Source organism: Arachis ipaensis, chromosome B3 (assembly GCF_059453495.1).
Source record: "Arachis ipaensis isolate K30076 ecotype BB chromosome B3, ASM5945349v1, whole genome shotgun sequence".
Lineage (NCBI taxonomy): Eukaryota > Viridiplantae > Streptophyta > Magnoliopsida > Fabales > Fabaceae > Arachis > Arachis ipaensis.
In genome coordinates, this window is record NC_142438.1 from 22,903,526 (window position 1) to 23,047,704 (window position 144,179).

Genomic DNA, 144,179 nt, shown 5'->3' on the forward strand with positions numbered 1-144,179 from the left:
ATCAAATAGAGAATTTTATCTCATAATTAGGATACTAATAAAAAGGTTTTCTTGAATTCTTTGGTATCGCTGAGTATTTAATTACCGTATATATACAACCCATAACTACATAATACAACGTCTTTACCCCTAGTTCGAATACTCCCGTTATTGTAATTTCTCCCACTAGAGTTATTCTTATTTAAGCTTCCTTGACTTCTATCATCACCGCCCATCATAACGTACCCAAAAAAACGAGTTTTTGGAATTTGACAAGAGAATATTATGAACAACAGCAAAGAGGAGTGGAAACGAAAAAGAATATATGACGAAGATAAACATTTGGGGGTTAAGGTTTTATAAGTGTGAATGAATCAATTTGGATGTTTTAATCAAATTTTGGATACTAATTTGAGTTGAACTCATTGTGTTCAGATCAGCGACATTAAAATGTCTAATGACTTTTAAATTAACGGAAATTTATGTTTTTGAAAGTGAAAATACATTTAGTTATTTTAAAAAATAAAAGACTTATCTAAAGCGAATTGAGAAATTCAAAAATAATTTTCAATACCTCTAAGATATTCTATCTTCCTCCATAGAAAAAGAAATTTGTACACCATGATAATTTTTAACCAAAATTTGATCTTTTTATTTTCCAAAATGTCGTGTGACGAGTATCCATGTGGAGGAAGCAAATGTACATAGTGTAGCGTTTGCTATTATCAATACTAGGGGTAAAAAATAAGAATAAGCCATGGGGAGAAAGAATTTACGTAAATCAGCCAAAATAAAATTCGTTTCACTAATCAACCAATGCCAAAATATATGTAGTTCGAATCACACTGTTTCGAACCTTGATTGAATGTAATTCGAATTGAGGCAATTCGAATTACTATGAAGTCTGAACTAAGCATAAATCGAATTGGGCCAATTCGAATTACTCCATTTATAATTCGAATAAAGCTGATTCGAACTCCTCTCATGCACGCCATGCAACGTAATTCGAATTGACCTAATTCGAATTACTCAATTTGTAATTCGAACTAGGCTGGTTCGAACTATAAAGGAGAAGAGTTGTATATATATGTTGTGGACAAATCATGATATTCTACTTTGAAAACGGCTGTTCAAACTTTATTAAATTTCAGTTACTAGCATATTTTCCGAATCATGTATTAGTTTAATTAGTAGATTTATTTATTGCGTTGTAAATTCAACAGACATTTCGTACAAAACTCCAGAAACGGAACATATTCATTAAGTAAGATCCGATGCACAGTACATCGCATTAACATTAACAAACTCTATCAGTTAACAACAACAAGTAAGAAAACCTATAACAGTGGAATCTAAACACTAAAGTGAAATAAACAAAGTACCAAAGCTAACAATACACCTACTCATGTCCCCCTGTATGCTCTGGCCCTCCGACCTGTGGGCAACTCCGACGTGTGTGTCCGGGTTTTCGACAGAGGCCACATCTCTTTGGCCGGTTTGGATCTGCCTCGTCCATGTTGGTCCGTATCCTAGTGGACCTCGGACGACCCTCTCTCGCACGCCTCTTGTTAGGGTCCGGGATTACATTCGGCCCGTCATATGGTGGCCAGAAACCCTCCGGAATGGGAGGTGTGAATCTCATCCGATACACACTGAACACCGAACTAAGACGATACACCTGGTGGACGTAAGGCTGCCATGTAAGCCGTGAGTAGGCACAGCATGCCAGTGCGTGCGGACATGGGAAATGAAGTTCCTAGAAGTATCCGCAGTCACATGTCTGAGATGCAAGCGAGACTCTGTAGCTACCCAGTGAAAACGAACCAGTCAGAGTTGTCTTTGCGACGGTGAACTCCGAGTTATCCCTGTCGTACAAAGTCACCGTGAAGCACCTCGCCGTCTTCAAGTTGGCCTCGATACAAGTCACCAAGTGCTGACTGAATTGTTGTCCGGTTCCCAGCTGGGCCTCAGCCTCTCTCCCTTGCGAACAAATAGTTCGGCCAGCCTTCCGTATGTTGCCTTCACCAGCGAGCACACAGGGAGGTTTCCGACACCCTTCAGGATTGAGTTCACACACTCAGAGATATTTGTCGTCATGTGTCCGAATTTCCGCCCTTCATCACGATGCTGTGTTCACAAGGAATACTCAATCTGGTTCGCCCAGTCACATATCGCCGGGTCCTCAGACCGCAGAATATCAAACTAGTAATCGATCTCTACCTCGGTCTTTGCATACTCCGCGTTAACAAGAAGCCTCCTTGCGTCTTTGCCCTTGAAGGTTAGGGCAAAATTTGCCGCTACATGTCAAATGCAGAATGTCCAGTATGCAGCTGGAGGTAACCAGCCTCCGTCGGGAGCCTCAAGCGCGGCCTTGATGCCGTTATGCCTGTCCGATATAACCAGCAGACTTGGCTGTGGTGTCACGTGCTGACGCAGGTGGGAGAGAAAGAAGGACCAGGACTCAGCATTCTCACCCTCCACTAGTGCGAATGCAACAGGGAGTATGTTGGAGTTCCCGTCCTGTGCAATTGCCACAAGCAACGTTCCCCCATACTTGCCATACAGATGGGTGCCATCAATACTAACCAGCAGCTTGCAATGACGGAATGCCTCGATACACGGTGGAAATGTCCAAAACAGTCTGTGAAAATAAGCTCGAGACTCGTCCAGCTGTCCACCAACTCGAACAGGGCTCGTCCTAAGGACTGCAACAGTACCAGGCATCGTCAGCTGGACTCCTAACACCCACTTAGGGAGCTTGTTGTACGACTCATCCCAGTCACCATAGATGAGGGCAACAGCCTTCTGCTTCGCCAGTCAGACCCTCCTGTACGTCGGCCTAAACCCAAAGTGTGCGGCAGTGGCATTTAGGAGCACCTTGATGCTGACGGATGCATCAGCCCTAACCATTGGCATAATGAATGCCGATATCACATGATAATCCAAACTCCTGTGGTCATTGGAGATGGAGGTGGCCAGACACGTATGAGGTCCATTGTACCGTTTGACCTCCCAAATGCCCTTGCGCTGCTGGAGACTCGGCCGAATCAACCATGTGCACCCATTCCCAAACTCAGAACACTTGCCCACATACCGGCGATAGTCGGACTCCACTAGCTTATACTGTGCCCCGCGGCGGATGCTGTAAGTCTTCACACTTAACAGGGCCTCATCTTTGTCCTGAAATTGCTGACCAACCTGGAACTCTGTCTGACCTGGAGACCCTTCCGCATCTCTGGCGCCAAACCCAGCAGGCTGCCCCGGAACCCCCTCGTGCCTCATGGCATCCAAGTCCAAGGATGAAAAATGTGGAGGGTACTGCTGTGTGCCAGAGCTAGAACCACCTCCCGCCCCAGCAGGCTCACTCGCTCTGATATCATTGCCATTGTCATCAGCAATCATATCCGGCTTGACATCATCGTCCTCTAGATCATCCAAAAATTGCTGTCCAATCCCAGCCGGTGCAGCACACTGTAAAGAGGTCGGCCGAAATTCTCCTATTCCAACCTCGTCGCCTACACTGCCGTTGAGATCAGCAGCGAAGAAAGGGGAGGCGACAGGCTGGACGGATGGCTCGTACGCAGGGACGGAGGTAGAAGCAACGGCAGGTCTGGAGCTAGAACCGGCTACCGTGGCTAAAGTGGTGGTATTCCGGTTCAAACTCCCCGAGCTCGATACCACATCAACCAACTTTGCCAACAGCTCTGGTGTCCTCACTTCTAGAAACTGACGGTGACATTGAAACATGACCTGCAAGTCCTCATTACTCCCGATCGTGAAACAATCATACTTCACGGTGTCTTGGAGCACCGTGATCGGAATGCGATAGAATAACTTATTAACCCGTTTCACACCATCGAGATCCAGTTTCATCAGCACAGTGCTAACAAGGTCATCGTACCTTATCGTAGGCCTCACGATAATACAGAGAGGATCCTTATCAGTGAACTTCACACCGGAACGTGTCTTCCTCTTAACCGATCCTCTATGGTGAACCAACACCACAAAACTCTCCTCACTAGCCATTCTACCCCTCTAATGAGAGCAACTCACGTCCACAACATATATATACAACTCTGCTCCTTTATAGTTCGAACCAGCCTGGTTCGAATTACAAATTGAGTAATTCGAATTAGGCCAATTCGAATTACGTTGCATGGCGTGCATGAGAGGAGTTCGAATCAGCTTGATTCGAATTATAAATGGAGTAATTCGAATTGGCCCAATTCGATTTATGCTTAGTTCATGCTTCATAGTAATTCGAATTGCCTCAATTCGAATTACATTCAATCAAGGTTCGAAACAGTGTGATTCGAACTGCATATATTTTGGCATTGGTTGATTGGTGAAACGGATTTTGTTTTTGCTGATTCACATAAATTCTTTCTCCCTATGGCTTATTCTTGTTTTTTACCCCAATACTAGCGTCTTGTCGGGCACTTAGACACGTTAAGACGCATTTTAATATTTTTAGTAAAATTTTAAGTATTTTTTACGTTAATTTTTTTATGAGAAGAAATATTTTTTTTATCAAAGATAGGAGACTCGAACCCGCAACCTCTTAATTGAGTATGGGGAAACTATGCTATTTGAACTATAACTCATTAGCTATGAGAAGAAATATTACTTGTGCTATTATATAAATTTTAAATATTTATTGGTTTTAATTTTTTAAAATATATTTTCAATGTATTAAATACATAAAAATTTAAAAGTTTTTATAATTATACTCTTAATATATATTTTTGGAATACATTTTAATTAAATTCTTAAAATGTAATCTAAACTTAAAAACTTTATCAAATACTAAGTTGGTTACAAAATTTAATTATCATTTAGATTTGACTAACATGTGCTTTAAAAAGTATATAGTAAGATTACCCATTATTTTTTTTTTTTTGTTTACAACAGAATTTTTTTAATGTATTTATTATGTATTTGAAGGGAAGCCTTCAAGCAACTATTGAATTGTTTCCGTTATGCGAGATATATGTGCATCGAACTGCCTTTTTTTATACATTATGTAGTTATTAAAGTTGAAAATTTAAAATTTTTACTAGTAATAATTTTATCGGTGCTAAAAAATGACATATTAACTAAATCCTTTAATATAAAGCAATGCTAAGTTATTGATAAAATTTATTATTTTTGGATAATATTTATCTAATTTTATATGTTAAATACTAAATTCTAAAGTCTAAACCACAAAAAACTAAATTCTAATAGTATAAAAATAAGGTGTTAGATTCAAAATATTACCTAATATTGCTAAGAGAATGTTGCCCTATAACATTTCTCTTTACTATAAGTTATAGATTATGCAAAGATACATATTTCATAAATCATAACTAATGCCATCATAAGTTATTCATCGTACCCCAGTTTGTGGTATGAAGTCTATGCAATGCTCATTACTGCATAATGTTAACCAATATATTCATTTGAAAGATACATTCAACTAGTTCAAGCATTAATTTGAAGATGTAACACACTAACTGCCAAGAATTCAGAAGCATGAAGTAAACAAAATAAAATCAAAGTAATCATTTTATTTGCTCCAATGCAAGATTTTCAAGAAACAAACTTGAATAAGAGGTAGTTGCCACTTAGGACTATGAATAGTGGAATCCAATTGGTGGATATATTGTTCATGACTTAGAACATTAGACAAAAATTCTTCATTATCCCTTGGTTTTAAAGAAACCCCATTGTTTTTGTTTTCTCTCTCTTTTGCTCTCTAAGAGAGTGTCCTTCTCCAGCTCCACTCAAACAACTTGGAAGGAGGTAAGTCCTTATAATGCGCATGGTCAAGTTTCCAAGGTCATGTGCAAATAGCATCAATAACACTATTGACTTTGCATCAAAGTACAAGCCGTTTGTGTCATCCTATTAAACTATAAGTCTTGCTAATAAGTGCCAACATTCTTTTTATAAGAAAATAATTCAATAAATACATAACATTGGTTTGAAAATTCAAGTTTTTGGATTTTCAATGAAAAAAATGTTATTTAACACCTCAACTAGTATTTAAACTACTTGTTAACTAAATTTTTAAACTATTGTAAGTTTATAGAGAAGGGTATTTAATTAAATGGTGATTTATCTATTCATAAATGAGTAAATATATATATAAGAAATTAAGTAGGTCTAATTTACTCTACAAATTAGTTCAAAAGATAAAAACTGTCTTACACTTGTAAAAAATATCAAGTTTTTAAACAGGTTTCTAATACCATATAAAAAATTAAATGGGCCTAATTTATTTAAAAAATAAAAATTATTTTATATTCATAAGAGCCATCAGACTTTTAATTTTAGAAAATATAAAACTTGATAATATAACTTCTTAAAAATATTATTAAGCATTCTCTTAAATACTAAATTAAATAAAAGTTACAAAGTCCAATATCTTGAAATCTTAAGAAGTAATTATACTTTTCTTTTTTAATAGTTGGAAGGATATTCCGAAGTATCTATTAAAAAAAAGTAAAGTATTGTTTTTGTCCCTAACGTTTGTAGTAAGTCCTATTTGTGTCCCTAACGTTTAAATCGTTCTATTTGTATCCTTAACGTTTATAAAAGTGATTCAATGTTATCCTAATACTATCAATTATACTAACAAATCAGATTATATTTTTCAATTATTCTCACTTAGATGTATTCATTCTCAATTGGGTCCTACTTGGATGTGGTCGATTTTAATATTATACCCACTATTTGTGTTTAGATTCAATTATGTCCTTAGAAAAGTGAATTATATAAATGTTGTAGGAATTAGTTTCAACATTTGATGAGCTATTTTTCGGAGTAGATCATCGATTCTATCCCAAACATTTATATTCTAACTTCAAGAAAAAGTTTTTAAAACTCAAATTAAAGCGCTCATGATGTGTAATTGATGGCAGGATAACATTGAATCACTTTTACAAACGTTAAGGATACAAATAGGACGATTTAAACATTAGAAACACAAATAAGATTTACCTCAAACGTTGAGAACAAAAACGATACTTTACTCATTAAAAAAATAAATTGTTTTTCTTCATAAATAAAAATGTATTTATCATAATAGAGACTAATGTGACTTCATGAATATATTAAATAGAATCCACTTAAAATATTTTACGAGGATAGAATAATTTCTAATTTCATCCTACTTAGCATTTCTTGCATCTAGAAAACTCATTGGTAGAGAGTACTCTAAGGCCCCCACCCAACATTGGTTCCTAGATTTTTTTTTGTTATGTGACATTAATGTTAAGCATCACTTTACTACTTTAGCAGGTGGTTGTGATATTGTTTGGACTATGGAATCCATGTTTTTTTTTTTCTCTTACCAATTTTAAATTTTTGATTGTACTAATTTAAACATGTTCAAGACAACATGATTAAGCAATAAGACTAAGACTTTTTACACTGAAAATGAAAGACCTTACTTCATTACATATATTGATGAAGTCATTAGTCATTTACCACTCACACAAAGAAATGGGTTTGCTTTCATCTTCTTATTCTTCTTCTTCTTTCACCACTTTTGTTCTATTCCTCTTTCTTGTACAATTATCTTGCTTCTTCAAAAACCTTAATGCAAAGCATAGTGTGGCCAATGGTCAGAACCGGGGTGGCCACCATCACCACCACAACACCCGGAATCCGAGGCTTGATGGCGCCTTTCTTGCGCTGCAAGCATGGAAGAGTGTCATCTATTCCGACCCAAAAAACTTCACTGGCAACTGGGTAGGTCCTAGAGTTTGCAATTACACAGGTGTGTATTGTGCTCCATCACAAGATGACCCTAAAGTGACAGTTGTAGCAGGCATTGACCTTAACCACGGCGACATAGCCGGCTTCCTACCGGCCGAATTAGGCCTGCTTTCAGACCTTGCTCTGCTCCATCTCAACAGCAACCGCTTCTGCGGCATCCTCCCAAGAACACTAAGCAACCTCAGTCTCCTTCACGAGCTTGATCTTAGCAACAACAGATTTGTTGGACCTTTTCCAACGGTTGTTCTTTCCCTTCCTTCCCTCAGATACCTTGACATTCGGTTCAACGAATTCGAAGGCTCATTGCCTGTTGATCTCTTTAACAAAACCTTTGATGCAATATTTCTCAATAACAACCGTCTTAGCAGTTCCATCCCACGAAGCTTCGGCCGAATCTCGGCCTCTGTCCTGGTTTTCGCCAACAACAGATTCGGAGGCTGTCTTCCAGAAAGCATAGTAAACTTAGCTGAAACACTGGAAGAGCTTGTCATGATCAACACCAGTTTACAAGGTTGTTTGCCACAGCAAGTTGGATTTCTCTACAAATTAAGAGTATTTGATGTTAGTTTCAACAAAATTGTTGGCCCAATTCCTTATAGCCTTGCAGGGCTTTCTCATTTGGAGCAGCTCAATTTGGCACACAATATGATGACCGGCATAGTCCCTATGGGAGTTTGTGAGCTTCCCAACTTGGCCAATTTCACATTTTCTTATAACTTCTTCTGCGAGGAAGAGGGAATTTGCCGGAACTTGACATCAAAAAGAACTGTCTTTGATGATCGCCGCAACTGTTTGCCGGAGAAACCGCTACAGAGGAGCAAGAAGGAGTGCAATGCTGTAAATCAGAACCCTGTTGATTGCATAAAACTTTGTTGTACCACAGAAGGTGGTTTTGGAAACAATGTCACAAGTTCTAGCTCAATGCCAACAATGCCTATTTCTGCACCTCCTTTTATTGCACCAAGCCACCCATGATCTGAATTAGACAATCACTTAGTACATTGTTATTAATGGTGTGTTAAGTTGTTCATCTATGTGTTTATATAGTTGTGTCATATGCTCAGTTGTACTATCTTTGGTTTGTTTTTTTCTTTTTGCTTTCTTTGTTTTTAGGAGAATGTTGTATCTAGCATGTTTGCAGACTATCTTTATGTGAATACTAGGTTCAAATTTCAAAAGGTAATGTTATTTGAAGGACATTACATTACATGCAGGAATTTGAATTTTTTGTTTTTTTTTTTTTGTTTTAATCCTCTGAGAAAAGTGATCCATTCATGCTTTAAGAATGGATTAGTGTAGAATTGTTACTACTGTTAGTTTCCCAAGACATATCAATAAAAAGGGCAGATACAATCTTAGCATGTGTTAATCCCAGAAAATTTGGTATGCAATATACAATATGTCAATATCAAAAAGCAGCCGCTAAGAATAACTATCAAATTACTTGAAAAGCCAGAAATGCTTTTACACCAGTTAATATTGTTTTTATTATCAGTTTCTCCAACATTTGACGGCATTAATCAGCACTATTTTTTCATTTTGATTTGAGTTGGCTAATTATCTTTTTTGTTGCAAAAGCAAAGAGTAGATGAAATTCACATTGGATACTGGCACCATTAACATAATTTGTGATTTCACTGTTGTCTATTGGTTATTTATCCCTCTCAAAATTCTAACAGCATGTTCTTGGTCTCTATATTATATTATGATCTTCAGTCCACATGAGTATAATGCTCCACAAGCACAGGTTGGGATTGGTTTAAACTCATCAAGTTCTTCCCAAATTTCCTTAAGTTTAGTGAAATATGCAGTGATGGATAGATCTCCCTAATTCATTGCAAACATCTCCTCTTGAAGATAAGCTTTTCGAAACAAATCACCTTCGTAGAATCTATCATAGAATCTGTGTTTGAGATCGTTCCAGAACTCCGAAGTCACCTTACACCAAAGAACACTTTGAAGAATCTCTACGCTTAGGAAAGAATGCAACCACGATAGTACAAAGGTGTTGCATCTGACTCAAGTTTCATAGGTTGAGTCAGTTTTTTTCAGGTTCGGAATGGTTCCATCAATGAATCCCAACTTGTTCTTCGATTTGATGGATAGCCAAATCGATCTCATCCATAAGTAATAATTTCGAGTTGTAAGAGGAGTTTGAGTTAGTAATAAACCTCGGCTTTCATTTGGATGGAGGTAGAAGGACTTGTCTGATCTTGAATTGGTTCAATGTTGATATCCCTACTTGCGTTTGAAGGTTAGTGTTCCAAGGGTTATTTATAAAACATTGATTTGGGTCTGAACGTGAAGTCCAGATCCCTTAATATGACAACGTTCGACTTTTTTGGTGCCGAGGTGTCGCCTGTCCGAGTTTCTCGTGAGAAGGTAGGGGGTGGTACCTACAAGAGACTCCGATACTTAAGTTAACAAGGGTTTTAAGCAGGTTTTAAGTAGAGTAGAACGTGAATTATACCTGGGAGTTTCAGTGCATTTATAGTAGAATAGCTAACCACCTTTATTGGAGTAGTTCTATCTTTTCTAAATGTAGCGGAGAAATATCCAGAGGCAGTCACTCATTCAAATCAAGTAGAATTGGATCTCTTTGTTGATGTCCAACCTCTTTAAAGAGGTCGGGTTTATAATGAAGTCCACTTTTATTGGTGGACCTTTTGTATTATTGGGTCTGGCTCTTATTTATTGGATTAAGGTATGAACAGCTGGCAAATTGATTCATTAATCTCATGAGGTTTTGTAAATCACTCACTGAAAATGTTTGTAGTTGCGAATTTTTTGGATTATCCGCTCCCGCTTCTCTATCTGCCATGGATGTCGTGGAAAGAAGGGGAAAAAGTTCACAATTTTCATTTAGCAATATTTGCAGCTCCTCCAAACTCACCGCACCATGATAAAATTTGTTCTGAGCTGCAAATCTCTTGGTGAAAAATAAAGGTTTTACTATGCAAGCCAAAAAAAAGAGAAATGTGTCTACTCCATTAGTGAAAAAATCACACCTTTACAAAGACTAAAGGTGGAGCTATATATAGCCAAAAAAATAAAAAAAAAAAAAGAAAAGACATAATACTAATTACCTCTTTCATATTCTATACAGCTGTTACCTACTAATGTCATACAATACCCACTAAGCAGGGAGTACTAGTAGTACTCATACATTAATAAATTTGGAGTAAACTAAAATTGAAAACAATCTATCCATACAAGACAAAAATTATCATTTGTATCCATAAAAAATATATTTTTGTAGGTAAAATTCAAACCCTAAAAAATTAAATAAAATTTTCAAATTATCCTTCTCCCCACCACTACTACCATTATCTCTCATCCTCCCTCTCTCCCTCTCTCTCAATGTTCTTAGTACCACCGCTTTGCCCTCCTCCTCAACCGTCATCCTAACCCCTTCGCCACACTCCCTCATCGGTGTCAGACGCGACTCAACAGCACCAGCACCACCATCACCAGCATAATCATCTAATGCAAGCTCAGCCTCTGTCTATGCCGAAAAGAAACTCTAGATCTAAGGATGTTGCGAGCATTATGAGTGATTCGTTGGGATCTAAGGATGCCGTGGAGCGTCACGGTGGTCGATACCGGTAAGTTGCTCCTTAGGAAGACGACTCCCCCGCTGCCAAGAAGCCCAAATCGGAGAAATTTCCTCTCAATAGCTGTGAATTTTTCGCCGCCGTTACCATATTCTTTGTCTTCGCCACCGGCCTTTTCTGCATCTACCTCACCATGCCCGCCTCCAAGTTCGGCCGCATCAAGTTCTCACGCACCCTCTTCGATCTTCGCCTCCTTAAGTAAATAAAGATCTCTCTTTTCATTATTATGTTATCATCTTCATAGATTTATTTGAATCAAATTAACATTAGATAAACGTAGCATCAGATTAGTTAGAATATTAGTGATTTAGACAGGTGGGAGAAAACTTTTTTTGTTAAAATAAAAATTTTGGAATTTATCGTGTTGTTTTGAGTGTAAAAGTGTGTTTGAATCTTTTTGTGTTGCTGAATTGTGTTGCTGAATTTGATGGATGAAACAATAGAGGAGGAGGCGATAGTGTTGGAGTTTCGGAAGGTGAGGGAAAAGTGGAGCTTGCGGTTGAGATTGGGGTCGAAGAGGTGGAGGGAAGAGGAAGGGTGGCGATGAAGGTGATGGTGATGGTAATGGAGACAGTGATGGTGGTAGTTAGGGAGGAGAGTGGTGGTAGAATTTGGAATTGGAGTCGCTAAGAACATTTAGAGAGAGAGAGAGAAGAGAGAGATTATGATAATAGTGATGGAGAGAAGAATAATTTAAAAATTTTATTTAATTTTTTAAAATTTAGATAATTTTGCCTATAAAAATCTATTTTTTTATAGGTACAAATGATAATTTCTATTTTTTATAAATAGATGTGTCGGCGTTTTCAATTTTCGTAAATACAAACAGTAGTTTACTCATTAATTTGACATGTCCAGCATTTTATTTTTAAAACCTTAATGTATCATTTTTCTTGCAGAATGTAACTGGTATAGAAAAGCTATATGTTAATTATTGTATCTTTCGAACTATTATTCTGCAATCTGAATTGTGAATATCATCTTTTGAATATAATGTTCTTTCATACTCCATGAAGTAAATTTTATTTTGCTCCATAGAATATTCTCATTCATTCATTTCAAATAAATGAAATTGATGGGGAAAAAATAATTTTACATCCTGGAGTAAATAAAAATTTAAGAATTTTTCAAACTTTATTGAATATTCACTATTCAATACTACATATGTAAGAAAAACATTATATTTGATATCAAAAACCATTGCGATATTAACTTACACGTGCATCTTTCAAGAAATTCACTGTAGGTATACTGTAGACGTTTTTTACAAAGGAGTAAACAGATAAATCTGTTTTATATGTATAAAAATAAATACCATGTTTTCTTAAAGCAATTGCAATGAAGTATTGTTTAGAATTTTAAATATGACATTACATCAAGTAAAATGGTTCCAAATTTCACTTCTCAATGAAATCGTTCTCATTTTTAGAGACAGTTTTATTTTTATAGATAATCAATTAAATTTTGTTATCTTGTACAAATTTAATAAATTAAAATAATTTCTATAACATATGATCTTATAAATACTGATATATATTTTGTGAGACGTAAAATAAATTAAACTAAAATCGAATATTAAAAATATTCTTATTATTAAAAAATGACATCTCATCTATGTTATCTATTGCCGCATCAATTTTTTTTTTTTTTTGCGAAGTTTGTAATTTTTATAGATTTTTAAATTTATTTTTTCTATATCTCTTCTCATTTAATAGTCTTTACTATCATTATCTCGTAATTAATAATAAATTTATTATTAGACTATTTTCTAAGAAAATTATCATATTATTTATCTATCATTAATTCTATGAATTAAAATATTAGCCTATTACTCTATTTTTATTATATTATAGACCAAACACTTTATGATACAGAACGAAACTCAAAATAAGATAAAAAATTAAAGAAAAGGACTTCTCTACTTCAATTTGATTTTTTGATACACTTTATTTTTTCTGTTCACATCCAAATTTCTTAAAGAAACTCAAAGAAATTTTATTTATAAAAATTTATTCAGAAAAAGTAATAAAGAGTCTTTAAATAGGCCCTAACATATTAGTTTAAAAATAGACTAAATTTTTTTAAATATTTAATTTGAATTTAAATTTTCTAAAGATAACTTAATTTAATTAAATTTGATCTTTATTAGATTAGATTTGATTTGATTTAAATTTAAACTTTCAAAAAATACTATTAAGCAAATTAGAACTAAATCAAATCTTCTAACAAACCCTAACAACAAAACAAACTAACATAGACTAAAAAGTTCTCTGAACACATATCATTCTCCCCCTCTACAAAAAAAAAATCGTCTTCGAATCTTGTTTAATCACTTTTGAAAAACAGCCTAGCAACTGAGTCTACTGTGCATGCCTTTTGTTCAAGATCGCTTGAACTATCAAATTCAAAACAAACTGCACTTTGTCATATTTTGAATATTTGAGACATGTTTCATATTACCGCTCACTATAAAATGAAATTAGTTGTCCTTCACTCCTTCTATCCATATTAATTCCTTCAAAATTCACCAATAGATCGGCAAAACTTTTAAAATTGGACATGTAAACACTAGGCAATGCATGGTTAGATATATGAAAAACTGGACTATGTTTGTTTACAGAGACAGGACATTGAGACAGGGACACTGAGACACAAAATCGTATTTGACAGAGGAAATATGGACAGAGACAATGTGTCCAGAGACACTGAATTAGTGTATTTTGTATCCATCCTAACAGGACACGGAGACACTAACAGGGGACACAACTTATTTTTTATTTTTTCTTTCATTATTCTTGTTAATTTTTCATAATTATATTTTTATTATTATATTTTTCATCTCAAAATTTTTGAATGAAAAAAAATGAGAATAAATTAAATTTTCATAATTTGTTCTAGTTTATCACCAAATATAATACAAGAATTTTGTGTCTCTGTCCATCAGTGTCTTGTCCTGTTCTCAGTGTCTTGTCCTATCCTATTCTTAGAAACAAACGCAGTTCTGAAGACTTTTTGGATATCATAGACACTAATGCACTCTTGTCTAAACTATAACTTTCAAAATTTCTCTACAAGTATGTTTATTTCTCTCAGTTTTTTTTTTTTTTCTCAATCCTCTCTTTCACTCAAACATTGATTCTTATGCCGAGACGTCCGCTTGGGTCACCAATCTTGGCAAGGTTAACAACCCCACTATGGTGAAAGTAGCCATGAATCTACCTTGGTTGGCTAAGTCAAGGATGCACCTCTTCCTCTCAAAGAGCCTAGAGAAAAATAAGCACACAGCTTATTTCATATTCAAATAAACTTCAACTCTATTTCATAAATAAAAGGTACATGAGTTATTTATACTAGTAGGAGAAGAAAAAGCCTTCATAACTTGGACGATGTGGGACTAATACATAACACAAAATTCACTATCTTAAACAATATGGGACTTGTATTCCCTTATTACAATTAACTAATATAATTAACCTACTAACTCTATTTGCTCCTGCGTCAGATTCTTTTCACTCAAACACTCATTCTTTTTTTCAGTTTCTTCTTCTCTCATTCTTTTCTTTTCTCTCTTATTTTTTAAATTGCTCATATTCTAAAGACCTCTTTTAGAATTGTTGCACATTTTGTTCCTCTAAGTACTTATCTACATCTACAGTATACTCAACAAATTCTTTTATTACTGGATGTGAAGTAAAATTAAAGATAGGATTGGTTGTGAAGTAGAATTAAAGATAGGATAAGAAGTCTGCTGATATCAATCTATAATATTTTTCTTGAAATCTACAATAGTAAATTTTGTCGTATCCTCAAACTTTGCTCCTTTAGAACCCTGTGTAGAATTAGAGTCTGAAGAGTGTCAAGTTGCCATAAATTATTGTTGCGTCTCCACCTTAATTGTCAAATGGACTAAATCCTCCGTTGTTACATAATGGTAAAGTTCGACTTTATCTGTATCTATAATTTCTTTGTTTAATCCAATAAAAAAAATTTTCATAAGAACTTTAGGACCCTTTTCAACGTTAGCCTTGCACATCAAATATAATAACTACTTGTGGTACTCCTTTACTGATCTTGAACCTTGTTTTAACTGACGAAACTTTTCAAAAAACTCGTGGTATGATGATAGCACACACCAATTTTTCATGATGTATGATGATGGCACTCGGATTAGGTCACTCGTGTTTGCATTCATAATTAGTTTTTACCCTCAATTAACTCTCCGCGGTTGCTTTTTACTACTCTTGAAAATCATTTTACTGTTGCACTCTTTTTTTTTTGGGGTTTGACATTGTTGTTCTTATTTTACCTTGCTTTTTTTTTATGTTTTTTTTTTGTATACTAAATGTTAGGATTTGGTTGAATTAGTCTCACATTGCTTAGGATAGCAAATGGAGTGGGTGGCCTAGGCTATAAATATGAGGTTAAGTTCATATTTTTTGCACCAGTCAGAAACACTTAAAGCTTGTATCTGACTTTTCTTTTCCTCTATACTCTTTGATTAGAGAGTGTTGTGAGGTGTAGTTAAATATTTGCTTTGAGAGTGTGGGTGTACTGGGGTACCGGTGTTAGAGAGAAAGAAGTCTATGTGTTGTAACAATTTTCACATAGTGATATTCTCTGGTTGTCATTTGACAACGGCTGTGGTTTTTTTCTCCAATAATTGGGATTTTCCACGTTAAATTCTTGTGTTGTGATTGTGTCTATTTTATTTCTCTGTGAAAGGTATTTTCTCAAGGGGGAATGGTGTATTATTCCCAACATGTGGTATCAGAGTTTCGGTTCGGTGGGATTTATTCTTAGTATGCTCTGTGGTTGCAGCCTAGTCTGACCTTCCACATCAGAAAAGAATTTTGTCCTGTGGCTTGAGGTTGATCTTTGGTTGTTGTTGTTGTTGCTGGAAGGCAGTGTGACACTGTGAGAGTGCAGTTTGGAAAGGTTCTGGCTAAGGAAAGACTTGGTATTTAAGTGTGTCCATTGTGACCCACCTCTCTTTCCTAGAGACCCTTCCTAGTGCACGGTCTATAGTTGAGTTATACTATTCCAGTATACGGTTGCAACAATGTCAGGATATTCAAGTGCTGTGAAGCTTGAAATAGAGAAATTTGATGGAAGAATCAGTTTTGGCTTGTGGCAAATACAAGTCAAGGATGTGTTGATACAATCAAGTTTGCACAAGGCGTTGAAGATAAGAAGTATCCTCATGGTATTGCCGCACTGCCATGGATAAGGATAAGTTGTGGCAATCGGGTCCACAATCGCACACGGACATTGGTTGGTATTGAGATGCAAGGTGTATGGCGGAGTTATGTCGATAGCTGAAGAACTTCCAGGAAAAGCCAATTTGGAAGTTGCACCATGAATTTTCAGCAAGGTTTCGATCTGTACCAAGGCGAAATATTTGGAGTGATCTAATTCCAAGTGAGTATACTTTCATGGTGGAGTATGATAGTTCTCTGAACTATGATTGTCGGTATAGACAATGGCAGCAAAGAATTGTCGGTGTTGACTATGGAAGCTGAAGATGTGTGACTATTTCAATCAAGGTGGAGATTGTTAGGATTTGGTTGAATTAGTCACACATTGCTTAGGATAGCAAATAGAGTGGGTGGCCTAGGCTATAAATATGAGGCTAAGTTCTCCATATTTTTTGTACCAGTCGGAAACACTTAAAGCTTGTATCTGACTTTTCTTTTCCTCTATACTCTTTGATTAGAGAGTGTTGTGATGTGTAGTTAAATATTTGCTTTGAGAGTGTGGGTGTACTGGGGTGCCGGTGTTAGAGAGAAAGAAGTCTATGTGTTGTAATAATTTTCACATAGTGATATTCTCTGGTTGTCATTTGACAACGGCCGTGGTTTTTTTCTCCAGTAATTGGGGTTTTCCACGTTAAATTCTTGTGTTATGATTGTGTCTATTTTATTTCTTTATAAAAGGTATTTTCTCAAAGAAAAATGATATAATATTCCCAACACTAAATTGCTTCAAAAGAAAATCACGAGACGGTAATGAACAATAAACAATAAAAAGAAGGAAAAAATCAAGGGAAGACACGAACTGCCGAGAAAAAGGAAACAAAGAATGACGAGAAATAGCAAATAAGAAATGACGGTACCGCGCTTGAACGATCAAGAGATTATATATATATATATATATATATATATATATATATATATATATATTAGAGTAAAAGAAGAATAAATATTAATTAATAAGAATTAATCTAATTTTCTAATACCTAAAATTTGATACCAAATAATATGGGATTTGGATTCTCTAAAGTTTAAATTTTACTTTAAAAAATAAAGTGTGATTTTTCACCATTTATTTTATAAGTGAGACCAAAAATAAATATGAGAGAGAAACCATTCAAAGGTAGAAGATTATATTTACCCTCTAAAGTACAAATTTAAAATTTAGAGATCCAAATTCAAATAATATAGAACAGATCTAGTATAAGATAGAAAATCAAAGAAAAAAACTCCTTTATCTCAATTTAATTTTTTGAAGTAACAGTTAAAGGACTCATCTACTTCTTCTATTCACACCTAAGTTTTTTAAAAAAATTCAAAAAATTTCATTCATCAAAATTTGATTCAAAAAGAGTAACAATAAGTCTTTAAATAAGCCCCTAACAAATAAATTTAAAAATAGGACAGTGCTACGGTGCGGAAGAAATTTTTTTTCAGCAAATACTGAAAAGACGTGGTGAAAAATGAGTTTTACGCGTGTTAAGTTAGGTATACTGTGCCAGGCAAGTTCTGCAGAGATATCACAGAAATTGTCCGGTGCATGGAAATCATTAATATTAAATTTGTTGAAAAATTAATGTTGTGATTAATTGTTGGACTTTTTTAAAATTGACCAATAAATTTTTGAAAATACTTAATGGTTGGGCTGGGTTCTAAATGTAGCCATAGCTAGTCCATTTGATAATAATAATAATAATAATAATAATAATAATAATAATAATAATAATAATAATAATAATAATAGAAGCAAAGGAAAAGGTATTATTAATTGAAGCGCTGGAGAGAGACAGAAATATAGGGATTTTTATCAAATTATTAAGAATTTCAACTTCTAAATTCATTCGGCTGCATTTGTTTATTTCAAATTCTATATTTTTACACTAATAAATATTAGGCTTATTTTTCATTGCTTTTATGTTTTTATAAAATTTTTTAAAATATAAATAAAAATATTTTTATAAAATCAAATTAATTTACGAATTCTAAATCCTTAAAATTCTAAATTCTCAAAAATATATACTAAATATTTGTCAATTTTAAATTAATATTCACTAATTTTAAATTTATAAACTAATTAAAAAAAAACTAAATATACCTCATTAAATCTTAACATTAAACTAAAAATCCTACACCCTTAAACCCTCAAATTAAACCCTAAAATCTTAATAATTTAACCATAAACCCTCAAATTTAAACCGTAAATTCTAATGGACCTAATTACTAAATTCTACACAATTAACATTCACAACCTAAATCGTATACCCTATATTGTAAATCCTAAAATCTAAAGCATACTATGTAAATTCTAGCATATCGATTTTTCTTTTTCTTTTGCTACAAAAAAATAACTCATTTATTCAATTAAAGGCTTTTAGGTTATTACTCTTTTATTCTAAATTTGATAAGTTGAACTCGTAAGTCTGAAATTGAGCTCATAAATTAAATGAATCGAACTTGAACTTAAAGAAAAAAAATAAATCCAGGAAGAAATAACCTAGAAGGGTGTGAAATTATAAAAATTGAAATAAACAAAGCTAGTAGAATGAATTTCATAATTTGAAATTAATAAAAACTTGAAAAAAAATAATTTGAAATTTTTTAATTTAAAACTATTAGTAATTAACGTTGCATAATATATTTTAAAATAAATCATTCTAATTAAACAAGTTAAACAAAGGCACTACTAATGTTTAAGGGTTTTTTTATTCAATATTATTTTTTATTTTGGATTGAGTGTTTAGAGTTTGTAATTTGAGATTATAGTTTAGGATTAGGTTAGAGTTGGGGTATTTTAGATTTGGGATTTGGGTTTAGAGTATGTTCTTGAGAGTTTAGTATTTAGAAGTTAGGATTTAGGGGTTAAGGGTGTAAAATTTTTAGTTTAGTGTTTAAGATTTAGTGAGGTATATTTAGTTTTTTTTTTTAATTAGTTTATAAATTTAAAATTAATGAATATTAATTTAAAATTGACAAATATTTAATATATATTTTTGAGAATGTAGAATTTTAAGGGTTTAGATAGAATTTGTAAATTAATTTGATTTTATGAAAAAAAATTTATTTTTATTTTAAAAAATTTTATAAAAACATAAAAGCAATGAAAAATAAGCCTAATATTTATTAGTGTAAAAATATAGAATTTGAAATAAACAAATGCAGCCGAATATATTTAGAAGTTGAAATTCTTAATAATTTGATAAAAACCCCTATATTTTTGTCTCTCTGGCGCTTCAATTAATAATACCATTTCCCTTGCTTCTATTATTATCAACAAATGGACTAGCTATGGCTACATTTAGAACCCAGCCCAACCATTAAAAATTTTTAAAAATTTATTGGTCAACTCCAAAAAAGTCCAACAACTAATCACAACATTAATTTTTCAACTAATTTAATATTAATGATTTCCATGCACTGGACAATTTCTGTGAATCTGTGATATCTCTGCAGAACTTGTCAGGCTAACTTAACACGCGTAAAACTCATCTTTCACCACGTCTTTTCAGCATCTGCTGAAAAAAATTTCTTTCGCACCGTAGCACTGCCCTTAAAAATAAGCCAAAATTTTCTATATACTAATTTAAATTTAAATCTCTTAAAGATAACTTAATTTAAATTCTTCTGAATATGTATCACTTTATTTATTATATTTTATAATTTTTTTAATTTTTAAAATAAAATTATAAATTGCAAAAGCCAATAGGTATTCAATGATATTTAAAAAATGTTACAAAAATACTTGAACTTATCAAAACCAAATAGAAAAAAAGGTTACGCTTTTCAGTTTTCATTACACTTTATCAAAAAACTATATTTAAACAAATACTTCATTATATATACGACATAGATTTACATAATTAAATTTTATTATATTATAAAATTATGATATAATTTTTTATTTAAGCAAATACTTCAATATATATAAATAATATATATTAACCGAATTAATTTTACTATTATATTATCATTGTATTATACTATAAAATTTATTACAATACAATTCTGTTTTAACTTTTTAAGTTATATTGGTTGATTATGTTATAACTATAAAATACAAAATTTCTCCAGTATCATTTTAATTATCTAAAAGATTTTGTGCAAAAAATTTATACCGTTCATTTTTCGTACATTGTGGGACTCTAAATCTAGTTCATAAAATTTGCAAACATGCCTCTAAAAGATGCAAGTGCCCATCTAATCTAACACTACGCTCTATACTATCCTCTTGGCTCCGGAGATTTTAGCGCTTCCGTAGATACCAAACTAAATGCACCACCAAATGCAATTTTTGTTTTTTTATGACATCCTCGTGAAAGTGTTCTTCAAACTAAAAGGAACTAATCGTGATTATAATCATATTCTAGGAAGCTGTTATAATATGGCAAGCCATCGTCGTTGAAGTGGAGGAGCGAAAAACATTCATCACAAAAGTAACAAGGGTTTTGTGGTGTCCATTTGTCATCGGCTGTTACCTTTGTAGCTCTGAATATTTTGCAAGCACTGCATTTCTTAAAAACCGTTTTCAGTTGAAAGGTGACTATTGGATAAACCGTCCGATTATGCACATCATCGGTATGAAATAACCTCATATCTCGAATCACTAAGGTATGCGTGCAATCACCCTGCAGATATGAAAAAGATAAATGTCAGGGAGGCCAACATCTTTTTATTAATATTTGCCAACACCTTATTTTTAACTAGGGTTTAAAGTTTATGATTTAGAATTTAGTACTTAGGATTTTAGTGTTGGCCAAAAATGATAAATTTTGTTAGTCACGTAGCATTGCTCGTACAAAAAAGAAAGCAACTGTGTCGTGATTTCTTCTAATATATTTTGAGCAAAAATTAGATGCACATCTAACATTCTATGCATAAGAAAAATCATGGTATTCAAGTATCTGTAGTTAGCCCTTTTACCCTCTGATGTAAAATTGCAAAAGCTAAGCTACACTTCCCTTTGATTTACCATACGTGTCTATGGGAAGAGGGTAATAACCAAACATTAATTCCGAGAACTAAAACGAAATTACCTGGTGACAATAGAGGTATCCAGCACCAAGTCGAAATAGTAAGTCACAAAAACGTATCTTTTGCATCTCAATCGATGCAAAGCGAGGCAAGTTTGATGCAGATACTTCACCCATAATTGCTTTATGTTTCTGGTGTAGTCTGCCACTTATAATATATTCCCATTTTTTTTGCACCTCCTCCTTTGAGTTTCGGAGCCAATCCAGTATAGGTTTGGCATAATTAATAGCAGATGGGTCTCTCAAATCAGTGTAAAATACATCCTACAAAAAAGTGACCTTTTTGTCATGTACAAGGAATAAAAAATCACCTTAATACCAGTGTAAAAGAGATGCTTACTTCAATGAGAAAATATCCAGAAGGATCATACTGCCCAGCTTTTTGCATCACCTGGTCCATTGAGCAATGGATCTTGTCCCTTAAATCAGTTAAAGGCTGCTTTCCAAGAACTAACAACTCTTGGGTCTACCAAAATAAAAGTAAAAATATCAAATACGCAGAGATGAACCTGTTGTTAATCAGCTGTTTTGTGGTAGTTAACTTGTTATAGGAGAGTTTTTTTTTTTCAGAAATTACATATTGAATTTTAGCATTGTTAAAATCAATATGGTATTGAACTATTGATGTTGAATACCTTGACACACTGTCGAACATTATGGTAAACCTCCACGGATAGAAGAACTTCAGGAAATGTCACAGGTATGTGTTGTTGAAGATCTGCTGCACTGACCTGCCATACATTAAACCAGAAGAATGACTAGAAGCGCATACACATGGAAAGAAGAAGAAGAAGAAGAAGAAGTTAAGGCACACACAAGTCAATTACGGTTCGAACCTATTTGTAGTATAATAATGATATATTGGATATTGAACAAATATTAGGAGTCCATTATTGAGGAAGCAGCCAATGAAAAAGCATCAATTCAGGATAGCAGCGAACTGCATCGAAGTCACAAATGGAAATCTTTAAGTAATGCCTGATTTATTTCCGACATGAATTTTAATGCTTTTAGTTGGTCAATAATGGTCATAAACTAACTACTTAAGAGATAAAAGTTAGACATATATATGATCCAACAAAGAGAACAACATAAACAAGAAATACAGCAATTCAATAAGGCACGCATCTCTAAGTGCATACAACTTAGTTAATTACTCTAACTACTAACAGTAGGATAACATTAGTGTGCATATTTTCCAATTTGAAACCAAATGATTTTTTATATCAGATAAGAATCTCAAAGCAACCTTTTTGGTATAATTTGTGGACCTAAGTGATCTCATCCTTTCGTTCCTGCCTGGTTTGAGGGTTTCAATGATCTTGCAAGCAGGACTAAAACAAAGACAAGATACATTAAATTAGAATAATAGATAGATCTGATGAAAAATGGAATAATCACATAAATAGTAATGATACCAACTTAAATGAATGAAGTCTCGCTGATTCCTTGTCTTCTTCTTGCCTTTGTTTGATTCTCACAACTTGCTCCACCTTTTCTATACAACCACTCTGTAAATTAATGAAATAAATGATTATTTTTGCTTTTCTTCTTTTGAAAAGGACAAAAAAGTTGGATATTAGAGAGAGATATTTTATATTGAAAAGCTAAATGATCATAAGTTCCAAAGGGATTGTGCACACATATCCTTTCAAAGTCTATATGTGAAAAGCTTCGATTTCCATTATTTATTCTAACAGCAAACTTAATTGAATCACACAACAGCAAATACAGAAACAGTTCTGACACATCCTTTGCACATTTAACATGCTTATATCCACTTGATCACGTTTCGATAAAAAAATAAAATCAAATCAAATCAAATCAAATCGACTTAAATGCAAAAGAACATAATTGAATCCAGATGATTCAGCTCATACACGAAACAAAATTGCAAACCAAGATGAAATGTTTAATATCCCATTTTAAAGGTGGTGACCCAAGCCCAAGCCCCCGGCATTTTTTTAGGGGCCAACCCTTCAAGTTATAGTTCATGTATATATAAAGATAAAATGTCATGGCATATCATGTATGTCACTATCAACACGAAAGAAACAATTTAACCATAAAATAATGCCATGAACATAATTTCTTTTAGAGAGTTGGCATACCTCAAGAATAGGAGTATTTGTTCCTTTCCGTTTTTTCCTTGACCTCTTTTCATCACCCCTACAACAAATCCAACAAGAAACTCTTTACATAATTTGTTCACTGCAAAGTGTAAAACTTGATAGAGAAAGAAATTGAAAGAGATGCAATAAGATTTTTTTTTGTTAGGCTCCCTGTATATGGCATTTTCACTAAAGAATTTACGACAAGTATCAATGTAGTACAACTACATAAACATTACTAAGATTCATGTATTTGACATAATTGCAACCAAATTGTTAGGTACCCAAGTGAAGAAAAAAAGAAGAATGAGCGAAAAGAAGCAATTAAGATAGTTAGAGAAAAGAGTGGTAAAATAGCTCCTTCGCCTTTTATTTTACAATAGAAGAATGAAAGAAAAGAGAGATGAAAATAAAATAAAGTGGGACCAGCTGATGTAACAAATAGGACAGCTGGAGAAGTTATTGGAGAGGGCACGAATGAGGGATGAATCCTGTTATAGGAGAGAGTATTGAGAGTGTATAAGATTGATGAAGGGAATCAATATGGCAGGAAGGATCTAGGCTGCGAAGAACCTTAGGAGAGTGGTGGCTCCTCAAATGCTACCTTGCTCCCTTCTTTTCAGTACTTAGTTCTTATATGAATATATCAAAGACTGAGAGTATCACCTTGATATGTTCCAGCTCCTCTGTTTCTTATCTACTCTCTCTTTTTTAATTCTATGCTACATCTACTACTCTTATTCTGTTGCTACTTTTAGTCTTGCACATATCCACAATAAGGTTGAAGGAGAGAAGCAATACAGCTCGAAAAAAAAAAAACTAAGAGTCTGAAACCTAGTATAAAATGAATTCAGATAAGGGCCGTCTACATTAGTGTAATAACTAACAAAAAATCATGCATGACTAACCCCACTTTGGATTGGTCTGAAGGTGGTGGACGATTTTCATTGTTCTCCATACCCTACAATAGCACTTCCATTAAATCTGTTCAAATATTAAACAAAAGGAAAAATATAAAAGTTCATGGAGAATACCTCAAATACTTCCTTCAAAGACATATCCATTAGCTCGTCCTCTGTAAATATTTTAAGATCATCAACCCTGAAAATGTATCAATACCATTAACAAGTAGAGACCCTATGTATTAATGAGCAGTGATGAGAGGAGGAAAACAATAACAGTAAGAATGCATACGAGACATCATCATCAGAGATTCGGGTGGCATCTTGTGATAATTCAGCCTCTAGATTCTGCATAAACAAAAAACAGTTTTTCAAAGAAGACTAAGGGGAAAAGGTAGCAAAATTGTTGGGGAGAGAGAGAGAGAGAGACCTGAAGTTCAGAAATTATAGAGTTTTCAAACTGAGGAACCCTTGTGGAGGGGCTGACCATATTGGGAACATAAATGGGTCCACCCCTTGGAATTGAGAGATCACAATCTAGTGCTTCTGGAACTGAAGATTCTATGAAATCCATTGCCGTACAATACACAACTTAACCACCAAAGGCACAAACAGAGCTTCCTGCTCCAAATTACTAGACAAAAAGATCCAGGCAGGGGAAAGAAATTTGAAGAGGTTTAGGAACGAAGTAGGTTCTTTGACCAGGCTCTACTATCGTTGCTTCCACTGTGACATGCCTACTGCCATTCAAAAACATAATCATCAGACATAAAAGGATGTCCCAACTCATTCACCAGAATAAATGTCTGGCATTCATACCGAGGCTATAATTACAAATACAAGGTTTGGCTCAAATTTGGCCATGCAGTTATAGCCCATCACCCCAGAATCATGCAGTCATTTGAAACCTGAGTACTTGCCATTGATACAGGAAATCAAGTAGTTATTAAATTTGATTTGGTGAATGACTCAGCTGAGGCACTGAGTCAATATTCCACTAGTGGGTCACTAATTGAACCGGTTGAACAAGATATAATTATATAATAAATCCAAAATTAATTTATTGATTTGACAGAAACAGCTAACTCAATTTAATGAGTACAAAAATATAAATAAACAAGTATAAGACATTTCTAACCAAAAGAAAACAGTAAACCCAATTAACCACTTAAAAAACAGATGACAAACAAGACACAATTAACTCTGAAACTTATCATAGAATTAGAGAGTACGCTGCCCAGCATCAAAACCAAACAATTCCAGTGCCCACTGTAAACAGCATAGTCTCACACTACAATATCTTATAGTACACTCCAGCATCAAACTAAAAGCTCATTTTGTGACAATTGCAACAATTGAAAATCAATGTTCAGAAGCAAAAATGACAGATCAATAGTTAAATTCATCAAAACATCAGATCACATAACAACGACAAATCAAGGGCCAAAACGATCCATCCATATTCTTCTTATGTATTATGTTTATGTTAATTGTATTCTCCAGGCATGGAGAAAAATGTAATAAAACTTGACAATTTTTTTAAATATTGACAATTCTGAATTTTGATTAAGTTCCAAATTTATTACATCAGCTGATCAAAGCAAAGCAAGCAATTTCAAGGGAAATAGCCTGTAAAGATGCAGCAGATCCTTTCACACATATTACAAATTGTTAGGCATTTGAAATGCCATATGTTCAAGATCCAAATAGGAACAAAATATTAATCAAGAACTGCAAACAATCATATGCAAGGCACTTATTATATCGTGTTTAATGAAGATGGATTAGGAAACCTAAATGGCCAGCAAAACAGAAGCAAAATAAGGCCTATCTCCTTCCATTTGTCTAATTAAATTCTAATGGCAAGCAAAACAGAAGCAAATTAAGGCTCCAGAATGTTAATTAGTCCATTCTTTCTTAAAGTAACAAGGTTTAATCATACACAAGTAAATTAATCAAGCTTAATCACCCACTGTATTTTAACCCAATCTAAGAAAATAGAAATTTCAAAAATATTCAATAATCAAGTAATCAAAAGCCAAGATATCGAGAGCGGCAAACAAAAGTACAAGAGAGCACACCGTTGGAGAGAGCTGACTGGCGGCGAGAGAGTACAGAGGAAGTGACCGAAACTGGATGAGTAGAGAGCACAACAGCGGCGGAGAGAGGCACATAACACCAGAGGAGAGCAGATTGGCGATGAGGTCACAGGTTGCAGCCTCGCTGGAGAGATATTACATAGCAACAACGACGGTGGAGAGAGAAGACACAGCTAAGAATAAATCAATACCGCCTATGTAAGAATAAATAAATCAATCAATACTAAGAATCAAAACTTAGAGCAACAAATTCATCTGATTGACAATTTTCAACAACGAATTCAACTATGATAATTTTCAGCAATACAAGATTTAGCTAGGTGATTATTTCAGCAAGACAGCAACAAATTCAAGGCTCAGTGATAATTACAGCAACAAAATTGAAAAAGAAAGAACAGGGGAATTTGTTGCAACTCACCAAATCGGGGGACCAGCTGCTGGTTGCGCAAAGGAAGCTGATAGTGAGGCCCGAGGCAAGAATACAACAACGACGACAATCCCCGGGACCTGCTGGTTCTGCCGCCGGCGACGACGAGCGCAGGAAAGGCGCGCGACTGAGTGCGAGACGGCGACGAGACGACGAGCTTGAGTGCGAGACTGGAGACGAGAGAGCTTGAGTGCGAGAGCGACAGTGAGAGAGATGAGCGAGTGACGAGACTGAGTGGTGAGTGCGAGAGGAAGGAGACGTTCGTTGAGGTCTTGAGGCTGATCACTGAGCAGATTAGGGTACGTCGTTTTGATGAAACCCAGGCGTATCAAACCTTTTTTACGGGTCTGATGTTAGGCGGTTCGAAGGGTGGTTCAACTCGACCAAATGACAGAATTTCCAGTCAAACTGTGCCTGTGTTGAGCCGGATCCGATAACTGGTTTTTTATTTTTTGTGTTAGGGTTAACTACCAAAAACTCCCCCGAATTATTTAAACGCCGACAAAAAATACACCCAAATTTTACTATCGACAAAAATACCTTTAAATAATTTAAAAACACAACAAAAATACCCAACAGTAAATATGTATTTTCAAAAAATGCCTTAGAGATTAAATTTTGATGCAATTTTTTGTAAGAATAATTATAAAATTGAGATATTATTATTTTTCTAATCATGCTTGCAAAAAATTACATCAAAATTCAATCTCTAAAGTATTTTTTAAAAATACATATTTACTGTTGGGTATTTTTGTTGTATTTTTAAATTATTTAAAGGCATTTTTGTTGATAGTAACATTCGGGTACATTTTTGTCAGCGTTTAAATAATTAAGGGGCGTTTTTTGCAGTTAACCCTTTGTGTTATAATTTAAGTGGTTTTTTTGTTTTTTTTTTATTTACAAATTTGAGAGGTAGATTTGTTATGGAAAATTTTTTGAAACATGTAAATTAGATTCTTAATTTGTTTTACATCAAACAAAATTTTATTTTATCACAAATTAGAATCTCTAATTTGTGTATTATGAACATTTAACTCTCAAATTTGAGAGTTTAAATTTTTTTTAATAAAATAAATAAAATCTATATAAAAAAACATATTAATTAACCATGATATTAAATTATATACAATGTTTTTCTATTACTAAAAAAATTGGCTCAGATAACTATCCAAAAAAATGTTAAGAATATATTAGTGTGCTGAAAAAGATATTTTCGGCTGATTCTTTGTTTTTTAAATTTTGTATGCAAATTGGAGGGTCCGTTTTGTTTAGAGGATACGAAATTCACTTAAACAAAATCGGACCGTGCGATATCTCCGTGATCAAATCGGATGGTCCATTTTCTCTGTTGATTTGTTTTTCGAATTTGGTTCTACTAGTCACTGGGTCCGAGTTGTGCATGAGGACTATTTTTTTTTTAATTTACAGTAAATGAAATCGGACGATCCGTTTTCATTATTATATAGTATTTTTGAATTAGGTTAAACAACTCGGTTGGTCCGAGTTGTGTGTGTATATATATACTTGTGAAGGTGTGCGAACCGTAGACAGCCGACCAGATCCAAGTTTCTTCATCTTGTTCGACTTCTCTTCTTCTTTCTCTGGGTCTGGTGTCTGTTTACTTGGGTTGGAAAAAAAAATTGATGGTAAAGTTTCTGTTTTTGTTTAAGTGAGTGAGAGGAATGGATGATAGAGTCCTTTTAAAAGTGTATTATTTTGGTCAGATTTTGTTGCAAGCGCCTGAAGGAGTAAAATTTGTTTGTGAAGATCCGTTAGATGTTGTTATTCCCTTCACAATTTCGTTTGAAGAGCTTAAAGGCGTGATTTGTGAGAAGATATAGATTCGTATATGTCAAGAAAAATATTATGTATTTTATACAGATATCCTGTACCAGTATTTGGTGGATTCGTTCAATTTCAGACCAAATATACAACGGATGAGGCGAGCATGCAGGAGATGTTTTCAATGTATATTGAAAGTCGTGCTCAAATCTCGTTCATCGAGTTGTACATTGAATTCGAACAATCTGAGGCCGACCGAAATATTTTACGAGAAGACTACAATAGTGACATTGAGGAAGAGTTCGAAAGCAATTACGAAGTTGTTGGTCCAGACGGAGATGAAGAGCAAGGTGACGACACTATGGCTCCGAATGTGACAGACGTGGCAAATGCACTCGCGAACGAGGTGCCATTTGAGGAACCATCTTTCATGCGAGTTTTGGATTTGGAAGCCATGCATGCTCCAGAGTTTCTGGGCTATATGAGTGCAGGTGTCAATCTATTATTTGTAAAAAAGTTTATTTAGTCAAGTTTAAGATAAAAATATTTTGAAATAATTAGTATTTATTAACCAGTATTTATTTAGTTATTTTGTTAATTAGGATTTATTAATAAGTATTTATTATAGTATTTATGAAGTTATTTAGGCAATTGGTATTTATTTTTAGTTATTTAGTTAAATCGTACTTATTTAGTTATTTAGTTAATTAGGATTTATTAATAAGTATTTATTATAGTATTTATTATAGTATTTATGAAATTATTTAGGCAATTGGTATTTATTTTTAGTTATTTAGTTAGTTTGTATTTATTTAGTTATTTAGTTAAGTTGGGTTTATTAATAAGTATTTATTATGGTATTTATGAAGTTATTTAGGATATTGGTATTTATTTTGAGTTATTTAGTTAAATTGTATTTATTTAGTTATTTAGTTAATTAGGATTTATTAATAAGTATTTGTTATAGTATTTATTATAGTATTTATGAAATTATTTAGGCAATTTGTATTTATTTTTAGTTATTTAGTTAGTTTGTATTTATTTAGTTATTTAGTTAATTAGGATTTATTAATAAGTATTTATTATGGTATTTATGAAGTTATTTAGGGTATTGGTATTTATTTTTAGTTATTTAGTTAATTTTTATTAATTTAGTTATTTAGTTAATTAGGGTTAATTCATTAGTATTTGTGATAGTATTTGTTTTTAGTTATTTAGGCGATTACTATTTATTTTTAGTGATTTAGTTAATTTGTATTTATTTAGTTATTTAGTTAATTAGGATTTATTAATGAGTATTTGTTATAGTATTTATTTTTAGTTATTTAGGCGATTAGTATTTATTTTTAGTTATTTAGATAATTTGTATTAATTAACAGTATGTATTAATGTGTTTGTGTTTTTATTTTATTGAGATTGAGATAATAACGTAATGTAAAGCTTATTTATATCATTATTAATGTTGTCAGTACTGATTTACTTTTAATTTTGGTCATTACACAATCGTTTATTAAATACTTATGGTATGGCTGCCGTCCTGACAGAAGTTTCTTTAGTCGCAGATGGTGAATTCGCAGATGGCAAAAGTTTATTAAGTCATTCTACAGACTTAATGAGTTGTTCACACGGAAAAGAGCTGAGGCAGAGGCTCGGATCAATGATGGCCATGTTTTTTCTGAGCATGTGACCTCCAAAATTCATGCAAATCAACTTGCATTAGGAAACATTCAGGTTAATTGTTTCGACAGGCAGAATGAGGTCTTTGAAGTGCGCGAGATGCCAAGTGGAGTGGAGTATGCTGTTGATCTCCGTCGTCAACGATGTGACTGTGGTGAGTTCCAGGTAGACCGGATTCTTTGTCGGCATGTGTTTGCATGTTGTGCAAATCAACGACTAGATTGGCAGGTGTATGTGCATTATGTTTTTAAGATGGACCAAGTTAGACGCGTTTATCGGGCTAGGTTTAGGCCACTCGGGAATCTAACTACGTGGCCTTCTTACAATGGTCCTCGATTCGTACCAAATCCGTATCTGAGACGCGTTTCCAAAGGTCGCCCCAGGATGACGCGCTTCTTGAATGAAATGGACACACAGATGTTACGTCGTTCGAGGCGATGTAGGCAATGTGCGGCTGACGGACACAATCGTAGTAGATGCCGTCAGGGAGGTGGTCCAGGTACTGACCATAATGCGCAGTAGATTCATATGATATTTGAAAAAAATGTAACTTATGTACATGTACTTTATGATAATTGAATCATTGTAACCTTATGTACATGTACCTTATGATAATTGAATCATTATAACCTGTGTCAATGTACTTTATGATAACTGAATCATTGTAACCTATGTCCAAGTAAAGATTCACATGCAAAGTCATCATATGTACAATTGTTTAATGAAATTTAAGAAATTCATCTGAAACAATACTTAGTTGGTACTTAGGAAAGCTTAGTCATACATAAGTAGTTAAAGTATACTTGACGAAAGATAACTGATACATAGAGAAAACTAACTACACCACAACTACTTTCTTGCTGTCCACTTTTCAAAGTTCACAAGGTTCTTACATTTCTTCGCAGCCTTTTTGAACACAGACGACGTGTATCGACTCGCGCTACGACGCGGTAGATCAATCCTGAAATTGTAGCATTTGCCTGTCTCAACGGGAGTACTTTTGTCACCTGTATATAATGCAATCAGACCAAGCAAGTATATAGTATAATCAACCTTAACCAACATACCATACATGAATATAATATCATCAATTGACCAAACAAGCGTATAATTTAATCATTCCTACCCAACAAACCATACAATACTGTGATAACATCAATTGACTGAATAAGTAAAGCAATATTGAACCTGCGTCATTACAGGATTTTTCATCCTGGTCCATGTCCTCATCTTCTTCCTCCTCTGTGTCCTCGTCCTCATCTCCCTCGTCTTCCTCGTCATCTGGCTCATCCACTAAGTACTCATCAGTCTCATGCTCAAATGTCTTAGCATTTTCTTCAATCAAAGTCATCAAAACATGGTTTGGGTTTTGACTATTCAGAACTCCTCGACCACCGACACTCCTACTAGAATCACCAAATACAAATCCTCTAGAAGCAACCGAGTAGGTGAGAAATGGATACCTCGCGTCAAACGAATGCCTACCCACCATGAAGTCGGCCTGATGGCCATGTTGTGCTTGGTCGGCATCTGAGGCCATGAACCCAAGCAACTGGCTAAAAGAACCTCCGTCCCTTGAGTCAAACTGTGGCGTAACCCAATGCTGCTGATGTATCGGGAACGACGTAATAAACTGTGTCTGAGGTACATATTGGCTTGTAGAATGATGTTGTTCTTCTGGCGGTGGAGGTGGAGGTGGAGGTGGAGGTGGAGATGGCGGTGGAGGCAGTGGTGACTATGGCTCCTGCTCTTCATTTATATCATCCATAACCTGGTCACCCTCAACATCCTCTTGGACCACAAGATCCGACAAGTTCAAGTGATCGCCATACTTTGAACGGTACCAGTACATATAAGTATCTAATGGCTACTGTGGAGCCATGGGTTCCTCAGTAAGAACGTGATTATACCTGTTTGTCCACTGCATCACCCAAAATGAATGACTCGTGGCTGTGGCCCAATTCAAATTCTTAGGACCAGTTAAGACTTCTCCATGTGCCCGGTCTAGATTCCGTTCCTGATGAGAAACTCCCTGAATGAAACCGAACTGTTGTCTAAACCTGTCGGTAGCATGCCATTCAATACACTCAAAAGATACCAACGGAACCGTTGCACTCCAGATCACCGAGTGTATATAGATTTCTGCAGGAATTATGTCTGGATCAACACGATCAACAGAATATGCAACCCACAAAAACTGGTAACAATAAAGCAAACAAATAATTAAAATCCAAATAACTAAATCACTAGAATTGACCCAAATAGAACGTTAATGCAAACACACCTGGCATTCCTGAAGATCATCCAAGGCCTTCCAAAAATGAGCAAGTTTGAGATATCTATAGACTCGGTCTCCACGCTCCCAGTTACACCACCTAATATAACGCATCTCATTAACATAATTGGATTCTAAACATGAAGATACCAGGTAAATGTAAGATAATGTAACCTGTTTGCAAGCGGAAAACTACGAGGTTCCCTAGGAATCAGCGCTAGATATGGTAGGCGCATCCATGCCCAACACAGTAGAAGTGTTAGCGGACCATCAATTTCCTTACAGTCAAAACGTGATACCCTGCATAAACTCCTGTACAGGTGAGCTAGGCATGCTGATCCCCAACTATACTGTCTAATACTAGCAAAATCACTCAGCAGAGGTAGAAACTTCCAGTGGACAGATGCCTCAGACTTGTCTCCAAACAAGATCGTACCGATCAACAACATGATGTGGCACTTAACGTACACCTGTATACTGTTCTCATCAGTCAACTGTAACTGTTCTTTTAAATCCCGTAGCCACGTCAGTTTTATGCCGCTTCCTCGACAATCCGACTTTCTCGGTGCGACCCCAAATTGGTGCAGACACTCCACCTCTAAGACTTCTAAACTACTCAAAGTCATCCCTGTCACTGGAAGGCCGTCGGTCGGAAGACCAAAGATCATAGCCACGTCTTCTAGTGTCACGGCACATTCACCAACCGGAAGGTGAAAGGTATGTGTGTCCGGGTGCCACCTTTCCACTAAAGCATTTACCAGTGCTTTCTGACATTGAACAACTCCAATCTGGGCGACATGGTAAAACCCAGTTGATCGTAAATACTCCTCCACTCTCTTATTGTACCGATCCGGAGGGACATGGTGATCACATGTCAACATCCGTAAACCCTACAAAAGCATAACACAAGCACGATTCAAATTACACAACTATCATACATAATTTTAAAAAATCTAATTAAAACATATAATTATATTGAATCCAATTTACTAAGTAATAACATTTTTATCTCTAATTTTAATTAATGTACATAGACCCTATATCTAACTTACTGCAGATAATAATCACTAATACATACTTTCACTTTCTATTTAACTAATAATGTTCAAATGTAATAATAATAAAACCTCAACTAAAATAACATACTTCTGTCTATTAAAAGGCTAACAAGAAACAAGTAATTACTACCAAAAATGCAAATACATTATACTACACAGATCCTAATTTACTATTTAAAATTATCAACATTGTTCCAAGAAAATATACACCAAAAGTATCCTAAAATTATAATTTTTTAATTAATTATAACAATTAACTAATTAATTATTATTTCTAAAATTATTATAAAAGCTTATAAACAAGTCATTTTTAATACTAATCTATTATATTGAAAAAAAGGTCTAAACAAAAATTACTTATTTTTAAATACACATGTTTCTAACTATTACTTAAACATATAACCATAAATTCTTAAAATTAAACATAACAGTTAACTACTCTAATTTCAAATATTATTACAAAAATTTATTAACAACTAATTTTTAATACTGAACTATTCATATTCGAAAAAAATAACTAAACAAGAATTAATTATATTTAAACTCTCTTATCTAACTATTATTTAAATACATATTTCTAAATTTTTAAATTTAATTAGCACAGTTAACCACTTAACTATAATTTTTAATATTATTACAAAAAATTCTAAACAACAATTTTTTTTTATTTCTAATCTGTTATATTTAAAAAGAATCTAAATAACAATTAACTACATTTAAACATATATATTTCTAATTATTATTTAAACATATATTCTTTTTTTTTTGCTTTTTTTTGGTGACTTTTAAACATATATTCTTAAACTTCTACAATTAACCATAACTTCTAATATTATTCCAAAAAATTCTAAAAAACTATTTTTTTAATAATCTATTATATTATAAACAACTCTAAACAAGAACTAATTATATTTACACCTTATTTAAACATTTATTTTTAAATTTCTATCAATAAAATTATACACTAACTCATATATATGTTCTTCAGTTCAACTCCTAACAACTATAAATATAATTAAATTTCTAAAAATAAAAAATATAATTCTGAAAATATAAAAGAGATTTAACAAAAAAGCTTACATAATCAGAATAGCTGAGATATTTTACAATGTGAAGTTCTGGACGATCAACATTTCTAGGTTTTGATTTCTTTGACATTTTAGCTTTTTTTTTCCTCAAACAGATGAAGCTGAAAACGTTGAGGGAGGAAGAAGATGAAGTTCTGTATGCTAGGTAGGGAAGGAAGGGAAAGTGAATTTCCTAGGTACGCATGCAATGACTCTTAAAGGGGCACCGTCTGTGGGAAGTCCCACGCCAACAACACGGGGCCTATGAAAGAGCAAATCGGATGGTCCGCTTTTAGAGGAGGAAATCGGAAGGTCCGAGTTCTCCTAAGCAACTCGCACGGTCCGATTAGTGTCTTCCTGACACCACAACCCGGTAAAACTCTCCTACTCTCCATATCTGCGTCCTACACTAATGTAGCCTCCATAAGAAAATTAATTTGCGGATATTTTCCTGCAGGTGCTAAAACTAGGTGGCATGGTGAAAGAGTAAATGCGTATTTATGTTGCTTTTAAACTCTCATCATTTAGAGCATCTCCAATAGTGAGTTCCTCTTTCACTTTTTTCTGACATATAGGAATTCTAACCATTGGAAGGGAGAAGAAATGAGTTCCAGCACGAGGATCAAGGTAAGAGAGTCCCTCTAAGCAGGGACTCAAATTAACCAATAATAACTTGCCATTTGGCAAGTTATTATAAAAAAATAATAATATAAAATCTAAAATAATTAAATAATTATATTAAATAATTAAATAATAATTAAATTAGTAATAATTATAATAAAAATTATATTAAATAATTAAATTTTTATTTAATTAATGATTTATATTAATTATTTATATTATAATTAATTAAATTTACTTACATTAAAAAATAAATTTAATTTTATACTTTATAAAATAATATTTAGTTGAGTTGGTTATTTTTATTTTTAAAATTTAAAATGCTAATGATATTATTAAAATTAGCAGTTGTAAACACAAAACTCTAAATTAGTGTAATCCCGAATTATATATTGTGTATTATTATTATATATGAATTTATTTAATATTAATATCTTTTAATAATGAATTATTTTTAAATTTATAAATTTAAATAATATTATTGAAAAAATTTAATTATATTAATTTTAAATATTTTAATTAATTAATTAAGTGGGACCATAATAGGGACTAAAGTTAGTTTCTCTTAATGGAGAAGAGAGAGATACTTTGAGTTCCTATTTACTGTTTATGACGCAAAAGCTGATGTGGAGTTACTTTTTATGACAGGTGGGCCATAAACAAGAACTGGGATGAGTTCCCTACTGAAAATGATCTTATGTGTGATAACAGATCGTTTTCAAATAGTGATGTATATGGACAATATTAGATTTTTTTATTTGGTATCACATTAAGGTCTATGTGTTTTTTTTTTGTTATCTTGTTGAACAAAATGAAATGAGTATAATGTATCACGTTGAAGCTTTTTTGTTTGCTGTATGTTTTTTGGACCATAAAATATTTTTCGGACATAAAAATTAAATTGGGCCATAAAAATGCTATTATAGTAATAATAAATCATTTTTTTATTTCTTAATCTGTCGGGTTAGAGATTACTGTAGATAACAAAAAAATAAATTTTTAAAATAAATAATTTAAATATTTTATTTATAGATATAAGTAATTTTTAGGGCAAATCACATTAATAAACCAAGGGAAGCAAAATTTTACACAAATCTGCCAAATCAAAATCTGCTTCATGAATCAACCAATGCACATTTACATGTAGTTCGAACCAGTCTGATTCGAACTTCATTTTTACATAATTCGAACCAGTTTGGTTCGAATTTTGAAATATTAATGAGCTATCAATTCAAATTCCATACAATACTCTTTTGTCCATTTTTAATAACTCATAAATATTTTTTAATAAATTTTTTTAATAAATTTATTTAAATTATACTAAAAAAATATTTGATCCTATGCAAAACAATTTAAAAAAAATGGCTTAAAAAATATTAAGAGTACTATAAAAATTTGTAACGTTCTAATGACTTAGGACATTAAAGAAATACTCTGCATAGTCAATAATAATTTAAAAATTAAAGAAAAAATATTTTTATCATGTATTTACCTAAATCACTAGAATACTACAAACTTTTATAGTACTCATAACATCTTTTAAGCCATTTTTTTAAAATTATTTTGTATAGAATAAAATATTTTTTTAATTATTTTATATGGAATAAAATATTTTCTTTTATTTCTAAATTATCATTGACTATGTAGAGTATTTTATTTAAAATTTGAGTACATGCATGTATTTACCTAAGTTATTAGAACGTTACAAATTTTTATAGTACTCCTAACATTTTTTAAGCCATTTTTTTTAAATTGTTTTGCATAGGATCAAATATTTTTTGTAGTATAATTTAAATAAATTTATTAAAAAAATTTATTAAAAAATATTCGTGAGTTATTAAAAATGGACAAAAGAGTATTGTACGGAATTCGAATCGATAGCTCATTAATATTTTAAAGAAGTCTCGTAATTAAATATTTTGTTAGCTTTTTTTAATGTATAAAATAAAATATATATTTATTTAATTTTTAAATTATTAATTTTTTTTATAAGTGTATAATTCGAACCAAGCTGGTTCGAATTAGTGTGTGCGTGTGTTTGTGTGCTGGTTGGAATTATGTAGAAATGGAGTTCGAATCAGGCTGGTTCAAACTACATATAGATGTGCATTGGTGGATTCATGAAGCAGATTTTGATTTGGCGGATTTGTGTAAAATTTTGCTCCCTTTGGCTTATTTGAGTTTTTTACCCTAATTTTTAGTATATTTATCAATTTTTATTTTTTTTACATATTTTATTTATAGTGTAAACGAATTAAATTTGGTTATATCTCGTTTACATGGTAAAGAGATAAGACCCAATTTTATTTGGTTTTATCTCATTTGCAAACGAGATATATGGAATTTGGAAAAATACACATACTTCGTTTATACTGTAAACCAAGATTCTGAAAATTGGTTCAAACCAACCGGTCAAATCGGTCGAATCGCGAACCGATGGCAATTACAGTTTGGTCATACTCCAAAATCGTAGAAACAAAAAAACCAGAATAGAACCGCTAAATCGGCCGGTAACCGATTGGTCAAACCGAACCAGGACCCAACCGATTTTTTGAATTTGACCAAAAACATTGTGTTTTGTGACCTGATCCATTAACCACTACCAATCGTCCAATCCAGCAACCCTAAGTCCGTAACTCACTTCACTGCCGCACATCGCTCATCTTGTCGGCTCACCTCTACAGTAAGCACTCCTTGACTCCTCCTCTCCTCGTTGATGCAACCAGCGTTGATCACCCCACCCACGTTCCTCTGTTTCTGGTTCGTTTACTTCATCTCTGTCGTCGGCTCGCCGCCCAAATCGCCTTTTTGCTCGCCTCTCCATTCTCTACCGCGAGTGTCGTTGCATGCTTCTTCGACGTCGTCGACAGTAAACTCCTCGACTCTAACCTGGTCGTTCTTCTCTATATCATTCTTTCCTGTATTCCCGACTCTCTGACTCCCAAAATTAATTTTGAGTTTATCTTTTTGTCCAATTAATTTTTAAGATTCTAAACTGAATTTGTGTTCTGAGTTTGGAATTGGATTATTTATTTAATTTGTTAAATGCTGACGTGATTCTGAATTCAAATTAATTTGGATTCTAAGTTTGAAATTGGATTCAATTTAGTTTTTGTTGCTGCTGTGTTTTTAATTTAGTTTGAATTCAGAAGTTAAATTCAGCTGCTGATTAATGGATTAGAACTCAAACTAAATATAATGATATGCTTTGGCTCTCTTATATTCTTAAGGTTTAAAAATTTGTAATTGAATTGAACTTTGTTTTATGTTAGGATTATATGATTCTTGGTTTGAAGATCTCCATTATTCACTTTATGTAAAATACAAATAATGTTCTTATTTTTTATTATTGAAGTTATTGTTGAATATTTTTTATTCTGATTTTTTGTTGTTGATGTGATGACACATTAGGCTGCGTTTGTTTACAGATATATAGGACACTGAGACAAGATTCAGAGACACAAAATCGTGTTTGAGAGAGGAGACATGGACAGAGACAATGTGTCCAAAGACACTGAATTAGTGTATTTTGTGTCTATCCTAACAGGAAGGACACGGACACACTAACAAGTGACACAACTTATTTTTCATTTTTTTCATTATTTTTGTTAATTTTTTTATAATTATATTTTTTTATTATTATATTTTTCATCTCAAATTTTTTGTAGGGCTGCACATGGATCGGATAATATCCGCATATCCGTAGTAATTATCCGCATCCAATCCGAATTTTGCGGATATTATCCGATCCACACTATGGTAGGATATAAATAGCATAATTTAAGAAAGTAAACCCTAATATGATATAAATTTTAGTGTGTTGTTTTATGAATTTTATGATATCTTGTTTTTAATTTTTTATGTTATACTTCAATTTAGAATAATTAAACTTAAATCTTTGTTATTATTTTTTTTTTATTATTCAAGAGAACTTTTATTGATAATATTTTAGGAGTAAATAGGCTTAAGCTGTTAAACAGGTGAAAAATGAATTTTATGGATATTTTTGTAAAAATAGCCAAATAGAATCTTAAAATAGTTATTTTTTTAATTATGCGGATATACCCGATATCTGATTCAATCCGATGCGGATCGGATATGGCCTGAAAAAAATACGGATATCGTATCTAATCCGATCCGATAAGTGTAATGCAGATCGGATAGAATTTTAGGTTATATCCGATTCGATCCGATTCGTGTACAGATCTAATTTTTTGAATGAAAAAAAAGAGAATAAATTAGATTTTCATAATTTATTTTAATTTATCACCAAATAAAATATAAAAACATAAAATTTTATGTCTCTATATCTTATGTCTTTTTCTCAATATCTTATCTTATCTTGTTTTTAAAAAACAAACGTAATTTTAATGTTATTGCTAATTATTTGATTTCAACTTAAAAATTTATTATTTTGTAAATTTTTAATAATAAATTATAGATGTTGTGAAACTTTGAAATAGTTTAGAAATGATTGAGTTTGAATATATGAAATTATACATTGATTTTTTAATAATTTTATTATATATTTAATTAAATCGGTTTAATCACAGTTTAATTTTAATTGGACCATTGAATTACTAAATCAATCACTAGATCAGATCAATGACCAATTCGATTCTTGCAACCTTTGGAAAAAAAAAAACCCTAAAACCTACCCTCTTCCTCTTCGAGCCCCCATGAAGAAGGAGAAGGACCTCTGATGCTCTGACTCTCACACTCCCAAAAAAGCACTGGCCGCCGCCACCGCCGGGCTACTCTGCTTGTCTCGTGAGTTGCGACTCTCGCATCGGCCCCTCTGCGTCTCCTTCACGGCTTCACTGGCTCGTCGCCTCCTCTGCCTGACTTCGTCTCTCGTCGTAGTCGTCGTCTCGTCCTCGTCCGGCGTAGCTCACCGTCGCTTCTTCCTTCCCGCCGTGCTTGGTCTCCCACTTCTCAGGTATGTTTTTTAATTTTTTTATTTATTCAGTTATTAATTTATTGTCTTGTTGGGTTATAATTTGATTAACTGAACCACTGAAGAACTGACTAATGATGTTGATTAACTGAATTTGTTGAATCTTAATTGTTGTTGATTATATTTGGTTGATTATAATTTGTTGATTAACGTTGTAATGCCGAAAATTTTTGCTTGTGATTATAAATTTGCCTCTTTTAAAAAAATATCCCCAAATCTGTCTTTATTTTGATGTCTGATATTGAAATGATCAAATCTGTGGTGGATTTGAATGCTGCGGTAGCCATTGTATACAGTGTTTTGGAGAGGCTAGGATTCAGTGTTTGAAAATTTTGAATTTGAAAATTAGAAACAGATGAAGATGAAGATGAAGATGAGTAGTTGAATTCATTGCATATGGAAGGAAGATTCAGTAATTTTGTGTGATGGGAATATAGGGGGATTTAGAGTTGAATTTGTGTTATTATTGAGTTGAATTTTAAACTTGTTATTGATTATATTTGGTTGATTATAATTTGTTGATTCCTGGCAGATTATTCAATTTTTTATTTTATAGTGTAATATATTGTTCATTGTTGTTCTATGTTGTTGCTGTATATATGTTGACTATTTTATATTTTATTTATATAGGACTGGATTAATTGGTTCAACCTGTGACTCACTGGTTGAACCAATAATCCAGTGATTCAGTAGTTTGATCGGTTTGATTACCAATTCGATTCTGACAACTATGATTGGCTCGAATTGAAATTGGAATTTAGCCATTCCACACTTTGCTTTAGCGGATTCATACCTATCTTCGTTTCAATTTGATTGCTTCTTTTTCCCCAGAAAACCCGTGAGCGTGTTCCGTTATTATTCTCGCTCAGTTCGAAACCCCAATTTCTTTTCTCTTGCCATGGAACCTGGAAGATTTGATCCAACTTACTCTGCAGAGTTATTGAAGTACTTTCCCTTCAACCTGCGTCGTGCTTCTTTTTTTTTTCTTCAATTTATTTTATTTTTTGGAACCCAGTTTGATTCTGATTTTTATGTTGAACAGGCATATGGATAAGCAGAATGAGATCCTTATGGAAGCCTATAGATCAATGCTCCATGAATCGCAAAAACTTCAGGTTCTTTGCTTAGCACTAACCCTGAATTTTCCTGTCTCTAAATGTAATTTGTGCTTTTTTACTATTTTAGCTATTCTCTTTGACAAGGAAATTACATTCTTCATTTAGATAGTCCTAGTTTGATGCATTTTTCAGTAACAAATAACAAATGTGATGTTTGTAAGAGAGAAAGTACTTTTTGGTTTCTATTGGGATTGTGATACTGATTTCTGGTGGCATGTATCAATGAATTTCCGAATAATGATTTATTTTTCTGTGAGACATGTTTGTATTAATTCATCAACATTAATTCAAGTTCTAATTAATAGGTCGAAGAAGAAATGCTTATGCACAAGCTCTATGAAGTTATGTCAGCTCATGGTCTAACTAAAAAGGTATCTTGATCAACTCATCTCATCTCGTTTACAGTGTAGGGTTAGGGTTTGATCATTGGAATCCCATAAGGACCTAACTTCGATTCTCACCGCTGCCATAAAAATCATTTTGATAGATTATCTATAAGTACATAAAAACACTTGTAATATGCTCTAATTCTGGTAGGATGATTGGTGTTATATCTATCCAAATCTTTTAATATCAGGAAATTAATCCTGCATAGTTTTTTTTTTTTTCGATTACTGAGTTCGTCCAAAAGATTTAATTAGTAATTGTACATTCTTCAATGTGGATAATCTCACTAAAAGATACATTTTTCTGTTTGATTTGTGGCCCATAAAATGAATGAGCATGAATTAACATACAGATTATAGTAGTTGTAATCTAGAATTTCCCTCCTGTTTCATTGGAGGTGCATTCCATATGTATTATATATTTAGCTTCAAATATGTTTATTTCTTTATGTATACTTGTGTGCAGAGTGATGGCAATTCCAATGCTGTTGATAATGTTGGAGCTTTAACTGAAAATAACAATAACGAAGCTGTTACACACCCCAGCAGTATAGAAACTCGAGGGCAACAAAGGGAAATCACTCCTTTTCGATACACTTATAGGAGGAGATAAGAGAAAATAACAGAATGGGTGAGAGGAATTGGCTTTATTCATTCCCTTACTTCAATACATATTTCACTGGTCTGGAGAATTTCATACTAAAATCTCCTGCACTAGTGACTTCCTTCTTTCTATTTCTAATTCTAATCCATCTTAGTTCAATTCTTCTATCTTCTGTACTATTATTTTGTACGGGAGATCTTATAGAAGCCCATGACAAACAGTGAGGACATAGTTTAGAATTTAGATTCATTCACTCGTTAATTTGGAACAAATTAGCGGGAATGAAATAGATCTTTCTTTACTCTATATATCCTTTGCTTTGTTTTAATTTATTTTTTATCATAGCTTACTCTTTGTAAATGAATGCATTTTCTTGGCAATACAAAAGTTATGAAAAAATTTTCACTGCAATGTACATGACAACATGATCTTTGCCTTTTTAGCTGGATCGATGAAGCTATGATACTACTCTTAGTTTGATGATGTTGAAATTGCACTCAGTTTCGAGTTTGTTAATTAAGTAGATAAAAGATATTAAATTAGTAATAAAACTATAAAAGATATTACATCATTTTACATCATAGAATGTAAAGGAGATTAAGCACAAGTTTCTTGTGGCACAGGCAAATAAAATTCTGTCAATACCAGTCATTGTTATGTTGATCAAATCAAAAGGCTTGCGTTATGAAATTTATCGCTAACAATTCGGCCAACTACTATAAAATTTATAAACACATTTTTTACATATGTGATTGGTTCAACTAGATTAAATCATATAGATTTTAATGTCATATTAACAATTAAATTAATTTTTAATTTATTCCCAAAAACTAACTCACCAAATGAAAAATATCTTTCACTCATAAATTTTCTAAAAATAATACTTTTAAACGAGGTGTCACTTATAATACACCAGAGTCAGAGATTATTTTAAAAAATCAAGTACAGCTAAATTTTTTACATGACTTCATATTGCTTAAAGTGGAAATAGCAGTTTATAACAATAGCAGTAATATGAACCGACCTTGTGCAGAAATTAAAGAGCTTTTCGTTTTCATAGTGCAAGCTTGTCAATTCAATGGAAATTTGGAATCAAAATTGTTTCAAACGTGTTGATGTTGAGTGGCTGCATGCATCTGGCACTATCCTATACATAAATGATAAATGGACTTATTTATTTATTTATTTGTTAAAAAAAGAAGAAGAATAAAAAAGATTACAGCACTTCAATTAATATACTCTGGTATGCTTGTTGCACTTATAGATTTTATTGTGGTCCCTTCCTTTTCCAATATCCTACTATTTTTACAGCATTTTCGGTATTGTTTTATCCCCTGGCTTGTATAAATTAAAATGGGAATGGAATTGGATTCTGGTATCACTTTTGCTTTTTCTCCTGCTCTTGTTTGGTAGCTTAGGATCCTGGAATTGGGAATTATTTCCTTAAGTATAAACTTCAAAGTGGCATTAATAGGCTCTGACTTGTGTATGTGTTTCACAAGGGTATGTGTTTCATAAGATTGTTCTCTCTTTTCTCTAATGTCCTTATTATTAATAATTTTTTTCAACTTCAGTTACACGTAATCCTTTCCTATAGTCAAATTATTTTCTTAATCATTAATATAAATTATTGCACGGAAAAAAAAATAACAAAATAGTGTTTCGTAGCGTTGCGTTTGAAAAAGATGAATGAGACTGAGAAATAAAAACTATAGAGACTAAAATATAAAGATTAAATTAAGTTTTTATATTCTGTTGGATTAAATTATGTCTAAATATTATATTTGATTTAAGATAAATATAAAAATTGAGGGATAGATTTAAATTTTAAAAAGTTAAATAAAAATATATATTTTTTAAAAATATTAAATTTTTAATTTTTAGTTCTAAAAATTTCAGTCACCTCTTTGTTCTTATTTTTTAGAAGTAACAAAGAGACCGAAATTTTAATTTCAGTTTTTGACAACCAAACATAATAATCCTACAATATTAGTTTTAATTTCTAAAAACAAACACTACCTAACAGAACAACTTCGAATCCATTAAAAATAATATTTTTTAAAAGGACCCGTATCTTATTATTATTATTATTATTATTATTTAAATAATATTTTTTTGTGCTACTCATGCAATTTGACCCATTAATACAGGTAATCGTGTATGATGAGATTGTAGATAGGAGTTATTACCGTTTTAATATGTAAAGACAAATTATAACAACCTCCATTAAAGGGCCTTAACATAGAAGGATAAACTAAAAGCCTAAAACATTTGTATAACATACATATTCTTTATGAATCTTAATTTAGAAACATATTAACTTTTTTTCCCAATTAACCACTACTTTGATGTCTACCAAACAAAACTAGATATCACAGGGTTTACAATATCTAGTAAGATTAAATCCCTAAGAATCTGTAACTGGCATGTACCAAATAAATTTATAGTAGATAGAAATAAACATCCCTATATGTAAATTTTTTTGGCAAGACCCTGTGGGATATAGATTGGTAGTAGCTATAGGGGTAAAGGGTAATATGTGGTTTGTTCTAAAATTATTAATGAGGTTTGTTCATAGGAATAAGATACACCAAAAATGTAACACAGGATTTGTTAGCATTAATCAAATATGTATGTGTTAGACTGTTAGTTATTTCTATATATAAAAGTAAGATGTTTACAAATACTCATTTTTTTTTTCTAAAGCTTAAAAAAAAGTAAGAGTTTGGAATGATAGTATGAACTATTTCTAAGTTCAACTAAAAAGTCTTTAGGTAATCTCAACAATTTTTTTTTTATTTTAAATTCTAAAATCTCCACAAAAAAGTTAACAAAATAATTTTATAATAAAAACGAATTAATATTAATTATTTAAATGTTAAGTGTCTATATTTCTTCTTTTAAAGACTTATAAATAATCAAGTAAGTGCTATAAAAAATACAAAATAGAATTAAAAAATAGATACAATTGGAGATTATGTGTAAGTTAATATATAAATCCTCAAAGAATTACTTTACAAGTCATTTTTTCCTCTGTAACCCAACCCACTTAATGTTTCAAAATAAAAGTAATTCATATGTCTAAATTTATTTACCAATACATAAGAGAATATTTAGAAAATAATTAAATCAGTTTTTGGTTTTTGTTTTTGATTTATAGTTATAGATTATGTTTACTCAATTAGAAGTACCAAAATAAAAATTATAGATAGATTTAATGTGAAATTATTATCTCAATCAAATATACCTTGTAAGGTAACGTTTAGTTTGAGGTACTGAGACAGAAACTGAGAGACTGAGACTTAATATCATGTTTGTTGGTTCAGAGATTGGTACTAAAATTTCTATTTCTATCCTTAAATTTTAGTATTTCAATACCTCCGAAAAGTAGGGACACAGGGAATTAAAATTTTTAGATATGGGGACTGAAATTTTAATAACATTTTATACTAAAAATATCCTTATTTCAATTAATTAATTCTAATTTTATCCTTTGTACAAATTAAATTAGAGTTTCATTCTTGTTTCAATTTCTATCTCCTATTTTGCACCAAACAGAATACTGAAATTTATTTTAATCTCTGTCTCTTAGTCTCAGTCTTTCCGTCTCTGTCTCTCCACCAAACGCTACCTAAAAGAACCTAAAATTAATTTCTTTAGACTGATTATCCCACACCACATTCCGCATGTATGTCAACATCAAGGGTGTTTGCAATGCGATTTAGATCGATTTTAAATTAAAATTCATTTAATTTGAACATTAATTTTATTTGTAATGCGATTTAGATTGGATAATTTTTTTAAAAAATTTGATCCAATCCGATCCAATTTCAAGCAATTTAAATTAGATTGAATTTACAATTTTATAAATTAAAAAAATTAAACAGACATAATAAGTATCAACATAAAATTTTAAATAACTAACAATGACATAACAAGTCTCAATAATATTTTAAAAAATCAACAATAACATAACAATAAAAATAAAATTATTAGTTAAAATAAATAAATAAATATCATTTTAAACATAAAATATTTATTAAATAATAATAATATTAAAATATATAATAAAATAAAGATATTATAAGTAAAATTATAAATATAATAATAAAATTAATAATATTATAGCACTATTGGTATGAAAATGAATTTTTTTTACTACTAGTGGGTTCGACCATAAAAGCAATGTTTTGACTACAAAAACAGAAATGACCAAGTCGAAGTCAAAGAATGGTATAAAATGGAAAAGATATAGTTGTTACCTTTCTTTGATCATATCAAGACTTGTTAATTGACTTTCAAATTGAGTGAAAGACATAGGTGCGAAATTTAAGGAGTAAATTGTACAAACGTAAAAATTAAAGACTAAAGAAGACGCAAATGTCAAAATTTAGAGATCAAAATTTTTTATTATCAAGACAAGGTTATAATTAAAAAAAAAAAAAATCATAAACAATATGTTTTATTATCAGTCTATAAATAGTCAAAATTTAGAAGCAATTTAAAACTTTAAATCAAAACATTAGATTATCATATAAATTTATAAAAAATTTTATCTTCGCAACGCAACAAAAAACATGAAATATAAGTGCAGGTGAATATTAGAAATCAATCTTTAATTCGTTTTCTTTTGCCTATTTGATTTATCGTTGTGCATTTTCTTTGAATTTTGTTTTGTTGTTATTGCTTAAATCAATATTTCGCAGTTTTATTTTTTCTATTTGATTATTTATTTCTTAGTCAGTTATCACAAGTTTAGCACTTTTAAACCTTGACATAAAATTGCTTTAACATTAATTAAGTCATTTTTAGGTTGAGTTCACATTTTTTTAGAAGAATCATATTTGTTTTTAATATTTGAGATTTTGATATAAATTCGTTTTAAAGTTAACTAAAAAAGGAGTGAAACAAATATATTATACGGTTTGAATTGGATTGAATCAATTTTAAAAAATAGATATAAAATGTGATTCAATCCATGTGATTTATAAAAAATAAAATTCAATTAAATCTAAATTAATGTGATTTTAATCAGTTTTTATTTGAATTTTAATTAAATAAATGATTTAATTTGAATTTGAACACCATAGTCAATATGTCATTAATTTATTGAGCCTCTAAACTAACCAATCAACTAATGAAGAACGTAACCGCGTGAAATTATGTGTCGATCTTTGGGATTGGGGTGGTGATGAATCATAAACGTGTGCAATAACGAAATCAAAGACACTAAGACAGTAACTTTCACTTGTATGTAGAGGGTTTTTCCCCATGGAATTGAGCACCACTACTCCTTGACATTAACAATAAAAAAGGATTTTAAAATTCTACTGTGTTGTTAAATTGAAGTTGCTCATGCTCTTCTAAGTTCTAATTTAATGCCTAAAATGTAGGGGTTCTTTTGTAGGTTATGAAAAATTTTAAAATTCTAAATTCCTTTATTGGAGTGCTTAAACTTATTCCTTTATCACCGCTGGTTATGACTTACGAAGCTCACATAATTATATATCTATTATATTTTAATGACAAACTCTTTCATTTATATTTGCAAAATAGCCAAACATTTTATTAATAAATTTACAAACCATTCTTTCATTTAACTTAACAACTTAGCATGTGATTGTATAAGTATATTATTGCATTTTATTCCATTTACGCACAATATTTTCACCCGATCTACCTAGGATACTGATACTACTCTGCTGTTTTGTATTTTGTTTTGTTCTCTATTTTGTCGGCAATCATCATTAATTTTGTGTCTACGTGTAATTGTAATAATGATCTTGCTGGCTACACATCTTGATGCGGTGAAGCTTGTTTTCTTCTGCTCATTTCAGTGGTTCTTACTCTCAATTAATTACCTAATTATTATTCTATAAGGGAGCGAATCCCTTGAAAAAAAATTTATATTCATATACGTATATATTATAAGTTAAATTATTCTGTTAATTTTTATATTTTAAAATTTTTAATTGACTCTTTATATTAATTTTAAATTTATAATTAGATTATCTTTAAAAATAAATATTATAAAAAATATTATTTATCTTATACTATCAACAAATATATTTTAACATATTTTATTAAGTTAAATATTTTTAAAATTTCAACGATATAATTGTAAATTTAAATTTAAAAATTTAATTATAAATTTGGTATAATTATACCAGTACTACTAATAAGAATGCTTTCTCATCATGAAATTAAGATGTGTACTGATTACTGAACACGTGACAGATACTCTTGAGAACACCTGTTTGACTTATTAAATGAACGAAAAGATGATTTACTCCATTTGATTAAAATATTTTCAATCTCTGTATTGTCATGCGTGTTTTGTAAAGCTTCTTTTGGTTTCTATTTCGAGCTGAAAACAGAGAGAGAAAAATGTTTGTAAAGAATGACAGGAATCAACCAGTCCAAAATGAGGGACACAGTAATAGATAGGGAGAGAAATTTTTATTGGTAAAAAATGGTATAAGATGAAGGTAGATGGTGATTTTCTGTGAGAGTATTTTTATCAAATAATATACAGAGAGAAATTTTTATATCTCTAAAGTCTCTTTCTCTGCCTCCATCCTTTTGTTTTCATATTTCTGTCCCAGAGATAAGCAATATCTGTACGAAGCCTAAATGACGATTTTTCTTATCTCTTAATTTTGGATTCTGCCCTTGAGATTCAATTTTGGATTCTGTCCTAAAATATTCATTCTTTTTAATCCAAGCTACTTTACGTAAACACATGCAAGCAACCTTAAAAAAAAAGGTTATAAACTTGGCTTGATGTAGTGACTTAGTTCACAAGTTTATTTAAATAGGTATCGAAAATTCAAATTCTACTTTACACATGAAATTATCTTTTAACCAACGGTAAATTCTTAGAGTTTTGATCTGCAATAAATTAATCCTTGATCTCTTGAATTGGAAGATTTTGGTGAGAAAAAAGAGTAAGGCAAATGAAGTAGACATATTGCTATTCCTACAACAAATTGGACACATGTTCTCTTCATAGTTCATACTAATAAGAATGTTAAAGTGTATGATACTAGGCATCAAATTTGAAGCAGGAGTTGCTTTGATGGAACTGTATTTTACTTGCTCTAATGTTTACCACCTGCAATTTGCAAACAATATGAAGCCAAAAGTGTTAATTTGATATCGATTCTTCAGGATATTGAGTCTGTTATCATCCATAAAGATAACATGGTCAAAGGAAACAAATTAAGAGGAAGAGTTGAGAGAACGAAATCAAGAAAACCCATCGAGTAATAGCTTAAAAAGCACTCTTAAACTTTTTACTGATCCACGTTAGGTACGGGAACAACCACCCTAATTTAAATCCCAGTTACTTTTCATGGTCTCTAGAGGGGGTCAAAAGTGGGATCCAACTTCGGAATTTCACATTGGAGATGGTCTTAAAAACACAATTTCATCACTTCCCCTTGTAACTACATTGATTTAATTCTAGAACCCAGATGCATGCCAAGACCCTAACAACACGACCGCATCTCCTGAACTACCTAGAAAGGAGAAGCTATTTGTTCTTTGCTTTGACCTATTAAAGGTCATGAGATCCTACCTTTATAAGAGAAACCTAATATCAACAATCAGATGTATCTTATGAAAGCTACATAAAAACATGTCACTTGGCTTCTTCTGATCCCTTCAGATAGGGTGATTCACCATCACCACTGTTATGAGCAGCAGCCGAATTGCCCTGGCCATCTCCACCTGCTGTCCCAGCTTCCAGGGCATCTTGCTTGCTTCCACCACGTGCATCATTTGGACCTGCAGTTGAAGGTTGACCACCACTGCTGCCACCTCCAAGACCAGCCTCGCCATGCAGTGGATGCATGCCATTATTTATCCCTCCAGGTCTCAGTCCCATTTGGCCCTGGATGGCCTGCTGGTGCAAATGCTGCTGCTGCGGATCCTGCATTTGATGTGGGTTACCATATTGCATTGGCATCTTTTGAGCAAAGAACCCTTGTTGCTGAGCCATCGCTGCAGCCTGAGGGTGTTGCATATAGTATCCTCCTGGTTGCATCATAGGGTGTGGGGGCATCTGCAAGCATTGGATAAAAGGAGGCAATCAGGACGTGGTTAAGAGCAAATGATAGAATTCGAGAAACCAGTGATGATTGAATTTTCACCTGTGCAGGCATAGCTGGTGTTTGTGGCTGGGCATCAGCAATTGCAGCTAAATACATTAAATTCTTTTGAAGCTGAGCTTGGTACCTAGAACATCAAAGCATCCAACAACCATTATATAAAACCTTGCCATAAGTTATTTAAGACAAAGAAAGAATGCGATAATTACCAGCCATGCAGAAAGATTAAGAGAGGCTTGGTAAGGATAAAGAATTAAGAGAGTAATGTCCATTGCTATACGTAGAATAGAATTCCTCTCTAAACTATCCTTCTGCCAGGATTGAAATGACAACTGATAACAACTGACATGAGTGAATTTAGATACTGAAACAGGAAAGTGTAAACTTAAAGGGGAAAAACTTCTCAATCTCACCAAGTATAAAGTATTTTTCTATAGAAAACTTTGGAATAACACAACCAAAGTCACATTAGATCATTCTTTATCCATGACTAATACAGATATGCAAACTGCCAAGGACTCAAGGCTCAGAATATATAATATGACAAATCTATTCAAAGCACTATAAAAATTGAGAGAAGACTTACTGGGCACATTCAGCAAGTTTTCCAAGATTTTGATTGTCCAAAATTGCCAGAATCAGCTTCTTGTTGTCATCAAGATACTGTGTTGTGTAAGAACAAACAGGGTATAGAAAAAAAATTAAGAATTCTTGCTGCCTATTGGATAAAACTTAACATGTATATAATGGTTAGTAAACTCATCACAACAAGCAAATACAACGAAAATTAAGGTGAATTGTCAAAATTGACCCCAAAGACAAAGGGTAAAATGAATATTTCTTTGACAATTGAAAAAATTTCAAGCACATTAGTATCGTTTACAACCTAGCTTACATATCAATTCATTAACTTCAAACTCTCTAACAACTCTTATCTACATAATCAGCTTTCCACCAAACATATCATGGACCAATCAATTTATTAACTTCAACCCTCTAACAAGTAACTGATCTTTCTACGGAAAGGCAAAAATAACATTTCATATAGGCAATCCAGAATTTGAGAACCGCTACAGATATCAAAATTAAGAACTTTAGATTATCAGTTTGCAAACCCTATTCAGAGTGAGAGCGTACCTTCTGAATCTGCTCAGTGGTAATGTTTGCAGGTGGGAAGGAAGGCATCATCGGCATCATTGGGGGTGTCTGCTGCATCTTCTCAAAGTAATAACGCCCAAAAAACACCCTAAAAATAAATCAACGGTTAAGAACCCTAAACACAAAGCCGTTGTCAGAAAAGACGATAACTTTGAGAGAAATTAGCAGCGGCGGATCACGTGAGCAGAGGAGAATCGGAACGGCAGAAGCTACGGTGGAGCACGGTTGGCAACGAAAAAAACCGAAAAATTCAAAATAAAACCGAAAAAAATAAACAAAGTCAGTAACTCAATTCAACCAATTTTACACCAATTTCACTGCAATTTAACAAGAAATGAACAAAGCCAGTAACTCTATTCAACCAATTTCACATCAATTTTAACAAGAAATAAACAAAGTCCGTAACTCAATTTGTCATTTCCACTAAATAAACAGTAAGTATCCCATCTCATGAACAGAATAATAATTAGGGTTTAAACAGAACAATAATTAGGGTTTCTAAAATTTAATTACTTGCAATGGAGGAGGTGGACGGCGGCGGCGACAAGAGCTCGGCGGCGTGAAGGTGCTGAGTAGCAGCGGCGAGAAGGAGCAGTCGGCGGCGGCAACAAGATCGGCGACGTGAAGGAGCAGTCGCGGAGCAGGGGGCGGCGATGATGGGAAACGGAGACTGATGGAGGCGGCGACGATGACGCAACGACGATGATGCGGCGACGTTGACGCGGAGACGAAGAGGCTGAGAAGGCTGCTGGAAGACCTGCTGGAGGCGGTGACGAGTAGGAAAAGGAGACGCGATCTCGCGGTTGTGAAGATGGCGGAGCTCGCGGCTGTGTTGTTGTGAGGGTGGCGGTGACCGGTGACTTGACAGTATATATCAGTATATGTGGGTGAGGAAGTGAGAGAGTTTGAATTGTGAAGGAATAACGACAGAGAGAGAGAGTGAGAAATTAGGGTTTCAGGTTTCAAAATATATATATGAGGATATTTTAACAATTTTACACTAATGGTTATTAACTTATTATACGGATATTTACTGGATAGAAAGGTCCTCCACTCCGTTTATTAAACGGCTACCTGTTAATGTTTCTGAAATTTAAGGCAAGGTAAATAAATAATTAATAATAAATAAAATGGGGGATAGATAGATAAATACAAGGAATATGTTTAGGTACTTGTTTGTTTGTGGTGACACAAAACTACTTTACCAAAGCAAAGATTTGGTGTGAGTTGGGTACAAAGCTCAAATCAAGTACTAGTGGATGTGGATATTTGTAAATGAGACCCCATGTTTTGCTCTTTTATTGTCTCAGTTTGACTTTGACGGTTGCTTCATTTTTTGTTGTACTGTAGAACGCACCAACGAAATTCTTGAATCTCAAATTCTCAATCTTAATTTCATCAAAGGTTAACACATTGTTTGAGTGAATGGAATATAGAAAAAAAAAATGAATGAATAAAAAAGAAAAATAGAGTGAAAGAAAAAAAAATAATGTAGGACCTATTAAAAATTTTTCTTCTCAAAAATGAGAAAAAAAATGTGTAAACAAAAAGGTGATAGATTTTTTTATTCAAAAATGAGATAAAAATAGTAGTAATTTTTTTATTCCAGCACTATAAATACTCTTTTTTTTACGTTTTATAATACATGATAGAATTTTTTTTTCTGTAACTACTAGTATGGAATTTTATGTCTTAATATAAACAATTATTGGTTAGTCACCAGAAAAAAAAAAACAATTATTGGTTAACAAAATTGATCTCTTATTTATTATTAATTTGAATGTTAAATCTCTCCTATAAACAAAAGAATCATTAATAGGATTTTGCATGTTCTTATAAACATGATATCCCTCTTTTCTTTCTAGTCTTGCATGCTCACTCATATGAGATTGTTACTATTTTTAGTTATTTAACTTTATAGTTATTTGTTCACTAATAAAACTTGATTGTTTGGGAGGGTTGTCACTTTGTTTCTACAATAAGTGAGTCTGATGAATGCCCTAATACAAAAAAAAAAAAAAAAAAACCTATTAAGAGAAAATCAATCAATAATTTTACTAGCTTTTTGAAGATATTATTTTGTATCGTAGCTAGTTAACCTAAACAATTTTGCAAATTCTAATTCTTTTATTTCAAATTCAATTATCAATATTTAAAATTTTTACTAAGCAATCTATTAATTAAATAACTTACTGAACTGAAGAAATATACATTGAAAATTAGATTGTTTCAAAATTTACTTCACATATAATTATCTATGATTTTTGTTCCCTAAAGCATTAATGTCAAACATATCTTAAAATACCAAAATCTTTAATATATACTTTTGAAGTTTAACCTTTATCAAAATAAAATGTGACTAATAATTTAAAAATATAATTATTTAATAAATTATATTTTGCTTTTACTTGATCCCTCGAATAAATTTCTAATTCAACTACCGTTTGTAGTCCATAAATTGAGAATCAAATTCAATTTATTTAAGACTAGTTTAAGCTTGCTAACAGGAGTAAGCTTATTCGTCAACATGGGGAGCTTATTGATTATTGAATGCGATATACTCTGCTAATCTTGGACAAACTCCTCATCATAAATTTTAAATGCATATATACTAATTAATTTTGGTCTCTACTATTAAGGTAAACTATAAAAATCCCACCGATTTTTTAAGCCACTAACAAAAATACCATACTTTTATGATGTTATCTATATATATTTCAAAAAGTATTTTAAAGATTAAATTTTGTTACATTTTGCAAGCATGATTAAAAGCATAAACCATTTTGGTCTATTTTTTTATGTACTTCATAAATAGTTATCAAAATATTCTTACACAATTTTGAATTATATACACGAGGGCTTTGTTAAATACAAAACTTGGAGTTATTACTTATTTTTGTCGGCCTAACAGACAAACTAATGTTAAAAAAATGGCCATCCAGGTATAAAAATCAAGAATTTTGATACTAGACAGAAAGCCATTCCATGATGTACATAACTTGAATCAATTCGTTCTCAAACCTATTGCAAAGACACAATGACAAAACAACAACAATTAATCCATTTCTTACCGCAACAAAGAATGACGACTTGTTTCTCATACAGGTTTTACTTGCTCATTTCGTTGACTTTGACAGCCTGGGAGATCTTCTAACTGGACAAGAACTGGTTTCTTTGAGTGATGTGAGATTTTTTTTCGAATATTTTCTAGTGTGACTAACATGTTCCTCCTTGCAGTCACCCGATGATTGTGTTACTCTGATTTTCGCTGTCGAAACTGGAGATCCAACCATGCTTTTCCCAGAATGAACTTTACATGGATTCCAGTCAAACACACCTGTCAAAGATTGATCGTTGTTTGGATTTACAACTTGGCTTATCGGTGCAGCTACTAAGACTCCATTTTCACCATCATCCATCGTGTCAACAAGTGACTGAGACGATTTAAGACTCACAATATTGTCATTGCGTTCACCCTCCACAGTTTTCTTGCTATTACTGCATTCCACACTATTTTTTGATACGGATTGCTTTAAAACATTGACAATTGAATTCTCTGGTTCATTGCAGATATTCGTTTTTGCTTTGAGAATTCCATCATTGGACGATGAAAAATCATATCTCTCTGCCGAACGATGATCACGAATGGAAAATGGGATAGGATCAATAGCCCTCTTGTGTAAAGAAGCATTTGGCTCACAAAATCCAGTATGCCCATCGACACATTTAGCTCTAAAACTATGAGCAGTGTACTTTTGCCAATCGTCTGGAAATCCCAACAAGAAGTCTTCACATACCTGTTTAAAGAGATTTAGCAGCAAACACTATCATTAAGACAATGGATATCTGGTTCATTAGGAGAATTCTAATCCTAGCAATTGACTATGGAGTTAGGTAGAGCATCTTATATACTTTTTGAATTTGAGTATAATTTTATAAAGTAACCAACTATCTCGAACCAACTCTAAGTAATGCTCTGCTGTTTGGTACTTTCTTTTTGTGTTCTTGAGTTTTGTACTAATAAACAGATTGTCAAATACAATTTAGAATAGACTCTCTTGATTCTTTTTAGGGTAAAGTATATTTTTTGTTCCTAACACTTACGATTTTTTTCAAAAATATCCTTAACGTTTAGTTTCATTCAATTTTGTCCTTAACGTTTCCGATTTGTATCAAAATTACCCCTGGACGTTAATTCCTTGTAAAACTTTAGGGACAAAATTGAAATATTTCAGGGGTAGTTTTGACACAAATTAAAAACGTCAATGAAAAAATTGAATGAATCGAAAATGTTAAAGACAAAATTGAATGAAATTGAACATTAATGGTATTTTTGAAAAAAACCGCAAACGTTAAGGACAAAAAATATTACTTTACTCTTCTTTTTATATATCTGCTTGTGCCATCAACTTGGAAGGTTGATAGTCAAAGCATGAATTGGTTTTCTACACTAGACTAGACTAATTTGTTGTTGTTGCTCTTGGTGCACAAGTTGCATTTGCACGAGTGAAGTGATTAAGTTCACCTATGGTAATCAGAAACCGAATAAGATAGGAATATGAATATGGACATAGTACCTCACGTGGGAAGCCATTCTGAAACGAGCGAGAGCTGTTAATGAAACTACTTAAGTGAAGAGTGACTCCGTCTTCAGTCTCCAAGACATTCGCCTCGTGCCTCTTTGCAATCACTGTCGATAAGAACATTCTCTCTCTCCTGCAGGATAGACAAGAACAAGGGAAATGTAGTGTAATGAAACATAAGTTCAAAACAAACTTAGAAGAATCAAATGAAAAAATAAGATTAATTGGTTGATTCTTACTGGCCATAAGCAATGCCACCAACCGCTAAACCCTGGAGTGGAAGGCAAGGCTTGGCAAGCCACCAATCGGACATGAAAACCTGTGCAGAAGAGAAGAGAAGAGTTTATTTTGTACTACTGATATTGGAATTTGATGGAACAGAAGAGAAAGGGGATAATATACTTCACATACATATTTTAAGGGGGGGAGGTGATGCTTGTGACTGGAGAGAGGAGTTCCAGACATTAAGTGAGTGATCGCACAGTGAGGTGACAACAGATCTATTTCAAATTCTAGAGCACCCACTATGGTAGGGGTGGAAACAGACCAAGTACTTTCGGCCAGAAGACTGTTTAGAGATCCTACAAGAAAAATTAAGCATGTTGAATGTTTTATCAGGAGAGGAAAAACAATATTCCTGCACCAAGATGAAATTACTACATAAGAAACAAGAAATCTATATGAATCAACCAACCTCCTTGAAGGTTGAAAATGTACGGCCTTCTACAGCTGTTAATAGCCTGATGAGGCAGCACAAATGAACATAGAGGCAAGCATCTAACTAACAAAAAGAGAGAAAGTGACAAGCTACAATCTAAATGAAGAGTTTAGCTACTGGTGATCTGGGGGACAGGAAAAACGGCAGCACTGAGTGTTGACTTGGGGCAGAGAGTAGCAGTGTTGCGCAACGAGGAAGAGAGAATGAATATGATGGAGACAAGGGTAATGGAAAGAGTGAGGAATAGTGAAGCACCTGAGGATGGCAGAATTAGGATTCCAAAGATTCAAATAGGAAATAATATAAAGTAATTAGTATAGTAAAAATATTGGGAAAAAGGGAATTTATCACATATGCAGCAAACAATTAAATATTTTAAGAACCACACTGCAATATAGTATATAGACTCAACACTTTGAATCTAAGCAAAATAATATTGAAAACAAACTTGCAAGACAATTTATATTAAAAAGAAGAAAAGAAAATGAAGTCTGGAACAAGGAAAAATTAATACAGAGTATAAAAACAAAAGGAAGCAATGAGAGTTTATAAAAACAGGACGTTATGAAAGAAGACCAATGCTTCACTAAAACTAAAGAAAGCATCATTTGAAGATATAAAAGTAATTCCAGTCATAAACCAAAAATAGAAAACAAAAGAACAAACAAATCCGTGAAATCAATACTAAAGACACAAACTAATAACAGAAACAGTTACAAAACGCAGAAATGAATGCGATAAAGCATAAATCAATTCCTTTATATCAAAACAATGGCCTAGACAGTAGATACTAATTTACATCATGTTGAAAGAAAATTAGAACAAATTAGAACACCAAATTAAATAATTAAAAAACAGCAACCACAAAACTTAGATGAACCAGTCCCACAAATTATCATTACTTCCTTTTGTTTTTATACTCTATATTAACTTTTTCTTTGTTCCAGACTTGATTTCCTTTTCTTCTTTTTAATATAAATTGCCTTCCAAGCTTGTTTTCAATCTTATTTTGCTTAGGTTCAAAATGTTGTGTCAATGTACTATATTGCAATATAGTTCTTAAACATTCAATTGTTCTGCTGCATTATGTGATAAATTCCCTTTTCCCCAATACTTACTAGACTAATTACTTTATATTATTTCCTATTTTGAATCTTTGGAATCCTAAGCTGCATCACTATTACAGAATCCATAACTCAAACCCTAAACAATAGAGAATAGAATAACAAAATAATAGAGATCAGAATCAATAATCAGTAACTAAAAAATAGAGAACAGAATTTGTAAATCAGTGATTAATCAAGAAAAAAAAATCAGTAAATCAGACATTCCAAAGCTCAAACTGAATCATCAAACATCCCTCAAAACTCAAACAGAAAACAGAATCTTCAAACATCCCTGCCACAAACAGCAAAATAAAAGAAAAATAAACAAATAGCTTACCAGAGCAGAGAAAGAGAGAGCCTTCGGTCTGCGCAGCTGTGAGGGAGAGAGAAACGCGAGGGAGAGCGACCCAAGGGCGCCGGTGCGAGAGAGAGCGACTTCGATCCGAGACGGAGAGAGAGGGAACGTCCGATTTGTGAAGTATAATTTTTTAAAATTTTTAACACACAAAATCTTCCCTCCTATTTGTAAACCTACACAAAACTCAACCTCTGATTTCTGAACTTTAATTTTTTAAAACATAGATCTGACTTTTTTATTTGTGTTTTAAAATTAAAAAAAAAAATTTAATGTACAAATTAGACCTTCTTCTTTATAATTACCTTTATATTAAATTAAAATACACCACTTCTTTATGAGAGAGAATAATACAATAATAATTTTCATATAAAAAAATTAGCCTTTAAATTCATGCAAATGTATATTAAAAAAAAATCATTCGTAAGGTGGGTGGCATTATAACAAATAAAAAAGGTGAACACTTAATTCTGTCTTTATTTATTTAAAATTAGAACAAGACAATTTTTGTAAAAAAAATACTCAAGCCAGCTCTTATTTGTCTCTAAAATGAGTCATCGTGGCCCCTCTACCATCTTCCTTTATCAAACTTGACAGAAAAATCATCATATCTAACGTGGACGTTTATTTAGATTTAAGTGTCATGTTGGATTAAGAGGAATAAACAAGAGTCGATTTGTCCTCTTGCCTCCTTCAAAAACGACGCATCATCCGCTGAACCAAAACTTAATTTGGATGATTCTTTGCTCCCTCAACTTCTCCTTACTCATTCGTATGCGAAACAACAAAAGACAAATCCTAAAACACCATGATTGGGAGTGGAGAACGTTGTTCGTCCTCGAACCTGTGAATCGGAGGCAATAATTCGATTTGCAGCATGAACTCTAGTGAGAGTGTTGGAGCTTAAAGGAAGAAAAAATAGGTATCTCTAAAGTGCTATTGCGAGTCTCATGCTATTAAAAAAAATGCAATTTAGGAATAGACTCACTAACCTGAACGGCGACAACAGCTATCTCCACTCGACGTCATTTGTGACTCCATCAATTGTGCAGTTAGAAGCGTCGTTTGGGTCCTTCTCAGCGACCTTGTTAGCACCCTTGTTAGCACCACAATCAACTACTCCATCTGGTGTTTCTCTTTTCATGCGAAGAATATTACAAGGATTTGGTTATTTTGTAAATACGGATTAAGGTTTGGGGTTATGTGGGTGAGAGCGATGTTTCATTCTGCCATTCCTCAAAAGCGACGTCGTTTTTGGAGGAGGCATGGGGACAAATCGACCCCTGACCATTTCTCCTAATCCAACATGGCACTTCAGTCTGAATAAACGTCCATATCAACGCCGATAACTGTCATATAAGATTTTTTCCGTCAAGTTTGATTAGGGGAAGCGATGGAGAGGCCGTGATGACTCACTTTAGGGATGAATAGGACTTAGGAGCCAGCGTGGGTGTCTTTTTTGACAAAGATTGCTTTGTCCTAATTTGGAATGGATAGGAAGGGATGGCAAAATTCTCCGAGACGCGGGGATCCCTGCGGGGACTGCCCCGAATGGGATCCGATTGTGGGAAATTTTTCCCGTGGGGATGGGGATGGGGGACAAAATTCCCCCGAAGCAGGAGCGGGGATCCCTGCCCCGTCCCCGCTATTCCCCGAAATTTATAAATTCCTTGAATTATCCTTAATAATTTATTTCTCATATATGTTTTTTAGTCATTTCTCACACACACATATATATAGAAACCCAAAACTCCTAATCTTTATTTGCATAACCCCTCTTCAATTCAGAGATCCCTAAGGCTGTCCATACTCCATCCAACCTCTCTGCAGCCACCCCCTCGTCACCCTTCTCACCGCATCGTCACACCTCACCGTGCCATCACCCTTACTGTGTCGTAATTTCTATTTGCGGTGTTCCTTTTTGTAACTCTGCCGTCGTGTCCATTCTCCTCTCTGTTGTCGCGTCTCCCACCTCGTCCACTGCTTTTTCCTTTGGCTCGTCGTTGCGTCCCCCATTGCGTTATTTTGAAAGAAGTCACCATCGTGTCATTTAGACTTTTTGTATAAAATCTTGCAGTTTTTGTATAAGATAGATACTTGTAGCTCTATTCATATGGAAATTAATAATTAGTTAGAACTATTATGTAGATTGGGGAATGGGGTCCCCGCGGGGAATGGGCCCCGTGGAGAATGGAGATGGGGAGCAATATTCCCCACGGCGGAGAATGGAGCGGGGATGGGGAGCAAATATGAGGGCGGGGATGGGGAGCAGAGAGGCATCCCCGCCCCCGCCCTGCCCCATTGACATCCCTAAATAGGAGCCAGCGTGGGTGTCTTTTTTGACAAAGATTGCTTTGTCCTAATTTGGAATGGATAGGAATCAGGTTAGGTATTCACTCTAAAAAAAATTGGGAGTCATTTTCCTTGTATTTTATCTACTTATATTTTCAATAATAATAATAATAATAATAATAATAATAATAATAATAATAATAAATAATGAAAAGAAAAAAAATTAAAATTTTAATTTTAGTTTTGTTTCAGGGCTTACCTAGAATTAGGATGGTTTGGTTTGAACATGAGGTCTAGACGTCTTTGAGTGAAATATCCAACGTTTTTTTCTATAAGGATGAAGTCGTCCAAGTTCCTCGTGAGGAGGTAGGGGTGGTACCTACAATGGACTCTGATGGCTAAATTAGCAAAGGTTTTTAGGCAAGTTTTTAGTAGACTGGAGTTCGAAGAATACCTGAGAGTGTCAGGGTATTTATAAGTATAGATGTAGAGTCAATAACTACCTTTGAAGTAGTTCCACCTTCGATGGTGGGTTTGTTGCTCCCTTTTATTAGGGAGGTTGTTGAGATCTCATTTTTAGATGAATAAAAGAAATTGTAGGAGTTAATTGCTGATTCAGATAAGTAGGGCTAGGCTAACGTTACCATGTCCGACCTCTATGAGATTGAGTAGGTGTCGATCCGAATGATATCTGTTGATTGGGTTTTATTCATTTTGGAGCTGGCTTTAGTGGTCAGGATATGAACAACTTTATAATAAGAAGAAAAAGAAAAGAAGAATGTTAGAGAATCATTAGAATTTATTATTTGTTACTATTAATTAGCCATCAATATTTAAAAGTATCGGCCATCAAAATTGAATTGATGGCTAGGTAATTGTCAAAAATAATAAATTTTGATCGCCTAGTCTTCTCTAAAGAAAAAACTCGTAAGAAAGAATTGACATTACAAGAAGACAGAAAAACTAACCGAATATTGAAGCAAAAAATAAGAGAGAATTTCTTTGGACACGGCAAGAGCACCCAAGCACGGATCCAAGAAGAAGATAGAGGAGACATTTGCTCCCACAAACATATTGAAAAAAATGAAAATTATAGATAGATGTTGAGTTTTATGGTAAAAAAATTATAATTATCTTGTTAAATTTGATTTTTTGTATAGAAATTAAAAATAAATAAATAAATTAACTCAATAAAAAATAATAAATAGTTATAGTTAATTTTTAACACTAGTTAAGTAGTAAGTTAATAATTAAATTGAAACTTAATTTTTTAAATATAACTAAAATTATTAGTGTTCTTTTTAAAGTTATTTAAGATCAAAATGCATATTATCTATATTATTAGAGAAATGTTAAAGGACCATTAGAATTTATCATTTTTGGTCATTATTTAGCTATTAATGTTTAAAAATATAGAATAAAGTATATTGTTGAATTACTAGACTAAAGGAACTATACTAAAGAAATTGAGTTGATAGTTAAGTGATGACTAAAAACAATAAATTCTGATAACGCTCTAATATTTCTCATATTAATATATTAACATTCTTTATTAAAATAATCTTGTTTATGCTGGTAATTGTTTGAGTTAAAAAATATATTTATACCATAAATATTATAATAAAAAAATTACAAATAAATAAAAAATAATAAATAGTTAAATAATTATTAAAAATATAGAGAATAAAAATACTTAATTATGTTAAAAATAAAAGAAAATTATAAATAAATCTTTTATTAATTTAGATTAATATATCTTTTAAATAATTAATTTATTAAAAATTTAAATTTAATTTATACATATGTATGTTTGTGTATATAATTTTAATTTATTCTTAACAAATATAAATAGCTTTAATTTAAAATTATAAATAAATTTATATTAAAATTTTATTTTTATATATTTTTTGTCCCATTATTAAATTTTTCTCGGTCTGTCGCTTAGAGCATCACGAAAATCATTGAGTGTGAAAGTCATAACCATACCAAGCATGATTATGGTGAGTCCTACAATTAGAGCTGAGTATATGGGTCATGACTCATGGGTCAACTCATTTAATTAGCAATTTGCACCACTTAAATCCGTAATTTTTTTATCCACACTTTTAATGGGTTTTTCAATCTGCACCATTTAACTCTTGGGTTAAACAGGTTGAACCTATGATTTAGCGAGTCAACTCGTTACTCTGCTTGAAGTATATATAATATTAGCAAAATATTTTTATGAGTTAAAAGCCAACAACTCATTTAAAACTTATTTTTTCATCTCAGTATTTATTCTTTAACTCTTTAATTAGACCTAAATTTATCAATTTATTGCTTTACAAGATTTGTGTCTTTTCTTATGATCCATTCTCTTACCAATTTTTTAGTCATAACTCATGAATTTGATAATAGCAATGTAAAAAAAAAAAAGTAACAGAAAAAGAAATTTGCGGTTTGGGTTGGCCTGCGGACTAATACAATGCGAATATGAGCCTCTCTTAAAGCAGTCTATATATATTGTGAACTAACCCAACTCAGTTCGCTAATAATTAGTCCATTGTAGTCTAAACTAAATAGACCGGACTAACCCGTACACTTACCTCTACCTACAAATACTAATTGACTTGTTGTATTTGTGCTTCTCGTCTTGTAGCACATGAGACCCACATATTACAATAATTAAGATGTTTTAATGTCACTCAAAACCATAGCTTTGAACTGCATTTTATACTATAGTCTCTTTTTGTCACTTTATGGTTAACTGTTTACAACTAAACAAGCAATCAAGGATACCTGAATTGCGTAAAATCTTAAATTTGAACAAGTATGGTGATCTTCAGCATTCAACAATTTTAACAGAAAATACATAATGATCTTCTCATTTGACTTGTAAAATTGAGGTTTATTTCCTTCATTAATTATCCCCCTGCTATTTCTTAAAAAAACAAAAATGTAGATGCTTCTCTCTGTTGATATTTATTTGCATGCATAACAAATCTTAATAAGAAGCTTTTATGAGTATGCATAAACATGAGAAATCACGAGTAACTTACATATCTTGAGGAACTGAAGATATTCATTTATAGATCCCATGAGGGAGGCAATACGGCATTGAATGCTATTATACTCATCTTTCCACAAATCAATTTGTTTTCATCAACACATTCAATTCAATATGCAGTTCCTGAAGTTTAGTAGGAAGACATTCCATGTGAGGTTTTGCACCCATTCTTTAGCTACTGTTTTAGTCTCTGAATTCTGAAACTAGTCCAATTTGCAACTGCTTCATTGCAGAGAGAAAACAAACTAAGGAAGACTCAAATTGTACTAGGCATTCTTCATCCATCAAAGTTGTGCTACATGTGAACTCCTCACCCTTTGACCTGGCATGATAAAGTATTAGTCAAGTTTAGATGAATCCTAATTTGAAAAGAAGACAAGGAAAAGGAGGCAATGAAGATGCTTATCGATATTTTTTGCTAATTCCAACAATTATAGAAGACAAGCGGCTCCAATGATGGGAAGAATAGATCCGAAATATATTCACAATGCATCCATTTCAGTCTTCCTCTTCTGAAAATGTTTTTGCACATGAGCATCATTATTGACCAATAATAGAGCAAGAGTTGTTTTGCCTAAGACCCCATACCAACATAGCAATCAAGGAAACATTTCGGTTCGTACCGGTTTGCTTAAGCAAAAAGTCAACGATCTCATTTTTGCTTTCATCCCTTCAAATATTTCCAGACTGGAACACAAGTGTTTCCCTCCAAGAACTCTCTTTCTGATTACATATAACAACTCTTGTATTAGTTAGATTCAACTTAGACATATCACTAGAGACATCATTAAATTACTTCTGGATTTTTCAACCCTATAGGCCATTTTATAACGAAAATAAAATCGATGCCTTGCGCCTTAAGTCTTCAATGAGCAGGTTATCAGCATTGTGCACCACATCTCTGAGCCTGCATAACTAGACATTGACGAGAGCTCCCACGTCTTGACCTCCTTGGCATCAGAAAGAACGACTCAACCGTGTCCTTTAGCTTTTGAAGCTCCTTAGTGACCCATAAGTCTTTCCAATTTCGCGGAAGTCAAAGGAAGCGCGTTTGCTGATGAGTTCTAAATTTTAAGAGGAAGGAATTTCTGCATTACTGACAGCAGAAGCACTAAAAGCATTCACACCAATCGGGCAATCTCACATATATGTAGGCAGGTTTTAACAGGAGGGAATTTCTGCAGCCCTAAATCATTATTTGAAATAGAAATACACAGATTAGTAAAGCTTGACACACTATTTTTTAATCACTTTGTAAAAGTATGTACTATTAATCACACATCATAGAGTTGTAGGTTAATGAGTATCTATAAAAAAAACAAGTGTATTATGAAAACTATCAGAGGTTGTTAGGTACTCAAAGTATGCGAGGACCATAGCACTACTTGAAGTCAAATAACGAAACTTTTCACATAACGAAGGGAACTGTTCATACTTTTCAAAGCAACATTCTTTGTTGCATCATACACATATAAATGATATAATCAAGTATCTTAAAATTATTTTAACTTCTGGAATTGATAGTCCAAATGGAATTAGAAAGGCAATACCAATTTCAAGTACCACTTAGACGATAAATTACATTTCTCAACAAGCATGTGAGGATTCTCTTAATTGCTAACACAAACTTTAGGAAGATCATTTACGATGAAACATTAGCTAACCATATGCATTCGTAAAGGTGTCTCTATTTTCCAATTCAAAAAAAAATATGCAAATTTTAACAACCCAAGTTAAAAAATACTTAGAGTGTATAAAAATAAAGCATCATAAATTACAAGAATAATAAAATCTATAACTACCCAATGTAAGCAAGTAACAATAACATCTTAAGTAAGTTAGAATAAAACATAAAACATCAAATTCATTAAAGGTAAACAAAAATTCAATAAGAGTTCATCAAATGCATCCAAGATACGACACAAATGAAAAAACGAAAAAACGGGTACTGACTACTCGAGATACGACTGCTGAGAGAATGAGGTCACAGTATCCGGGATATGTTCATAACAAGAAACGGGATTACAGTATCCGGGATGCGTGCATAGTGAAAAATGAGGTCACAACACCCGAGATGTGTGTCTAATTATCTAGGTGTCTCTGCACCTGAGATAACTAAAAGAAAAACTTTATATAAGAAACTTCCTAGCTCAACCATTAGTCACATTACATCCATATCTTTAGTCTCTTTCTTTATCCTTCTTTTTGTAGTCATGGATAATAATCAGTTTTTTTTTGTTGTAATTTATCCCAATGAGATAATAAGAAACGGTGAGGAAGGAATGGCTTTTAGTCTAATTCATCTGTAATGTTGCATGCTTGCCGTGTTGATCTCTACATGCGCTAAAGATTGTCATACTAAGTAACATGGGGACAATAGATTCTAAGAAGGTTGGGCATGTTGCATATAGATTTTTATCAGAGCTTTCGGATGGTGGATTTGCTAACAAGTTATTCTTGCTCGAAGCTGATCAGCATATGAAGGTAATGTTCAACGTACATGCTAGGTTAATGCTGCAACATGTGATGGAGTGGTATGCTACAGTTCGTGACGTGGCTGGTGGTTGTGGGTCATCCTCTTCGAGGATGTAAGTAGTCTCGTTGGATGCATGACCGATTCACTTTGCTCAGCCTTATGATAGTGTTGAAGAGGGCGACAACGAGAGTGATTCAGATTATGTTGTCAAAATCGGGTCGTCCAACGATGATGATTCCTCTTATGAGTATGTGTCGGAAACTTCTACCGGTGGGGAGCTCGGTTTCTCCTCCCTCTCCCTTTGGCCATTCCACAATTATCAGAAGTTCCAAGACATTATCAGCCTTTGAATTTGGATGCAATGCAGGTGGTGACGAGGAAGATTACAATCCAAATGACGGTGTGAAATTTTAGGTGGGCCGTAGGTACAGAAATAGGGATGTTATTCTCATGGCAGTGAAGAACTACAGCATTCGAAAGAACACATAATACAAAAGTCTAGAGACGGATAGGCTTAAATACCATTATCGTTGCAAGCAATTCTCTAATGGGTATCCATGGAGTCTTCGTGTAGCACTTTGATAGAATTCGAACTATTGATAAATTTTGTCCTTTGCCCTTTATGAAATTAAATGTGTATATGTTGATTATGTTATATACTAGATGCTGAGATCTACGAGTAATTTTGTAGAGAGGTGCAAAGATTTGGTGGACCACATACCTTTTTGGCACCAACCATGTCTCAGGACCATGCTCAGTTGGGTAGTAGTTTGATTTGCAAGGTCATCCTGCCAATAATACATGCTGACCTGTATGTTTCTATCCTAGTATTGCAAAGTGCAATGCAACAGAGTTATCATTTTAAGTCATTGTATCAAAAGGTATGGATAGCAAAGCAGAAGGTGATTACCTATATTTATGATGATTAGAAAGAGTCATACAACAAGATACCCAAGTTGTTACAAGCCTTGCAAGAATGCCTCCCTGGTAATACGATTATGGCATTTGCTGATATACCAGTGGTGGTGGCACTTGTCGATCTACGGGTGTAGTGGCAGGTACCTCGTACGTAGGATGAGCCTGTGTGTAGTCCCACGATAGAGGAGTCTGCTACTAAAAATCAGGATATGTGGATGTCACAAGTTTTCCATCGTGGTCTCTCCTTCCAAGATATCGATCTGCCAAGTGATCCATGACATCTCCCAATGCAGTCATAAGCTGGTACATCTCATCGAACTATATAAGCTGTAGTGTGCTGATGTTGAACTCACGTTGATCACAAGAAAAGGCACCCTCTTGGTGATGTCCAGTTGAGGAGGACCCTGGCATGAACTCCCTAGCAATATTTGTCTCATGTCCAACAAAGAATCCAGGCAATAGAACATCTCCATGTTTAGCTCCTATAGGGTCCTCAGTAACATCCTTATGGCATGTATCCTCGGTCTCCTCGTTTGAATGTTAATCATCCATACCTACAGGCCTCACGTACTGATCACGTACCCTCCGAGATGGCCTCTGAACATTATCTCAAACACACCTCCTTACCCACCATCTATGATTTATAGCATCTGTTGGAAGGTCTACATGATCTTTCTGCTCCGGGGCAGCAGGGAGGATATCAGCAGGCAATGCTACCACCCTCGAATCAGCCAAGAAGTCATCCCCAGATAGAAAACGAACTTGACATGCTCGCTGCTACTATGTCTAGTACTCCTGTGTGGGCCTCGGATTAGGGTCCCCATCGATGATCACCATGTGTTGTGGCTGGCCATCCCTTCCACAAGTCGAACTAGTCACAATGCACATCGGGCCACCATAGTCATCTCCATGTGTTGTCTTGAATAGAAACTCGTCGATATTGACCAGATTTGCTAGCCGATACCGTTGCTCCCCAAGCTGTCTCTTGGCTCTATCCAAGCAGACGATCGGGACCATAACTTTCCATGTATGAATTTCTCCAGCACTCCTAATCTAGTCATAAGCAATCTGCTGTAATTGAAAATTCTCATATGGTGTCCATCGAAACTAGAAAATCACATAAATTACAATTATTAGATATAGAAGATCACTAACTATAATATAGTCAAAACCAAAATAAATCGTACCTCATCAAAGGTGGTGGCATTGATACGACAGCGCAATCACAATATTCTATCATAGTGATGGTCTCTGCTTTGTTGTCCCAACCCACTAACCTACACATGAGTTTTTTTTTATTAACAACGGGCTAAAGCCCAAAAAGAAAGAACTAACCAGAAACTATTCTGGAGTGAACCGTTCCTGCAGCATCAGTAAAGAAATGCAAGGAAATACAAGGTGGCAATGAAAAAAAGAAATGACAACCATAACTTAAACTATGACCAAAAGATGCCAATTTATCGGCATAAGAGTTTGCTTCCCTGAATTCATGGTGAAGAGTCCAGCTACTGAGCCTATTGCACCTGATCCTTATTGCTAATACAAGAGCTCCTACCGAATGTAGGTTGCCCAAATCCTGAGAACATAGCTACACTGCTACCGCTGAATCAACCTCAATTTTAACATGGGAGTGTCCCAAGTTAATGATTAGCTCAAAGCTGAAGAGTATGCCCCAAAGTTCTGCCGCAATCACAGTGCAAGCACCCAAATTCACACTATAACAAGCTAAAAACTGACCATTGCTATCTCTAAGGATACCACCACAAGCCGCTCTGCCATCCTTACTAACTGAGCTGTCCGAATTCAGCTTGATAAAAGGAGGAGGAGGTGGTTGCCACTTAATAAGCTTCTCTGCAAAAGTCCCACTCTTCTCCTAGATCGCATAAATTCAGAATGAGCCATGTGATAGTCTTGTGCCATATACCATGCTATTTCATGAATCTTGCTTACATATGGGATTCTATCTTTATCAAAGACAAAAGTGTTCCTTCGAAACCACAGGAAGTTTAAGGTACTAGCAAAGTATACTCAGGATAAGTATCATTATTATTTAAATTACCGGAATAATAAGTATCATCCTCATTTATGCTTTGTTGTATTAAAATGAATAATAATGATAATAAAAATTATAAAATTAATTAAAGTAGTAACTAATTAGTACTGTAATTAAAAGATCTTAAATTAAAATTTTAAAAATAATTAATTACTTGGCTGCAAATGGAAACTTAAGGACGTTATACCCAATCCGATAAAATGACATTTTTTTTGTAAATTCAGGACATTACAAGCGATATGCACCCTACAATGTCAGTCACATCACACTCAGAACTGGTGCAAAGTGAGTGGTACGTATGTGTCAGGAGTACAGACTCCCAAGACAACTGCCTGCAATGATCGAAATCCTCCAACAACAGCAGCCATTTGAGAAGGACAAGTGTAGCTAATTTGTCTATGAATAAAAACCTCCCAATAAGTATCATCAAGTAGCACCTAGCATACTTACAGAGAGTATTCGGATCTGTTCCAGGAAGAATGTGTGAAAGCATATTCCTCAACCAGGTCATCCTAAAAAAAAAAAACCTGCTTCTTGTTCTTTGACTGTGGTAATAGTCTGTTGCCAAGGAAATTCTCAACCCATTTTCATGTAAGGTTCTCGAAGAGCCAAACGTGGATGAAAGATCCCAAAACAGCTATATTTTGCACAAACAAAATTTAAGTGTTCATATTCTATGTCATTACATTGCCATTAACTTTAATTCTCCTTATAACTGAAAATTCGAAATTGATTTGCAGACATGCTCTTGTATACTTCTTCCTCTTTTCAGATTTGGTGGCTAAGTCGATACAGATCGACTTTTCAACTGCTGACCCAATCTTTTTTATGGTTCTCTCTTAATAGTAGTTAATGTTTAAATTTGTGATCTTTATCACAAAATCTGAGTGAAGAACTCTAAAATTTAAATACTACGAGAAAATATACATAATCAACCTTCTTCATGTATTGCCATTGATTACTTGAATTTGATTTATCTTTCGCTAATAAATTATTTATGAGTATATTTTTCTAATCGTTAGATAATTGAGTCTTAAGATTTGTCTTGAAGTGTGATAAACTTTCAAATTAAAATTAATTCACAGTTGATAGGGAGGGAAAAAAAAAGATAAGGTGAAGAATAACAGGCTCAATGTAGGGATCTTGTTCAGCATTTTGTCTCTGCACATATGGTCAATTATGCAGAAGAATTCTACCATATATACAATACGTTAGTAATGGAATATATTCTGCTAGTAATGCCCAAAAAACTTCGTCCAGGAATTGTGCATATCTTCACATGTTACAACATAATTTTTTTCTTTTTTGGGGTAAAGGAAAATATTATTACTAAATGGCATAGAAATCAAAGTAAAATTTGGTGAAATGTCACGACATGGGACAAATGCGGAAATCGCAAGAATATAAGACAAAATTTGTTTATAGATTGAGACAGTAATATAAAAATACAAAATTATATTTGATAGATAAGATATTAATATAATTATTATGTCCAAAAATATTAAATGAATATATCTACATTTTTTTTTATAGAAAAAATATAAAGACATTAATAAAAAATATAACTTTTTTTTATTATTTTTATTAATTTTTTATAATTATATATTTTATCATTTTTTTCTAAAATTTTTGTATAAAAAATAATAAATTCAACTTGTATAATTTATTTTTATATTTAATTTATTATTAAACAAAATCTAAGAACATCAAAAGACAGTTTTTTCATATGTTTTTTGAAGACGACAAAAAAACCTTTTTAAAATTTTAAAGAGTAATTGCATTTTTCAGAAAACAAGAAGATGCATTTCAGTTCGAAATGATGAAACTGGTTTTCATAAGAGATTAAGTGAAATGCAAATGAAAGATAGAAATAAAAATAAAAAATTTTCACCACAAATATGAAAGGAAAATTATATAAGGAGTGTTATGTGTATCCACCTTGCTAGGGATTGGATGTCCTATTATATAAACTAGTAATACAAAAAATTATATTAAAAATTTTATTAAAAAATTAAATAATATATATAATAATTATTATAAATATTTTATAAACTTATAATTAAAGTCAAATTTTTAAAATTTTTAATATTAAAATATTAAAAATAATTAGTATTTATCTTAATCAATTTGAGTTTGTTAAGTGATCATCTAACTCGTCCGCTTAAACAACTATTAGGAGTTAGAATCTCGCCTTGTGTATATAGCAATCAATTGGCTAGCGATAAACCCTTAATAAAAAGAGTATCAATACGTGGTTAGACTTGGCAGGAGTTTTCGAATACGCAGGTACCCGACCTGTCTATACCCGGATAAAAAGGGTAATAACTTGACTCAAGTCGGGACAGATTTTGCTTAAGACAGGTATCGTCGGGTTTAGGGTGTACTCGCCCCGAATATATACATATAAACACTTTATAGTAATTAGGATTTGCCTCACATCACACATGATTCACAGTTTCAGTCTATACTCTATAGCCATGCAAGATAAACTCAATCATCCTCACCTAAAATCTTCTTCTTCTCGACTTCTTCACAAAAAAATCGCATAGCTCCTGTCATGTTGTTGCTGAGTCCATCGCCGCTTACCTATTCACAACTCCCATCTTCCTTCACAGCCAGAGGCAAACCCACGTTTAATATAGAGGGGGCATTTGCCCCACAAATTTTTTTGAAAAAAATTAATACTTATATACATATATACCACTTATTATAGTATATTTGTCTCAAAATAAAATATAAATAGTTCTTTTGTATTTTATGTTAAAAAATATTTTGTTAAATTTAACACATAATAATAATTATATTGTTAAATTTGATTTAGTATGAAAAATAAATAAATACACTAAAAAATTAGTGATAATTAATTATATTATATTAGTTAATTACTTAATAATTAAATTAAAACTTAGTTTTCTAATTAAATAAACTTAAATTATTAGTGATTTTTTAAAAAATTGTTTAAGATAAAAAAATATATTATCTATGTATTAATATACTGTAATTATTTTGGTTAAAAAATTTATTTATACTATAAAAATTATAATAAGTAGATTTGACAATTATAATATACTGTAATTATTTTGGTTAAAAATTAGTTATACTATGTGTATGAAATTATATTTTTATTATTTTAAATATTATAATAATGATTGTGTGTATATTTCTAGTTCTTATCAATATGTATTAGATAGTTCTAATTTTAAATTTTGAATATATCTAAACCAATTTAGATTGATCAAGTGATCAACTTAGTCGTCCGCTTAAATAAGTATTGAGGGTTCGAATTCTGTCTCGTATGTATAGCAACTCGTTGCCGGCCAATTGTAGATTCTTAAATGGAATTCAAATTCATGACAGATTAGTCCTTAACTTGTTGAATATCGTGGGAAGTAAAAAAAATATCTATACCTAAATTTTATTATATTTTGTCCCCATTACTAAATTTTTCTAGGTCCGTCACTGTTCACAGCTTATATCATCATCGCTGCTCATCCCGTTACCGTCGTTGTTGAGCCCGTCACCACTATTCTCATGCCGAGTTTCTTTTCTCTAGGTAAATTTTTCTCTCTCTCATTCTGAGTCTGTTAAGTTCTTCTATTCAAACATTGATATTTAAATTATAAAAAAATTGATTTTCATATTTTATAAAATATCATACTGGCGGTAATTATAAATATGAAGCTACTTAAAATTAAATAAAGTAACATAGATAAAACAAATAAAAAAATAAAAAAATACTTAATATTGTATAAAATTTACTTATAAAATTTTGTACCAAAAAATGAATTTAATTTTAGTATATTAATAATATAAAATATTTTATATAATTATTCAATTCAATTAGATTTATTTATTTAGGTCATTATTGAAAATAAATTTAAGATACTAACATACAATTACTTTAAATTAAGCAACAATTATCAATACTATATAAAGGACACACTATTCTACTAAGAATGACTATAAGGAATAATTTTCCAATTTTCTATACTAATATTAGAAAGTTTATACAATACTATATAATAATATTATCATTATTAATACCATATGATATTAAAAAAAAAAAAATCACCATGCTAATATAATATTATTAATATTCTATAAATCATCTTTGTATTTATTTTTCTGTGCGTATATAATATTTAATTAACACATTAAGACATATATAATATTTTATTAATACATATATAATATAAAGTGATTTACAAATTATTATTAATTCGTATATAATGTATAATTAAATTTAATGAATTCAATTAGAATAAATAATAAATTATTTATTTTATTTCAGACTTTATAAATGAATAAATTAATTAACTAATACAACAAATTATAATTAATGTAGTAAAATTAATTAAGTAATATATATTATAATAAATTATATTAATATTTAAATATCTAATCAAATCAATTAGCTGATATAATTAAGTCATGGTAATAAATTGTATTGAATGAATTAAAATAATTAAATCAGGAAACACTCTCCAGAGCATGCTACGTCAGCTCATCATTAAGTGCAAACATCCGATTTTTATATAATAGAATAGATAGATGGGTTAGCGTTTGATGTATATATAGAGATATTTCAGCTTCTTAACTGTTTAGTGATTATTTTCAACCTATTTATGTTAATTTAACTTATTTACTTACATAATTAATCATATTTATATACTATGTAAATTTCATTTTTATATAATAACCTGTCAGTAACGAATTAAGTAATACCGTATACGCACTAAAATGTTAGAGATATTTTCGTTTGGGTTTGAAACGTTGAATTGTCATTGTATAGAGATAAAGAGGAAAAAAAAAAGAATATTAACTGCTTATTTATTGAAAAAAAGTCATTTTTGAATTCTTGCTATTTTTAGTAATAAATAATTTTATTATAAATAATTTTTAGGATAATTAGGATAATTTACATTAATAAACTGAATGAAGTTTAAAATTACGCAAATATTCTAAATCAAATTTTATTATACATATGTCTTAGAATATTTCTATATAAATCGAACCAAATTTATTTGATTTACCATATATACTACATCAATAATAAATCGAATTGAATTTATTTGATTTACTCCTTATGCGAGATATATATAATAAATCAAATGAAGCAATTTACTACTTTTTGACATTTTTATATTAATTTTAAAAGACAAATGTCAATAAAAAATAGTAAATTGAATTAACTTGATTCGATTTAACTATAAGTACTACACCAATAATAAATATTTAATTTATTTGATTTATTATTTTTGCGGTATATATATAGTAAATCAAATCAGATTAATTCAATTTATTATTATATAGCTTTTTGATTTTTTTATATTAACTTTAAAACACAAATGTTAATAAAAAATACTTCTCATTTGAGTTTAAATAAAATATATAAAAAAATAAAACAAATAAGAATAAAAATCTAACTTTTGTATTTAGTTCAAATTCTAAAAGATTTAGATTTTTATAAACTTGTGAATTTAAAATGGAATAATAAACGATTTCTAGAAATTTATTAAAAATCATCATTTGATTCATTAGCATCTAAAAAATCATCATAGAAACTTTTGATATTAAAAAATTAATATAAAATATAGCTTTTTAAGGTGGTATAAAAATATTCTAGGACAATTATGTAACAAAAATTAATTTAGAATATTTGCATAATTTTAAACTTCATTTAGTTTATTAATGTAAATTACCCATATTTTTATCCATGGTTTTAAATAATATAAATAAACAATAAATATTGAAAATATACATTATAAATATATTACAATTAGAAATAAAAATTATTTTCTTTGTTAATTCATTTTTTATAGTTTTATTTTATAAGCTTCTACTTTTAAATGAGTTTATATATAATTTGGATTAGTAACGTACCAAGTTCATACACTTGGCTTTGATATTTTAATGACGAATGTAGTAAATTATATTTTCTATTTTTCAAAATAAATTTGTTTTTTAATTCTAGATTTGTTAAAAAATTCATATATTTAAAAAAGTTAATATATAAAATTTTAAGACAAAATACACTCATTAAAAAAAAGTAGAATTATAACATAAAATAAAATGAGCGAGAGATTGGAAAGGATTCGGAATACACATGTTCAATTGATAACGGAGGAGCATTAGTTAATCACTTAATCGAACGTGAGCGTACATTTGTGTCATATCTCTAAGCTGAGTAAGCTCTCACCTCTCAAGTTCCAAGTTCAATTCTCGCCACTGATGTTTTCTTTTGTCGTCTACTAAATTCCCTTACTCTGGCTTCCGTACCAAGTGGCTGCGTGTCAGTTGCAATCTCTAATGTTCATCACAAAATAGGTTCATGTACCTAAACAAGTGAAATGATGTTATTTCTTATTTTTATTTTTTATTTTATTTTATATTTCCATATATATACTTTAGTTGAATTTTTTATTTTAATAAATAAAATAAATGTAATAATTATCAAAATAAATAATTAAAAATTTTTTCTCTCTTGTAAATGAGATAAGACACGTTACGCTATCATGTGTAGATCTTGTTTACACTGTAAACGAGATAAAGTCTGTCGACACCTATAAATATATGTCGTTTATAGTGTCATTCTGGACCCCAATTTAACCTAATCAACCACTTTCTCCTCTCTATTATTCTTTTCTGACCCTATTTTCGACTGATACTGCGATGGCGTGACAGGCGGGGAACGACGGAGACATCAACAGGCTGAACGAGACGTCGCATTATGCCAGGGCGGCCGACTTTAAGGTTAGTTTTGTTCTGTTTGTTTAATCTAAGTATGTGGTCGTGGTTACGGTAGTCCCGAAGAACCGTAACGTAGTTGGCAAGTTTAGTAGTAGGTCTCTAGGAGGAATTTAGAACTCTATTTGCTTGTGCAAGGTTGTTACGACATATTTATTAGTTTGGAACTCTATTTTTCTTGTGCTAGGTTGTTAGTATTTATAACGTTCTAGTTAGGGTTTGTTTAGTATGCACTATGTGTTTTGTCGATTTTTAATAAATCGATGGTGGTTTGATATCTAGTGGTCTGGGAGCAAAACCTACTCCTCTTTGCAGGTACCAATTTTCTAAAAGTGCATCAAAGCGTCTTCGATTAGACCGGGATTGGGAATAAAAATAAATTAAAATTGATAAATCAAAGAAAAGAATAAAAGGAAGGTTTTCGAAAAGAAAACATATTGAAAACAGAAAAGTTTGTGTTGAAATTAAAGGAAAGCGATAAAATGCCTTTGACTGGATTAAAAGACTTTAAATTAAAAGTAAACAATGCAGAAATGTAAATTGGACAAAGATGAAGATAAAGAATACTTGGAAAATAAATTTGCTTAAAACATAAAGTTTACAGAAAGATAAACTGAAAAAATGAAAAGATGGAAGGAACCCTACAGAAAAGTTACTCAATTGCAGACTCAGAAATTTCCTGGAATGTGAGTGTGCTTGACTGTTTTCTGAGTAAAAGTTCCAACCCTCATTTCCTAAGGCTTCCTAATATTTATAATCTGCTTTTAGTAACTAACAATTAATTATAATTAATTACAATTAATTACAAATTTGAACTTTTCAAATACTTTTCCCTTGGTAACTGCTCCCGCCATTTGATTGGAGACGTTTCCCATGATTTTCTCACGTGATAAAAGCTTTTAACCGCTCTGCTACCGTGACTGTTCAATCTTCCACTCAAATGTTCAATTCGATTCCCCTTCTCAAGAAGCTTTCATCGAATAACAAGTCATTCGAAATCCAACTAGCGCTCATTGTTCTCGATCCTTGCTTACGCGTGCATCTTTTCGAGAAACTGTCTCTGGCTTATTCCGAATCGATTTGCTTTCATCGAATAATATTTTTTCCGATCAACACTATGTAATAGAGAAATATGTGTAAGTTAGAAACATAGAAATATGTCTTTAAGTAGAAGTAGATGTAAGTAAGATAGAAATATTTATTTTACTTTAAGGTTTTGTATATCATGTTAAATTGTTGTAATTGCAAAACTAAAAAGAAATTGTAAGAAATAAATAGACCAAAAATTTAAGTTATTTCTTTATAAGGCTGAATTTTTTTTATATTCTTCAGAGGTCTCGCCTTCTACTATCTCGGCGAGTGAGCCATACCTTTTCTCCACCCGACGCCATTGTCCCGTATCTGGCTAAGGCTGGATTTGGCGACACGATGACCCAACAACCTGGTGCACTTGCGTTGGGTCCCTCTTCTCCGGGACTTCGGAGAGTGTAGGGCATTTTTTTGGGCTCGGTTGTACTGACCTGGACGTACCAGTCACACCCTGCAGCACTGCCTCTCGACATTTGAACATGTGGCCGACCCGAAACTCTACCCCACCGTCTAAGTTTTAATCCTCTTCACCCGTGTCCGAAAACGGCGTCCTCTCATGCATGGTGTCCAGATCCAGACTTTGATAGTGACTTAGCACTGCCGATAGTGCCGGAATCGGGTAAGGTGGAGGCAAAACATGGCACGCCATAGTCTGGACAGGCGTCTCCGGCACAAACTTTTCCTCATCGCCACCTTCAGAAGAATCACTGTCCGTATTATCCGTCACGTAATCTTTGTCCGACTCCTTCTCGCCCTCCTCCGCCTCATCTAATGGAATGGCGACATGAATGGGCGGTGGTGCGAAAGGTCAATCGTCCTGTATATAGGTCGAGTGCAAAGAACCACCACGACAACTATCTCCCACCTCGGCGGAAAGCTCCATTACCTGTTCCGCTATGATCCTCCCATGGATGTCGAACATCAGTCGCACATGCTCGTTCCCTTGAAGTCGGAATAGTCGGAACCGGAAAATTCCGTTACCCATGGGTGCCAGCAACCTATACCCCACCCTTCCGATCTCCCTCGCTGTTGTACCACCGAGCTTGCTCAATATCAAACTCTTCAACTCTGACAACGTATTTACATCCTGAGTGCGTAACAATATCGAATTCTCACACTCAAATAAAATGAGGTAATGTCTAAAATAGTTTTTGAAATTTTTAACTCGCATTAATTAAATTTTTCATTTTTTAAAATGATCAAATGTGTTCCTCATTCTCATAAACATCAATTTTTTGTTAATTTAAATATCACCAGTCAAGTGATGTGTGCAGTTAAATGCAAACTTGGCACTTAACAATTGCAGACTGACGTAGACATACAATAAATTCAACTCAAATTAGTGTTCAAAATTTATTTAAAAATTAAAACACTCAAATTGATCTAGGTTTAATTACTCTGCAGGTCCCTATAGTTTCACCAAATTTTCAATTAGGTCCTTATACTTTTTTCTTTTCAATTAGGTCCCTATACATAATTTTTTTTCAATTTAATCCCTGTTAACGTTAAACGTCAAAAAAATGTTAGTAAATTGTGAAATTACCTGTATACCCTTAGGGACCTAATTGAAAAAAAAAGTATAAAGACCTAATTGAAAATTCGATAAAACTATAAATATTCAATAAAAGATATTCCTATAATCCTTATTCAATGATTCTACGACATGAAAGATATTCCTATAATCCCTTTTATTTTGTCACTATCATTCTTTTGCTTATTTATATACAAATTGTACCAAAAATATTTTTTTTTTACTTTCAAAATACAACATATAAAAAAAGTAATGAATAAAATGAAACAAAAATAATAGTAAAAAATATATATAAAATTCAATTTCCATCATTCAAGTATTTATTATGATCATGTAACATTTTACATTTGTGTAGATTCATGAAATATAGTTTATGTCTTTATCATATCATGGTATACTATAGAAAACCACAAGGCTATGTAATTTGAAATCTAAAAATGAAAACCATAGAAAGCATAGTTTCAGTATAATACATAAAATCTGGAAATCAATTCTTGTGTTGCAGCCTCCCACTCTTTGAACCGGCATAAGGATCAACAATAACATTAATAATAACCGGTTCTGAAAGAGCAGACTTGAGTTCATCAGGTGTCCCAACAAGTTAGCTCTTTCCACCAAAAGCTTCAATCAAAGTCTGAACCAATGTCCAAATTGAAACCAATGTCACTATCACAAGGCTTTCTGCAGCAAAACCAGGGAACAGAGAAGCTGAGAACTCCAAAGTGTTCAAATTAGTATCATCCACGATTGCATTCTCAACAAAGATGTCATTTAAGAAGTTATTGCCATTAATGTGCTGCTGAGATAATTCTTCCTGCTCATTGAATATATATCTACTTCCTTTAGAAGAATGAAACATCAAGCCTTCAATATCATTATGTATGGATAAGCCTGCTTAAGAAAGGTCATTAAGACCTTGGGACTCTTCTCCCACGACCTTGAAATCAGGGGTTATATCATCAGGGAGCTGACATCGTCGTTTGGGATACTTTCTTGGACAAGTTCATTATCAACTAGGATCTCAACAAAATAACTACATAGACTCTGACTAAAGTTGCAGTAATGTCCAATCAGCCTCACCCAAACCCTCAAAATGGATCAATTTGATCATGCTCATTGATCAGACAAGCTGCCAAAAGAAAGAAGAAGAAAAAATAAAAAGGTTCACACAAATTTGACACATCATGTTGACAAATGAATTAAAAGATGAACATGCCAAAACCACAACTCATTATACAACTCATTATACAACTCATTATCCTAAACATCCATGAAGTATACTACAACATGGGCAAAGCAGATGAGCTTAAGTTACAATAGAGATATAGCTAATTTTAGCATCACTGCAAACAAAATACATGTAAAGCCAGTTCGAGTTTAGAAGACGTGACTTGTATACCAAAAAACAAAAGATGAAGAACAGAGATAAATTGTTTCAGAAATAAGAAGACATAGAACGCACTGTTAAAAACTTCAATTGTTCGCACGATGATGACGACTCGCCAAGAAACTCTGATCTTAGCTTCATCAATAAGCGAACAAGATAGTTTAAGCCTTCCCCATCTCGACCTCCACCCCGAAAGAAATCATGAGGCGAAGCCTCGACAAGAACAGAACCGGTGGTTAGAAGAAGCATGGTATTCATCACAGCAACAACCATCAACAATAAAGTAAATTCATAATCAGCAAAACCAATTCATATGTCAATTCATCAATTCACAAAACCCTTATATATATTCATATTGTAAACCCAAACTATTGTATCAAAAGAATTCAGAATTCAATTAAACAAATAGGTATATCAAATCAATTCAGAAATCATAAAAATTTTCATTTGCTTAAACCTGTTTCATTAACTTTGAAAAAACAAAAGAAAAAATTAACCTGTTACCTATTTTGGCAGATAGACTTCAGGCAGCAAGGCGAGGTGCGGCGAGGTGTGGCGACACGAGTAGCGGCGTAGCGATCCACGACGAGCGAACGCGACAGAAGCGACACACCACCAGTGGGAAGTAGAGTAGAGCAGACGCACGACCAGCGCAGAGCAGTGCAGCGCAGACCAAGGACGACGGACGATGAAGACGATGGACGCTCACGCTGCCAAGGACGACGACGCCGACGCCGCCGCCGCAGATGGAGGACGACACCATCGAATGGATCGGAGGAGAAACGCAGTGACTTCAGAGAACAAGGGCTGACTAGGGTTCTTTGTTTTTGGATAAAATGGCAAGGGTAATTTTGGTATTTTGAAAAAATAGAAGTGAGTTTAATTAGCTATTATAACTTAATTAGGAGAATATTCGATTTTTGAATAAAATATTCTGTTATTTTAAACGGTTTTGTCACGATAGGGACTAAATTAAAAAAAAATTTAACATCTAAGGACCCAATTGAAAAGAAAAAAAGTATAGGGACCTAATTGAAAATTTGGTAAAACTATAAAAACCTGCAGAATAATTAAACCATTGATCTATACACAATTATAAAACCCTAACTCCTAAATCTACATTTTCATCATTTGCTCTTATATGTTCTTCTACTCCTCTTCTCTACTGTTTGTTTCGACTTATTACTTTCAGCTTCAACAACTGTCTCGCAACATAAATAAATAGGGTTGGGCTACACATACAAGCTTACAAGCTTACAAGTTGGCCCAGCCCAAATAGAAGCCACGCGCATAAAGAGAGATAACATGGCGCGTCAAAATCACGCGCTCAACACTACAACCGTTACGTATGGGAAACTCTTCCACTTCTTCCACTTCTTCCACTTCTCAAAACGCTTCGAAAACAAGGAAACTCTTCCATTTTCGAGCGAAAATCAAAGTTCAAAATATACAAATCGTTCTTCGAAACCTCCATCAAAACACCATCAAACTGTCCGTGAAGAATCTGAAGCAAAGCAACAATACTCAACGTAAGTTCGTTAAGATTCCTGTATATTTTACTTTTCTTCTACGTCGTTCTTCTAGGGTTTACTTCTTGCTTCTTTGTTACACTGTTCTAAGTTCTACGTCGTTCTTCTAAGTTCTACGTCGTTCTACGTTCTTGTTCTAAGTTCTCCTGCTATTGTTGTTGATTTTTGGGGGTTTATTCCGTAGATTGGGGGGTGTATACTGCTTGAACTTGTAATGTGGCTTGATATTGAAGCATGTTTGACTGATATCTGACTGATATATATGGATGTATCTGAATAATATCTATGGGTGTATCTCACTGTTATCAATGGGTGTATCTGACATTTACATATGGGTGTATCTTACTGTTATCAATAGGTGTATCTGACTCATATATGCGTGTATCTTACTGATATCTCAATTAATTTGATATTGAAGCATGTTTGAGTGATACCTGACTGATATAAATGGATTTATCTGAATCATATCTATGGGTGTATCTCACTGTTATCAATGAGTGTATCTGAATCATATCTATGGGTGTATCTTACTGTTATTAATGGGTGTATCTGACTCATATATATGGGTGTATCTTACTGATGTCTTTGGGTGTATTTTTCGTTTCAGAGAAAATGGCAGCAAGAAACCAAACAAAAGACCTTAAGTGTGCCACACATCTCCTGAGTGATAAGTTCAGAAACATGATTGAGGAGAAGAAGGCAATTGTAAGGGATCTCGGATTCGGTGGGTTGATGCACATCCCACCACTAAGGGTGGATCACCAACTCTTAAGGGAACTGGCAAACAACTTCAAACTTGGGGAGAACAGACTGAAGACAGGATATGGTTCTTTCCAAATAACACCAAAAACAATAGGTGATGCGCTTGGCATCAATGCAACAGGTAACTAGCTCAAAATTATTGGTGTATATTAAGTTGATGCTTGGGTGTATTTAAGGTTGATGCTTGGGTGTATTTGAACCGACTTTGATACTTTGTTGTTTTCCTTTTTTGTAGGAAATCTGTTTCCTGAGAAAGTTGAGTATAAGCAACTTTCTGATGATGACAAAATAATTTATAGACGATTCCAGGGTAAGACCCTCAAAAGTCTTACCGATGAAATGATGGAAATCGGCGTTGGCAATGAAGAGGAACGCCTGATGTTCAAGAGGATATTCATCCTCTACATACAGATGGCGTTCCTTTTGCCAACGACGATAAACAAAATATCACCCGTGCACCTGGCCCCAATTTTTAAGATGGACGGCATATCGGAGAGAAACTGGGGGGGGGGCATGTTTTGACCTTCATGATCAAGGGCATCACAGACTACCAAGAGAAGAAGAAGAAGGCAATTGATGGCTGCCTCTTTGCCCTGATGATAATATACTTTCATCTTTCTGAAAACAAAGGCAAGAAGAGGGCTGAAAGACCACCAAAGCCTTGGATTGCCAACTGGACTAAGGAGCAGTTGGTGGAAAGAATGACTGCAGAAAGAGAGGAAATTTTGGTAAGTAAACATAATATGTTGCTTGTATTTTATTTACCTGAATGCTGCTAGCTAAAATATCTAATGTTTCAGGGGATTGTGAAGATGGCGGAGACAAGAGAAAGAGAAAAAATGAAAAAAAAAAGAAAAAAAAGAAAAAGAAACAAGAAATCAAAAAAACAAAAAAAAGGAAGGCGAGTCCAACATCGTCTTCGGAGACAGAAACAACTACTGACAATGACACTTCTACCTCTGAGTCTGAGACTCAAGAAGACTCAGAGGATTCAGGAAGAAAACACCCCAGCAAAAAGGGAAAAAAGTAAGTACCATACTTGGGTGTAATTTCTTTTTCGAGTTGGGTGTATTTTGTTGATCACGTTGGTTGTGTGTAGTTTATTAAGCTGGGTGTGTTCGTTTGCTGCGTTGGGTGTATATTGTATATTCAGTTGGGTGTATATTGTGAATTCATTTGGGTGTATTTTTAGTATGTTCTAAATAATGATTGTTTGACTTCCAGAATGGACTCCAGAAAAAGAAAGCAGAGGCAAGAGGAGTCAGATTCTGATTCAGAATCTGAATCTGAACCAAGTGATGAGTAATGTCCTGAAATCATTACTCCTTTCTTTTGGCTTCATTATAAAGATTTCGTGTATTAACTGAAGTGTCTATTATTAACTTATAGGAGCGAAGAATCATCACCTGCAGAGAAGGAGAAGAAAAAGAAAAAAACAAAAACAACACCAAAAAAGTAAGCACTTCTTTGCATAATATTCTGTGATAAAATTAATTTTTTATTTCTGATTGGTACTCTTTTTTTTCCACCCAGAACACAACCAAAAAAGAAAAAAGTTGTTGTAGAGGATTCACCTCCTAAAGAAGATCAATACTTTGACGGGTACAGTACATCGTAAGCTATATTACCGTCTATCATCGTAATTATTTTTGTTAACGTCTTCTTTTATGAATGTAGTGAGACATATGAAATATCAAGTGACGAACTAGATGAATGGTTAAGGAAAAATGTTGATAAATCTGCTGCAGAGGGGTATGTCTTGCTGGGCTGTGTATTTCAGATTTTGGTGTGTTTTGTTTGCTAATAATTGTTTCTTGTTTCGCAGGGAGAACCGAGCTGACCTGCGATCGACAGAAGGTCGCTATGTGACGTCTGAAACGTAAGAAGCTTTCTTATTTAATAAAATCTTGTTATCATGATTTGGGTGTATTTTGTGGAACCATTTGGGTGTATTTTGTGGATCAAGTTGGGTGTATGTTGTTTAATAAGTTGGGATATTAAGTTTGTTGTGTTGGGTGTATATTGTCCATTCGGTTGGTTGTATCTTGTGCATTCATTTGGGTGTATTTTATACCTGTATCTTATTTTGTCTGAATAACATGAGATCTGTTTTAGAATGCCGGCTGTGAACTTGGGAAGTGATGGTCCTTCCTCTCAAGGGCGCATAGAACAGAGTAGTGTAAACCAGCCGTCACAGAGCATGTAATTTCTCTTTCAAATAACCGTTACTTTTGTTCTTCTATTACCCTTCTACTCCTAATTCTGTATATATTTTTTTTAGAAAAAAATCCTTTATTATTTTATTCAAGAAAAAAAAGGCAGGAAAAAAAAGCAAAAACTGCAAGTATGTAAGTTCTCAAAAAAACAAAGCCTGTCTTCTTTTTGAATTGTTCGGGTGTATTTCTTGAATTTCTTTGGGTGTATTTTAGGTTGAGTCCGTCTGATTCGAATATGATGGTTGTGAGGGAACAGACACCGTCGGAAGCGCTTGCAATGTGAGTTTTCCAATAATATTTCAACCTTATAACCTTATTATTTTTCAAAGGCGTTGTTAACCTTTCATTTTTCTTCTTGTTTAGAGTCCCGATTCAGGTTTTTGTGCCGGCATCCCAAACAACCACTGAGACAGATTTTGAACCAACACCTATGCTACAGATTGAAGGGACTACAGAAACGTAAGAAATAGTATTGAGTGTATATTTGTTTAGAGTTTGGGTGTATATTTGCTAACAGTTTGGGTGTATATTGTTCCTGATTAGTTTTTTTTACGCCGTGATTAATTTTTTGTAATTGTGCAGCACTCCTGAAACCCCCCAACAACTTCAAGAGACCACACCCACGCTTCCCCCAGCTCCAACTAAAATGTAAGTTCATCAGACTAAAATCAATCTTTGCTTATCATCCGTATATTCTTATTCTTATTCTTATTCTTATACATGATGACGCGGTCATCCAGACGCAGAAGACGCTGCTGCCTTGTTGATGATGGCACGGACAGCATCCTATGTTCCTAAAACAGATCCAGGGGTGCCATCATTCAGCCTTGGATTGACTGATTCAAGCCAGGAGGGGGCGTCAACGCAGGAGACAGAAAGGGCAAAATCTCCTGAATCTGCAAATTTGATAGAACAATTGGACGATTTGGTCCAAAAAATAGCAAGCAGTGCGGCGAAGGGGAAGAACAAAAGTCCACAAATTCAGAGGGAGACTAGGGGAGAAAGTTCTGCAAAGTTTCGAACTCCTGGGGGATTATATCAGATTACGGATGATATGAAACAAAAGTGCTACATCTGGGGGACGAGACTGAAGGAAGATGCAGATGGCAATACTAACGAGTATGAGGAAATGTGCACTCTGATTGGCCAAGGAGAATACATTTTGATGAGAATGCACCTTGTATCCCTCCAGGCAAAAAGTGATATAGAATCTCAGGTAATATTAGAATAACATTAATGTTTTTACACCAAAGTCAATTGCAATGCTTATTAATGTAAAATTGATTTCGGCATATATTTCTAGATTGTATCTGCCATCTGCCTCATCCTCAACCAGAAAAATGAAAAGAGGTTTTAAGAACAAATATACTGTCTCCCCCCCCCGATATTGTGGTAAGTGTTACTTCTACGAACTTTGGGTGTATTTTCTGTATTGATTTGGCTGTATTTTTTACGTTCAATTGGGTGTAAGTTTAGTATTTCATTTCTTGTTTTGCAATTCTTGCAGTGCATGGCACTTTCGGATCACCCAAAGGGGGAATTCGTATCACCGAAAACGAAAAAGGAATTCAGGGTGGAAGCCTACCCGAGTTTCATTCCCTTCATAGATAGAAAAAAATTAACTTCGCATCCATATGTAAGTTTTCGTTTGCTAAATTTGTTAGTACGCTTATTTACTTATATGCCAAATAAAATAACACACTGTTGAAATGTGGCAATCCTTCAGATTTTTGCTCCTGTTTGCCACTCGGGGCATTGGTGGTTATGGCTAATAAATAAAACAAAGCGGAAATGTCATATACTTGACCCGCTACACAAAAAAGCTCAAAGCGATGAGAGAAAGGACATTAATAAATTCACTGTAAGTTGCCTCTGTCTTCTTTACTTTAATATTTAGGTCTATTTCGTTAGTTGTGTTGGGTGTATATTGTCCATTCAGTTGGGTGTATCTTGTGCATTTATTCGGGTGTATTACTGATTTGTTTTGCTATTTAAGGGATATGTATTTTCAAGATTGATAACATATGCCGGCGGGGAACCTCTACAGAAAGGGGAGAACGAGAAGAAAATTAAATCATCATATGTTAAAATATCAGGCCAAAAAACAAGGTATAAATTTGTGAGTCTGAACATTAAACTTTCGTAAATGAGATTTGTAATTTATTTTCTTCGTTTTCAGCTATGACTGCGCTATCTATGTTATGAAGTGGATGGAGTTAATTGAGCCGGAAAACATCAAAAAGGGGAATTATGAATGGGATAATTGGCCACAGGTAACTGTCTTTAGAACTATATAACTCTGTATTACTTTACTGAATTAATATTGCTGTTTAAACAGAATATACTTTTTAATTGTAGGAGGAGGTGGACCACTATAGAGTGGAGTATGCTTCCCGGATACTATTCAGTGAGATGAATAAAGAAAGATATCGGGCAATTAGGGAGAGTAGTGCTATAAGGCTGTCGAAGCCATCCTCTGTATTATTGAGTCCGTTTTGTCAGATTAATTCTGCTGATATAGAAACTGCGTAATCCAACTGCTGGGTAGTTTGTAAATTGAACAAATGATGTAAATATTTGCCATTTATCAACAACTTCTATTCCATGTATATTTTTTCCCATAGTTAAACTATCTGTGCTGGTAAACTGTCTGTGATGTATTCAAAAGCTGTATTACAGGTGGTAAAATATGAAGGAAAAAATCAAGGCATATATAAACGCAAATTATAAACTGTTACACCCAACGCAGGTCTAATAATACACCCAACATTGCATAGAATATACACCCAAACTGTCTGTGCTGTATTCAAAATGTATGAATTACATGTACTAAAATATGAAGAAAAACATCAAATCAAATATACACCCATAACCTGCGAATTTTTAGAGCTTTTGTTCTATATGAATCTATATATGTGTCTATATGTAAATTGTCAATGAACAAAAATACACCCAAAAGAACGGTGCTTTTACACCCATATTCTATAAAACTATACACCCAAAGAGTTATCCCCTGCTGCTGGTACCCTGAACTGATAATTCATAACGTGTCCTTGATATTGGCTGGAATTTGAATGCGCCGCTAATGCAGCATCAAACAGGTTTATCTGAATATAACACTCACACATTAGCTAACCTATTAACGAGAAAAATAAACTCAATCGCCACAAATTTAAAGAACATTACTTTTACCTCGCTTAAAACTTTCGTCTTCTTCTTCTTTGTGCCATTTGCAATCTGTTTCTCCAGCTTTGAACCTAGCCTGTTTTTTGGACGTCCTCTTGTTCGAATCCTTGGCGGGCTTTGAAGCTCGTTAACGGATTCCAAGTTGGCGTCTTCGTGGGATAAAGAAGATGTCCCCTTCCTTTTGGCTTTTAATGCTTCCATCTCGGCCATGACGTTATCGTACGCACGGTGCAGAATTGCAGTCAGCTCCTCTGATTCGGAGGCAAATTCGCAAATATTTTGCGAACGAAAAACCAATTGGTCGAACCTCTTGCTTCTTGGCTTCATTAGTGGCTCGTCGTGGCTGCTCTTGATGTGTGTGTGTCGCCTCTTTACCTTCTTGCTCCATCGTTCCAGTATGTATCTAGGTGACACTTGGCTTGCTTGTTCGAAGCTTAACACGCTTAGTGCGTGACGGCACAGTATCCCTCTCGACTCGAATAATAAGCATTCGCATTTTACCTCGGCTGCAACTGAGTCGTAAGTAACCACGAACTTGTTGAATATTGAGCTGGAAACTTGTTCTCCGACTTCGTATACTGAATAGCCTAGAGCGGAATTCTTTAATCTGGTGATGCAATTCGCCTTTCCTCTGAATTGCGCTTGGACTTCCCTAAACTTTGCGTGAGTGTACGCATCTTGAAACTGAGCTTCAATGGAGGATTTGGTTGCACACGGTATGACCGTATGAAAATCTGCAGCATCTGATTCTCTCTCTGCTTGCTCCCTGCTTCTGAGGCAATTATCGTATTGTTTGACGAACTGAATAAGCGAGCTGTTCCGGGTGATATACTTGTTAAAAAATGAATGCATGCTCTCGCTCCTTTGTGTGCTTCTCATCCCTGCCCAGAAGTGGTGATCCAGATAGATAGGAACCCATATGTGACGGTCTTCGTACAGATCTGCATAATACACCCAAACACAGACTGTAAATACACCCGAGGGAACATGAAATATACACCTCTGCTGCAGATTTTAAAAAGACATTACCTGAAAGCCACTTGTTGTCCGCAAGACCAAAATTCAGCAGAAAATCATTCCAATTCCTATCGAATGAGTCTTTGCTATGAGAGTTCCAAACAACTTGGCTCATTTCTTGTTCGATATCGGCATGTCCCTTGTACCCGTTTAATTTGCTTGGAATCTTCTTCATGATGTGCCAAATACACCAACGGTGAATTGTCGTTGGCATACAGGCCACTAAAGCCCTTTTCATTGATGCGCACTGATCGGTGAGAAACCCTTTCGGAGCGTTTCCTCCCATGCAACGAAGCCAGCATTGAAATAACCATTTGAATGATTCAATTTCTTCGTTCTTCATCAAAGAGCATCCGAGAAGTGTTGACTGACCGTGGTGATTCACCCCGACAAAAGAACCACAGACCAAATTATACCTGAAACAAATTACCATGGTCCAGAATGCAAAATCATTAGTTACATCTTAACAAATGCTTCGCATACACCCAATGAAACAGCCAATATATACCTCTGATGCGGATTCGTAAAAATAAAATAATTTAGCATCATAAACAGGGGCAGTTTGTTACCTGTTTGTATTGTAGGTGGTGTCGAATGAAATGACGTCTCCGAAATACTCAAAGGCGGCTCTGCTTCTTGCATCGGCCCAAAAAGCGAGCTTAATCGATTGATCCTCTTCGAGTTGGAGCTCAAAAAAGAAATTTGGATTCTTCTCTTTCATTCTTAATAAATATTTCCCGAATTCCTTTGCATCTTCTTGTTCGGAAACATTCCGCACTTCCCTCGTAATGTAATTCTTCACGTCCTTTTCGATAAAATTTAACTCGCGATGACCCCCGACAGCCGCAACAAATGATTGGTATGTTTTGCTTGGTCTGATACCGGCCTCCTCGTTATTCTCTATTGTACAACGAATGGACATGCTTAGTTCCCTGTGCTGTTTGAGCATCTCTGCTTTGTTTGGACAGCAGAGGTGTGAATGATCAAGCACAACCTTTGAAATAATCCAAGCACCGACATCCTTCAATGTGTGTATATAAATTCTTGCAGGACAGTTTAAACCGGCTGTAGGATTGGTCTTCTCGGTCGGAGATATTTTAGATTTCCATTTTCCCTCTCTGCTACATGTAATCAGTTGATTCTTAATCTCATTTCCCTTCCTATTTGTGCACCGAACTCTTGTAGAGAAACCTGCAGCCTTGGTGTAGTTCCTGTAAAATTTTCCAGCATCTTCAAGGGTGGTAAAGGTCATTCCAACCTTCGGAACAAGCTCGTCATCAACAACCGATAGAGGCTGCACAATACACCGTGTCAGAAACTGTGAATACACCCATAGATATGATTCAAATACACCCAATCATGCCTAATATGATACAGCCGAACCGCAACAACTCAACTACACAATGACCTTTAAAGCCATAAACTGTGAATACACAGGCTGCAGAATACACCATGTCAAAAACTAAAAACACACCCAATCATGTCTGATATAATACACCTGAACAACAACAACTCAATTAAAATAACAAAACCAGTAGTGTAGATACACCCACACTTCTAGCAAAAATACACCCAAAAAAAGACCTGATCTACACCCGAGCATCTGCTATAAATTTCAGGTAATTAATCACAACTAATACATTGAATCGACAGATTCATGTTAACGTGTTAGTTTCACAGTCAATGTTCAGCAATTTTTCAACCACACAATGCTATACAAATTACCGAAAGAAAATTGATTATGTAAATCAAACCTCAGGAACTTCGTTAGATTCAAATTCATAATCCACTTCGCCTGGATTCAACTGAGAATCTGAGGTGGAATGATCCATTATCTTCAAAACGAGTTCAAACTTTGATTTCAGAAAACAACAAATCAAAATAGAAAACGAAGCTCGAGTTGCAGAGAGAAAAAAAAGTAACGTAAACGAAGAACATACCAGTGAGAAAGGGAGAGGAAAAGAACGATGGAGAAGAACGAGGGAAGACGCGCGAGAAGAAGAACAACCAAATCTCAAAATAACGAAAACGAAGAAGGAAACAAATATTTTATATTTGGTAGTTAGATATACGCGGGATCTTATATAGCGCGTGTAATCAACGTATGTGGAGCAACGCGTATTTTCGTTTTATTGTTTAATGAGCTTGTAAAGCATACAAGCCCTAATGGCTTGTATGCAGAGCTTTTCCGAAATAAATAATATTGCTAATAATTGTAATATTAATAATAATCAATGATGATAATACTCAATAATAATTAGGAGGACAAAAGTGAAAGGGCTTAGAATGGGAAAGAAACTTTAATAAAATTGAATGTTCAAAAGTTTCTCCCAGAAGCGAATAAAATTGCCACCAAAGGACACCAAAACCATCCTCAGCAATTCAAAACAATGAATTTTATGATTCCCATAGTGTATTCAAATCTCTCTCCCTTCCTTTCTCCTACCAAACTCCCAAACAATAAAATGTCTAATAATCATCAACTCCAATCTTCATCTTTCTTTTCTACTCCATTAATGACCATTATCTTTCATCATTTACAAACTTTTAGACATACTCTAAACATATAAACCAAATCAAAACATATTAACACACATTCATGTGGACACATTAAAATAATGTAGAAGAGAAGTGATAAAATAACAAACAACCTTAAAACTTGACGTGGCTCTCAAAATAATCAACAAAGTAGAGAATACACAATCTCATATTAAAGTTCTAATTGGAACCCAATACAATATCCGAGTGCATGAGGCTACTATTTGGTGTAGTCTAAAAAGGGCAGATGGACAAAATCTTACCCCTTCAAACTTAAAGCTTGTTTCCAAATCTGAACCAATAACCTATCACAATACAACAATCTTATTGTGTGTCAAGGCTCACCCTCAATTAGAACTCAATAGATCCTAAAATTTCATCTGATGTGCCCTTGAAAGATTATACACAGTCCTACCAGAGCAAGCAAAAAAATATTTGCAGGATTTTAACCTATGACCTCCAATCCATAACTCATGTAGTAACAATTGTACTTTTGTACTATGGCTAAACCTCAATAAAATAAATAAAAATTTCACATAAATATAAACAACAGATAGAAGGAGTCGAACCATAATACTACAACATGAACAATTGAAAGGAGAAACTTATATCCCTCTCTGTACATAAGAAAGAAAATTAAAGACCATAATCCTTATAAATCATTAGTTCTACTTATTCTTCACTTCTATGATCTGACTATTTAAATAAGAAAACTCCCTTCAAACAAGGTTTTGCAATTCACTTTCACCTACAGCCAAATCTATATCTCAAAATTAATCAACCTTTGGCACACTAATACACATTCGATTGAAGAATAATCTTATTCAAATACACAAAAATCACCTTATTGATTTAACACTTCATTAAGCATTTTGGTTGGCAGAATATTAAAATACACAATTTGAAAGAATACTCAATATGGTTTACTAAAAATTAAATAAATGTTAAAAAAATTCCAACCATTAACAGAAATTATCAACAATATCAGTGACTATAATACTAAAAGTTCATTGAGCATGAATTCAAAGTTTTTGCAATGCAAAACCCCATAAACCTTAAAATTGAAGACGGAAAAGGAATAAACCCGAGAAAGAAACATACCATATGGGGGCACTTGTCTTGGTCAACGACGCGAGTGTTCTCAAGCTTGATGTTGAGCTACTGGTCAACGGAGAGAAGAGTACCCTCATGGCCAAATCATTCTTGAGCTCGGGTGCTCCACCGTTACTTCTCTTCCCACCAAAAAGTCAGTTTAAAACTTTGCAGTTGGACCCTAGACCATGCACGACGTCGTTTAGCAAAGTGCCAAATTAGCGCTAAACTGCACACATCAACAGCGTTAACACGGCTAGGGCTGGAAGTGAGTCGAGCTGAACCGAGATAGACCAAACTCAAACTCGGCTCATGAAAATTAAACTTGACTCACGACTCGTCTCATTAATAATCAAGTCTATATTGTAAACTCAAGCCCGGCTCAACGAAAGTTCACGAGTTCACGAGCTGACTCAAATAATAGAAACATAATCTATAATTTTATATCAATAAATTATAATTTATATATATTAAAAAATATTTAAAAAGATAACTTTTATATATTGTATATCTATCAATTATAAATCTTTTATTTATGTCTTACGTCAAAATTATATATAAAAAATGACTATAAAATTTTAAATAATTAAGAACATTAATATGTATGTGAAATTATATATTATTATTATTATTATTATTATTATTATTATTATTATTATATATTAAATTATTAATACGAATATCCTATATGCATTTAATCCATATTTTTAATATTATATATATAATTGAAGTAGCACAAGAGCTAATAAGTTGGGCTTATCCAAGTTTAAACTTAGCTCATTTAATTTATGAGCTTAATTTCAGGTTCAAACTCGACTCACCGGCTCACGAGTTCAACTTATCAAGTTATTAACAAATCGAGCTCAAGTTGGCTCATGAGCTAACTTGACTCACTTCCAACCCTAAACACGGCTAGTGACATTTGGATCAACGGAGATTGAATTTCTGAAAGTGGGCAATACATTTGGTTATTTTAAAAAGTAGAGGACTTAATTAATACGAGTTGAAGAATTTAAAGACCATTTGAGACATTATCTTAGGCTCATTTTTTTGGTTATGGAACAAATATTGGTATTGTTCAATGAAATGGACATATAGACAAATTTTTCCCTGCTATGGTGTCAGGTTTAAAACGTAAGCTACGTTTTACTTTTGGCTCATTTTTTTTTTGTTCAAGAAACAAAACAAACGCAGCCTGCGTTTTGTTTTTGCATGGTTTTCAAAATTTTTTTTATTTTGTTTCAGCCCAAACGCAGCCTGTGTTTTTTGATGGGTATGATATTTTTTTTTTTTCGGAATAACAAAACGCATCTTGCGTTTTGTGTGCATATCAGCTTTTTTTTTGGAAAATGCAAAACACAGGCTGCGTTTTTTGTAGTGTCTGATTATTTTTTTGGAAAACAAAAAACGCAGGTTGCGTTTTGTGAAAAAAAAATATTTTAATAAAGAGACCTACCTATAAATACGAAGCAAGACTCGCCCAAATGGCCTCACTTCACTTCTAATCATCATATTCTTCTTTCTTGTACATATGTTGTAGTCCTTAGTTTTTTGGCAATTAGGTGTGTCAAAAAGGTCGGATTAGGTGAGGTTGAAGTTATAGAAAATATTGCAAATTTGCGAGTATATTATAACGGTGAGGTTATACCAAACACACATGAAGGAGTGACTTTTGTTTGTGGATGTCCGTTGTCATTTGCTTTTTCATATACATAAGTTTTGTCGAGTTGCAAAATAGACTTTGTAATAACATTCAAAGCCATATTTTGAAAAGGGTGAGCAACCTTTTATACAGAAGTCCTGTGCAAGTATTTGGTGGGATAATACAATTTCAAATACTGCCCATCACTAATGATGCCAGTATGCAGCAGATGTTGTGTATTTATCAACAAACCCGATTTCACGTGCCGATGATAGAGTTGTACGTTGAGTTTGAACAGCAGTCAGGGTTGGGCGCGGTCGGCGAGGAGCGAGGTCAATGTTGATGAGCTCGGGGATGTAGATTGAAAAGAAGATAATAATGATAGTGAAAAGGAGTTCGAAGCTAACTATGAAGTCGATGACGAAAACGATGACGGAGACTTGGCAGGCAATTCGGCGGTGCAAAATTTAGCAAATGCGATTGTAAGTCAGCACCCGTTTGGTGTTCCGTCTTTTATGCAGACTCTAGATCTCGAAGCCATGCATGCTCCGAAGGTATGTTATGATTATTAACTCAAGTTTTCTATAGTGTTTATTTTATTTTCCTTGTCTGACTGATGGTGGTGCGCATGTCGTAGGTGAAGGCAACGCTGCGGCAGAAGATGGCGAGTTTAGTGTCGGAATAGAATTTGGTTCGAGAGAGTCGGTGATATCTGCAATAAAAAACTACACTATCTCTAGAGGAGTTGATTACACTGTGTATGAGTCTAAGCCGCAGACATTCTATGCGAAATGCAAGGGGTATGGTGCAGGGTGCGATTGGCTTATCCGAGCTAGCTTGATTCGAAAGAAAGCTTGTTGGGAGATCAGGAGATACAATGGCAAGCACACGTGCACTGTGGCACGATTTCACAAGATCATGCCAAGTTGGACTCGGACACAATTGCAGATGCCATTAGGCCGTTGGTCGAAGCAGACCCCTCGATAAAGGTGAAGTCTATTATTGCAGAAGTTCAATCCAGGTTCAACTATACTGTGAGTTACCACAAGGTTTGGTTGGCAAAGCAGAAAGCTATCGCAAAGGTCTTCAGTGATTGGGAAGTTTCTTACCAGACTCTGCCAGTATGGTTGAAAGCAATGACGGTGAAAATGGTCTCGTGTTCAAATTAAAACACTCCCCGTTTACCGTGAGAGTGAGGAGGTTCAAGGTGTAAGAGTTCTGCACCGCGTTTTTTGAGCTTCTATCCGTGTATTGTAGCATTCAGATATTGCAAGCCACTGGTGCAGGTTGATGGCACGCACCTGTACGGAAAATATAAATGTGCACTTCTGGTAGCGGTTGCACAAGATGGGAATCAAAACATTGTGCCTATTGCATTTGTGATAGTCAAGGGTGAGACGGCAGACGCATGGGAGTTTTTTCTAACCAATTTGCGGAGATATATTATTACCATTGATGGTGTGGGTATTATTTCTGACCGCCATACCTCCATCGACGCTGCAATAGCTCGCAGTAACGGTGCATGGTCACCACCAAGGGCGTGGCACATGTACTGCATCCGGCACATCGGGTCCAACTTCTTAAGGAGGTTCAAGGCTCCATATTTGCATAAACTCGTGGGGAACACAGGTATTTCAACTCGCTGTTCTGGTTCTATTCATTGTAAATTTGTGGCATCTGCTTATGATTAAATGGTTTGTTCAACAGGCTATTCTAGGACGGAACAAGAGTACAACAAAAACTACCAAAGGCTTAAAGAGCGGGGTGAGGCATATAATCAATGGTGCAATGACATCGGTGTTGAAAGATGGGTGTTGGCATTCGATGGTGGTCATCGTTGGGGACATATGACGACAAACTTGGTAGAGTGCATAAATTCTGTCCTGAAGGGTGCACGCAACCTTCCTGTGACTGCCATTGTCCAGTCAACTTTCTATCGGCTGAATGAATTGTTCACTCGGAAGAATACCGAGGTTCATGAGCGTCTCCGCAACGGATTCACATATTCAGAATTTGCAACGAAGAGAGTTGAAGAAAGCTTTCGACGTGCAGGAAACATTGTGATCAACCGGTTTGACAGGCGCAATGAGATGTTTGAGGTTTGCGAAATGCAAGATGGTACCATTTACACTGTTAACCTTGCGCAACGACACTGCGACTGTGGCCATTTTCAGGTCGAGCGACTCCCATGTCGCCACGTGCTTGCATGTTGCACCAACCAGCGTCTTGATTGGCAAGTATACGTGCACGACGTGTACAAGATGTCTGAAATTTGCAAGGTGTACAGAGATGAGTTTGTTCCGATGGGTGACCCATCTACGTGGGATAGATATGAAGGAGCGAAGGTGATCGCCAACTGGACATTGAGGCGCACGACAAAATGAAGATCGAAGTCAACCCGCTACTTGAATGAGATGGATTCGCGGGATATGCGTGGTCCTCGCCGGTGCACTATATGTGGACGCGAGGGACATAGCCGCAGCCGATGTCCTCAGCGCGCAGGTCCAAGCTCCGCTGGAGGTCATTAGTGGTTAAGCTTTTGAATGTAACTTTGTTATGACGTACTTCACAATTATATGTTATTTTTTATGTAACCTCGTTATGTAACTTTTTAATAAATAAACATTTCGTTACAAAAGTGCAACATGATAGACTGCACATTAGTTACCAAGAGGCCGATTAGAAAAATTATTCTTCTGAATAAAAACATTGGACATTAATGATTACAACTTTCATCTTCGACTCCCATGTCGTCGAGTCCTCGCCTAAAATGCGCAGTATGCCTCCGTATATATCTTGTATGTCGACGCCAATGACTCCACCTAACAAAAAACAGAATAATAATAATAATAATAATAATAATAATAAGAAACAATACCGTCGCGCAAGTGAAAAACCAACATCGCCGAACTGATCGCGGGGTATAGGTGCCAGGAGCGGCATACGCTCCCACGCCCAAACAAAAAGTAGTATTAGTGGGCCATCCATCTCTTTACAATTGTATCGTGATGCACGACACAACGATCTGTATAGGTGAGCCAGACTGGCTGCTCCCCAACTGTATGATGAAATCCAGTCGAAATTCCAAAGTAGCGGTAGAAACTTCGAGTTCAATGAAGTGGTCGATTTATCCAGAAACACAAATGTTCCGAGCACGCAGAAAATGTGCGCCCGGACGTACCGCTCAACAGACTCCTGAGTGTCACACGGCTCGGTGTCTCTGCACCGCCAGACCCATGCAAGATTAACCTTCCCCAACACGTGATCTTGCGGACCGGGCTCCCGACCAAAACACGCAATGCAGTTCTCCACTAAAAACTGGTGACTACTGTCTGATCTACCCGTAACGGCCTCCCCATTAACCAGGAGACCAAGAATATAGCTCACCTCTTCCAGCGTCACTGTCACTTCACCGACCGGAAGATGAAATGTGTGAGTCTCCGGCCTCCAACGTTCTACCAAGACACTCAGTAGTGTAGAATGACCTCTCATTTCACCTACTCGCGAAACGTGTTGAAACCCAGTTAATGTCAGTACCGCTGCAGCTACCTCGTTAAAGATATCTAACGGATTAAGTTTCCTAGGCAACAAATTCTTGATAGCCTGCAAAAAAAAAAATTATTTAAATTCTATATAATTTCAGTTAAATTTATTATAATTATTTAAATTCTATGTAATAATTTATTATAATTATTTACAAAATAATAATAATTTATTATTATTGTCCTAAACACTACTATTATACTAACCCTGATAACTTTTTTTTTCCGAAACCCTAAACAGTATTTTATTATTAAATAATATTATTTATAATTACAAAATATTAGTTAACTATTAAAATTAATAAATATTTTTACTAAACAGGGTTAAAAACATACCATTTACTAAACTGTATTATTATCATTATCCTGAATGAAAAATAGTAATAAATCACTAAAAATTAATAATAATTTATTCTCACCATCATAACCAGTATTATAAACAAATAATAATATACTAATTATAATAATAATTACTCAAATATAACAATAATAACAATAATAATAACCATTTATTATATTATCATTATCCTAAAAAGTATTCTATTAATAAACAGTATTATTTATTATTAGAAAATATTAATGAATTATTAAAAAATAATAATTTTTTTAATTAAACATTGTTAAAAAAAACTGTTTACTAAACAGTATTATTATTATTATCATGAAAAATAATAATAAATCACTAAAAAATAATAATAAATTATTACAAAGTATTATTATTAAAAAATATTAATAAATTATTCTCATTATCATACCCACTATTATAATAATAATAATAATAATAATAATAATAATAATAATAATATTAAACTGTAATGAGAAATAAATAATAATATAATAATTGTAATAATAATATTAATAACGACTAATTACAACACAAATAAATAAATTCAAATAAATATATATATTTATCGTTAAATATTAAAAAAAATTTCTTACCTATTGAGAATGATCCAAATACTCAATAATATATTCTTCCGGTTTAGTAAAATCACGTACTATTTTTTCTTCCTGCACCGTATACTTTTTCTTATCCCACACTTTGCTTCTTCACTCTTAACCCTCTTTACTCTTGCTTTCTCACTCTCCTTTCACTCTTCCTTAGCTTCAGTAACTTTGTTTTTCTTTAGCCTCCTCTAGCTATCTGCGTTTTGGCTTTTAAGGACCCAAATGACTACCCTCCATGACACGTGTCGGTGTGTCGCGCATGCAGCTAAAAATGCTGCAAAATGCAACTTCTATTTTGTTCTGGAAGGCTGATAAACGTAACATATGTTTTGCTTATCCTAATGCTGGTCAACACTGCTCCTGTCAGCATGCAGGGGACACCAGGGCACGTTTCGTAACCTGATTCCCTTCCCAACCTAATCGCAACCTGCGTTTTGCAGCAGCCGTAGATTTTCGATTTCATCGCCTGTAAAATGTCATTGAGCAACGCAGGTCCACATTTGTGGACAACTCACCATGCATTCATATTCAAGTTTATCACCATTATTTTATCCATAACTAAATTAATTTCTGCATTATCTTACTATAAAATTATCATAATCTACGACTTTTCAAGCAGAATTTGAGAAAATCTTTTGAGGAGGCCAAAGGTTTTTTTAATCAAAATTTATAACAATAACTAAATTAAATTAAAATTTGATTAAGAATATTTGTTAATTCTTTAATCTAATCAATGAGTGATATTTTAAATCAATCTTTAAAAAAAATTATTTACCAAAGCAGTTTTCAAATTTTTATTTTGATAGACAAATTAATTTTTATATTAAATTATTTGCCAATATAAAAGGATTGATATAAAAAATTTTAAAATTTTTAGAAAATATTATATCTTTATTAAATAATAATACATATTAATTTGACAAATTTTTTACCAAAATTTAATCTAAGAATTGATATGTTCTAATAAATAAAAAGTTACAGATTGATTTGGTGATTAAAATTTGTTAAGGATCAAATTGTTCAACTAAAATTTTTTTAAAGATTGATTTGAGATATTATTACTCTTTAATAAAAGGTTTTTATTCTTTAAAATTTTTTATAAACATAAAATTTATTAATCAAATCATCAAGTTATCTATATATTATAAGATAAAATTTAAAAAATAATTTAAATATTTTTTTAGAATAGGATTTGAACCCATAAATTCATAAAAAAAAATTAATTTTAATATGTTAACCAAATTAACTATAAAATCTTTTTTGCTACCATATATGTAAAACTAAAAATTTTTAAAAACTTTGGGATAGGAGGCATGGCTACCTATTGTCAATATTAAGCTCTGTTCCTGAATCTGTACATATTAAAATACAAATTATATTATCTACCTCAAAACACTTTTTTTGAGCATTCGAAACAAAATAGATTAAATTTATTGGGCCAATCTATTTATTAGCTTAACCCATGAATTTTTGCTTCAGATTCTTTTAAATTTCGGACTAAACAACTCCATTAATTCAAAAACAAAAATAACGGGTTAAACAAGTATTCATAAGTTAAATAGGTGGCTTGTTTAATTTTTTTCTTTGCATTTAAAAAAAATAGCATTATCTTTAGTATTTCTCTTGAATTTAATAATTTATCTGATAATTTAACTGACCCACTAAAAAAATATTATGTTTGATTAAAAATTGTTGCCCCAAAAGTGATAATAGTTAGTCATTTTTTAACTTAAAATTAAATTTTTAAATACAAAAAAACCAAAAAAAAAAATACATAATTTTTTAAAGTTGATTTAGTATATGTTTGTTTATTTAAAATATTATATATATGCTGAAAATTATTTATTATATTTATGTATATTAATTTATATATTTTTAATATATATTTGATACAAATAAATAAATTTGTGATTATTTTTTTATTTATATAATATAGTTGTTTATTAATAAATAGCGGTAGTAAAAAAATTGATGGTTGTGAGTGGCGTAGCTGGGAGCGGCCCAGATAGCCGCCGACACAGAGAGAGGAGGGAGTCACGTGTCCGCAAAAGACGCAACCTTAGCTTTTGCTTATTTATTTGGGTCCCTCGCTAATCACTATGCAGTCCGCAGTCTGCAGTGGACCCCACCACGTTAACTACTTGCTAGTTGCTACACATATCACCGATGCCGCCTAACATCTTTCTTCCTTCCCCTTTCTCTCTTCAAGTCTCCACACCACTGCGCCGTACGTATTACGTCCGTCCTTATTTTTCCTTTGTATGTTTTTTCTTTTTAAAACCATTTTAGTACCCGTCAAAATATAAAAATAAAAACGGCCTACAGCCTACAACGAGTAAAAACTATAACAATAAAATCACAATTAAATTTTTAAAGATTTTGATTTTGGATTAATTGGTTTCTAAAAAAAATATTAATTTAATCTTTTAAGATAACAAACAGTAGATATTTAATACTTTTTTATTAATTTATCAACTAAAACTTAACGGTAATACTTATATGTACGGTTAATTATTCTGACATGTCTATCTATAAAAAATAGTCATGTAGATAACAATTTTTGAAACGAAACTTCATTTATTTTTATAAAATTTGTGATAAATAAAAAGTAGTTGATAATAAAGAGTATATGAAAATTCAAAAAATAATAAATACTTCACTGTCCAAAATTACATCGTTTTTTTACTTATGTGATAATAACAAGACATACACCATTGTAAATAACATTTCGTTTTTCACTTTTTATTGACAAAGACATACTTGTTTACCATTTGTTATCTTAAACTTTTTTTTAAGAACTAATTAGTCCAAAAGTCTAAATTTTCAAAAATATAATTATCACTTTATTCAAATTATAAAAGAAATCAGGACATATTTTTATTTTTAATGAATAAATAATTATTTTAAAACAAAAAAAAATTAATTTTAATAAAATAAACTTTTAAATATCAGTTTTATTCAATAAAATAAATGAATTATTCTAGATATTTAAACCATTTTATCTAACAGAAATTATATTTAGGAATTTATTTGTTTAAAAACAAAGTGTTCATACTTTAGCTTAAGATACATAAATTCGGACGACAGTACTTTAACACCAGAATAAATTGAACGCTGCCTCTAGAAAAAAAATCTGTATCTCACATTGTGACTCTCACATTCAGACTCAAATAACTGTTTTAGGTAGTCTCAGAAATCATAACACAAAAATTAAAATTTGTTGAATTTAATTTTAATATATTATTATTATAAAATAATTTTATTTGTGCATTTAACATATAATCTCATATTAATAAAAATAATTTTTTATATTAATTATATAAATAATTATAAAAAACGAATATAATTAGACCACTGCATAAAATATTTTATATTATTAGTGTCTTAAAATTAAATTTTTTATTTTATTAAAGTCAATTTTGTAAATGTCAAAACTAATATTTACTCATTTTTAAAATTTGAGACAAACAAATGGGAAACACGTTAATTTAAATTAAATAATAATGATATGATATTATGTATGTTGAAAAGAAGTTGAATTATCTAAAATATATGTTTAATTAAAATAAAATACAATATTAAATTTATAATAAAATACCAAAAATAGAAATTTCAATACTTGCTTATTTGACACGTATAATCACCATGAAAAAGAGTTAATCCTGAAAAAAAAAGAGAAGAAACATGCGTGTCCAAAATAGAGTGGGAGGAAACAAAGGCGAATGGAAAGCGATATCTTCTCCACAGATTCCGCCGACGCACCCACCCACCTGGCCCCACCCTAAGCGGCAACCGCTGACGCCACCACTTTCAACATCACCATTCACCAACATCAACATTGCTTCCTTCCCTCTACCACACTCATTTATTTCATCTTATTTCTTACTCCTAAACCCTCTTAACTTTGTTTAGTTAGAAAGAAAGAAATAAAAAAAAAATTAAAAATAAATCATTTTTCTTAAATATATTTAGATAAAAAAAACGAAAAAAAAATATTATAAAATATATAAAAAAGAATAAGAACAATATTAAAATAATATATAATAAATTTTTTACTATTTTTTCATATAATATTAAAAAAAATTTAATAAGTTTCATCAATTTTTTTATATTATTTTTTTTCTTTTTTTTTTCTTTTCATTCATTTTCCACCCAAACAAATAAGGCCTAAATAACTCTGACGTTAAAATTAAAAACTTACGTTGTGAATTAAGTGCGCTATTTCCATTCAACTACCAGGCTGTGCTTTTACGAAAAAATAAATAAAAAGATTTTGATAACATATATTTTAAAAATATCTCAAAAACTATTTTATTAAAAGTTATTAATTTTTTTTAACATTTTAATATATTAAATATAAAATTCAAAAATGATATTATTATATTATTGAATATTTCATACAAGATAAGTAGATAACTAAATCCAGAATAAAAATAGATTTGTAATTAAAAACATGAAATGTGGTATTATTAATTTGGACGGCAAAAGAGGTACACGTGCCTTCCACCGTATACATAGACACGAGACACGTAACCGTCAACACGGAGCGCTTTCTGTGGGGCCCTAATACGATACTCCAAAATCTGGTGATTTGTTCGCCACGATTTGCCGTCGGTGCACCAACACCAATACGCTACAAATGCTTAATCCATTTATTAATTAATTATTAATTGTCACTAATAACTTGATTAAGGATTAACTATTCACTATTGTTCACCGCATAATCATAATTATTATCCACCGGTTGGAAGAGTCAAGCGCACTACTATTTTGCTAGCTAATCCCCAACTGTACCAGTGTCAGCAGCCCCGGCACCACGCACACTTTTTTTTTTTTTTTCATTTTTTTCCCCTCACGCGCAAAGGTAAGAATTTGATTTTCAAACTGAGATCGTATCGTTTTCAGTCAGGCTTGCTTGATACACAATCATTTTTTTTCGTAGTTAAGCCTTAAACACACTCTTGTCTCGTACAACTTCACACTGATTTATTTTAATTAGTATGAATAGGTTGTTGGCTTGTTGCTAAGTTTTAATTGTTTACATAACTATTGGTGGTTCTTTTACTTGTTATTAATTTGTTATCAGCTTATCAATTGTCATAGTTTATAAAATTCAGCGGCCTAAACAAGTATATTATCCTACAGAACTTCCATCCTGAAAAATTAATTATATTAGAGTTGAAATTAATTGCACCAGTGCAAAAAATAAAAAATAAAAACAAAAACAAAAACAAGCAATAGGACTTTTTCAAGAAGAAACTGAAAAATTGTCAATAAATAATATGAAAAATATCAAATCATCTAATAACGAAAATACATCTTTATGTAATTAATTAACTAAAACAACACATCATGATACAGTGGAAGAAAATTAACTTTAGCCAGAATTACATATCAGATCAGAGGTTACAGAAAATTATGAGATCAAGGGGCTTTCGGATCAAGTTCCTTTAACTGAAATGAACCTACTTAAAAATAAAAAGGTAAACTAATTTATTTACATCAAAAGATATAAGATGTGTAAACATCTTAATCTCCCTCAAAAACAATGGAAGACTAATCTTCGGAACTAAAAACTAAAAGGGGAAAAAAACACCTTGTGCATTTTCTTTTTCTTTCTGGGTACGGTATAAAAAATTAGAAAAAGTAGAAAAAAAAAAAAAGGAAAAAAGGAGTTAAGCATCCATTGGCGGAGCTAGGTTGAGATCGAGATTGAGCTCTCTCTTGGGCTGGCAATCAACGACGGAGGAAGAATCCGAGTCACTCTGTGCCGAACTTCCAAACCCGGTCCTAATCTCGTATGGACCCGGTTCGAACCGTACGGGAAAGCTTTGTCCAAAGAACTCAGCCCGACCGACGGTTGGATCTAAAAAGAAAACCGGCCGTACGGGAGCCACCACACCATCAACAACCGTACCGCCGGCAACGCCAAACGGCATGAGCTGATGATGCGGCGGCGGAAGTGGCTGCTGCAACGGAAGGAACGGAAACCGCTCAATCACCGAGACGTCGCGGCGGCGCGTGACCTCACGCTCCGGTGTTGATGACTCAACAGTGCTGCTCTGGCTAGGACTCTCGCCGGCGCTATTATTCTTGTTGATGTTGAGGTTGGCGTTTTCGTTGGGAGAGGGCGAAGAAGCGAGTGGGAAGTTGGTCTTGGCTTTGGAGCCGCGGAACTGTCTTGCGGCAGCGTCGTAAGCCATGGCAGCTTCTTCGGCGGTGTCAAATGTTCCGAGCCAGACGCGGCTCTTCTTCCCCGGATCCCTGATCTCGGCGGCGTAACGGCCCCATGGCCTCTTACGGACGCCCCTGTAATGAAGCTCTTTATTGTTAGTATTGTTGCCATCGTTGGTAATGACGGTGCCGTTGATCTTGTTTTTTGTGGCGGGCTTCTTCTTTTCTTTCAAAGCCATGGAAGGTGGGGTTTTCATAGTGTTAGTTACGTGCTGTGTATGCTTATGTTTTTGCCTTTGGTGGTGTGGCTACAACGGTGTGGGAGGGATGGGGTATATATAATTACGGTGCCAGCTTATTTTTTTAAATGGTGGGAATTTTGTGATTTGTTATATTAGGGAGTCAAAGCGGGGTGATGTGGTGTATTAAATGGGTAGAGAAATGTTTTAAAGTATTTTCTTTTCTTTTTTTTTTAATTTTTGTTGTTGATAGTGTAGTGTTGTGGAGGAGAGACGCCGCCCAAAGGAAAGGAAGGAGAAAGAGGGTTGGATAAAAGGGAAGTTACGTGGCACGCGGGAATTTCGAGACAAGCGGCGAGGGAGTGGGCCTTGGTTCCGTGCGTGCCGGCTTATTTTAAACTTAAGGGCCCGCATTTTCGGCTCCAAAATTCTACGTCCATGCATCTCTCTTCTCCCCCTCTCTTTACAACGCGTGGCATTCCACGCACTCTGCCACCACCAACAAGTTCTATTTTTTTTTTTCAATGTAATTTGGTAAAACTAGACAAAAGATTCGATCTGAAATTATTTATGATGTATGAATATTGGCACTAATATAAAATACGATATAAAATATATAGATATAAAAATTTAAAATTTATGTAAGAGATAAAAATACGGTATATATCTAAATTAAAAAATATTTTTTAGATAAATTATAATAATATTTTTAATATTTTATTAATAATAAATATAAATTAATTTTTAAATTATTTTTAATATATTTTTTAATTATATAAAATATTTAAAATATTTTTTTTTGAAAATTAATAATATATATTATTTTTAAATTTATTTTAAGAATACATATTAAAAATAAAATTTGATATATTGACACGTAATGGAAAAATTTGATATCTTGGTAGGGACAGAAAAAATCAGAAAACAGGATGCAATGGATCGGATGGAAGATTTTTTGCAGAACAAAAATGCAAGAAGGACTAAACTTTAAAGATTTGAAGGTTTTTAATCTTGTCATGTTCGCAAAGCAAGATTGGAGGTTAATTTCTAGACCTAATTCTCTCATCAGTAAAGTGTTACAGAATAAATATTATAGATATTCAAGCTTCCTAAGAGCAGAGGTTGGTAATAACTCATCATGGGGTGAGGAGTATTATCGAGGGCAGAAAAGTGCTAGAAAAAGGTATACTATGGAAAATAAGAAGGGGATTTAACATTAGAATCCGAAAAGACTCATGGGTGAAGTTTTTATTCTCTTTATTACAAATTCTGCCTGTAGTCCAAATTGGACTAATTTTCAATAATAAAATTGCATAACTTTAATAAAAAAAAGACACACATATTAAATAAATTACGGGATAAGTATGATTTTGGTCCCCAACGTAGGGGCTGAAAATTTTTTTCATCCCTCGCCTTTTTTCGCTCCAAAATGGTCCCCAAAGTTTCAGTTTTTTTTAAAATGGTCCTTCGGACCAAAATGCCCCTATCCCTTCTTCCCCAAAATCATGCCACCACCACCACCACCAGAACGAACCAGAACCACCACCCCCAACCACTGTCACTCCATCACCATCTCCATCACACCAACGAAAACTCAGAAAATCAACATCATCATCGTCATCCTCATCAGAATTCAAACTCATATCCAGATTCAAACTCAGACAAACAAAAACTCAACCCAAAAAATCATCATAAAAAATCCAGAACTCAACTCAGATAAACAAAAACTCAGATCCAGAAATTTCACAAAAAAATTCAATTAACAGAATTCACAGAAGAAGAAGAAGAAGCGGTGGGTGGCAGTGGGTGCGGCGGCGGGAAGAAGAAGAAGAAGAAAAAGTGGGGGCGGCGGTGGGTGTGGCGGTGGAAGAAGAAGAAGAAGAAGAAGAAGAAGAAGTGGGGGCGGTGGTGGGTGTGGCGGCGGGAGAAGAAGAAGAAGAAGAAGAAGAAGTAGGGGCGGCGGTGGGTGTGGCGGCGGGATAAGAAGAAGAAGGAGAAGAAGAAGAAGAAGAAGAAGAAGAAGAAGAAGAAGAAGAAGAAGAAGAAGAAGAAGAAGAAGTGGGGGCGGCGGTGGGTGTGGCGGCGGGAGGAAGAGGAAGAAGAAGAAGAAGAAGGCGGTGTGGCGGCGGGCGGGGGCGGCGGCGGTGCAGCGGCGGGCGGGGGCGGCGGCGGCGGTGCAGCGGCATGGGTCTCCCCCCCTCCCCCCCCTTTTCTCCCCCCTTCTCTCCCCACCCACCCCCGCTTCTGTATCCCCCCTTTCTTTCTTTCTTTTTTCTTTTTTTTTTTATTTATTTTATATTTATTTTATTTTATAATTTTTTTAATAAAGGGTATTTTGGTAATAAAAAAATATATTTGGTAAAAAGGACGATTTTAAAAAAAACTGAAACTTTGGGGACCATTTTGGAGCGAAAAAAAGGCGAGGGACGAAAAAAATTTTCAGCCCCTACGTTAGGGACCAAAATCATACTTATCCCATAAATTACAATAAATATCATATCCAAAATATATTCGATACACGAACTCGACAAATTGGAGAAATATCCATGCTTTTTAGGAAATGGACAATCGAACTTATGGGTATAGTGTTGCTGAATTCCTAGTTCGATTTAGGGGTGGCAACACTACCCAAATTCGTAGGTACCCACCCGCCCCTACCCGCTCGGGGCGGGTAATTACCCCCCCCCCCACCGAGGCGGGTTTTAAAGGGACGGGTTCTTGGGCGGGGTCGGGTTTAGGTTAAACCCACCCCTACCCGCCCCGGTATATATAATATATATATAAATATATATTTTTAATATATAATATATGTAACATATATAAAATAATTAGTAAAATAATTAATAATATTATATCATATATAAATTTTTACTTTAATTTATGTTATGTATGTAAATGATAGTTATATAATTTTTAAAATTTTATTTTATTTGTTGGATTTAATAATTATAGGGGTGGGTAGGGGCGGGGCGGGTACTCGCAAAAGCGGGTTAGGGTTTAACATTTTACTACCCGCGGGTAGGGCGGAGCGGATTTTATGCGGATTTTTTGTAGGACGGGGCGGGGTCGGGTAGAGCAAAAATCCGCCCCTACCCGCCCCGTTGCCATCTCTAGTTCGATTGATAAATTACAGATTGAATTAATAAATTTAATTATAATTAAATAATTATATAAATTTTTATTTTCTCATTTTTATGAGAAACATTTAATTAGTTTTACTTTTTATTAAATTAACCGTAGTTTTTAAATTTTAATAATTCATCACTTAATTTATATTTATTATATTTTTCAAGTGTTTATAATAAATAAAATAAAAATAATAATTATACAAGTAAAAAATATATTATAATTAATAAAAAATATTTTTATTTTTAAATTTATAAATAGAATTTAATTTTATTTATGTAATATATTTCGTAGAAAAAAATCTTGTAAGCAAATAATAATTTAGCCTAATTTGGATGAATTTGACTAAATTGATTTATCCAACCTTGACTCATTTTTATTGATTTTGAGTAAATTTAATCGAATTAATTATTTAACCGATTTGAATGATAATCAAACTCGATTTAGGCCAATGAATAATAGCTCAAATGGCATAGTCTCTCCATACTCAATTAAGAGGTTGTGGGTTCGAGTCTCATATCTTTGATAAAAAAAAAGAATTGGGTTTGATAACGGTAGATTCAATAGTGTTCTTGATAAAAAAAATACTAAAAATTTTAAAAAAATATTTTTGAACTACTACATTTTCTATGAAAGTATTTTTTGAATTTGTTGTATAAAAATATTTTTAAAATATTTTTAAATACAATAAAATATTAAAAAAATAATAAGTAAAAAATAATTTTTGTATTTAATAAATAATTTGTGTATTTAATCCAAAATTTTATAAAATATTTGAATAACCATTTATAAAGTGTATAAATTCTTTTTTCATTTTATACAAAAAGAGTACAACACAAAAAAGACCATGAATTATCAAATTGTTGAAAAAGACACCTGTTAAATTTGTTAAAGACAAAAATATTTTTAAATATTTTAAAATACAACAAGAATACTCAATAGTTAAAAATAAATTCTTAAAAAATACTTCAAATATCAAATTTTATTAGTATTTTGCAGGTATAATTAGATAAATGAAATATTATAATATTTAAAATTTGAAAATTTTATGATATATGAATATTTTTGCAATTTTTTAATAAATGGCCAAAAGACTTTTAAAAATAAAAAATTCTAGAAATTGAATTTTGTTTTTTTATACATTCTTTAAATAATTATCCAAATATTCTCACAAATTTTTGAATTAAATACTAAAAGGATTTGTCAAATACACAAGTTATATACTTCTTATCAAAAATATTTTTTGGTTATTTTCATTATATTTTGAAATATTGTTTTAAGATATTTTTGTTGTTAAAAAATTTAAAGGATAGTTTTGTCAGAAAATTAATAATTAGAGGGAATTTTTGGTAATTTATCCTTAAAAGTATTTTTGATTATTTACAAAAAAATACAAAAAAAATCATTTAGTATAAAATTTTTTAATTTCAAAGATAAAAACATCTCAATTAAATATTAGACACCGATGATATGCTGGTATATTTCGTGCAATAATAATTTTATAAATAAATATTTTCCTTTGTCCAAAAATATTAAATCATACTTTTGTCAAATAAATTAATAAATTCATCAAATGTCAAAAACGAATAAAAAAAAATGAGATTAATTTACATAAAATATAACCACAAACACTAACAATGTATCAGCGCCTAGCGTTATATACTTATATAGTTATTTGTGCCCTACTAAATTTGAGTTAAGCCTCAAAGTAGTTTCTGATATTACACTCAAGCCTCAAAGTAATCTCTCAAGTTAATAATTATCCAAATTTATTTTCAAAGTTGCACTCCGGGACTCATAGTAGTCCCTGAAGTATTTGCCGTTCATCGGAACCTTGAAACGATGTCGTTTTGAACAAAAAAAAAAAGAAAAAGCGTAGAAAAACATCGTCGTTTTATATTTAAAAAATTCCTTTCTTGTTCTTCTTCAACACTTTCTTCTTCTTCTTCAACAGATCACAAAAATAAAAACCAACAAAATAAATATCACAAAAAAAATCAGCATTAATCAGAAAAGATCAATCAACTTAAATAGCAAGTATCAATCAACCTAAACAGCAACAAGCACAAAAAATAGCAACAATAAAAAAAACCAGTAATAATTACAGAATAGAAACATGATCACCAGCAACAATCAAATTAACCATTGTTATTATATTGAAACAAGATCAACAATAACAATCACCCAAAATATTAAAAAACAATGATTGAATAACTAAAAAAATTAAAAAAAAATTACTATGGCTGAGAGAGAACGTGCCATAGGAGAGAAGAGGGAGACCGAGTAGAGATGGAAGCTAGCGAGCAGCGCGACAACAAGACGAAATCTAGCGAGTGATGCAACGATGACAAAGAAGGTTGAGACTTTGTGCCTCTGCCTTTACTGTATTTGAATGTGAAAGACTAGGTTGGGGTGGAAGATGAGCGGCACGGCACTGAAACGGAGGCTGACGAGAGATGACAACAGCAAAAGTTGAGGAGAGCTCTTGTGAGTGTGAGAGTATGGTTGGGGAGGAGGAGGGCATTAGATTAGAAAGGAGACGGAAAAGAGAAAGGGAACGGACCTCGAGTTGGGAAAGTAGAGAAGAAAGGAGAAAGAGAATGACATCAGATTGGGGAAGCAGAAGGGGAAGGGAAAGGGTTGGGGGAGGGAAAAGGGATGGGTTGGGAATGGAGAAGGGAAAGGAAAAGGGGTTGGGGATGGAGAAGGGGAAGAGGAAGGGTTGGGGGAGGGAAAGGAGACGGGTTGGGATGGAGAACAGGAAGAAAATGGGGATGGGGATGGGGATGGGGAGGAGAACAGATTGGGAAAGGGGGGTGCTCTACGCTTCTTTTTTTTTTAAATTTTTTTCGAATTGGAGTCTTTTTTTTTCTTTTTTATTAATTATTTTTTAGTTCAAAACGACGTCGTTTCAAGGTTTCGATGAACGAAAAATACTTCAGGAACTACTATGAGTTACGGAGTGCAAATTTGAGGATAAAATTGAATAATTATTAACTTAAGCGATTACTTTGAAGTTCGAGTGCAACTTCGAAGACTACTTTGAGACTTAACTCTACTAAATTTTAGCCATTGAATTGATCCCACATACAAAGATGTCTTAACTCGGCTAATTTTTTTTATATGAAAAAAATATTGATGTTTTTTTTTAATGGAATTATTTGGTGTAATTATAGGTGAGTGAATTTTGTAGGTGGAGAGTCAGCACTCTGGCAACACGCAGCGTGCGTGTTGGACACGTGTCATCATCTTGGCAACACGCAGTATGCGTGTTGGACACGTGTCAACATCCAGACAACATACAGGATGCGTGTTAAACACCCTTGTTTACAAATTCATAATACTATAATACACTTCAAATATCAATATTCAAACAAAATACAATTTTTATCTCCATATTAAAAATAATTTCTATCTTTAACTCTTAGTTAGAATGTCTGTGATGAGATTTTGATTGATTGTGTGATAAACATTTTATTCGATCTAAACATTATTTTTATTTTCAGTATGATTTAAATTAGATATATTTTTTTAATATTTTAATTTAATTCGATCTAATTTTAAACGATTTGAATTAGATTGAATTTGTGGTTTTATAAATAAAAAAATTATATAATAAATTTTAATATCAAATCTTAAATAACCATCAATGACAGAAAAAATTCATAATATCTTAAAAATGTGATAGTAACATAATAATAGAATTAAAAGTATACGTTGATTAAAATAAATGAATAAACAAATCTTATTTTTGAATTAATAAAATGTTCACTAAATAAAAATGATACATAAATAAAATAAAAATATATAACAAATAGAATATATTATAAATAAAATTTTAAATATAATAATAAAATAATAATATTATATTACATAATATAATTTAGATTGGATTGGATCGATTTTGAAAAGTAGATTTGAAACTTGATTTAATTTATGCAGTTCGTCAAAAATAAAATTTAATCAAATTTAAAGTAATATGATTTTAAGCAATTTTTAATTTAAATTAGATTGAATAAATAATTTAATTTAGATCAATTTAAATTTAAACACATTTACTCATTGCCTTATTCAATTTTATACACTCTTGTTTTCTTTTTTTTCTATGTTTTTCTTAAATCATATTCAATACAATTATGATATCCAACCAAATGACCAATAATGATAATTCTAATGAATGTGGTGTGCATTGGACATAACATTTATTTCCACTCTCGATCAATTATTGATAAATTTTTTTATTTTAAAATTTTTTTGTCAAAAAGTACTAATGCAAAATTATTGGAGTTAATTAAAAAAGTTAAAACTAATTCTGATATAGTTAAAGATGATACAAAACTAATTTTACATTTTTTTGAATTATGTTAAGATATCGGTGTATAAATAACATAGAAAAATATATTCTTTTATGAGCATTGAAACACCATCTTTGAAGACGAAAAAGAGATCATCAGAAGAAGAAAATCTAGTGACAAAAAGTACCAAAAAAGTAAAGATGAATGCGACAGAAAAAGCTGTTGAACATATGAAAGATGATGCCTCCGAACCCGAAGAAAATAAGAAAATTGAATACCCCATGGAGGATGCTAAAGCTAAATTAGAGATTGAGGTTGTTCCAGAAACACTATCTATCCAACCTCCTAAAGTCTCTTATAGGGATATATTGGTAGGTGATGGGCTGGAGAAGCTGAACTCGGAAGAGACAGTATAAATAGTGGCTGAAGAGTATATCTCTGATAATGAGGCTTTTGAGCTGGGGGTGGAGATCAAGCTCCCTTTAATCAAATGCTGAATATCGAAGTTACTCTTGAGGAATATGAGGATTGGTGTAAACCTTGAAAACAAACCCTTATCGTCAAACCTCTTGAGAAGAAGATCAACCTGCAAATGATGAAAAGATGAATTACTAAGCGATGGACTAACAAGGAGACTGCTAGAGTGATGGATTTGAAGGGTAGTTTCTTCTTAGTTAGATTCTCTAGTCAAGACGATTATGCTCATGCCCTATTTGAGGGGTCTTAGATGATTGCAGACCACTATCTGTTAGTCCAAATATAGAGACCGTTGCTCATGTCGCAAGAAACGGAGGTGAAGAAAGTGGTTGTCTGGGTCAGAATTCCGAATCTTCCAGCAGAGCTCTACAACGGCTACTTCTTATGGAAGGTAGGAAAAACTCTTGGAACTATGCTTTGTGTCGATGAACTCACATTTATTCACTCGAGAGGTAAGTTTGCTTGCATCTGCGTAGAACTTGATATGAGAAATCAATTGGTACCATCTTTTACTGCGTTGGAGAAGGAATTTTACTTGATTTTTGAAGGTCTTCACCAAATTTGTTTCCATTGTGTAAGGTATGGGCACAAGATAAACTCCCTTATTTCCAAATTTATGGGGGAGGTAAGGGAAGAACCATGTGACGATGTGAGCAATTTTAAAGATAAACTAACTAAACTGGAAGGGAATGTGATTGGTGCTTCTACCTTGGCTACAGATATGCCTATGCAAGATGACAATGATCCTAATGGTTTAAACAAAGAGGCCAACTCTGCTTAGGATATGGAAGCTTAATTGGTTTCTTTATGCCTCGGTTTAGGCAGTCTTTCCTATCTCTCTTGTTTATGTTACTCCTTTTTTTTAGTTTATGATGGATATTATTATCTGGAACTGTAGAGGTACTTCTGCAAAGGGGTTCCGCACTATTTTTATTGATTTAACAACTAGATACAAAGTTAATTTTTGCATCCTGCTCGAAACTCACATTTCAGGTAGAAAAGTTAAAACTATTATTAAAAGGCTGGGGTTTGATGCCTGGTGCATAAGCGAAGCTGAAGGCTTTTCAGGCGGCATTTGGTGACTCTGAAAGTCTGGTTTTTGGAGCATAAAACCACTTATGATACATAAATAACTTGTACACCTAGAAGTTAAATGGGAGAGTGATAGCCCTTGATTTTTTACAACAGTTTATGGCAGCCCCCAAGCAAGCGGTAGAAGAATCCTTTGAAAAAACATTGAAGAGATTGCTGAAAATATAAATGGTCCTTGGTGCCTAGGAGGGGATTTCAACTCCATCTTAACCTTGGAGGATATAGGGGTTTCTTCTAACATTTCTCTCGATACCAATAATTTTATTAATTGTATTAAGTTATGTGAGCTTAATGATTTAAGTCTTTCGGTCCACATTTTACTTGGCAAAGAAGTAATGTAAAGAGAAGGCTGGACCATTTTTTAAGTAATTTGGAATTTTTTGATCGTTTTGTAAAAGTGGGTGTTAAACACCTCCTTAAACTTAAATATGACCATCTACCTATTCTCCTTGATTTTCAGTTAGCTAATCAAGACAGAGGAAACAAGCCTATCCATTTTCTAGCACTTTAGGTCCTTTATGAAGACTATAATAATCTTGTCAAACAAAGCTGGAACAGTAGTGTCAAGTTTACCAAGAATATAGTAGCGTTCATTGAGAAAGAAAAAGTCTGGAACAGAGAAATTTTTGGCCACATCTTTAGGAAGAAGCATAGGATTTTGTCTAGATTAGAGGGAATATCTAATAGCCTATCTTTAAACCCGAACCATTTTCTTGAGAAGTTAAATAAGGATCTTTGGAAGGATTTTGAGGCTATCGCTATTCAAGAAGAAAGTTATTGGACGCAAATGTCTAGGCGTAATAATATTAATTTTCGAGACAAAAACACAAAATATTTCCATCAAAAAGCAAATAGGAGAAGAAAAAGAAATAAAATCACAGCTCTTAAAAATGATGAGGGTGTTTGGGTTGATGATATGGAGCTACTAAAAAAGTGGGGAATGAATCACTTTAAAGCCTTATATGCAGCAGATTATGATTACATTAATTATCCTATCTTTGGTTGCTTTCCAGGGCTGCACAACAATGATTATGTTGATATTGAGAGGGAAGTCACGCAAGAGGAGATTAAGGCTGCGATGTTTGCCATGGGGAGTTGGAAGGCTCCCGGTAGTGATGGTTTACCAGTGAAGTTTTACCAACGGTCTTAGGATATTATTGTTGAATTTATCACAACCTGGGTGAAATCTATCTTTCAAAATCCAGCTAATATTGCAGAAGTCAATAAAACGCTTATTGCGGTTATTCCCAAAAATTCTATCCCTGTAAACTTTAGCCACTTTTGACTCATTAGTTTGTTCAACACCTGTTATAAAGTGGTTACTAAAATTATTGCTTTTAGACTGAGAAATTATAGGCCTATGCTTATTTTTAACACCCAATCGAGTTTTATTCCTGGCAAGGTCAATGCAGATAACATCTTGGTGGCACAGGAAGTGGTTCACACTATGCACAATCGAAACCAGAGTAAAGGTCTCATGGCAATTAAAATAGACTTAGAGAAAGCCTACAATATACTGAACTGGGCTTTTTTTGATGGACACTCTTAAGGATGCAGGCATCCTAATAATATTATGAATGTTATTGCTTTCTGTATATCTACTCCTACAATGAACTTGTTTTGGAATAGATCTCCATCAGAATCCTTCACTCCGACAAAAGGCATACAACAGGGAGACCCTGTCTCACCTTATCTTTTTGTTTTATGCATTGAGAGATTATCACATCTTATTAATAAGTTGGTTAAGGAAAAAAAATGGGAACCTATATCTATTTCTAGAAATGGACCTAATCTTTCCCTCTTTGTTTCACAGATGATTCTGGTGCTTTTTTCCAGAGCCAATAGTAAACAAGTTCGCATGATCAAGGAAACCTTGCACATATTCTGCGATAGCTCGGGGCAGAAGATCGGTTTTGATAAGTGGTGTGTTTACTTCTCAAAGAATGTGAATCACAACATCTGTCATCAGCTTAGTAAGAAGCTTGGAGTCACTCTCACAGCCAATTTAGGTAGATATCTCGGAATTCCACTTATTCGTGAGAGGTGCAGTCAACACCACTTTCTATTCATCATCGACTGCATTCAATCCAAACTCTCTAGTTGGAACAAGAAAACCCTCTCTTTAGTAGGACGATGTACCCTTATCCAATCTATATTATCAACATTCCTAGCTACTATATGCAGACTATAAAGATTCTAACTACCATATGCTCTAAAATTGACAAGATCTGTAGGGACTTCTTATGGGGCAGCAGCGACAAAGATAGAAAGGTCCATATTCTAAACTAGGACAAAGTTTGTAAACCTAAGGAGGAGGGTGGGCTTGGTATACGAAAAGCCCAGGAGACAAACCAACTCGTTCTTATGAAGCTTGCTTGGGGGCTAATCTATAATAGAGAGGCGCTTTGGGTAAAATTCATGCGAGCAAAGTATGGGGGTGGAGATGATACTAAAGTAAAGAGGAAGGCTAGTAACTCGAATGCATGGATTGGTATCTTGAAGGTTTGGGATAAATTCAAAAAAAACCTAATATAGAGGATAGGTGATGGGAAAAATATATACTTTTGGGATGATCACTGGATCCCATGTATTTTCAATTTAAGGGAGCATGCACTAATTGACCTTAATGGGGAGAAACTTAGTGAGTGAATTTGTAATTATGCAACTCAGGTCTTGGAATTGGGCAGCTCTCTCCCAGGTTCTATCGGAGGAGATCGTTGACCACATTCAGGTTCTAAAGGCTCCTAATCCAACTATTGGAAAAGAAATTATTGGATGACTACCAGCAGCATATGGCATTTTTTTACAGTAAAATTAGCCTATGATGTCTATTTCATAAATGGTGAAAATACTAACAAAATTTATAAGCAGCTTTGGAAGATCGAGTTGCCTCAAAAACTCAAATCCTTTAGCTGGCTCATGATGCATGAGGCGTTTTTAACAAATAGCAAAAGAAAGAACAGGAATCTCACAGAAGATAGCAGTTGCCCTAGAGGTTACAAAGTAGAAGAGACGGTTCTCCATTTCCTACGGAATTGCCCCTACATCCATACGACTTGGATTAGCATCATAAACAGAGACGCACAAGATATATTTTTCAATCAATCCTTTCAAGATTGGCTAAAAACGAATCTTACCCTAGTCTTTCAAATGCAGTATGGGACTCCCTGGCTCATAGTCTTTGTAACAGCTTGTAACATAGCTTGGAGATGCCGAAATAACTTCATCTTTAAGAATGAGAACCTACAAAAGGCGCAATTACACCAGATGATACGAAGGTTAGCTGAAGATTACAATTTTATCATGAGGATCATAAAGCATAGTAGTTATATTCTCAAGGTTACTAGAGATGAGCTTGTAGGATGGGAACCACCAAATTGGGGTTGGGCCAAGCTTAACATCGATGGTTTGGTCTTACAACCCGCCAACTTGGTCATAAAGGAGCTTGCGGTGGCCTTATTAGAGACTAGAGAGGTCGCACCATTGCAGACTTTAGTATGAATATAGGGGTTTGCACCATAACCCAGGCAGAGCTTTGGGGTTTCTATATTGGGGGTTAAGCTGGCTAACCAACTGGGCATCAGCAAGATAGTGGTGGAAACGAACTCATAGTGTGCGTTGTCGCTGATTCAGAAAGCATCGCAGGGGAGACATGGAAGCTCGTTCCTAATTTGGTCCATTCAAGAGCACCTAGTAAAATTTCAGAGAATCGATGTAAGGTACATCTTCAAAGAGACAAATTTTTATGCTGATTTCCTTGCAAAAGCTGGGCAAGATCATCCTCAAGAAATCCAGTTCTTTGAAGTACCCTTTCCCTTGTTGCAGCACCACCTCATCGCAGATGCTTGTGGAGTGAAGTTTATTAGACCTGTTGTGATGTAGTCTTTAGTTTTTCTTTGGGCCTGTGGCCTCGCCTTCAATAAAAAAAAAACATAGAAATATATGAAAAAAGTAGATTGAAATTCTAATCATTCATTTACATTATAATTTAACAATTCTCTTTATAATTCTACTTTTTTTTTTTGTTTCGTTTCTATTTCATTTTGAATTTTGCGCTTAGTGCTTTCTGGTTATAACAGCTGCCTAGAATCTTGTTAAGGTATTTAGAGCGTGTAATTTTCTTATTCATGGGTGCATTTTCTGTAATCAATTCTGCTGAATCAACACCAAGTCCTTCTCTTCCAAATAGTTCTTCCTTCACACCAAAATCCTTTCAAATGCTATTTCCAAAAAAGTGGGTGAAAACAATCATAGGATGATGAGTTTGGAAAACTCTAAGTTAATATTAGTGATGACTAAACATTATTAATATAATTAATTACAAAATTATTAAATTGATTCCAATTCAAATATGTTAATTATAATAATTTTGCTATGTAGGTTTTGTCATTGGGTCGAAAAGAAAAGAAAAATTACAAGCCCAATTGTATTAAAATAAACATTCAGCATTGATACAAAATTCCTTTGATCCTTGTGGCTGAATTGTTGTTATGTTATTTGGGCTAGAATTCAATCATTACTATGAGCCCAAATTATTTTGCTAGAAACTAGCTTGCTTGGTCTGAAAACAAGAAAGAGAGAAAGCAAGGAATGCTTCCAACGGATCCCATTTCCATCATGTGGTGGATTTCAAAATTCTCTTTGATTGAGTTAATTACCTTGGAAACATGAAAGAGAAAATGTGGGTGTATGCTCAAGATTTCAATCTCACCCAAAAGAGTCCCATCTTTCAGCCGTTAAGCGCATCATTAGATACATTAAGGGAACCAGTGATTATGGCTTATGGTATCCAAAATCTGATGATTTTTGTGCAGTAGGGTTTTGTGATACAGATTATGCGGGAGATAGGGTGGATAGAAGGAGCACCTTCGGCATGTGTTGCTTCCTTAGAAGCTCACTCAACATGTGGTCAAGCAAAAAAATAAGCCACAGTGGACCTATCCACAGCTGAAGCTGAATACATTTCCGCATCTGCATGTTGCTCACAACTAATTTGGTTAAAAACACTGTTGGAAGATTGCAAATTAAAGATCAATAGTATACCCTTATTTTGTGATGATATGAGTGCTATAAACATTTCTAAAAATCCTATTCCGCACTCAAGAACCAAGCACATTGAAATCAAATATCATTTTATTAGAGAACATGTGCAAAAGGGTACTATTGATATTCAATTTGTAAAATCTGAAGACCAACTTGCTGATATTTTTACAAAACCCCTCTGTGAATACAGATTCTGCACTTTGAGAAAAAGTTTGGGAATGATAGATTTGAGCTCTATTGATAACTTGTGAAATTTTTTATTCTATTCAATTTTGTCTCGTAGGAAAGCAGGAGATAAAATTCAGGATGTGTTAAAAGGGGCATGATACAGGGGGAGACTGCGCAGACATTAATGATATTGGGCCCCACCAAATCTCTTTGACTCCACTCTGACCGTTTTGTTAGTTCCTCTTTGTGTTAATCACAATTCCTTTTTGTTGTCTTATCAAATCTTGTTGGAAGAGGTTATTGTCAAATCAAATCCTTTCCCTCTTCTCATCCCTTGATTCTAGAAAACAACTTTTCAGTTTTAAATTCAAATAAAAGGAAACCTCCCTTGGTCAATAACCGCTCATTAATGGTCATTAACTCCCTCTAATTCTTTCTCCGCTCAACATTTAATGCGTCCCTAACCTCCCACATCTCTCCACTCAATTCGGTTCTCTCTTCATCTTCCCCCTTTCACTTCTCCATTTTTATTATCATGAAAAAGAAAAATACTCCAAGGAAAAGTGAACGAATCCTTCTCTCCTACAAACCTTCCACTCCTCAAACCCACACTCACATACACATACATTCCACCTCTTCATCCTCTTCCTCACCACCATCCAAGCACACGGACACCATGAGGAGGAAGGTAATCGCAACAAAGACTTCCTTAAGAAAAAAGAAGGAACCCATGGTTGAAGAGGAAGAAGAATCTCACACCTCACTGCCGCCATCACCTCCGAAGAAGACCACCCCTGGACGCAGTTCACAGAAGACCAAAAGTTTTGTGTTACACAACACGAGGGAGCCAGCAAACTTGGAATCATTGGAATTCAAAAATAAGTTCAACAAACCTCATTCACACTATGATCCAGCCCGATTCAATTCGTGTGCCTCCTATGAGTTCCATAAGGAAGTATTGGAGAAACGCCACCTCTGTGCCACCTACTTGGTGAATCTGGACTCACTCACAGCCAAAGGAATCAACATTTCTCTTCTATTTGAGAATCTGAAATGAACTCCTCTGCTCCATATTCAGAAACATGTTTACCCAGGATTGGTATGAGAATTTTATGCTAATATGAGACTGATCGATGGTACCATCCACTCTTACGTGTACATGACTGAAAAATGGGACTCTCAGGTTGGGGTCACATACAAGCAAGCCCTTCAACAAATCTGTGAGAACTTGTCTAGCTTGGACGGTACCATCCCTACTCACAAGGCCCTCGGACCAACAAACTCTCTGCTGCACTGAATCATCACCCATATTCTAACTCCTCAAAGTGGTTCACATAACAGAGTAAATATTTCTGACTCTCTTGTACTTTTTGCTATTATTACTTCCTCTCCTATCTTATTTGGATACCTTATGATAAGGCACATGTGGGAATCTGTTAAGAGTACCAAAAAGGAAAATTTACCTTATGGCATGTTTCTCACCAGTATTTTTGAATATTTTAAAGTTGATTTAACAAATGAAGCTGTAGAAAATAATGTCTCAATGATTAAAGGCGGAGGAGCTATGAAGGGAAGCAAAGGGAAGAAGTCAGTTCCCTCGGACAGTGAGTTTGAGAGTCGGCCTGAGTCCTCCAAGACAGCCAAATCGATCAAAGAAATTCTTACTGAATTCTCCAACATGTCGCAGCTAATGGTGCAATCATATAAGGCTGCCCGCAAGCAAGCTTTTGAAAATGAAAGGGCTTGGATGAAGTGCAAAGACCGGGTGGGACTAATGTTGCAGAGTTTTGAGGAAGAGATGGGTGCTGCCAGTGATGATGAGGCAGATGACTTTGAGTACAACTTATCTGATGATTGATCACTATTTTTTTTATGTTGATATTTGGCTTGTTTTGGCTCATTTTGGTATTGTAGTAGTCTGCTTGGATACTTTAGACCTATGACACTGTGATAAATTCTTGATATTTTGGTTATATTTTGGATATTTTGCTTCCAATGTCATCTTTTTGCATGTGCCTCTTTGATGACAAAAGGGGGAGAAATGGCTGAAAATTTGAAATATTGAAATCAGAGAAAACAAGGGATGAAATCCTTGGTTGATTTATGATTACCCTTGTTTCAATTATTTGTTGTGGTGATCTGTTTGATGTTTTCTTTTTATGCATTTGATTCACCTTTGTACATATGCTTGCTGTATTCTGTATGAGGAATATTTTTTTGCAGTTCCTTTAAGCTTCAATATGAAAATAAATTCTGATAGGTGCTGTGAGATCAAAAAAATGGTTTGTTGTGTTCATGATTGACTAAAAATGTTTTCCTTGCTATGATTTTTGCTCTGACATGTTGGCTGAAAAATATTTTCAATAGCTTGAATAGCAATTTCTTGAAACATCAAAAATAATTTTTGGTTAATATGTACTCAATTGCTTTGTGTATGTTTGAGCAGAAAATTAATTTATGATAACAAATAAGTTTTGTTTATCACTCCAATTCTGCTCATAAATCAAGCCATTCAACATCCTACATATAATATGTTGAATAACATTGCTGCCTTAGGCTTGATAAAAATGTTACAGGTATAAAGCTTCTCTTGGTAAAATAGCATACATTAAGGGGGAGCCATGTAACAATTGGAAAGGAAGGAATCCAAGTATTCAAAAGGGAGTACTCTAACTTTTGATTTCTTTCCATTTTAATTTTTAATAATGTTTGTCATCACGGGGGAGATTGATGAGTTTGGAAAATTCTAAGTTAATATTAGTGATGACTAAAAATTATTAATATAATTAATTGCAAAATTATTAAATTGATTTCAATTCAAATATGTTAATTAAAATAATTTTGCTATGCAGGTTTTGTCATTGGGCCAAAAAGAAAAGAAAAATTACAAGCCCAATTGTATTAAAATAAACATTCAGCATTGATACAAAATTCCTTTGATCCTTGTGGCTGAATTGTTGTTATGTTATTTGGGCCAGAATTCAATCATTATTATGAGCCCAAATTGTTTTGCTAGAAACTAGCTTGCTTGGTCCGAAAACAAGAAAGAGAGAAAGCAAGGAATGCTTCCAACGGATCCCATTTCCATCATGTGGTGGATTTTAAAATTCTCTTTGCTTGAGTTAATTACCTTAGAAACATGAAAGAGAAAATATCAAAGTGATTTGATGGCATTAAGTGTAGCTTACACGCTACTACACAAAGCATGGAGAGTTGAACCTAATTAATTTATTTGTGATAACACTCATAGCTTTGCTTTTTTCTTTCTTCTCTCTCTACTCCTTCTTCTCTTTCGGTCATTTCAATAGAGAAAGCATGGTAGCTATGGCAAGCTACCGAAAAGAAGAAGAAGCAAGCAAAAAGGACATTGTAATGATAGCAAGAAAAAGAAAACAAAAAGTATGATGTGGCTGAGATCTTCAACCAAGTAAGGTAAGATATGGTGAAGTAAGCTCAGCCTCTCCATACCAAAAATGGATGAAGAAGATTTCGGTCAGAGGAAGAAGATCCTTGGAGGGATGTCTTGTCTCTGATTTTGCTCAACCACCACAAGAGGTAGCTATAGTGGCTACGTGGTGGAGGAGGCAGAAGTTGGAGCAGATGAAGCTGTCATCATCAATAACTCATCAAGGGCTAGGAATCCATCTTGGAGAGCAAGGCAAGATGGAAGGCTCGGATTGATGAAGATTGGTGACCAAGGAAGGACCAGAGGTAATTGCATGTTGGGTTTTTGCATTCGGTTATCTCTCCTCTCTCTCTGGCCGAACCGGTTTGCATGAAGAAGAAGAAGATTAGCTTGGTTTATTTGGTTTCAACCGTGGAGGATTCCCCCTCTATATAAGGGTGAACACCCAGGGCTTGAAGCAAGGAGAAAAGAGTGAAAAGCACAGAGTTCTCATAGCTACCCAAGCTAACAGAAGTTCTTCTCCTTCAATGTGTTTCGTGTTATATTTTTCTGTTTAATTTTGTCTATCTTGAGTCTCATGGAAAAAGGCAAACAGTGAGGTTTGTATGAAAAAACCATAGAGCGGAAAAAGGCAGAGAGTGTAAAATTAAAAGAAAAAGCCATAGATGTCCTTAGAGGTCCTTTGTATATCTGTGTTGTGTTTCATGATTCTGTGGGAATCCCCTTGCAAGTTGGGTTAGCACTTAGCAGTTGAAAGCTTGGCAGTAACCAAGCCAAGTTCAGGATTGGGGTTTAGATTCTGGACTTGTCCCGGATAAGAAGGGTAGTTCCTAGGGAGAATTTGTGATTGTAATCAAGAATGATTATAGTGAAATTCCATCATCCTTGTGATGGAGACTGGATGTAGGCTGCACTGCACTTAGCAGCTGAACCAGGATATATCTGGGTGTAATTTTCTTTCTCTTCTACTCTATTTCTGATTTCTGCTGCATAGGAGATAAAATTGAAAAATATCTCGTGCCGAGTCACGAGATAAAAAGAAAAGTCTCGTGACTGGGTACGAGACAAATAAAAAAGTCTTCAGAAAGTATTTCAAAGGTCAGCAAGTGTTTTTAAGTAAAAAAAGGGTTAAGATTCAACCCCCCTTCTCTTAGCCACTGAAAACCATCATAGGACATGATAGTAGAAAGCTTTGGCTATCAAAAGAGGACAATATTTAGAGTCTCACTTTGAAAAAGAATCCATTCCTTTACAGTATACATCGGATCAAGATCAAGCAGCTGGAAAAGAATCTCAACAATATAAACAATGGCGACAGAAAGATTACAACATCATCTCCTTCTTGCTTGCCTCCATGAATGATGTCTTCTCAAATAAAATGGTTGGTTGCCTTTTTGCTTATGAGATATGGAATTAAATTGAGGATTATTTTGCCAAATCCACTAAACATAAGGTCAAACAACTCAAATCAAGTCTCAAGAACATCAAGAAACATGACTCTCCTGCTGATGAGTATATTTCCAAGATTAGAGAGGTTGCTAATGCACTCACAACTCTTGGAAGTCCTATCACTACTGAAGAATAGATAGAGGCTCTTCTTGCGGGACTTAATCTTGAATATTAAGTTTTGATGACCATGATCAATTCAAAACCTAAATTATATTCTCTACCTAAGATTGAGACTATGATTATGTCTCTTGATGATATGCTACAACAATTTCAAAAACCAAAGAACTTGCTGCCTGAGGCTCATCTAACACAAAGTTCATTATCAAACTCTTTTAGTTTTGATCGTGGAAACTTCAATAGAAGAGAAAAGGGGGGAAGAATGACAAGAGGAGCATGTTCCTACTTTGGAGCTCCAAGGCCTCAATGTCATATTTGTGGAAGATTTGGCCATATAGCATGGCATTGTTTTTATGGTTTTGACCAACGGATTCCTCCAACATCTCAATCATAAGGATCCTCATACTCTTCTATATCATCACAGTCTCTTCCATCATCTTTAGCATCTCAAGTTTCAGGATCCTCCATAGTTCCTCCTCCACCAACACCCCATTTTCATAATCCCTCAGCATATATGGTTGTCCCTTATTCGGTGGTGGTTGATCCAGCATGGTATTCTGGCACTAGTGCTTCACACTATGTCACTTCCAATACATCAAATCTTCTTTAAAGCTCAGACTATGCTGGACAAGAACAAGTTATAGTTGGTAATGAAAAAAAATTGACAATTTCTCATATTAATAATTCTATCTTGCATGCTTTAAACACAAATCAATTTTTTAATTTGAAACTAATACACTCACCATATATCATTAAAAATCTTATAAGTATTTCCAATTTTTGTGGAGTTAATGTTGTCTTTTTTTTAGTTTCATACTTATTTTTACTTTGTTAAATGTCAGCATTCCAAAAATATTTTTTTGCAAGAATTCCGTAAAGGTTGTTTATACAAGTTCTACAATGTGAAAATTCCTTTTCACAAATCTCCTCCCTTCTCTCCTTACGTTTTCTTTGTTAATTTTTTACACTAATGAGCTGTGGCATAGGTGCTTACGCCATACTTCACGTAAATTTGTAAAAATAGTTATATCTTCATGTAATATTTTTTGTACCAATATCAAAGAATTCAGTATGAATACAATTTGTGAATATTGTGCACAAGCTAAGCATCATAAATTGTTTTTTTTTTTTCAGATTCAATTCAGAAGCATTGCAATTAGTATATTCTGATGTATGGAGATCCTCTCCATATAGTTTTCGTCTTGTACAGATATTATGCTACATTCATTGATTCTTTCTCTAAATATACATGTCTTTATCTTTTACATACAAAATCTCAAGCCTTCTATACCTTTTTTTAGTTTAAATCCTTAATGGAAAATCTTACTGGCAAGAAAATAAAAGAGTTTCAGACTGATCATCGGGGTGAATATACATCTCATATTTTTTTTTGAATTTTTGTCCTAACAAGATATCTTGTATAGGTATTTTTGTCCATATACACATGAATAACAAGGAAGAGTTGAAAAAAAGCATCGTCATATTATAGAAACCAGTTTGGCAATGCTTTCTCAAGTCTCTATGCCTTTAACATATTGGGATGAGGCTGTTATTACTGCAACATATATATCTCATTAATCGATTGCATATACCAACTTTACAAAATACGTCTCTCTATAAAGTTTTATTTAATAAACTATCTAATTATGCTTTGTTGAAAACTTTTGACAGTGCTTACTATCCTCTATCAAGGCTTTACAATAAAAATCAATCCGACTATAGATCACATAAATGTATGTTTTTGGGTTATGATTTAGAATTTTAGAACATAAAGGGTATAAGTGTTTATCGTTTACAGGTAAGGTTTTTTTCTTTAGAGGTGTTGTTTTTTATTAATATAATTTTTTTTATACTAAAATTTTCATATCAAATATTGTTAACAACAAACAAGAATATAATGCAACTATACCTAAGATTAATACTGTTTTTGATAAATTCTCTTCTTTTAATCATCATTCTACGTCATCTATTAACAATATTACTGATTCTGAAAAAAAGTACAAATATTATTATTCCTCCAACTACAATATCTACACACCAAAAATAGATCATTATGTGATCTTAAGCAAGCTCCAAGGAAATTATTTCTTAAGCTTAGTGGTACTCTATTCAAGTTTGTTTCAAAGTGCAAAGTCTAATACATCAGTTTATATCAAAATTGGACATAATTTTATTATTTATATAGTGCTATATTGATGATGTTATAGTTGCTGGTGATAATCAAATAGAAATAGATAAGTTGATGAAACAACTTGATAGTATTTTTTCTTTAAAAGTTTTGGGTGAGTTGTCTTATTTTTTGGAGATAAAAATAATTAGAACAAATGTTAGTCTTTTACATCTCTCTCAAACAAAATATATAATTGATTTACTCTCTAAGTTAGAAATGACAGAGGCAAGATCAATGCCAACATCAATGATCTCAACTCTTCAGCTAACATCTTCAAGGTCCTAGAAATTTGGTAATCCCCTTTATAATGTTTTATTTAACATACCCTAATTTTACTATGTGCATTTACATGACCTTTTATACCATTATATTATTATTATCCCTTTAATATTGAGAGTACATGCCTTTTTTATGTCTTGTTCAATGTACCCTATTCTATTATGCGCATCTAAATGACCTATTATATCCTTATATTATTATTACTCCTTTAATTTAAGGTCAAGGGTACATGCTTTCTTATAATATTTCATTCAAGTATTTAATATACCCCATTCTTACTATGTGCACTTAGATTATACTTTATACATTATATTATTAATATTTTCTTAGGGTCATTAGTACATATTTCCTTATAATTGTTTTATTCGACTAATTAATATCCCCTATTTTATTATGTGGAATTATATAAATTTTTATACCATTAGATTAATAATATTTCTTTTGAGTCAAGAGTATATGCCCTCTTATAACTATTTTATTCAACTATTTAAAATATCCTATTTTTTATATAATGTACATTATATGATATTTTATACATTATATTATTAATATTCCTCTAAGGTCGAGAGTACCTACTTTCTTATAACATATTATTCAACATGCTCCTTTTATCATAGTATATGTCCCTCCTCTTGCATGACCTATTCTTGCATGAACCTCTTCTTGTGTATGCCTAAACAACCTTAATTGTAAATTAAACTGAGGGAATGATCATTCGGTAAGGGAAGGTGACCCCCAAAAATAAGATAATCGAGATGATCCTTCGGTAAGGGAATGTGATCGGCAAACCTTTGGGATAAGAACCTTCGGTAAGGGAAGGGGACTATCCCATCAATTTTATATAATAAGATATCTTTGTTGATATAACTCTTTTCTTGTGTATGTCTAAATAACCTTGATTGTAAATTGAACTGAGAGAATGATCCTTCGGTAAGGGAAGGTGACCCCCAAAGACAAGATATCGATATGATCCTTCGGTAAGGGAAGGTGATCGCCAAAATGTTTGGGATAAGAACCTTCGGTAAGGGAAGGGAACTCCCACCTTTTATACCGGTTTGAGCTCAATACCTTCCATAAAAGCTACAAGTAAGAAAGGAGAAAGTATGAAAGAAAGTTTGATTTTTTATTTATCTTTTTTAAAAATTTATGTTGATGTTCCATAAGCTATTCCTATGTTCTTTCCTATTGCCTATATGTTTTACGCTTTACAAGAGGTTCATATTACATGCCATGCCATACGACTTTCTTTTAAAATCTCGCGCGTGGGCTGTGGATAGATATGGAGGTGTTACATAGCACTCCTACTAAGACTTTAAGTTCTCATCCCTTCCTTTTTTTTCCCATACTATCTCCAGAGGAATATGGCACAGCGGATAGAGATGATGCAGCGCCCCTCGATGGTAACTTCTGAATACGACCCTTCAAAGCACGCGTGGGTAGTTACGACCACTATTACCGTGCTCCAAACTATCTACTTAGGTCGTGATTTCGTAGAAAGAGACCCCCAACTGTCCGTCATAACCTTCCTAGATGTGAACGCTTCAGCACCCAGGAAACGGTCACCCGAGGTGGTATATTTCGAATCAGATTTCCGAGACAGAGGAAGAAAAATCCGACAGTCCTAGCCAGGAGGAGGACACAATGGAGGAGGATCCCGAGGAGGAGTTGACCTCTTGCGAAAGTCCAAAGGTGGAGTACGTACCCGATTCCCCCACTTCGGTACCCCATCGAGTCTTCGTTTACCCCACAAAACGGAATCGAATCTTCACTGCACGGAAAGGTGTTGGAGGAAAACCACTGGTACCTCAATTTGTGAATAATTGAAGGGTCCTGATCAAGGATAGGATAGGACACAAGTATGGGAGCCTCTTCGACGAAATTAGTCAGGACGTATTAGTTTTCTCTTTCTTTTGTTATAATTACCTCTAAGGATTTTATTTTGAACCGTACTCATGGGAAAGCTGTTATTTCATATTGATTATATTCAATTCCATCGTTTTAGTGCTACTCGTTTTCCTCTTCACGCGCACTTCCTCCTTCCGCATAACGATTAAGTTCATTCTCTTTTTCTATCGAGTGTGGCACCTTATTTAAAGACCTTCAAGATAGGATTTAACTTAGGATGTTACAGGTCAATTTATGCATCGACTAGTGTTAGCTCACTAGAAAGCTGTAAAAAGACTGCTTAGATACTTGTAAGGATCGAAGAATGAAAGATTTATCTTCTACAAGTGCACAGATTTTAGAATTTATGGATTCTCATATGTGGATTGGGCTTCGGACTTAAAAGGATAGAAGGTTAGTCTCTGAATTTTGTGTTTTCCTTAACTCTAATTTGGCATTTTGGTCTTGTAGAAAATAGGTAACTATTAGCAGATTTTTAACTGAGACTAAATTTAGGAGCCTTACTTCGTGTAAGGTTTAAATTGTCTGGATAAGAAATCTTCTGCTTGAATTAAATGTAGATCTCAGTATAATTTCTACGATTTTTTATGACAATTTGAGTACAATTATGTTGACTGTTTTTCATGATAAAATTAAACAATTTTAGCTAGGTATTCAATTTGTGATGGATAAAATCAAGAGTAACATGTTGTATGTGGTCCACATACCAGAAGCATGAACACAGAATTGATATCTTTACTAAATCACTATCAGCTGCTTCATTTTAAATGAAAAAGTAAACTTAAGATAATTTCAAGACCTATCCCAAATTTAAGGAAAGATATCAAGGATACCAATATAAAATTATTGGAATTAATTAAAACGGTAAAAACTAATTCTGATATAGGTAGTGATAGCACATAGTTAATTTTTTACTTTTTTTGAGCTAACTATGTTAGGATATTTGTGTATAAATAGCATAGAAATGAGTGAAAAAAGTGTGTTAAAATTCTAATAATTTATTCACATTACAATTCAACAATTTTTTTTTATAATTCTAATGTTCTTTCTCTATTTTGTTTCTATTTCATTTTAAATTCTGTAGTTAGTGCTTTTTGGCTTTGAGAGCTACTTAAAATCTTGTTAATTTTTAAACTCAATATTATCTATAATAATTACTTTTTAGAATATATTTTGAAAAATTTTAGTCTTAATAAATGCTATTTTTTTTAATGAGCTAACAGTACAGAAAATACGATCATTTAATTAAATTTATATATTTAGATAATTTTTTAAATAATATATTAAAAAATTAATTATTTTTATTAATACATCAATATGCAATTAATTGTTTATATAAAATTTTTAATACTGATAATGTATTAAAAATCAAATTAAAAAGTATTGCTAAAAAATAATTTATATATAGACATGTTTTAAAGGATTACACGCAAAAGATTTTTGATATAAAATTTTTATGTTTTCGAATACAGTCAATATATTCAATATATTGATAATGTATTAAAAAGAATCAATTTTTTTTTACTTTAACATTTATAACTAATGCTTTTAAAACACTCTTTAGTTAATTATTAATAAACAAAGTTAAATAATATTTTTTTTTATGTTTTTATTTAAGTATATGTTTATATTCTGCCTAAAATGTTTGTCTTCATATAAAGTTTGAAAAAATAGACACTTAATAGGATAATATATAATTAAGTATTTATTAAAAAAAGTTTACTTTGATAATATGTAATTCAAAAATTTTTAACCAGCCGTCTAAACTCTAAAGTGTGTTTTTACTAAAATTTCTACAAATAAAAAATGTTAACGACTTTTTAAAGCTCTTCAAAAGAATATTTTTTTTTACTGTTTTAACTAATGTCTTAAAGAAAGTCATAGATTATATTTAGTTACAAAATATATTCTTTATGAGTAATTCTTGGCATACAAGCGATTAAGGCTTGTAAGCCTTACAAGTTCAATTAAAACTAACGCTCAAAACACGCTTCGAACCATTTTTCTTCCTCTTCGTCTTCTTCTTCTTCTTTTCTTTCGTTTCTTGCCTTCTCTTTCTCCTTCTTCTTCTTCTTCTTGCTGCACGTTCTTCTTCCTCTTACTCTTTTTCTTCTTCTCCTTTTCTTTTGTTTCTGCACGTTCTTCTTCATCGTCTTCCTCTTCTTCTTCATTTACGTTCTTTCTCTCTGTTTTATCCTTTTTTTTTTCGATTTTTCATGGTGAAATCGTTTTTGAAGAAGAAGAAGCAGTAGAAGATAAGGAGGAGAAAGAGAAAGAGTTCTGAATTATGCATAAGATGTATTTTAATAAATTTTGGGTGTATTTCTTTAAATCCTTTGGGTGTATTTCTATAATCGTTTGGGTAAATTCCTGTAACCGTTTGGGTGTATTTCTGTAATCATTTTGGGTGTACTTCTGTAATCGTTTGGGTGTATTTCTGAAGTTCCATTATCTTCAAAAGGATTACAGAAATACGCCCAAAGGATTACGAAAAATACACCCAAAGTATTTAAGAAATACACCCAAAATTCGTTGCATAATTCAGAACTCTTTCTCTTTCTCCTCATCTTCTGCTGCTTCTTCTTCTTCAAAACGATTTCAAAGCTTGATTTCAGAAACTATGAAAATCGAAAAAAAATGAAGAAGAAGAACCGTTCTGAGTGTAGCGCTTTGAAAATAGGAAACGTTGAATAACGCATTAAAAGGCCTAGTAACTTGTAAGAGTTGTAAGTCAAAAAGACTTGTATGTGTAGCACTCCTCATTTTTTATAAGAAATGTGAATTTTTTTACTATTGATTAATAAATAAGTTTGTTAGTCTTATTTTAAATATCATTTTTTAATTAATTTATAATAAAAATTCACACTTAATACAATCGAATAGTTTTTCTAATTAAGAACATAAATTTTTTATTCTTAATCTTTTCGAGTTTCAATATTGGAATTCATAAATAATAAAAGCAACAAAAAATATAAAAATTAATTAACATGCATTTTATGGTAAAAATAATATTAGTTACTTTTTAATATTTTTCAGTAAATATATAAACAATTTAGGCTTTATTATTTTTTTCCAAAGGTAGACAATATTCATTCCATCAATTAAAAGAAGAGAAAAGGACAAATCGATTCCTAACTTTTTGGTCAACGGACATTTAAATCTTTAAAGATTTAAAAATACATTTAAGTCTCTAACCTCTTTAAAATATGGACATATGGATCCATGAATCTAATTTGTTCAATTTAAAAAATTCTCTCACGTGTGCATCCGTATCAATCAGGTCAATATAACGGGAATCATGTTTGATTTTTCCGTTGAGTCTGACAAATCCAAGTGAACATGAGGAATCAATATGTCTAAGTTTTGAAAAATTCATAGACTTAAATGTATTTTCAAATTCTCAAAAATTTAAATGTCTACGAATCAAAAGATCAATAACCTATTTTTTTTTCTCTTAAAATAAATAAAATGCTATAGTTTTGGTCCATACTTGGACACAATATAAGAGAGGGGTTTTCCATAATGCCTTTACAGCAAAAGAAAGAAGTAAAGAACAAATATTTTTTACTTTTATTTTTAGTATCAAACAACTCCACCTATGTTACACTTGCGGTACATAGCCAGTCCTAAACCCGGATAAATGAGGAGAGTTGTGTTAGGTCTTCGACAACTAACATAAAAATATAGTCCCATGACATGAATCAAAGACATTATTGCGCTAAAGTTAGGTCGTTGTCCGGAAGCAACACGCTGTATGGCTCGAGTACGGTGTCAAATGAGCAAGAGCTGCTGCATCGGTGCCTGGATGTAGTGTTAAATGAGTAATGGTTCTCGCGTTTTCGTGAACGGACGAGGGTAAATAAGCTAGTTCACAAAGTAAAAGGTAAAGGTCGGAGCGACAGAAGGTTGAGATTTGGGACATAGAACATAGGCACTCTAACAGGAAAGTCCATGGAGGTGGTGGACACCATGACAAGGAGGAAGATTAATATTATGTGCCTACAAGAAATAAAATGGGTTGGTGCGAAGGCTAGGGAGTTGGATACTTCTGGTTTCAAACTTTGGTATACAGGAAAGGTGAAGAATATGAATGGGATTGGAATAATTATGGATAAGCAGTGGAAGAAGGACGTAGTGGATGTTAAGAGGGTGGGAGATTGAATCATCTCTATCAAACTTGTGGTGGAGGGATGTGCTTTCCATGTGATTAGCGCCTATGCACCGCAAGTGGGTTCGGACGAACAACACAAGATAAGGTTTTGGGAGGATCTAGAAAGTTTGGTTCAAGACATACCTTTGGGAGATAAGATTTTCTTAGGAGGAGGTTTAAATGGCCATGTTGGGAGAGAAGTGACTGAATATGAGAATATTCATGTAGGCCATGGTTTTGGGGTGATCAATACCGAGGGTAAAACTATTTTGGACTTTTCCTCAACCTTTGATCTTCTCATTGCAAATACATATTTTAAAAAGAGAGACGAACATCTTATAACCTATAAGAGTGGCATGACAAGCTCTCAAATTGACTTCTTCTTGTTGAGGAGAGTCGACCGGAAATTTTGCATTAATTGTAAAATTATCCCGGGAGAGAGTTTGACAACATAACATAGGGTGCTCGTCATAGATTTCTGCGTTGAGCAAAAGACATCATATGAAGAACCCAAGGACGAGGTGGTGGCGGATGAAAGGTGAGGAACAAAGAAGCTTCCTAAGACGGGTAGGAGAAGAGACAAAGTGGGATGGGAATGGAAGTGCGGAAGAGATGTGGAGGGAGATGGCAGAAGTTATTAGAAGAACAACAAAAGAAAGCTTTGGTGAATCTAAAGGAATAGGACCAAGAGACAAGGAGTCCTGGTGGTAGAATGCGAGTGTACAAGATAAGATAAATATAAAAAGGGAGTGCTTTAAAGAGTGGTCTCTATGCCGCAACGCAGATAACTGGAAAAAATATAAGGCGGCTAAGAAAGAGACAAAAGTGGCTGTAAGTGAAGCAAGAAAAAGAGCATATGAGGGTCTCTACCAGTCTTTGGGCACGAAAGAAGGAGAAAAAGGTATATATAGAATCGCAAAGAACCGTGAGAGAAGAACAAGTGATTTGGATCAGGTTAAGTGCATAAAAGATAAGGATGGAGAGGTGTTGGCTCAAGAGGAGAAGATTAATGAAAAGTGGAAGAGCTACTTCTACGAGTTATTTAATGAGAGACAGAAGACTCTTCCGAGCCTTGGTCGGTTATGCACAAGGGAAGAAGATAAAAACTTTGACTACTATCGGAGGATCCGAGACTTCGAGGTAAAAGAAGCTCTAAAGCAGATGAAAAATGGCAGGGCAGTAGGACCAGATAATATCCCGATTGAGGTTTGGAAGGGTCTTGGAGAAAAAGGCATCAACTGGTTAACCAAGCTTTTTAATGAGATTTTAAGGTCAAAGAAGATGCCTGATGAGTGGAGAAAGAGCACCTTGTACCTATCTACAAGAAGAATGGGGATATACAAAGTTGCAGAAACTATAGAGGGATCAAGCTTATGAGTCATACCATGAAGTTATGGGAAAGGGTGATAGAACGGAGGTTGAGAAAAGAGACACAAGTAACAGAGAACCAATTTGGATTTATGTCAGGCAGATCTACCACTGAAGCGATATACCTTTTAAGAAGGATGATTGAGAGGTATCGTAGTAATAAAAGGGATCTACATATGGTGTTTATTGATTTGGAAAAAGCGTATGATAGAGTACCAAGGGAAGTCTTATGGAAGGTTTTAGAAAAGAGGAGAGTAAGGATCGAATATATTCGTGCAATTAAAAACATGTACGATAGGGCCACAACTAGTGTGAAAACTCAAGGTGGTGTGACAGAGGAATTTTCTATTGGTATAGGATTACACCAAGGATCATCCTTAAGTCCATACCTTTTCACATTAGTATTGGAAGTACTCACAGAGCACATTCAAGAGCCTGTGCCATGGTGCATGCTTTTTACCGATGATATTGTCCTTATGGAAGAGTCAAGGGAAGACCTAAATAAGAAGTTGGAGTTATGGAGAGAAGTTCTAGAAGTGTATGGTCTGCGCATAAGCCGTAGCAAGATGGAATATATGGAATGTAATTTCAATCTGAGAAGGAAAAACCCTAATATAGAGGTGAAGATTGGAGAAACAGCCTACGGAAAGTTAATAGTTTTAAGTATCTTGGGTGCATCATACAGAATAATGGAGAGATTGAACAAGATGTAAATCATAGGATCCAAGCAGGTTGGTCAAAATGGCGGAGTGCATATAATTTTCAAAAAAGTGCCTTTAAAACTTAAAGGTAAATTCTATCGCACCGCTATAAGACCGGCTATGCTTTATGGTACAGAGTGTTGGGCGGCTAAAGGGGAGCACGAACATAAACTGAGCGTGGCAGAGATGAAGATGTTGATATTGATGAGTGGTCATACGCGATTGGATAAAATAAGGAACGAAGATATAAGGGATAGAGTTGGAGTAGCACCCATTGTGAAAAATATGGTTGAATCGCGTCTCAGGTGGTTTGGACATGTGAGAAGAAGACCGATAGAACATCCAGTCAGGAGGGTGGATGAGATGGAAGATGGACAAGGGGCGAAAGGCAGAGGAAGACCTAAGAAGACCATTCATGAAGTGGTCAAACGAGATCTACATGTAAACGGTCTCTCTGTAGACATGATACATGACAGAGCACAATAACATCATTTGATTCATGTAGCCGACCCCACTTAGTAGGACAAGGCTTTGTTGCTGCTGTTGTTGTTGTTATTGTTGTTGTTGTTGTATTTTTAGTATCAGATACACAAATCCAACTTATTTCTTATTTTCTCTTGCTTCTACGTTAGGCTTTATTATTTTTTCAAAAATATTATATATACATAAAAAATTAGTCATTATATTTTTATTTATAAATATATATTATTTAATTTATTTTTAATATATATTTTATATTTTAATATAAATAATTAATTTAGTAATTATTTTTTATGTATACATAATATATTTATAATATATAAACTTTTTTATTAAGTAAGACATTTAATTTTGATGTATTAAATAATATAAAAAATTTTATACAATTATTAAAATATTTTTTTGATAATGATTTACGTGATTATTATAAAAACTACCTATTTTTATTAATGTGTCATTATATAATTTGATACCAATATAAAACTGTATACTTATCTAAATTAAATTCTTAAATATTATTTGGTTGGAGGGAAAATAAAAAAAATAAAAAATAAATAAAAAAATATTTTCTCTTATTTGAATATAAAAAAAATATTTTTTTTGTAAGCATCATAAAAGATTTTTTTTTTCATCACAAAAAAATGTTATCTTTTATGTATTTTTAATATTATCCTTAATTATATTATTATTAATAATTATTCATATAAGCTTAGTTTTAATATAATAGTGATTTATATTTAAGCATTATATGTATTAGATGAACAATTTAAATCAAATATAAAACTATAATATTTACAAAATACAATAAAAAATAAATAAAAATATTTATAATTTATTTTATAATAAGAATAAATTTATTATTTTACATATAATACATATTTTAATTTATATATACAATAAATAAAAATATTAATAGCCAATGAATTATAACTCAAATGACATAGTCTTTTCATACTCATTTAAGAGGTTGCAAGTTCGAATTTCTTTATCTTTAGTAAAAAAAAATATTAACGTAATTTTATTCTGTTATATTTTTTTATTAAAATAAAAAATTTCTATCTATTTTTTCTTCATTTAAATAATACATAAAAAATTTACTCTTTTTATTTTTTTATTTTTTCTCTCTGTTAGTGTTAGGTAAATTTAATACCAAAAACAACGTGTTGTTGTAGCACGCGCTTTGGGTTGAAATTTGAAAGTTGAAAGTAAGAGGAAATAATAACGGGATAAGAATAGCCAAGTCTAAATTTGCAACAAGTGTCAGTATTGATGGGTATAATACAAGGCCGTCTCTCCGTGTCACTCTCACTCTCTCTCATTATGTCATACACACAAACACACTCTCACTCTAGAAACACTTTGAATTGAATGGTTCTTTGAGACAGTTGGTGAATGGGGAGTGAACCTGACCACTGCCCAACCTCTACACGCGTCACTTTCTCCTTCTTCACGCGTCCTTTCTTAAACAAAACACGACCCTCTCTCTCTCACACACACGTCACTGTCATCGTTCTCGTTTCGGTGCCATCATCCAAATCGCGTTCTTGTCCCTCTCAACTCTCTTTATCCCTCACTTGTTTGTTTGGTTAAATTACCAAACACTTTCTCTTGTGTGGTTGTGTGCGGTGACTCGCTTCCCCGCTGGATTGGATTTTCGCTGCCACCTTCTCTCCCATATCGCGTGCATATCAGCGCGTGCCGTCTTGGTTTCTTATAGGTAGGATGTGGGAGTTGTAATAAAACGCACGTATATAGCGCGTGGTACGTGAGGATCTGCCAAAAGCTACTAAGCTAGTAGTTGAAAATTGTATCCTTTACTTAAATTAAATTATTGCTTCACCTTTTATTTTTCTTTTTTGACGTTTGTTGAGTGAAAGTGAATCAATTACTTTAATTAAATTTTTATATTAGTATAAAAAATGTGTAGAAATAATTAATTATATATTATCAACAAAATTTTTAATTATTGCTTATATTATTTAAAAAACTATTTAAACACATGAATTTAAATAGGAAATTATATTAATTATTTATGCAATACTTTAAAATTAAACTTTGATTAATATTGGTATTTACTTTTCAAAAAATTAATATTAATATTACTAAATTTACTTCGCATGTTGGAGTAGATTATGGTTTTCTATCACCGACTTATTCAACGTAGGTCCTAGGACCGTATAGATAAATTGATGACTTCATTAAGGATTTAACTAATATATATTAAAATTATTAGGAGTAAAAGATTTAGGGTAATGATGTTTTTTTTGGTGACTTAGGGTAATGATGTTTATATGCAAAATATACGTATCAAAAACTTAAATCTTATAAATTTCATATAATATTTTTTCAATTGATAACTTTAATATATATTTTATTATTAGCTAAACTCTTTAGTTGTTAATAAAAATTTTAAATTTTATATTGTGAAATGCATTTTTTTTATTGTTTAAATAACATAATCTCACTAGACTAACGTACTTTGACTCCATTTATCATTAAGCATCCAGTTCATGCATTGGATAAACAAACCACAAGGCAAATGTGAGTTAAGCCCCACTTTGGTCCCTGAGATTGACGAGTTGCACCGATTTAGTCCTTGAGATCCCAATTGCACCAAATTAGTCCCCCAGATTCGAAAAAGTGCACCACGTTAGTCCTTTCCCTATTTTCCGTCACCGGAGGTCTGACGCCGTTAGTGACATGGCAAATTTTGCCACGCTGGACACAGTAACGGGTATATGACGTGGCCTGAAGTTTGAATTGCTCCAATTTAGTCCTTACCCCCTTTTAAAACCTAAGTTCATCATCGGACCCCATCATCTTCTTCTTCTACCCGTTTCTCTCTGGTTCTTCGTCTCCTGCTCCCTTCCGAGTTGACCAGCATGATTGGAAGTGGGAGCCAGAGTTCCATGCGGTCTAACAGTAGGAGTTCCAGTCGAAGTAGAGCGTCGGCTGTTCCGCAGTGGTGTGGGTGTGGGTGCCGCCCTGTTCTTCGGTGGTCCACAACAGAGGCTAACCCTAACAAGCCATTCTTTGGGTGTCCTAACTACAATGTTAATGGTAAGAGGTGGTGTGGTTTGTTTGTCTGGGCTGACATTGGAGAAGAAGACCTGAGAGGAAGGGTAATGTCCACTGTGGATGGTGACCAAGTTAGGGTGGATTTGGCTTGGAGAATTGGGAAGATAGAAGCTGAAGTTAGAACCCAGAAGATGTACATTTTAGGTTTGGCTTTGTTTGTAGTTTTTGTTGTTGGTTTTATGTTGGTAGTAAAAGCGTGAAGATGAGTTTGTGTTACTGTATTCAGGGTGGAAGTGTATTAGGAGAAAGAAAAATTTTTCTTCTCAAATGTCATAGTTGTTTTCTGTCATTCAATGAAATAGCTGAAATAAATTGCAGAAAAATGCATCTGTAGTAGCATAATTGAAGCTGGAAGAAATTGTAACAATAAAAATATCTTTATCAATAAGTTTTAACAAAAGCATCATTGTCATATTCTATTCAAGTAGACTAAAATTCTACTGCCATAAATTCAGGCCAGAAAACAAAAAGCATCATTTACAAAAAACTGCCAAGTTTCATCTAAAGTAGGCAAAAACAGAATCAGGTACATCTTCATTTCTTCTTCCTTGGTGGCTTGAAGCCAGGTGTTGGGACAAATTTCAGGAAGTTGGCCATTCTTGAAGATGTCGCTGAGCTTGCTCCTTGTAGTGGATCCACAGTAATCGATCCTGATGGTGGTGTGGAGGACCTCCTTCTTGTCTGCAACTTGGATGGCCTCGCAGGTGGATCCTGTTTGAGTAGGACATAAATTAAGTTGAACGTGGACAACAATTTCGAGTATGATTTTTGAAACTAAATGCAACTACCTCTTGACTATGTTGGGACTGTTGTGCATCCGAGTAGTTTGGCTGGGAGAGGTCGATCTCAACTGGTGCAGGTGGCTGAGCAGGGGCTTCCGGAGCAGGTTGAGATGGTGCTTTTGGAGGAGGCTGAGCAGGGACATCTGGAGGAGCTTGAGTAGGTGCTTGTTCAGTGGGCTTTGTCTTAGCAGCAGCTGCAGCTGCAGCTGCATCAACAATAGCTTGAGCAACATCAGCTGCCTTTTTTTTTGGACAACCCCTCTTTGTGTGCCCCTTTTGTAGACAGTATTTGCAGGTAAACGGTTTTAGTTGTCTCTTTAGAGTCCCAGTTACCTTAGACTTCTTGCTTCCCTCATTACCCTCATCTGCATCCTTTCTCCTTTTCTTTGTTACTGGTCCTGGCTTCTTCTTTTTCTTTGGAGCTTGTGGCCTATTCTGGTCAGATTTTTCCCAATGAGATTGTCCAGGCAATGGATTTATGTAATGTGCATAGGTGTCTCTATATGCGTCCATGGTGAGCCACTTATGACAGAAATCTTCAGGCCTCTTATTCACCCTTGCGAGGGCTGCACACGCATGCACACAGGGCATTCCTGAAGGAATTAACAAAAGTAATGTGTCATTAAAGTATGTAAGACAGGTCTCTTAGTTAATAAAGTATTTAGTTACCTGTTAGCATCCAAAATTGACATGTGCAGAGTCGCTTGCCCAAATCAACTACCATGTTAGTTGGATGACCATGAACTTCAAACTTCTCATACTCATCATCCCCTGTCCAGATTGGCATCCAACTTTTAGACTCCTTCCTGACCTTGTCCAACCTACTTTGAACCACTGGTGGTAGCTTTCCCACATGCTTGGCTAACTTAACTTTGTTTTTAGCGATTGTTCTCATGACAAACATTCTGACCTCCTCAAGTAGCGTGATGATTGGCTTGGCCCTTGCTTCCTTAATTCTTGCATTAAAGACCTCGCAAGCGTTATTGCAGATATTATCCAGTTTAGGAGCATGACTGAATGCTGACTTTGTCCAGGACTCCATAGGCCACTTGTTCAGGTAACTCCACGCCTCTTCATTAATTTTCTTAATCTTCTTCATATTGTCAGAGAAATCTTGATAAGTTGTTGATCGTGCGCACTCCCAAAGTAACCCCCTCAACTCTAAATCCTTCCACTGCTTGTTAAAATTTCTCCATAAGTGCCACACGCAGAACCTATGGTGGACATGAGGCATGACCTCCTGAACTGCAGAAAGCAGGCCCTGCAATGTGAATCAGATACAACTTGTGATATGTAATGGTCCCTTACTTACAACTCGTGATACATAATAGTCCCTGAGTTACACATTTTGATACATAATAGTCCCTGAGTTACACATATTGATACATAAAAGTCCCTGAGTTACACATTTTGATACATAATAGTCCCTAACAGCATAGTTCACAGACTGAAAAATAACAGTATCCTAAGAGTAAAATCATTCAGTTCACAGCATACAATTCATTTCACAGGACACTATAGACAAACAGTAAAGTCATTCAGTTCACAGCAATCGAAATCAGCTCAAGATACTTACATTAACTACCAATAGACAATACCGTTTCTAATACTACAACCTAATAGGAAAGGGCATACAGTAGAGATTCATATTTACCTTCTGCATGTCGCTCATGAAGCACCATTTGTTTTCTTTATAGTCTCCAAGGTCCTCATGGAGTAGCTCCAGAAACCACCTCCAGTTCTCGGTGTTCTCGACATCCACAATTGCCCATGCTATAACATAGATGTGATGATTTGCGTCCTGACCCACAGCGGATAGAATCTGACCTCCAGTTTGAGTTTTAAGGAACGCACCATCTAAACCAATAAGTCGCCTGCACCCAGCCTTAAAACCATTCTTGCACCCACTAAGACATACATACATCCTCTGAAAGATCACATTTCCATCTGGTTGGGGGATGGTTCCTATTCTAACTGTTGACCCTGGATTACACTTCAATAAGGTTTCTCCATAGTCCCTTACCATTGCATACTGGGCCTTCTCATCCCCATACACCACAGCTCTAGCGTCTGCCAAGGCTCTAGAAATTGAATTCCTATTTAGCACAAGATCACACTTGGACTTGAAGTATACAGCTGCCTCACATTGTCTGAAGTTAGGATATTTCCTAACCTTCTTCACTAACTTGCTAGTCAACCAGGCCCTATTTGCAGATCGGTTGGTTGCCTCTCTAGCACATGTGTGGTCGTCATTGAAGGTTTTTATCTGCCAACATGTCTCCTCGTGATCTCGTGATGCATATACCACCCACTTGCACTCCTCAGCCTTACAAACAGCCCTGCATCTCACAGCATCGTTCTTAATAAACTGAATCCTCCTACCTTCTTGAATTGTAAACTCTCTCACTGCCTCTCTAAACTCCCACTTTGTATTAAATTTCATCCCCACCTCAAGTTTTAAATCACCGAATCGAATACCATCTCTAAATACTGGGAATACATCGTCTGGCTCTTCTTCCGAAAATTCATCTTCCGAAGGAGGAGGAGTCTTCATTTCCTCGGAGTGCCAAGAGTTGGCACCATCAGACTCTGCGCCAGGATCATATGACTTGTCCAGATTTTCGTCTCCTGTCACAGGGACTTCTAAGAAACTTAAGTCCACATCACACTCCTCATCATCCACCACCAATGCATCATCATCATTTAGAAACTTCCTCTTGGACTTTGCTAGTCCCTCAGCAGATGCATGCTTCGACCTAAGCTCTCTCTTCTTGGTCTCACATTTTTTATCAACATCCTCGTCAGTTGAGCTATCATCTCTCCCAGGATCATATGAACTGTCTTCTGTGGTTTGTTCATCTTCCGAAGAAGACAACCTCAACACTTGTTTTTTCTTCTCATGTTGCTTCCTAGTCCCCACTTGTGAAGCAGACCTTGTGCAATAGGCTTTAGCTCTGATTTTGGGCTTTGACTTTGGTTTGGGCTTACACACAGAATTCTGGTTGGGCTTGGGCTTGGGCTTGGGCTTAGAGGCATTCTTCTGGTTGGCAGTGGCCTTATGTGATGATGTAGTATTGGCTTCCAGATTTGGGTTGACATTTGAATTGGGTTTCATTTTTGGGGGAATTGGAGGAGTAGTGGTAACAGGTTTTGCAGTAGTAGCTTGGCTAGGAATAGAATTGGGTGTGGTAGTAGGATTACTGCTTTGGGTTGTTGGGTTATTAGCACCAGGGTCTGTTGGTTCGGTGGTCTTGGGTGGTGAGGTATTATGAATTGGTTCGGTGTTCTTGTTGAATGGAGTCTCATCAGCAGGGGTGGTGGGCTCATTAGCTTGGTTTGGGGTTTCATCCTGTGGGGGTTCAGGGTCAGCTTCATCACTAACCTCTCTCAACTCATCGTGGTCACCCTCAACATACTCCACAACCTCATTTCCCTCAAGAATTTCTGGTGTTGAAACTGCATGCTCAAAGTAAACGTCAACCAGCCCCTCATTCTGTTCAGCCATGAAACACATCTCTCTCAACTCATCATCACAATTCAGAGCTCTTAATCCAATGTCTAAACTCCTCCCGGGCACATGCCACCAACATTCTCCTATCCTATCATATCCTAGTTCCTTATAATAATTTCTCACCCAAAAAACATCTAAAGTATCTACATCAATGTCCCCAACGCATGCCTTTTTATCAGGAGAATATATGGTCATCCCCTTTTCATCTTTCTGAAACTTCCCCCCATGGTGGAACATTATATCTAAGTGCACATCCATCTGCATGATTCACAAAAATTTCTTTTCAGCACCAGTCACACACAATGATCCCTATAAGATAGTTTTCATCAACTACATTCATACATTATACAAACATATATCAAAATAAAACAAATGTATCCACCATCAGAACAGAGCATGAAGACAAACCCCAAAAAAACAGTTGCAAACAACATCCAAATAAAACCCTAGCCCAAATTCCACTACAAACCTTAGGGAAGAACAACATACATAGCAATAAACTATGATCAACAACCATCAACGCATTCCCTAAAATTTGAAAAAATAAATTTTTAAATTCTTCACTTACCTCGGTGACGGAATAGAACCTCCTTCTTGCAGCTAAGTACCTCCTCAGACAACTGTTCAGTGTTTTCTTGTGATCAAGCAGTCTCCGGAATCCTATTGTTTACTCGTTCCTGATTTCAGTGAGTAACGGAGGAGAGACGTTTTTTCTCTGTGTCAGTCATGGAGGGGTTGAAGACGAAGAGTGAAGTCCAACGAGGGAGAGGCCAACGTTTTGTTCTCCATTGCACACAAACGACGTCGCTCAAAGGGGGATTTTAGCGCCAATCTATAAACGACGCCGTTTCCAGCGTGTCCAGCGTGGCAAAATTTGCCATGTCACTAACGGCGTCAGACCTCCGGTGACGGAAAATAGGGAAAGGACTAACGTGGTGCACTTTTTCGAATCTGGGGGACTAATTTGGTGCAATTGGGATCTCAAGGACTAAATCGGTGCAACTCGTCAATCTCAGGGACCAAAGTGGGGCTTAACTCGGCAAATGTTTTGGTGTGTCCGAGTTTGGTATTCAATTTATTTTTTATGATAAATTTTTAAATTAAGTATTAATTTATATTTTTTTTAATAAATTAGACAATTATATATAGGTACCGTAACAAATACCAAATCACAATAAGCAATACAAATTTAGAAGAATGGTTATATCCATAATTATCAAAACTAAATTGATAATTAATCTAATCATACAACTAAATACAACTAAATTATTGGGTTATTGGTTCAATTGGTGAGTCACTTGTTCATTTGATTAATTCGATTTCGGTCATAATTAAATAAAAATATAAAATTATAAAATTAAAATTAAAAATAAAAATTAAAAATGTATGTCTTTATAAATATATTAATAA

General features: G+C 33.6%; 12 protein-coding genes across 16 annotated transcripts; 5 read left to right on the forward strand and 7 right to left on the reverse strand.

The window, feature by feature from the left end:
• Nucleotides 1–7,401: 7,401 nt before the first annotated feature.
• LOC107632616 (Leucine-rich repeat (LRR) family protein) lies at nt 7,402–8,979 on the forward strand. The gene has a single exon (XM_016336283.3). The coding sequence runs from the start codon at nt 7,402–7,404 to the stop codon at nt 8,716–8,718; it is 1,317 nt and encodes a 438-aa protein (XP_016191769.2). The 3' UTR covers nt 8,719–8,979.
• Nucleotides 8,980–20,609: 11,630 nt separating this feature from the next.
• On the reverse strand, nt 20,610–25,383 carry SRD2 (snRNA activating complex family protein). Its single transcript, XM_016332756.3, has 11 exons — nt 25,077–25,383; nt 24,939–24,994; nt 24,779–24,845; nt 24,653–24,705; nt 23,745–23,802; nt 23,056–23,144; nt 22,883–22,967; nt 22,269–22,364; nt 21,974–22,099; nt 21,637–21,897; nt 20,610–21,228 (listed from the first exon to the last, which is right to left on the reverse strand). The coding sequence occupies exons 1-11, from the start codon at nt 25,218–25,220 to the stop codon at nt 20,944–20,946; spliced, it is 1,320 nt and encodes a 439-aa protein (XP_016188242.1). The 5' UTR covers nt 25,221–25,383; the 3' UTR covers nt 20,610–20,943.
• Nucleotides 25,384–32,211: 6,828 nt separating this feature from the next.
• Nucleotides 32,212–38,476, reverse strand: LOC110269410 (serine/threonine-protein phosphatase 7 long form homolog). Its single transcript, XM_088506809.1, has 6 exons — nt 38,329–38,476; nt 35,045–35,193; nt 33,081–33,796; nt 32,912–32,990; nt 32,542–32,828; nt 32,212–32,380 (listed from the first exon to the last, which is right to left on the reverse strand). The coding sequence occupies exons 1-6, from the start codon at nt 38,474–38,476 to the stop codon at nt 32,212–32,214; spliced, it is 1,548 nt and encodes a 515-aa protein (XP_088362935.1).
• Nucleotides 38,477–40,259: 1,783 nt separating this feature from the next.
• Nucleotides 40,260–43,128, forward strand: LOC107629839 (uncharacterized). The gene is made up of 5 exons (XM_016332755.3): nt 40,260–40,591; nt 41,441–41,554; nt 41,652–41,724; nt 42,033–42,098; nt 42,580–43,128. The coding sequence occupies exons 2-5, from the start codon at nt 41,508–41,510 to the stop codon at nt 42,724–42,726; spliced, it is 333 nt and encodes a 110-aa protein (XP_016188241.1). The 5' UTR covers nt 40,260–40,591; nt 41,441–41,507; the 3' UTR covers nt 42,727–43,128.
• A 6,855-nt stretch (nt 43,129–49,983) lies between these two features.
• On the reverse strand, nt 49,984–53,228 carry GIF3 (GRF1-interacting factor 3). Of its 2 annotated transcripts, XM_021118412.2 has the most exons (6): nt 52,500–52,921; nt 52,166–52,195; nt 51,966–52,074; nt 51,415–51,491; nt 50,871–50,955; nt 49,984–50,782 (listed from the first exon to the last, which is right to left on the reverse strand). In XM_021118412.2, the coding sequence occupies exons 3-6, from the start codon at nt 52,041–52,043 to the stop codon at nt 50,360–50,362; spliced, it is 663 nt and encodes a 220-aa protein (XP_020974071.1). In that variant the 5' UTR covers nt 52,044–52,074; nt 52,166–52,195; nt 52,500–52,921; the 3' UTR covers nt 49,984–50,359. The 2 variants fall into 2 exon arrangements, with proteins under 2 accessions (XP_020974071.1, XP_016188239.1); XM_016332753.3 differs by lacking the exon at nt 52,166–52,195 and having other exon boundaries at nt 52,500–53,228.
• Nucleotides 53,229–54,846: 1,618 nt separating this feature from the next.
• On the reverse strand, nt 54,847–58,937 carry LOC107629836 (uncharacterized). Of its 4 annotated transcripts, none has more exons than XM_088507740.1 (6): nt 58,731–58,937; nt 57,264–57,542; nt 56,981–57,150; nt 56,809–56,888; nt 56,564–56,702; nt 54,847–55,783 (listed from the first exon to the last, which is right to left on the reverse strand). In XM_088507740.1, exons 3-6 carry the CDS (start codon nt 57,032–57,034, stop codon nt 55,103–55,105), a joined length of 954 nt encoding a protein of 317 aa, XP_088363866.1. In that variant the 5' UTR covers nt 57,035–57,150; nt 57,264–57,542; nt 58,731–58,937; the 3' UTR covers nt 54,847–55,102. The 4 variants fall into 4 exon arrangements, with proteins under 4 accessions (XP_088363866.1, XP_016188235.1, XP_088363868.1 ...); XM_016332749.3 differs by having other exon boundaries at nt 57,264–57,309; nt 58,731–58,838; XM_088507742.1 differs by lacking the exon at nt 57,264–57,542 and having other exon boundaries at nt 58,731–58,890.
• Nucleotides 58,938–84,332: 25,395 nt separating this feature from the next.
• LOC110269597 (uncharacterized) lies at nt 84,333–86,138 on the forward strand. Its single transcript, XM_088507844.1, has 6 exons — nt 84,333–84,457; nt 85,008–85,073; nt 85,158–85,253; nt 85,377–85,442; nt 85,527–86,009; nt 86,084–86,138. Exons 1-6 carry the CDS (start codon nt 84,333–84,335, stop codon nt 86,136–86,138), a joined length of 891 nt encoding a protein of 296 aa, XP_088363970.1.
• Nucleotides 86,139–86,304: 166 nt separating this feature from the next.
• On the forward strand, nt 86,305–87,326 carry LOC148570053 (uncharacterized). The gene is made up of 5 exons (XM_088507975.1): nt 86,305–86,430; nt 86,521–86,655; nt 86,791–86,903; nt 86,974–87,067; nt 87,153–87,326. Exons 1-5 carry the CDS (start codon nt 86,305–86,307, stop codon nt 87,324–87,326), a joined length of 642 nt encoding a protein of 213 aa, XP_088364101.1.
• A 7,211-nt stretch (nt 87,327–94,537) lies between these two features.
• Nucleotides 94,538–96,653, forward strand: LOC107632615 (uncharacterized). Its single transcript, XM_088506810.1, has 6 exons — nt 94,538–94,601; nt 94,791–94,823; nt 94,907–95,149; nt 95,218–95,420; nt 95,556–95,898; nt 95,977–96,653. Exons 1-6 carry the CDS (start codon nt 94,538–94,540, stop codon nt 96,651–96,653), a joined length of 1,563 nt encoding a protein of 520 aa, XP_088362936.1.
• A 17-nt stretch (nt 96,654–96,670) lies between these two features.
• LOC107632614 (serine/threonine-protein phosphatase 7 long form homolog) lies at nt 96,671–97,761 on the reverse strand. The gene is made up of 3 exons (XM_016336281.2): nt 97,148–97,761; nt 97,038–97,091; nt 96,671–96,716 (listed from the first exon to the last, which is right to left on the reverse strand). Exons 1-3 carry the CDS (start codon nt 97,759–97,761, stop codon nt 96,671–96,673), a joined length of 714 nt encoding a protein of 237 aa, XP_016191767.2.
• Nucleotides 97,762–104,115: 6,354 nt separating this feature from the next.
• LOC107629835 (ethylene-responsive transcription factor 9) lies at nt 104,116–105,538 on the reverse strand. The gene has a single exon (XM_016332748.3). The coding sequence runs from the start codon at nt 105,188–105,190 to the stop codon at nt 104,435–104,437; it is 756 nt and encodes a 251-aa protein (XP_016188234.1). The 5' UTR covers nt 105,191–105,538; the 3' UTR covers nt 104,116–104,434.
• Nucleotides 105,539–139,010: 33,472 nt separating this feature from the next.
• On the reverse strand, nt 139,011–140,492 carry LOC148570054 (uncharacterized). The gene is made up of 3 exons (XM_088507912.1): nt 139,928–140,492; nt 139,265–139,851; nt 139,011–139,187 (listed from the first exon to the last, which is right to left on the reverse strand). The coding sequence occupies exons 1-3, from the start codon at nt 140,490–140,492 to the stop codon at nt 139,011–139,013; spliced, it is 1,329 nt and encodes a 442-aa protein (XP_088364038.1).
• Nucleotides 140,493–144,179: the final 3,687 nt, after the last annotated feature.

Excerpts from the sequence above, each read along its gene's own strand:
- LOC107632616 (XM_016336283.3), top strand. The coding sequence starts at position 7,402 with ATGAAAGACCTTACTTCATTACATATATTGATGAAGTCATTAGTCATT.
- SRD2 (XM_016332756.3), bottom strand. The coding sequence starts at position 25,220 with ATGGATTTCATAGAATCTTCAGTTCCAGAAGCACTAGATTGTGATCTC. Across the intron at positions 23,145-23,744 it reads CAAATACTCCTATTCTTGAG|AGTGGTTGTATAGAAAAGGT; the intron begins GTATGCCAACTC and ends ATTAATTTACAG. Across the intron at positions 22,100-22,268 it reads ATGTTCGACAGTGTGTCAAG|ACCCAAGAGTTGTTAGTTCT; the intron begins GTATTCAACATC and ends TTATTTTGGTAG.
- LOC110269410 (XM_088506809.1), bottom strand. The coding sequence starts at position 38,476 with ATGGAGAGGCGAGCAAAAAGGCGATTTGGGCGGCGAGCCGACGACAGA. Across the intron at positions 33,797-35,044 it reads ATCTCAGCTATTCTGATTAT|GGTTTACGGATGTTGACATG; the intron begins GTAAGCTTTTTT and ends ATGCTTTTGTAG. Across the intron at positions 32,829-32,911 it reads TCTTCAGGAATGCCAGGTGT|TTTTTGTGGGTTGCATATTC; the intron begins GTTTGCATTAAC and ends TATTGTTACCAG.
- LOC107629839 (XM_016332755.3), top strand. The coding sequence starts at position 41,508 with ATGGAACCTGGAAGATTTGATCCAACTTACTCTGCAGAGTTATTGAA. Across the intron at positions 41,725-42,032 it reads ATGAATCGCAAAAACTTCAG|GTCGAAGAAGAAATGCTTAT; the intron begins GTTCTTTGCTTA and ends TCTAATTAATAG. Across the intron at positions 42,099-42,579 it reads CTCATGGTCTAACTAAAAAG|AGTGATGGCAATTCCAATGC; the intron begins GTATCTTGATCA and ends ACTTGTGTGCAG.
- GIF3 (XM_016332753.3), bottom strand. The coding sequence starts at position 52,043 with ATGCAGCAGACACCCCCAATGATGCCGATGATGCCTTCCTTCCCACCT. Across the intron at positions 51,492-51,965 it reads CCACTGAGCAGATTCAGAAG|TATCTTGATGACAACAAGAA; the intron begins GTACGCTCTCAC and ends TACACAACACAG. Across the intron at positions 50,956-51,414 it reads AAACTTGCTGAATGTGCCCA|GTACCAAGCTCAGCTTCAAA; the intron begins GTAAGTCTTCTC and ends TTGATGTTCTAG.
- LOC107629836 (XM_088507740.1), bottom strand. The coding sequence starts at position 57,034 with ATGTCTGGAACTCCTCTCTCCAGTCACAAGCATCACCTCCCCCCCTTA. Across the intron at positions 56,703-56,808 it reads GGTGGCATTGCTTATGGCCA|GAGAGAGAGAATGTTCTTAT; the intron begins GTAAGAATCAAC and ends TCTATCCTGCAG. Across the intron at positions 55,784-56,563 it reads AGAATGGCTTCCCACGTGAG|GTATGTGAAGACTTCTTGTT; the intron begins GTACTATGTCCA and ends CTCTTTAAACAG.
- LOC110269597 (XM_088507844.1), top strand. The coding sequence starts at position 84,333 with ATGTCTTGCTGGGCTGTGTATTTCAGATTTTGGTGTGTTTTGTTTGCT. Across the intron at positions 85,254-85,376 it reads ATTGAAGGGACTACAGAAAC|CACTCCTGAAACCCCCCAAC; the intron begins GTAAGAAATAGT and ends GTAATTGTGCAG. Across the intron at positions 86,010-86,083 it reads AAAAGTGATATAGAATCTCA|GCATATATTTCTAGATTGTA; the intron begins GGTAATATTAGA and ends AAATTGATTTCG.
- LOC148570053 (XM_088507975.1), top strand. The coding sequence starts at position 86,305 with ATGGCACTTTCGGATCACCCAAAGGGGGAATTCGTATCACCGAAAACG. Across the intron at positions 86,656-86,790 it reads AGGACATTAATAAATTCACT|GGATATGTATTTTCAAGATT; the intron begins GTAAGTTGCCTC and ends TTGCTATTTAAG. Across the intron at positions 86,904-86,973 it reads ATATCAGGCCAAAAAACAAG|CTATGACTGCGCTATCTATG; the intron begins GTATAAATTTGT and ends CTTCGTTTTCAG.
- LOC107632615 (XM_088506810.1), top strand. The coding sequence starts at position 94,538 with ATGATAGAGTTGTACGTTGAGTTTGAACAGCAGTCAGGGTTGGGCGCG. Across the intron at positions 94,602-94,790 it reads CGCGGTCGGCGAGGAGCGAG|ACTCTAGATCTCGAAGCCAT; the intron begins GTCAATGTTGAT and ends TCTTTTATGCAG. Across the intron at positions 95,899-95,976 it reads TAAACTCGTGGGGAACACAG|GCTATTCTAGGACGGAACAA; the intron begins GTATTTCAACTC and ends TTTGTTCAACAG.
- LOC107632614 (XM_016336281.2), bottom strand. The coding sequence starts at position 97,761 with ATGAGAGGTCATTCTACACTACTGAGTGTCTTGGTAGAACGTTGGAGG. Across the intron at positions 97,092-97,147 it reads GGTTTTTCACTTGCGCGACG|GTGGAGTCATTGGCGTCGAC; the intron begins GTATTGTTTCTT and ends GTTTTTTGTTAG. Across the intron at positions 96,717-97,037 it reads CGGAGGCATACTGCGCATTT|CCGGCGAGGACCACGCATAT; the intron begins TAGGCGAGGACT and ends ACATATAGTGCA.
- LOC107629835 (XM_016332748.3), bottom strand. The coding sequence starts at position 105,190 with ATGAAAACCCCACCTTCCATGGCTTTGAAAGAAAAGAAGAAGCCCGCC.
- LOC148570054 (XM_088507912.1), bottom strand. The coding sequence starts at position 140,492 with ATGCCTCATGTCCACCATAGGTTCTGCGTGTGGCACTTATGGAGAAAT. Across the intron at positions 139,852-139,927 it reads TCAATTTTGGATGCTAACAG|GAATGCCCTGTGTGCATGCG; the intron begins GTAACTAAATAC and ends TAATTCCTTCAG. Across the intron at positions 139,188-139,264 it reads AGTCCCAACATAGTCAAGAG|GATCCACCTGCGAGGCCATC; the intron begins GTAGTTGCATTT and ends CTACTCAAACAG.